We start from the raw sequence: 109,618 nt of genomic DNA, 5'->3' as shown, positions 1-109,618 counted from the left end.
GCGAGGACGAGCGGGCACGGTGCATTGGCTTTGGAAAGGTTGCCAGGGGACCTGCAGAGCCCTGGGATGAAGGGAGGGCAGCGTGAGGTGCCCCGCGCCTGCAAGGAGTGGAGGGGCCCCAGCAAGGCGATCCTGGTCAACTTGGTAGAACTTTATCTTTCACAGAGACCCCCACCCATACCCTGGACCTTGTGTGGTGCCCAAGCCTTGCTGCTCATGGGTCTCCAATTCCACTCCACCATCATAAAAGCCCAAGGGGCAACCCAGGAAACCTGGCTTCTCTCTGCCTCGTCCAGGTCTTGAGGGTATTAACAGTCTCCGTTCTCAAATAATGGGGATTGTCTTTCTTTTTAAATTATTATTAGTGTGTGTGTGTGATATGCGTATGAATGCATGCATGAATCAAAATTCAGGTCGCCAATCTTAGTGGACAGGCTCCTCTATTTACTCCCTGAACCATGTAACCAGCCCTCAAAGGGGATTTTCAGTGGGGTTACACTGCAATATAAGGAAGTTTCCGGTTGTTCATGTCTAACAGCCACCTGTTAGGTACAAACACTCTCAGTTTTTAAAGATCTGAAGGTGGCCCCAGCATCTGCCTGCTATGTCGACACAAAGTATCCTCTGCATTTCAGAATGCAACTTTGTCAAAACAGAGGGCTGGGTATACTTTTTGTCCGGGAACTTGGTCCACAATTTCCCAGCATTAAGACAGGTTTTGAATGGCAACACCCAGCAGGGTTCGCCTCAGTTTGGAGCTACTCTTTGGCTGATAGATGCCCACAAGTGTTCCAGAATTCCAAGTTCTGTGTGTGTGTGTATGTACATGTGTGTCAGTGTGTGTATGTGTGTGTGCACATGTATATGTGTATGTGGATGGATGTGTGCTGTGTATATATATGAGTGTATGTGTGCATGTATGTGTGTGCATGTATTTGTGCATGTATTTGTGTATGTGTGTGTACATGTGTGCATGTATGTTTATATATGTGCATGTGTGTATGTGTATATGTGTGTACATGTGCATGCATGTGTGTATGTGTATATGTGTGTGCATGTATGTGTACATGTAAGTGTGTGTGCATGTGTGTTTGTACATGTATGTGTGTCTATGTGTATGCATGTGTGTGTGTGATATTCATGTGAACACATGCATGCTATAGCTTGCTGCAGATGTCAGGACAGCTCTGGGGAGTCAGTTCTAAAGTTGTAAAGTTGTAGCTGTGATCCCCCAGAGCAGAGAGGACCTTTCAGCCCTCCATTAGCATCAGGCTCAGGATTCTGAGACTTCCTGGTGTCCAAGCCTGTGTGCCTGCTGTGCGTATGGCCTTCTTATGACTCACATGTGCATGTTTGGGGATCCCCAGAGAAGGAAGGCCCTAGGCTTGCTTAGAGGTCATGTGCTGGCTGGTTTTATATCAACTTGGCACAAGCCAAAGTCAGTGGAGAGGAGGGGACTTCAGCTGAGAAAATGCCTCCATAAAACCTAGGCTATTAGCAAGCCTGTGGGGCATTTTCTTATTTAGTATTTGATGGGGGAAGGTCCAGCTCATTGTGGTTGAGGTTACCCCTGGGCTGGAGGTCCTGGATTCTATCAGAAAGCAGGGTAAGCAAGTCATGAGGAACAAGCCAGAAAGCAGCGCCCATCCATGGCCTCCGCATCAGCTCCTGCCTCCGGTTCCAGCCCTGCTTGAGTTCCTGTCCTGACTTCCCTCAGTGATGGGCTATGATGTGGAAGTGTAAGCCAGATTAACCCTTTCCTCTCCAAGTTGCTTATGGTCCTGGTGTTTCATCCCGCCAATAGTGACCCTCTCAAAGATCTGGGATTGTCTCATATCTCCCCAATCCATGGCAAGGGCCAGTCCTAATGCTCTTGGTTTCACCTCTGCCTGCACACACACACACACACACACACACACACACACACACACCACTGTGCCCTGCACAGCATGCTGTCTATGAGGCTAAAATCCTGTCCTCTGCTCTGGTCTTCTTACCTCCTCCTACCACAGAACCCCTTCCCTAACCAGCCCCACTCCTTCTCGCTTCTTCCTTCAGCTGAAAGATTCCTGTACTAGTTAGACATTACCTCCCAGAGCCTTCCCAGAGCCCTGCCCCTTCTACACACACACACACACACAGTGGTGTCAGGCTGAACACCATGCCATCACCTCTGTATTAATCGCCCAGTACCACCTCAGGCATTCAGCCAGGAAGATCCCTGAGATGGGGCTCCAGGAGCAGGCTGGGATTGGGCTGAGGCGGGGGTGGGAGGGGGGAGTGAGGGGGGATGAGGTGGGGGGGAGTACCAACTATTTAAAGACATATTCTCACAAATTAGTGACAAATCCTATTATGATTTGTTACCATTTTCATGTGTGTGTGTGTGTCTGTGTGTTAAGGTGTGCATGTGTAGATGACGATGGAGACCAGGAGAGGGCGACATACCAACAGGCACTTGCCAGCTGCCATGCTCTGCTCCAGAGCAGGCTAGCACTTTTAATGGCTGATCCTCCTCTCTAGCCCTGAGATGGTATTTTAGGAAAGCAACGCTAGTATGTAAATCTGCATGGACCCAAACATCAAAACTTAAACAAAAAGATAGGATCAAAACCAAGTTTGTGATTTCTTGGCTGGACAGTGGTGGCCTGGCACTTGGGAGACAGAGGCAGGCAGATTTCTGAGTTCGAGGCAAACCTGGTATACAGAGTGAGTTCCAAGACAGCCAGGGCTACACAGAGAAACCCTGTCTCAAAAAAACCAAATCCGCCGGGCGGTGGTGGCGCACGCCTGTAATCCCAGCACTTGGGAGGCAGAGACAGGTGGATTTCTGAGTTCGAGGCCAGCCTGGTCTACAGAGTGAGTTCCAGGACAGCCAGAACTACACAGAGAAACCCTGTCTCGAAAAAAACAAAAAAAAAACAAAAAAACCAAATCCAAGAAACAAAAAACAAACAAACAAACAAACAAAACAAAACAAAAAAAAAACAACAAAAAAAGAAAAATCAAGAAAAACAAACAAACAAAAAAGTTTATATTTTTTTTCTCTCTCTCACCCCAGGATCAGCAAGGTGTGTTATTGATTTGATTCTGTTTTGATTTGAAAGTTTGGATCTTGAGCCTGGATCAAGAAGGCTCAGTGGTTAAGAGCGCTGGCTGCTCTTCTAGAGTTCAGTTTCCAGCACCCCATGACAGCTCACAGCCATCTGTAACTCTAGTTCTGGGGAATCTCATGCCTTCCTCCTGGACTCCTCATTCGTGTGAACAAAGCTTCTATACATGCAAAATGAGATGAAAAAAAATTTTTTTAAAAGATTAAATCTTTTGTTTCATTTTGTTTTGTTTTTCTTAAAGAAGGAATATGGGGGCTAGAGAGACGGCTCAGAGGTTAGGAGCACTGACTGCTCTTCCAGAGGTCCTGAGTTCAATTCCCAGCAACCACATGGTGGCTCACCATCTGTAACAGATTCTGGTGTGTCTGATGACAGCTACAGTATACTCATATATACATTAAATTAAATCTTATAAAAAGAAAAAGAAAAAAGATCTGGGCAATGGTGTTGCATGCCTTTAATGCCAGCACTTGGGAGGTAGAGGTAAGTGGTTTTCTGAGTTCGAGGCCAGCCTGGTTTACAGAGTGAGTTCCAAGATAGCCAGGGCTACACAGAGAAACCGTGTCTCAAACCCTCCCCCATAAAAAAGAAGGAACATAGATTTATTAAAGAAAACGAGACCTTCCAGGAGTGGGAGCAGCTGCAGGGAGGAATTCTCTAAAAGCTTTCTCCTAAACCTTTCACTGGGCACAGCATGTGGCTTTCCTCTGAAGACCTGCAGAACTCTACCCCAGTGCTCGGATCTACTACCCTGCCAGTGCAACTTTCAAGGCCCAGAGGAAACTCTGGAGGCTCCATGTCATAGATTTTACACACACACACACACACACACACACACGATATGTGTGTATTTGTTTAATCATGTTTGACCTGATCAAAATTTAAAAAGCAAAATTGTTTTCCAGTCACTAAGTGACCTAGTCTAGCCTCAAATTCGCAATCTTCCTGCCTCTTCTGCCAAAGTGCTGTGAATACAGGCAGGTGCCACCACACCCAGCAAGCTTCAGAACTACTAAAAGCAGTGTTGGAGTTTGAGAGATGGCTCAATCTGTTAGGTGCCTGACATGCAAACACGAGGACCTGGGCACAGATCCTTAACACCTACTCAGAAACAGGGTAGAGGAACGTGTGTCTGCAAACCCAGACTCAGGCTTGGGGGAGCAGACAAGAGAATCCTTGGAGTTCACTGGCTGGCCATCAACTGGGCAGAGTTCAGTGAGGAGTCCTGTCTCATAAAGCAAGGGGACACGTGGTTGAGGAGACTTTACGACTTCTGGTGTTCACATACATGTAAACATACGTACACACATGCAAACATACCTGTGCACACATGCAAACATGACTGGGTCTGGTGGCAATAATGTATGAGCCTGTTTTATGTATTCTCTGGCTCCTTGGGGGTATTTTTGCTTTTTGTGGGTTTTGGTTTGGTTTGGTTTGGTTTTTGTTTTGAGACTGGGTCTCACTTTGTAGCCCTGCCTGTGCTGGAACTCACTATGTAGACCAGGCTAGCCTTAGACTCACAGAGATCTGCTGCCTCTGCCTCAGGGTTAGGATTGGGACTGAAGGCCTGCACCATCAGTCAGTTCTGGTGGGGCTATTGGTTCTTGTCACACCCGAGTGACTCTCATGAATGAGGAAGTAGCTACACAGCATGGCTAAGCTACTCACCAAAGGTCACAGTACCAGGAACGAAGCCCCGCGGCTCTGCTTCAGAATTCCAGCAGCGACTGAGCATTCGGGACAGCTTAGGAAGGGGAAGGTTTGACAACTCTGATGGCTTTTCATTTTAGGAGCAAAGGGCTTGTGACTTCTCCTTTAACTGCTAGTTCAGAAATCAAATTCCTAGTTCCTAGAGCCTGGGAAGGCTGAATCACGGCCCATAAAAATGTGTTCATCCCAGTGGCCAGAGCATGTCACCCTGTGGAGACCACACGAGGTGTGTTCAGTGTTGAATGAGTGCAGGCACGTCCCCTCACAGAGGAGCAAGGGTGTGGGCCTGTTCCAAACAGCGGGTGTAGACTGAAGGAGGCAGCCCATGGCTTTACAGCTTTACTGTAGAAAGATGGGGGAAAGAGAGGAGATCGGGAAGTAGAAGCCGGCCATGCCGTGTGGAGAGAAGGGGAAAGGGAATGGGGAGAGAAGGCCCGAGAGAGAGAGAGAGAGAGAGAGAGAGAGAGAGAGAGAGAGAGAGAGAGAGAGAAGAGGAGAAGGAGAGGGGAGGGGAGAGGGGAGAGGGGAGGGGAGAGGGGAGGAGAGGGGAGGAGAGGGGAGGGAAGAGGGGAGAGGGGAGGGGAGAGAACAACAGAGGGAGGAGGGGCCAAGCATCTCTTTTTATAGTGGGCCAGGCTACCTGGCTATTGCCAGGTAACTGTGTGGATGGAGTCCAGCCAGAACACCAGGGGCTTGAGCCATTGTCCTCCGTGACTGATTGTCACAGGGTTATGGAGTTGAAGGCCTCATGGCTTGTTAGGAGCCTAGTGTCTGGGAACATGGGCAAATGGCCTTCTGTCCCTTGTAGATTAAATCCACTGGGTCGCCAGGGTTTAAACCTAGCTCAACCAAGACACAGACTGCCTTCCACGGTCACAGACTGCCCTCCACGGTCACAGACTGCCCTCCACGGTCACAGACTGCCCTCCACGGTCACAGACTGCCCTCCACGGTCACAGACTGCCTTCCACGGTCACAGACTGCCCTCCACGGTCACAGACTGCCCTCCACGGTCACAGACTGCCCTCCACGGTCAGACTCAGGTGCTGACTTTACAGATGCTTGGTTAGGGGTCCAGTAGGGCGGCCAACAGTTCCTGCTGGATGGAGGCTCCCGCAGCCTGTTGGGTGGGGTGGGGTGGGGTGAGAGTGGGGGATGGGATAAGAGTAGGGTGGGTGGGCGTATGGTAGGGTGGGAGTTGGGGTTGGGGTGGAGGATGGGCGTGGGGTGAGATGGGAGTGGGGGGATGGGACTGGGTGGGATAAGTTAGAGGTGGGGAGGGAAGTTTGTATAGAAGTCCTCTTTAGGGATGACCACTCAGCTGTCTCAGCTCTTTGACCAGTTAGTCATCCCTGCAATTAAATTTTGGCCTGGCCGGGTGGTGGTGGCGCACGCCTGCAATCCCAGCACTCTGGGAGGCAGAGGCAGGCAGATTTCTGAGTTCGAGGCTAGCCTGGTCTACAGAGTGAGTTCCAGGACAGCCAGGGCTACACAGAGAAACCCTGTCTTCAAAAAACCAAATCCAAAAAACCAAACAAAAAATTTTTTTTTGGCCTGAATCACATGAAGAAGATTCTTGGGCTGGAGAGATGGCTCAGCGGTTAAGAGCACTGACTGCTCTTCCAGAGGTCCTGAGTTCAAATCCCAGCAACCACATGGTGGCTCACAACCATCTTCATGGGATCTGATGCCCTCTTCTGGTGTGTCTGAAGACAGCTAGAATATACTCACATATATAAAATAAATAAAATTTTATAATATGGCATGTAGAAGGACATTGCAGATAGGTTTTTTTATATATTCAATTAATAGTAGAAACTATAGCCGGGCAGTGGTGGTGCATGCCTGTAATCCTAGCACTCTGGGAGGCAGAGGCAGGCGGATTTCTGAGTTCGAGGCCAGCCTGGTCTACAGAGTGAGTTCCAGGACAGCCAGGGCTACACAGAGAAACCCTGTCTCGAATAAACCAAATCCAAAAAAAAAAAAAAGAAAGAAAGAAAGAAAGAAAGAAAAAGAAAAAAAGAAAAAAAGAAACTATAAAGAAAAAAAAGCAGATTAAAAATAATTTTTGCCCAGCCAGCAGTACCGCACACCTTTGATCCCAGCACCTGGGAGGCAGAGGCAGGTAGATTTTTGAGTTTGAGGCCAGCCTGGCCTACAGAGTTAGTTCTAGGACAGCCAGGGCTACACAGAGAAGCCCTGTCTCGAAAATACCAAAGAAAAATATAATAATAATAATTAACAATAATAATAATTTTGGAGAGTGGATTTAGCTGTGCAGACCAGAATCGCCTCAAATGCACATGATCTTTCTGCCTTAGCTTTTCAAATGCTTTATTATAGGTCTAAGCCGCCATGCCAAGTAAAAGTATATTTAAATAAAAATATATAGATAGAGCTGTTGGGGGTGGCATATACCTAACACTTCAAATAAGAGATAGGAAGACCAGGAGTTCAAGGCTAGCCTCAGCTACATAGTGAGTTCAAGACCAGCCTAGACTACATGATGATACTTTGTCTCAAAACTAAAGCAAACAGAATTTAAAATGTTGGTTGCTAATTAACAACAGAGGGGTAATGTCTGCACGTTTAGAAAGAATGCTCTCAAGTCAGCAAGAGAAATAATCAGCCTGCCTCGGTGGAGCAAAGAGGGGCAAAGTGGAGACAGGCTGTGAGAAAGCAAACACAAGGCCCACAGCTTGTGAAGATACTAGCAAGTCTGGGACAAGGGCGGGGCCGGTGAGGGCAGGGCCAGTGAGTGCGGGGTAAAATCTTATAGTCAGGGTGGGTCCAGTACAGGTGAATTCTGAGGTGAATGCCCTTGAAATTTGTAAATGGCCAGAGCTTTCCCGGAGGGCAGAGTGGTCTTAGTTTACATATACAAAGTCTTTCACACAGTGGTTGCTTTTTTGTTTTGTTTTGTTTTGTTTTGTTTTGTTGAGACAGGGTTTCTCTGTGTAGACCTGGCTGTCCTGGAACTCACGCCTGCCTCTGCCTCCCAAGTGCTGGGATCAAAGGTGTGCACCACCACAGCCCGGCAGATGGTTGCATTTCTAAAACCTTTATTGTTTTATTTTTTTAATGACTTCTTTGGTCTTATTTTACACGCATTGGTGTTCTGACTACATGTGTGTCTGTGCAAGGGCATCAGATCCCCTGGAATTGGCATTACAGATGGTTGTGAGCTGCCGTGTAAGAGGGTGCTGGGACTTGAACCCTGGTTCTCTGGAAGAACAGTCACTACTCTTACCCTTACTTTCTCCAGCCGCAGTGGTTGCATTTTCAGAAGCTGATCCTGGAATAGCAGTTAAATGAGGGCCTAGTAAGACGTCCAGGACAGCTGCTTGAAGGATCAGAAAATAAGAAAAGAAGCCAGACGGGATGGTTGGCTCTTGCAGCTCCAGCGCTTGGGAGCCGAGGCAGGAGGATGGATGTCTATAGTCCAGGTCTGTCCAGGTCTGTCTGGACTAATTAGTGAGACTATGTCTCAAAACAAAACAAACAAATAAAGGGGGGCGTGGAGAGAGATGGACAGAGAGACAGAGGCAGACAGACAGGAGGCAGACTGCTTGCCCAGCATGCAGAGCCGGGATGCCATCCCCAGCTCTCAGCAGGTAGCATGGCCCAGACGCCTGTAACCCTGGCACTTAGGAGGCGGAGGCAGCAGGAGCAGACCGTGAGGGCCATCCTCATCTGGGCAGCAAGTCGGAGACCAGTCTGGCCGCCGTGAGACTCTGACTGGACTCTAGGCAGAGAGAGGGCTTGTTTGCTGGCCACACCGCCTTCCTCCCCTGGCTTCTGACTTGAGAATTCTCTCTGGTTCTGCCCTGGCCTGAGTGTGTGTCATTCATCAACCAGGCAGCAGATGGAAGAACTCTGGCTTCCACAGCTCCGGGGCCTCTGACTTCAAGGATTCTCACTTTGAGCCTCCTCTGAGTGACCTGGGGAGATAATTTCTCACTGAAAGAGTGGAGGGAGAGGAAGAGACATTGAGACAGAGATCCAGGGAGATAGAGACAGAGAGAGACACCAAGAGACAGAAACAGAGAGATAGAGAAATATATAGAGAGACATTGAGACAGAGAGAGACAGAGACAAAGAGACAGAGACAGAGAGACAGACAGACAGAGACAGAGAGGGAGATGGAGCAGTATTTTGTCTAGTTTGGGACTAAGGACACTCATTCAAACTTTCTGACTGGACGTGTCATCATTTCCAGTGGGCATATGTAGTAGAGTTGAGCCAGCACTGGGCCTTCGGCAGACACACACCTGGCGCTCGGGGCACTGGATCCCAGCTCTGATGTGACTGACGGTCGTGAAGAACAGCACCTACCTTAACGGGCTGCTTCCGCTGAAGTGCTCAGAACTGTTTCTTCCGATCGCCCAGACACAGAGCTCTGTAGGATGGGACTAAGAACGGACACAGGGGGCTGGAAAGACAGCTCAGCAGTTAAAAGCACTGATTACTCTTCCAGAGGTCCTGAGTTCAAATCCCAGCAACCACATGGTAGCTCACAACCATGTGTAATGAGATTGGATGCCCCCTTCTGGTGTGTCTGAAAGCAGCTACAATGGACTTACATATAATAAATAAATAAATCTAAAAAATAAAGCAAAAGAAACGGACACAACACAGCTCACTCTTGTGAACCTCCAAGTGCATCAGAGTCACAAGGAACTTGGCTAGGGTTGCGAGGTCTGAGAGATGTGAAGTGAGAAGTGGAGAGTGGTCTGTGCCCTGGGCGCTTGCTCTTGCTGTGTAATAACAGGCTAAGGCTACACCTCAGACACGTGCCTGCCTAGGTGCCTGTGGGCTCGCGCGCGCTCCCCACTGTTACCCATGCTTCCTTCACCAGCTTCCTCTGCGGTGGATGTTGCTGAAATAGAAGACTGGACCATCACAGCTTCCCTCCCCTCCCCTCCCCTCCCTGGGCCTCAGCATCCTTATCTGTTCCGCCAGATGTGTTTTGGTCTCACTGCTAGATGTGTTTTGGTCTCACCATCTCCAGGTCGGAGGTCTAGCCTTGGCAGAAGAAGGACCTGGGATCCTGCTGCTTTCGTCTCTGGGATACTGAAGCAGAGAGCCACACATCCGCACAGCCCAGGGAGGCGTCCATCCCTTCCCAGCCCCGTCTGTCCAGCATCCCAGAACAGCAGTGAGCTAGCTGGCTGGCTGGGAAGGCCCTGTCCGGTGCCTTTGGCCCACGGTGGCCCAGGGAACGGCCCTCCCTCTGCTGGGGTGCAGCAAGCAGCGGGGGTGGGGTGGGGAGGCTCATCTCCAGCTGGCTTGTGTCTGTGAACCCCTCCCTCCCCCCAGGCCTGTCCACAGGGCCTTGGGACCAGCCAGAGAAGTCAGGCTCACTAGAGCGAGGAGACATGAGGTTACTTGGCCGGACTGAGTCCTGCTCCCGGGGAAGCACAATGCCCAGCCCACCCCGTGCTCGGTGCCCCCTCCACTGCCGAAGACTTTGACCTTGTGTTCCAGGGCTAGCTGGTGGGCAGAGGGCTGAAGTCAACACAGCCCAGAAAGTCGGGAGCGTTCCTGCAGGGCAAACAGGAACCTGCACCCCAGGCTGTTTTTCTCCGGATACCTGGATACCTGGCGCCAGTGGTAAGTGAAGATATATGCTTGAGCGGAGATGAGCAGAGACCGGGGACAGAAACAACACGGGTGTCTTCCCCAGAGTCCTCTCCATGTCAACAGTCCGGGCTCAATATTAGCGCCTGAGATTGGTGACCCATAAAAGGAGAGACTTGGGAAAACGTCCCCCTGAGAGATGGCACTGTACCGCCCTGGCGTACTCGTCAGAAAGGAACAGCAGGTTCAGAACTCCACCTCTCCAAGTCTCAGTTTCCCCCATCTGGAACACGGAATCTTTGAACAAAGTTTTTTTTGTTTTGTTCTTGTTTTGTTTTAATTATTATGCTTGCTTGCTTGCTTGATTGATTTGGTATGGGGGGGGGGGGCGGGAAGGCATACATGCCACGCTCTGCAGTTGGAGGTCAAAGGGCAGATTTTGGGACTGAGCTCTCTCCTTCCACCATGGGGATCTCAGGAGCAGAACTCAGCCTGTCAGGCTTGGGGGCAGGCACCTTTACAGCTGAGACATCTTGATGTCTCTGGATGTGGGACCTTGACTCGTCACACAGGCTGAATTTGAGGATTAAAAGACAGATGGATAGGCCAGGCGGTGGTGGTGCACGCCTTTGATCCCAGCTGCACCTGATAAACACCCCCTAAACCATCTTTATCATTACTCTGGAGAGGGGGCTTAATTATCAATGTCTCATAACTGCTGTCCCAATTTAAAGATAAACTGGGACTATTAAGTGCACAAGGTACAGCCCCACGGCGTGTGGAGCCCGGCAGAACTGCCTTGTGTTCAACTCCGTTCCTCTTCATCACAGCCCTTTGGTCTCACTGGTCCTTCGTGTTCTCCATTAAGCGCACGTGACAGTCAGAGGCACAAGTTGCCTCCTCTGATTGCTTTCTAGGGGACAAAGGTCATAAGCAGAGAGACACAGAGAGAAGTCAGTGCCGGCTGACTGCTGTTGGGAGGTACGTTCGGGCCGCATTGGGTGAGATCTGGATTCCCACACCGCTGGCTGTGTGGCCTCGGCTTCAACCTCTGCCCCGGCTTAGGCTGATGGGGAAGGCCGTCTCTGTTAGAGGCACAAAGCTGTGAGGGGGAGGGGCTGCGTTGTCTCCTTCGTGTTTTGTGTCTTAGTGATGGTAGGGTCTCAATAGGCTCTCCTGTCTCGTGCTTATATTGACTTTATAATCTCTCTCTCTGTGTGTGTGTGTGTGTGTGTGTGTGTTTGTGTGTGTGTGTGTGTCTGTGCCTCTGACTCTGTCTCTGACTCTCTGTCTCTGTCTCTATCTCTGTCTGTCTCTGTCTCTCTCATTCTCTCTCTCCTGTCTGTCTGTCTGTCCATCTGTCTCCCTCTCTGATGAATGCAGTAACTTCTCTGGTTCATCTTCCAGGATACACACTCCAAGCATGCTTGATTAGAATAACTGGCCATAAAGCAGAATTGCACCACTAACATCAAAACGTCAGCAACCACAGGAAATGGTTGACTTAATAACAGAGCAATGTACTCACAGGCCCAGGAGTTCATTAGTGCATGCGTGAATGATCTTACCCAAGGCTAGACCACAGCTTCTGTAGTCTGGCTCATGCTCCTAATGCCTTTGTACCACATGCCTTTGTACCTTACTTTAACAACAGCTACTCTAGTCAGTGTCTACTGTAGGGCTCAGCATCTTTCCTCTCCAATCCTGTCCCTGACGGTCCCACATGGGGCGCTTCAGCTTCGAAACAGCAGGACTCTCAAGCACAGGCTATCGGTCTTCCCCCGCCTCAGCCTCGGGTCTTTCTTTCTTTCTTTCTTTCTTTCTTTCTTTCTTTCTTTCTTTCTTTCTTTCTTTCTTTCTAAGATTTATTTATATAATGTATGTGAGTACACTATAGCTGCCTTCAGACACACCAGAAGAGGGTATCAGGTCTCATTACAGATGGTTGTGAGCCACCATGTGGTTGCTGGGATTTGAACTCAGGACTTCTGGAAGAGCAGTCAGTACTCCTAACCGCTGAGCCATCTTTCCAGCCCCATCCTTGGGTTTTTCAAATCATGTGACTAATGTGAACACAGAGCACCACAGTTGGGCTAGCCTGGGCTCTGCTTTTCTTGAAGTTTGTCTTGGGTAACAACCTCAGTTGCCTCCACTAAAAATGGGTACGTCTCTTCTAGGGTTGTTATGAAGATCTCAATAGGTTGGGTGTTGATCTCTTCTAGGGTAGGAAGATCTCAATATTTTGGGTGTTAATAGTTCACACACACACACACAAGCACATGCACAGATATACAGAGGGACACACAAGCACACATACAGATAGATATACACACAGGCACGCACACAGAGACAGACACATACACACACACATGCACACATGTACAGACACACACACAGAGGGACACAAAAGCACACATATAGATACACAGACACACACACATACACAGATGTACAAGCACTGAGGGACACACAGAGAAGGACACACACAAGCATATATACAGATATATAAACATACATATACACACACAGAGACACACACATGCACAGACACACACAGAGGGACACATAAGCACACATACTGATTCATAGATACACATACAGGCACAAACACAGAGACATATACACATAGAGACACACCGAGGGACACACATAAATACACATACAGATACATAGATACACACACACACATGCACACGCACGCACACACACACACACACATACACACACACAGCTGGAAACCATGCAGCTGCAGCCTCCCCTCACAGACTATTCTTTCCCACCACCCCCGGGGAAATGACCCTTTCCTCACAGTGGTGGTTCAGGTTTGGTCGCCTTTCCTTGGTGTCCTGTCTGCACAGGGATGTTTAGTTCCTCCTTGAAGTTCGGCACCGTGGGGAAAGCTGGGACCCGCCTGGTGCTCGCCGGCCTCTCTCGGCCCCTTCCTGGTGGTTCCGAAGCCATCAGCTCTGGGTTTGTTCTCCCATGGCCAAGCTTTGATCCAAAGTTTCTTCTTTGTCTTTCTTTCCCCCTTTCACTTTTGAGGCAGGAAGTTACTATGTAACCTCTGGCCTTGAACGAGCAATCCTCCTGTCTCAGCTTTTTTTTTTTTTTTCGAGACAGGGTTTCTCTGTGTAACCCTGGCTGTCCTGGATCCCACTCTGTAGACCAGGCTGGCCTCGAACTCAGAAATCCGCGTGCCTCTGCCTCCCAAGTGCTGGGATTAAAGGTGTGAGCCACCACTGCCTGGCTTCCCCTTATCTTTTTGAGACATGGAATTGCTATGAAGCCCAGACTGACCTGGAACTAGTAGCATCTTCCTGCCTCAGCGTCCTGAGTTCTCAGATTACACATGTCTTTCCCTATCTACACTCCCCTCAAGCCCCATCTCTCCCCCACCCCACCCTCGTCCTGTCCGGGGTCCCTCGGTGCTGTGGGTGTGGGAACAGAGCACCAGTGAGAGCAGACATAGGTTCTCTCGCCAGCTGCTGCTGTGACCTCGAGCTGGTGCATCTCTCTGGTCGCCTCTGCGTCTGCTCTGTAAACTGCTGTTCTGTATGAGCTCCCAAGCACCCGAGCGGCTCCTTCTGGGTGTGATCATCCACTGTCCATCCCAGGCTGGGTGAGGGGGCAGTGGGCAAGAGCCGTCCTCCCACGGAGTGTGTGTGTGGAGAGACAATGAGCTGTCGTGCAGATGGCAGACGACAGGCAAGGCTCACACGGAGCCTCTCCTCAGACAGGCAAGGCTCACACAGAGCCTCCCCTCTGGCTTCCTCCTCCCTGGGCTCAAACACTGAAAATGAGCATCCCGGGAGGGAGCACCCTAGCCCTGGGCAGGCTGGGAGCTGCTCTCTCTTATCCAGATGAGTCCAATACTCGGCCAGGCTCACACAGTGTGTCAGAGATAGGCTAAGCTGAGCGTGTCTGACCTGCTAATCCAACACACTACAAGCTTCTAATATTGTGTTCTATGAACTGTGTATTATGTACTGAGTACCAAGTACTTGTACCGGGTACTGTGTGCTGTGTACTGAGTACTTGTACTATTATATACTGCGTACTTATATGCTGAGTACTTATACTGGGTACTATGTTCTGTGTACAGAGCATGTATACTATATACTGTGTACTGTGTATTTGTATACTTGGTACTTGTACTGAATACTGTGTACTGTGTACTTGTATACTTAGTACTTGTATTGGGTACTGTGTGCTGTGTACTGAGCACTTGTACTGGGTACTGTGTGCTGTGTACTGAGCACTTGTACTGTATAAACTGTGTGCTGGGTACTGAGCACTTGTACTGTGTACTGTGTACTGTGTACTGAGCACTTGTACTGGGTACTGTGTGCTGCGTACTGAGCACTTGTACTGTATAAACTGTGTGCTGGGTACTGAGCACTGGGTACTTGTACTGGGCACTGGTTACCGTGTACTGAAGGTCTCCCGGGCGCCATCACAGGAACCACCTGCAGAGCTTGGCAGTGAATCCTTAAGACAGCTGATGAGACTGGTGTTGCTCCTGGTTTACTAATGAAGTGGTCTCGGGGGTGGGGAGGTGGGGGGATGAAGGAGGAGAAGAGGGATGGGGGGGGCTGTTCCCTAACCCCCCAGCACCCACGCACAGGCTTCAAGCTGCCACCATCTGTTTATAGACTCGGTACCAATTTGGCGTCTGAAACCCCAGTAGAGTCCAGCTCTCGTGGCCCGCCGCCACTCCCCCTCCTACCGCTTTGCAAAACTAGGCCGTATAGAGAATGACCCGCTGTTCAGGGCCCCAGGCCCATGTTGCCAGGAGCTGGGGTCTGAGGAAGGCCAGCCGAGTGTAGAGGGGGCAAGAGTTTGGGCCTTCCAGACACACACAGTCCCCTTGTTCTGCCTCTGGGGAGCTTTCTGAATAGAGCAAGGTCAAAAGCGGGTAGGCCTAAACATCTGAAGGTGTGGCCAGCTCTGCAATCCAAGGCAGGCCTATTCTTCTGCCTGAAGAGCAAGTTCTGAGGGCAAACCCTGCATCAGACATGCTTGAAGCCGCATTGGCTAGCTGGCCGCACGGCGCATAGTAGGGGTGCTGTAAATGTGTGCAGAATTCACATGAATTGGAGTTAAATTTCAACACCAACACCTACTGGAGATGTGCGTGAGGCACTTTTCCTTTCTGAGCCTCAGTTTCCTTGTCTGTAAAATGGGACTAAAAACAGCAGTCCTGACCTCAGAAGGACACTGGAGGCTTAGGTGTAAGGATATGCGATGCTGTAGTTCTGGCACAAGAGCACAGTAGGTCGGCTCTCTGTAGAACTGGTGCTGTTTGGCCACTGATGTCACATCTGGGCACCCCTGAGGTATGTCTAAACTGCAGTTCAGGGAGCATGGTACCCAGGGCTGGCAGGTTAAGCTCTGCTATTTGAGACCAGTACTTCCTGACCACCAGACTACCCTGAATACCTGTGACTGGGCCTGACCACCATGGTGGGGCACCCAGGAGCTGCCACGATTATCAACGGAGTGACCTTAGACACGTGATTCGCCTCTGCACACCTCCATGCTGCTCCTGGTGAGCCGGGAGCACTGAGGACGGAAAGATGGCTCAGCAGTTAAGAGCATGGTCTGCTCTTCCAGATGACCCAGGTTCAGGTCAGGACTCCTCGCCATCTGCAACCCCAGCTCTGGGAGTTACAGGCGTCCTCTTCTTGCCTCTGCCTGCACCCTGCACTGAGGTGCACACACACACACACACACACACACACACACACACACACATGCACACACACACACACTGACACACACACATGTTGACATACACACACGCTGACACACACATACACACACACACTGACACACACATACACACACACACACACACACGCTGACACACACACATACACATACACTGACACACACACATACACACATGCTGACACACATACTGACACACACACTGACACACACACATGCTGACACACACACATGCTGACACACACACACTGACACACACACATGCTGACATACACACACGCTGACACACACATACACACACACACTGACACACACACACACTGACACACACACACACACGCTGACACACACACACATGCTGACATACACACATGTTCACACACACACATGCACTGACACAAACACACATGCTGACACACACACAGACACACACACACTGACACACACACACATGCTGACACACACACGCTGACACACACATACACACATGCTGACATACACACATGCTCACACACACACACACATGCACTGACACACACACACATGCACTGACACAAACACACATGCTGACACACACACACACTGACACACACATACACACACATGCTGACACACACACTCACACACACACACACACACACACATACACGTAGACATATAAAAAATGAAATAGGCCTTGAAAGAGAATCAGATGACTACCTCTTACATTCTAGAGTCTTGGGCTCTTGATCATCACCGATGGAAGGGACTCGGCAGTGTTGGTGCCTCCTAAGCCTCCAGGAGCCCACGGTGATGGTGGTGATGACCAGGACCCCCCATTTTCTCTCTTGCAGGCTGGCGTGATGCGCGTGGCCGTGATCGGAGCGGGAGTCATCGGGCTGTCCACGGCCCTCTGCATCCACGAGCGTTACCACCCGACGCAGCCGCTGCACATGAAGATCTATGCGGATCGCTTCACACCGCTCACCACGAGCGATGTGGCTGCGGGCTTCTGGCAGCCTTATCTCTCCGACCCCATCAACCCGCAGGAGGTGTGAGTGGGGGTTCCGTGAGGCAGTCTGGGGGCCCACGGAGATGTGACACAGTCTTCACCACCAAGGACGAGGCCCTAGTGGAAGCCTTGACCTGGTGCGGGCATGCTGTGCTCTAGAGCTTTCGGGTAGAGGGGGTGGGTTAGGAGCCTGGGGTCATCTAGGGCTACCTAACAAGACTGAGATTAAAAAATAACCAGTCAGGAGAGTCCCCCTGCCTGTAATCCCACCACTCAGGAAGCAGAGGCATGGAGAGTCACTGCATGTTGGAGACTAACCTGGTCTACATGGCAAGTTTTGGGCTAGCCAAGACTACAAAGAGAGACTGTATTTTTTAAAAAAATATCTATTTATTTATTTTATGTATATGCGTACCTTATTTGTATGTATGCTTACATGCTAGAAGAAAGAATCAGATCCCGTTACAGATGCTTGTGAGCTATCATGTGGATGCTGGGAATTGAACTCAGGACCTCTGGAAGAGCAGATAGTGCTCTTAACCACTGAGCCATCTCTGCAGCCCCCTGTATTTTTTTTAAGTAAACATATAAGGAAAAGATGAAGAAACTAACAAACTGGGTGCCAGACCCAACCGTAGTCCCAGATTCCACAGAAGCCACCCCGGGTTTCTTGACCCCATTACCGCAACTGTTGAGCCAAATCTGAAACAAGCTTTGTTATTTTTGTTGTTGTTTTGCTTTTTGAGACAGGCTTTCTCTGTGTAGCCCTGGCTATCCTGGAACTTACTCTGTAGACCAGGCTGGCCTCGAACTTAGAAATCTGCCTGCCTCTGCCTCCCAAGTGCTGGGATTACAGGCGTGCGCCACCACTGCCCGGCTTGCTTTGTTAAATACTGGCCAGGGTGATGGACAACAGCCAGGTCTATACCTGGGACACCCAGGGAACGGCCATACACCTCCTGACATACTTCCTGCCCACATACCTCAGCGATGTGTGACGAAGCCTCTCCCGTGCAGTTGGCGCAGCCGATCTTGCTGACAGACGTGAACATGCTTGGCTCATTATCTCACATGAACACAGCATTCCAGGAAGTCCTCTAACTCGGGATAAGTGGCGCTCACAGGTTAGGGGCATTTTTGAGTTAGAGATCTCGTGAACACAGGTGACACAGAACCTTAGCTCTCCCGGGCGTCACTGAAAGCTCATCTCTGACATCAGAGCAAGCAGAGGCTGCGGAAATAACTCGGAAGGTAGAAGACAAGCCCTGCCGCTCACGTCCGACCACCCGAGTTCGGATCCCCAGGACCCACGTAAACGCCAGATGCAGTGACTCACACCAGTATGCCACCCCAGGCTGGCCTTGTTGGGGGATGTTGAGAAATGCCCAAAGCTCACAGCGCTCACACAGCAGCAATAGCAAGAAAGGTAGAGAGGGGAGAGCCAGCGCCCAAGGCTGACCTTCCCGCGAGGGCCACAGTCGGTGCGCATGTGTGAGCATCGGCACATGGGAGATGAGTAAACACTGCTGAGGACCATGGATGGCCCGTTCTGTGACGAATCCCAAGCATCGGGGCCTGTGCTTCGTGGTTCTTCCGTAAGGTGGGGTGGCTCTTAATCCCCCAGCACCGGTGAATCCAGAGAGGCTCAGAGCCAGGGGATTGATGAGGCTGACTGACAAAGACACAGAAGGTCACAATGTGTGTTTGATGACATCGTGAAATCGAGCATATTCTGTCAACACCAGCCACGACAGTGATGTGCTTGCGTCCAAGATTCCTATTTATTTTATTTTTTGAGATGCAGCCTCACCATGCAGCCCTGGATCCTGCTGTGTGGATTGTTAGGCTGGCAAACTCACAAAGATCCGTCTGCCTCCACCTCCTAGTATTTTAATGGTGTCTCCCTCTATGCATGGCCTTGATGTTAGCTTCTTGAGGACCAGAGGCTTCAGACAGCGCATCTGGATAGCTCTGCCTGGCTAGAGGGAAGCCTGTGAGCTGGGCTCCTCAGGACATGCTCAGTTCTGGGCTTGGCCAGCTCAAAGCCAGGTCAAGGCTTTGCAGTGTGAGCCCAGACCCCAGGCCCCGGCCTCAAGGGTGCACAATGGGGGTGCTTTCCCTCCTGGTTTTCCATCTGGGAAGCCAGGTGTGGAGAGCTGTTTGGAGCACTGTAGGAGTGAACACGGTAGATGACACTGTCCCTGTCAGTGTCACCACAGTGCTACACAAACTGGCATTCCAAGCAATTTTACCCAGGGTGTTTTAGTGACCAAGACTCTGGTGCCATTTTGGTTTAAAATAAGTTTGGAGTCATAAAGAAAGAGACCAATGCTCCAAGTAAAGTATCTGGACAAAGCTAACTTTATCTTGATTGAAAAGTTGTACCCAAGGGCTGGAGAGATGGCTCAGTGGTTAAGAGCACTGGCTGCCCTTCCAGATGGTCCTGAGTTCAATTCCCAGCTACCACATGCTGGCTCACAACCATCTGTGATAGGATCTGATGCCCACTTCTGGTGTATATGAAGACTGCAACAGTGTACTCACACTTATAAAATAGATAAATATTTTTTAAAAATATTATCAAATACTCTATTTTTTTTTTAAAAAAAAAAGTTGTACTCTGAATAGCAAACACACGGAGACAGGAAATGCATTCTGTTTTTGTCCTAACTCAGATAGTGACTGTGTCTTTCCCTACTGACTGGGGTCTGACTCCTTACTCTTTTTTTATTTTCTCAAGACAGGGTTTCTCTGAGTAGTCTTAGCTGTCCTGGAATCCACTCTATATCCCAGGCTGGTCTCGAACTCATAGAGCTCTGCCTGCCTCTGCAGAGTGGTAGGATTTGATTGGGTAGTCTGAAACAGAACCAGTGCACAGGCAGTGAAGGAAGATGAGGGGTCTCAGCTCAAGATCATCAACGTCTTAGAAATAGCAGAGTCTTTGTGTAACAGAGATTTCACTGGGTGTGGTTTGTGTGTGTGTGTGTTTGTGTCTCTGTGTGTGTGTGTGTGTGTGTGTGTGTGTGCACACGTGCATGTGCACGGGTTTTATAGTAATTGGTAGAAGAGAGTCGAGTGTGCTGTCTCTTACACTTCCAGGGAGTGGAACCAGCAAACTTTCGACTACCTGCTGAGCTGCCTCCATTCTCCACACGCAGAGAAAATGGGCCTGGCCCTCATCTCAGGCTACAACCTCTTCCGAGATGAAGTTCCGGTGAGCCAAGAGCCCTTGACCATGAGGAGTATAAGCCACAGTGCAGAGGAACCACAGAACTAGACCATTCTGTGGGTAGAAAGAGAGGCTTGTCGGGGACCAAGTTACCAAGGCTACTATGCAGGGGGTGGGAGGGGTAATGGGAGACAGAGATGGGCGAGAGATTGTCTGGACTGACAGGAACTAGGTGTCCTTGCCCAAGGTAGTTGATCCACAAAGGAAGGTTAAGAAATGCTCTTGGAGACTGTCTCAGTCAGGGTTCTATTTCTGCACAAACATCAGGACCAAGAAGCAAGTTGGGGAGGAAAGGGTTTATTGAGCTTACACTTCCACATTGCAGTTCATCACTAAAGGAAGTCAGGACTGGAACTCAAGCAGGTCAGGAAGCAGGAGCTTATGCAGAGGCCATGGAGGGATCTTTCTTACTGGCTTGCTTCCCCTGGCTTACTCAGCCTGCTTTCTTATAGAACCCAAGACTTCCAGCCCAGGGCTGGCACTACCCGCAAGGGGCCCTCCCCACTTGATCACTAATTGAGAAAATGCCCCACAGCTGGATCTCACGGAGGTGTTCCGCAATGGAAGCTCCTTTCTCTGTGATAGCTCCAGCTTGTGTCAAATCGACACACAGAACTAGCCAGTACAAGGACGAAGGGTGGTTCCTGTTCTGATGCACAGAAGGCCACCTTTAGGCTTGTATACCCAATAGCAATCCTTCTGTTTACCCTGCCTCAATCCTTCTGTTTAGGATGTTATTGACAATGCCATTTGGATATGGGGCATAGATAGAGCTGGTGCCCAGAGCTGGAGGAGTGCTCAGAGGTCACAGACTATGGTTTCAGATTAGTCTGTCTGTCTGTCTGTCCATCTGTCTGTCTGTCTACCCATCCATCCATCTATCTATCCATCTACCTATTATATCTATCATCTATCTATGTATCTATCTATGTACCTATGTATTTATCTATCATCTATCAATCATATAAATCTATCATCTATATATATCATCTATCATTTATCAATCATATACATATCTATCATCTATCTATCACTTATCATCTGTCTACCAACTATCTATCTACCCACCCATCCATCCATGTATCCATCCATCCATTCATCTACCTATTGTATCTATCATCTATATATGTATCTATCTATCATCTATCAATCATATACATATCTATCATCTATCTATCTCTCTGTCTGTCTGTCTGTCTGTCTGTCTATCTATCTATCTATTTTGGTGGAGTTGAGGGTCAGGCTTTGTGTGTCCTAAGCATGTGTCTTGCCACGGAGCTATGCCCCAGCCTCAGGTCCACTGAGAGCGCTGTCTCTACCCTGCTTCTGGTCCTACTCTTAGGATAAGTGAAGAGAATAGACCTGACCCTGACCGTGTGAGTTCAGATCTCAGCTCTCCCTCCTAGCCGTGAGATTCAGGCAAATTTCTTGACCTCTCTCGGGTCATTTGGCCTGTCTGTAAGGACGCACACAGCAGCCACCCCAGTGGCTGGTTGGGAAGGAGAAGCAACAGAGCCAGAGCAGCAAAGGCCGCAGGCAGTGTCTGCCGCAGCCAGCATCCTCTGAGTCTCCATTCTTCTGATGATCGGGGCCACCCGGCCGTGTGAGCCGACTCTGCTTCCTCCTCAGGACCCTTTCTGGAGAAACACAGTTCTTGGATTCCGGAAGCTGACCCCCAGAGAGATGGACATGTTCCCTGATTATGGGTAAGATTCCTGTCAAGGGAACGAAAGAAAGGAAGGAAGGAAGGAAGGAAGGGGAAAGGACGTGACAGCTCCTAGGTGTGACGGAGTGCTCAGAGGTCACAGAGTTATGGGTCCAAATTATCTATCTATCATCTATCTATCTATCTATCTATCTATCTACTATCTGTCATCTATCGTCTATCTGTCTGTCTATGTATCTATCAATCATTTATTTATCATCTATGATAGATATCTTTGTTTACTGGTGAGACAAAGGAGAGACTAGCACAGACAGAGACATCCGGGAGACAGAGACATCCGGGAGAGCCCAGAGCGGATGTGGCCAGAATGAGCTGGGTCCTGTGAGGAGAGGGGGGAGGGGAACTGAAAACAGAGAGAGGGGACCAGGTGCAGCAGCCAGGAGACCAAAGGTATAGAAGGGGCAAGTAACCGGAATGGTTGGATTACACAGGAAAGGGCAGGTCAGACCTCTGGGCTGAGAGTTCAGGGTAAGGGGCAGGGTATGCCAGCCACACCCTTTAACAGGTGGGGACTGAGGGATGCTGGGAGAACCTGGATGCTAGGTCTGCATTGCTACGACCTGGTCTCTGCCGTTCACATCAGGGTCTGAGACTTGACACCTGTCATGTGCAAAGACACTGGGGCATGACAATTCAGATAGAACCGTGTAAAAGGCAGCTAGGATGGGAACTCCAATCTCTCATCCTGTCTCTGTCCTGGAGCCCGTGGTACCCTGTCCTTCTGATGGTTCCTGGGGTTCCAGGTACCCTGGGCTTTGGGAAGAAAGACCAAACAGCTTTGCACACTATAGACACTGCTACCTATGAAGAAGGGCTTGTGTTAGCTGGTGAGGTGTTTGCCACGGCAGCTCATATCACAATCCAGCAATGAGAAGGGGCAACTGGGTCCCACCGTGGCCTCTGAAGGAAGCACCTGTTGGTTTAAGGATCCTTCCCTAGGACTCCCCTTCGAATCCCATCAGCTCTCCTCACTGCCACCTCAGAATCCGAGCCTGTGCCTATGGCCCCTGAGGGACATTCAACATTTAAACCGTAGCCCTCCGTGTTGCTAAACCACTCTCTCAGATGAGGAAATGGAACTCCAGAGAGGCTGAGTGACTTCCCAGGGCCACATAGCCATGTGACTAAGCTCAATCCATGCGTTCCTCTCCTGACCCCATGCCCTAAATTACACACCTAGCTTCTATTTGCGTATCCCAGGATGCGTGCTTTGAGAGAAAATTTCGCCTTTCATTGAGCAATGTGGGATAACCCTCACTGCTACCCCACAAATGCCACCTAGAGACTCAGCTCTGTCCATTTTGGGAACTCGGAGTAACACCAAGGCAATCTTCAAATGGCAGATTCTGACCGTGTTTGTTTGTTTGTTTGGCGTGCTCTGACTCTAGCTATGGCTGGTTCAACACAAGCCTCCTTCTTGAGGGGAAGAGCTACCTCCCATGGCTGACTGAGAGGTAAGACCTTAACCTTCCTTTGAGAAGGAAACGTCCTGGGGACCAAGCTCTGAAAGAGTAGTAGACAAACACCAAAGAGAAGATCTTAGGGTGCTGTGGGGAAGCTGTCCCGGGTCCTGATCACCTCTGTGTGCAGAAGCCCTGGTTCTGCATTCTGCAGAGGGTCAACCCACCTTGCAGATCTCGGTTGCTATAGTTCTCAGCAACTTCCTCAGGGCTCGTACAATAGTTTAAATTGGATTGAGATGATCTTCTAGATCTATTTACATAGTTTGCATAAATTATCTTTAAGATGTTTCTCTTCCTTTCCTTTTTCTTGTCTAACTGCTCTTGTCAGCCTCCCTAGAACAATGTTAAGTGATACAGGCAAGAATGGATGCCCCGTCTTACCACTGGCGTTTTAATATAGTTCTTGTAGAGTTCCACATTAGTGAAAATAGTTTGGGGATCCCATGCATTTATATTAAAGGAGACTTTATATGTTCCCTATATTTTATAAAGATTTTTAAAAACTGAAATGAATGGAGATTTTGTGGTCTGGAAAGATTTTCTCAAATATGGCCTTCAGGATCCTATTCTGCATTTACTGACTCAGAACACCCAGGGCAGAGGTCCAGATTTTTTGTCTTTGTCTTGTCTTTGTCTTTTTGAGACTACATAACGCTGGGTGGCCTGGAACTCAAGAGAGCCACTATCCCTGCTTCCCAGGTGCTGGGATTAATAGAGTCTCGTGTCTAGTAGGTCCAGAATCTTATATGTCTATACATTCTCTGGGTGAGTGTAGTTATCAGCCGAACTCAGGAACCGTGTGGTGTGAGACCTCTCCTGGGGGGACACATGCATGATTACTCAACCCACATGGGGAACCCACAACAGATAAAAAGTGATTATCACATCCAAGCCCAACTTGGTGAGCCAATGAATTTACTGAGTTAGTAACAGGCGTATGGGTGAGGAATCAGTTACAGGATGTCCCGATGACTCAATGGTTATTACATCAGAAAACCCAACTCAGAGCAGGTGTGAGCTGCAATCCGGGAGCTCCCTGCTCATCTCTACACAGCTGTCTAACTCGGAGAATCTCCCCTGGGCTGTTTGGCTGCCCCCCCACCCCTCAGCCAGCCATTGCTTACATAATCTTGGGGAGGAGCGTCATGAATCTTGTGTGTTCCCAGTCTTGTGACGTTTGTTACTCTGTGTGTCTCAGGAGAGTCCCTGCTCCTTCCTGGAGAGAATGTTACCAACTCGAGGAAGTTGTAACACAACAAACTATTGCTTGATGTTTACTACTCTTATCCTTGGGACATTGTGACCCCTGACCAGCCACCTTCCAGGTGTCCTATCATGACGAAATTACATAGTTCCCCTTCCGATTGTTACCCTTTCTAGTTCCTTTGATGGGTTTTCAGGTGCAGGATCAAACCCAGGGCCTCATACCCCCGGGAAGACGTGCCACCACTGAACCACATCTACAGAGCCCTTCTCTGGGACAATGAAAGACAGGGGTGGGTGTCCCTGGGCCCCTGTGGCTCAGCTCTGCCCCCTGCCCCAACTCCCCTAAAGTTTGTTCCTTTTGATACAAACCAACATGGTGACAACAGACTGTAATGAGAAGCAGAGTCTGGTCTTGTGTCCCAAACTCTCAGTGGACAGCTCACTCTATGACCTTCTCCATCGGCTCAGTGATAGGCTGGACCCACCAGAGAAGACCTTGCTTTCAAAGAGGTAGTTTTCAAAGCTGTGGCCCAGCGGTGCTCATGAACTGAAAGACTGCACGGGGGCCTTGAGTGGAGCTAATGTCCACGGAATGTCCCCTGTGCTGCTCTCTAGGAGGGATGTGGCAGAGAAGTGAATCTGGGGAGGTTTTGATGTGTCTCCTCATCCCAGGTTAACGGAGAGAGGTGTGAGGCTCATCCATCGGAAGGTGGAGTCTCTCGAGGAGGTGAGTAGCAGGGATATGAGGGAATGGAGGCGGGGAGATGCTCCCTGCTGTGGGCGGGAGAGCCCTCCTTAGACTCTCAGGGCCCCCGTAGGCCTGTCCCACCCCAGGAGGACCTGGGCATTCTGAGGGAGGTATCTGCCTTGATATTGGTGGTAGAAGGGGACAAGGGAACCGCAGTGGCCAGAGGACTGGTTATATCGGCCTTACATGTTTCAGAGTCGGGGACACATTATTCTCCAGTCAGCTCGACTCCACTCCCCAGTCCAGACCCTTCCATGCTTCCTGTGACATCTGGGCTAATATTTCTGTAACATCCAGGCACTCAGCTCAGACCACAGGCACACCGGCAGCACACGGTGACGAGCTCAGGGCCACTATAGCCTGACAGTTGAGCTCTGTGGTTTCACTTAGTCCCAGCATGCAGAACAATGGTGGGCACAGGGAAAGTGCAGCGTGTCCAGCTGCTGGTACTGAGCTCTGTGGGGTCAGTCTGGCCCCAAAGGACACCTGGGGTCCTGGGGTCTGTGGTTGATTCTGAGACAGTTCTCCTCTGTAGCTCTAAGGCAGCATGCACTTAGCAATGTGTGTGTCCATGAAGGCTTGGGGAAGTCGCCAGGGCTGGGCTGCTGCATGGGGTGCTTTCTGTGTCTGACATGACAAGTACTCTGGCCGCAGGCAGAGTTGAAGCAAGTATCCTGGCAGGGAGAAGGCAAGAGGAGAGGCTAAAAGGGGTCTTGTGGAGGGTTGTACCATCTTGGCTTGACGTGAACTTTCCTTTAAGTTTTCAGGAAAGTTCACATCCATGGTACTTTCTATCCAGCAACCTCTCCTCGAGGTCACACAGCATCCTACAGTAGCCCGGGAACATTATTGGCTTTGCTAGAAAACCATTGTCAGCAAGGTAGCAGTGGAACACGCCTTTAATCCCAGCACTTGGGAGTCAGAGGCAAATGGATCTCTGAGTTTGAGGCCAGCCTGGTCTACAGAGTGAGTTCCAGGACAGACAAGGCTACACAGAGAAACCCTGTCTCAAAAAACCAAAATAGAATAAGAGGAGGGAGAGGAGAGGAAGAGGAGGAGGGAGGGGAGGAGGAAGGAGGAAGAAGATGAGGAAGGGGAGGAGGGGAGGAGGAAGGAGGAGGAGAAAGAGGAGGAGGAGAGAAGGAGGAGGGGGAGGAGAAGGTAGAGGAAGAAAGGAGGGAGGGAGGGAGGGAGGGGAGGAGAAAGGAGGAGAAAGGAGGAGAAAGAAGTTGTGAGGAGGAGGAAGGGGAGGAGGGGAGGAGGAAGGAGGGGGAAGAAGAAAGGAAGAGGAGGAGGAAGGAGAGGGAGGAGGAAGAGAACAAGAAAGAGGAGGGGGGAGGAGGGGAGGAGAATTATTGTCCAATGAGAGCAGCTGAGCGTCAGGAGCTAAAAGGATATTTCTGTGATCAGAAACCAAGTGGAAGTCAGTGAGGAGACTTGGAGCCAGGGCCACTGGACCCACACCGGCATACCTCACCCCAGGTCCCCAGGGAGCAGACAGCTGTGATGTAAGAGGCTGGAGGACGGAGCAGAGAAGGCACAGCACAGTCCTCACCCTTCCTGTCCCTGACTTGTTCTTGCTGCCAGGTGGCAAGAGGAGGCGAGGATGTGATCATCAACTGCACTGGGGTGTGGGCCGGGGCTCTGCAAGCGGACGCCTCCCTGCAGCCAGGCCGGGGCCAGATCATCCAGGTGAGGAGATGCTGCGGTCTGGGGAGAGCTGCCCTGTCTGCTCCTGTCTGTTCCTGTCTGCTCCTGTCTGTTCCTGTCTGCTCCTGTCTGCTCCTGTCTGCCCTGTCTGCTCCTGTCTGCTCCTGCCGCTCCAAAGCGCAGGGTCCACGTTGACTGCAGACTTCGAGGCAGTGACCAGCCGACTCCCTGCCCTGCTGTTTTGGAATTTAGTGCAAAGTGTGGGGACCTTTTCCCCATGTGGGATCCACAGCACAGCCTGAGTTACAAAAAAAACAAACAAGCCTTTATGGGGTGCTTTTCAAGGGCCAGGCGAGCGCCTAAGCACCTTTTTGAGTTGATTAGTCTGTAGTACAGCCCTTTGAGATGGTCCTATCATATCACACTGCCATCATCACTGAGGCACAGAGGTGTCACATAACACATGGAAGGGTGCACAGCAGCAAACACTGAGCTGGGGTTAGAACCCAGGTGAGCCAGCCTGTGGGGTCACCGTTGTCCCATACCTCTCAGGCTGTGTGAAGATGTACGCTTGCCATTTGCGGGCACACGGATAGGTGTGGCCATGGGCACACAGGGATGTGCATGTGTGTGTTTGTATGTATGTGGTGTGTGTGCTCCTTGGGTGTCTGTTTGCTCTTTGAGCTCGGATGTTCTTGTGGACATGTGGCGAGGGCGTGCGTGGGATACTCCAGGGAGCACGGGGAGCTGTCAGGTGACCCCCCTGCAGTCCTGGGTCACAGGGGTCCCGAGAGGGCTGAGCACTGAGGGAGCACGCTGCAGGGTGAACCGCTGGCCTTGACCTCACTCCCTGACCAGATGCATCTGCCTTGACTAACAGGTGGAGGCCCCGTGGATTAAACACTTCATCCTCACCCACGACCCCAGCCTCGGCATCTACAACAGCCCATACATCATCCCAGGGTAAAGCTCTGGCCGCTCTAAGGTCACAGAAGGGGCGACATCATGGCATCGGGACATCCCCATCCACCTGGCCGCTGTCTTTCTTCCAGGGTTTTGTAAATAAGCTTAGGCGATGAAATCCCTGGGCTGGCGGGATTCGGTCCTGATTAGACTTTAGCTGGAACGTTCCTTCTGGTAGCAGAGGTGGTAAGGGCAGGACAAAGGTCCTGGATACGAGCCAATGACATCGGAAGCGGTTGGAATGTCGGCAGGGGGTGGGAGAGCATTTGGGTTTAAGTCGTTCATGATGGTGGTGGTGGAGGCTGTGTTAGGGGATGGAGGGCTACTGGTGCCACATGACGTCACCATGACCACGTGGCAAAGATATCGGTGGAGAAGGAGAGTGCAGGAGGGGCTGTTGGCAGGCACGGGGTGTGCAGAGTCAGGGAGATCAGCATCGTCGATGGTGGTGGAGTGGGAGCAGTAGCCGATGCTGATGAAGACCGACCATGGTTCTAGTGTGGTGGAGATGATGGTTTCAGAGCCGGTGACAGGTGGTGTGGCGGTGTGCCTTGGTGGTGATTGTATTGGCATGGTAGAGGTGACAATGGCATGGTGATGCTGCTTTGGTGGTGGTGATGACGGGGTTGGTGTCAATGACATTGCTGGTGGTAGCAAGGTGTTGACAGAGATGGTGGGGATGGAGATGGTGGGGATGGAGATGGTGGGGATGGAGATGCTGGGGATGGAGATGCTGGGGATAGAGATGCTGGGGATGAAGGGGCTGGGGATGGTGGCACAGGGAGTTCATGGAGACCACATTGGCGATGGGGCGTGTTTAGCAGGAATGGCAATGCCAACAGGAGCGGGTGACTCAGAGGATGCAATAGTGGTGGAAAAGGAGAGGGGGAGACTCCTCTGCCTGCTGGAGTTTATTTTCCTTAGCCCTCTTTATTTTTTATTTATTTATTTATTGGATTTGGTTTTTTCGAGACAGGGTTTCTCTGTGTAGCCCTGGCTGTCCTGGAACTCACTCTGTAGACCAGGCTGGCCTTGAACTCAGAAATCCGCCTGCCTCTGCCTCCCAAGTGCTGGGATTACAGGCGTGCGCCACCTCCGCCCGGCTAGCCCTCTTTATTTTTATACAGTTCTAAGACAGTTACGCTCGGAGGCGTATTCCAGCTGGGAAATTGGAGTGAGCTAAATAGCGTCCGGGACCACAATGCCATCTGGAAGAGCTGCTGCCAACTGGAGCCCACCCTGAAGGTGAGGGGGTGCCCTCAGCCAGGCAGCTTGGCCCTGACGGGAAGGCACCTCCATGGGGGTGAGTGGGTCAGTTAAGCCCAGAGAGAGACTGGGGTGTGCGGTACACAGAGTGATGTATATGGTATACAGACTAGAGTACACAGTATACACTGTGGGCTATAGACTACACAGTACACAGCTGGGGTCCACAGTATACAGTCTGCAGTATAGACTATACAGTGCACAGACTGGGTATCTTAGGATTTCACTGCTGTGAACAGACACCATGGCCAAGGCAAGGCAAATCTTTTTTTTTGTTTGTTTGTTTGTTTGTTTTTTCTTCGAGACAGGGTTTCTCTGTGTAGCCCTGGCTGTCCTGGAACTCACTCTGTAGACCAGGCTGGCCTCGAACTCAGATATCTGCCTGCCTCTGCCTCCCAAGTGCTGGGATTAAAGGCGTGTGCCACTACTGCCTGGCGACCAAGGCAAGTTTTATAAAGGACAACATATATTTGGGGCTGGCTTACAGGGTCAGAGGTTCAGTCCGTTATCATCAAGGTGGGAGCAGGGCAGAATCCAGGCAGGCATGGTGCAGGAGGAGCTGAGAGTTCTATGTCTTCACCTGAAAGATTCTAGTGAAAGACTGACTTCCAGACAGCTAGGATGAGGGTCTTAAACCCCACACCCACAGTGACACACCTACTCCTACAAGGCCACACCCACTCCAACAGGACCACACCTCCTAATAGTGCTCCTCCCTGGGCTGAGCATGTACAAACCATCACACTGGGTTATGCAGTACACAATATACAGACTGGGATATAGAATACACAGTACTGCGGCCTGTGACAGTGCTTGGGAAGTCCTTGCTGTGCATTGACCCCAAACTGGCCCTTCTGAGAGTGTCCCTCACAGGGTGGCCTCTCTGCAGGTCCTCACAGACAGCCGCTGTACTTGCTTGTGTCCATTTTCACATCTGCCTGGTCGTGGTCGTGGTGACCAGAGAGGTGGGAAACTGTGTTGCGCTTGGTGGTGACAGACGGCAGGGCGGGTGACGGTGGCACGGTGGTAACACCAGGACGGTGGCTGGAGGCGGCGGCCGTCATTGCTAGAGATGAACTAGCAGGTGGTGGCAGAGGGTAAAGGACAATCCCAGGGAGTTAAGATGCTTTGCAGCAGTTAGGACCTGGGTTCGGATCCAGAGCTCATGAAAAGACAGATACGGCAACCCACGTCTGTAAACCCCGCGCACCCATGGTGCCGTGGAAGGGGGAGACAAGGACTCCCGGGGCTTGCATGCCAGCCCGCCCTGCACACACAGTAGTGAACAGAGCTTGTTTCTAAGGAGGCGGAAGGTGAGAACTGATACCTAAGTTTGTCCTCTGATCTCCATATGCACCTGCACTACACATGCCCACTCATGTGCATACACACTCACACACACACACTCACACAAACCCACACATAAACACACACTAACACATAATACACATACATATACACTTATACTCTTACAAACTCACACATACACACTCACAAAATACACATACATATACACTTGTATACACAAACACACACTAACACACTCACACACACATGTATATACATACTCACATGAACTCACACACACACACACCAACACACACTCACATAAAAACACATACATATACACTTATACTAATACACACATATTTTACATACACATTCACAATACACATACATAATACACTTATACAGACATTCATACAAACCCATACATACACACACTTATACTTACATACACATTCACACGTATACACATTTACATTCACACATACACTCAACTCACACACACATACACACACACACACTTGCACGTACTTACACACTCACACTGTGGGATGTGTGTGACTGCTAACTTGTGATTGAATACCATGAAGCTAACTCACAGCTGCCCGGAATGTCAGCTGGGACACAGTCTAGATAAAGTCAACAGCACTTTTTTTTTTTTGTCCAGAATGCAAGAATTGTGGGTGAACTCACTGGCTTCCGGCCAGTCCGGCCTCAGGTCCGGCTAGAAAGAGAACACCTTCGTTTTGGATCTTCAAGTGCAGAGGTGTGTTGTGTCAAGGGCAGAGGTGTCCACCCCAGCTCCTGCAACAACCCGGCCATTCCCCGGGAAAAGTCACACGGGCTGAGATCAAGTCTTCCAGTGTAAACCAGCTTTCCTGACCCCTCTCCCTTCTCCCAGGTCATCCACAACTACGGTCATGGAGGTTACGGACTCACAATCCACTGGGGTTGCGCGATGGAGGCGGCCAACCTCTTTGGGAAAATTCTAGAAGAAAAGAAGTTGTCCAGGGTGCCTCCATCTCTCCTCTGAGTACTCTAGCGACTGCCACCTGCCCAAGACGACACCTCCAGCCCTTTTGCAGAGGGATTCCCTCTCCCCACGCCCTCCCCAGCCCCACCCCCAGTTCTGCCCCAGCCCCACCCCTGGCTTCCTCTGGCAAAGGCACAAAGGGAGGACTCATCCAGAGCAGTCCTAACCAGCCAGCTGGGTGAGACAGGCAAGATCTACTGCTGTGGTGCAGTTCTTCTCACGCGGGAAGGACTGTGCTAAGGCTGGTTGCACTGGGTGGCAGGGTGTGTTCAGTCCTATAAAGAGTGGTCTGGAATCTTTTGCTTAGAACTCTGATGAATGGTTCACAACACACTCCCTGTGTATCTATAGTGGTGGGAGGAGGGGGCAAGGGGGGAGGGGGGGGAGGAGGACTACTCCCTCCTCAGCACTCTGCTGGTCAACATTATTAAAACACTGGATATCCGAACTCTCTTCAGGATTGATTCTAAGACAAGCCTTCCCCTCATTCTCACCACCTCAAGACTACTGTGGTCTTGAGGAGACTTGGTTTAGCTTGTATGTGTGTGTGTGTGTGTGTGTGTGGTGGGGGGAAGGGGGAAGGGCACAGCTCAGGTCCTGGAGCAGACTAGGTAAGTGCTCTACCGCTGAGCGGAACCCTGTCCTCTCGGGGCCTGGAGTCAGAGAAGCGGATCACCTCGGGCACAGTGAATATCTTTTTAGCCTGTTAATATATGTGTCTGTGCATGTGAGTGTCAGCGCCCACGATAATGTGTTGAGGTCAGAGGACAACCCATCCAAGTCAGCTTTCTCCTCCCACCGTGTGGGGTCCGGGGCTTTAACCCAGGTCAACAGGCTTGGCAGCAAGCGCCTTACCTACAGTCATTGCCTGAAATCCTTTCTCGTGAGGAGAGAACCAGGCGGCATCTCACCAGTAAACAGAAGGTTCTGGGACTGTGATGAGGCTGCTTAGGTCCCGGCCCCATCGCTGGGTTGCTGCGGAGAGGAGCTTCGTGGTAGTCCTCGCGCCACTTGAGAATACTGATTAAAACATCTCTTTAGTCTATTGATTTTAACGTGTGTGTTGGGGGCGAATCTTGGGTCAGGGTTTCTATGTAGCCAAGGTTGGCCTTGAATTCATGAACTTCCTGCCTTTGCTTCTGCTTCTCAGGAATTAGTGTGCCTAAATCTCTCTCCCTCTCTCTCTGTGTGTGTGTGTGTGTGTGTGTGTCTGTCTGCCTCCGTCTTTTGCTCCCTGTCTCTCTGTACACATACAAGTGTGTGTGTGTGTGTGTTTGAGGGTGTCTCATGAGACTGGCCTCAAACTCACTACGTTTCTGAGGATAACCCTGAACTTCAGACCCTCTTATATCCGACTCCCAAGTATTAGGATTACAGGTGTGTACTTAACTTCGAACTTAAAAATGCTTCAAGAGTTCATTTTTTTCTCTTGGGTAGAAATTACACCCCTCTTCACGTAGCCCCTGGAGGACACGCCCACCACCACACCCCTCAGCGCTTTCCTACTGGAGCTGGGTTGTTTGAGGAGGAAGTGAAAAGGACTGGCTGGGTGGGGAGGGAGAGGAGGAGGAGGGGGGGGAAGACTTTTCGAGGAGAGCTGAGCTGCCCCAGGAATAACTTGAGACTCAAGAAATTGTGGCTGGGTGTGGTGGTACCCAGGGGAGGAAGATCAAGAGAATGGGGCTAGCCTGGGCTATACTGTGAAAATCTGTCTCAAATAATAATAATAATAATAATAATAATTATAATAAAACTATGTGACAGTCAGAACAGGGTAGGGGGTGGAGACCACACTGTCCTCATGATGAAGAGGCCACTGTATCTTCATTCCATTAACAGAATTGTTTCCACTGAACTGAAGGTGCTGCCCGCCGGCTGGGCCACTGCACCTCACAGAGAGAACATTGTGTCAGGGTACTTCCTTGGATGGAACAAGTTAGTCGACTTTCAAGTGAACAAGTGTCCCTAGTACACTGTGACCACTGACCAGATCTAAACCCTGTAATGTCCGTCACCAACGCTTTAATAAGAGATGAACTCACAATGCACATCTGGCTTCCTCGCAATGTGTCCGTTGAGTGGTGGCCAGTTTCCTCTGGCCTTTAGTGCGGCCTGGTGGTCTCCTTCCTCCCTCCCCCCGCGAGTCTCCTTCCTGAATCTCAGAAGGCAGCTCGTGTGTTCCGGAGTCGGGGAGTACACGTGGACTGCCTCCAGACCTGCCTGCCTCCCGTCCTTCTTCCCAAGGCCATGACAATGGCCTCCTCTCTCCCTCTGACATGGGCTTTCCTGATCCTTGTGTCAGGACACCCTCCTAGGACCTGCCTCTGTAGGGCTAGCACTGCCCTTGACGGGGGAGCATGAGAGAGAGCAGAGGCAGACCCGGAAAGGACAACAGGTTCCTGGTCCCAGGACTTAGAGGGCCTGCACTTAGTGTTTTGCCCTGGAGATGTCTCCTCGGCTCATGCCGCCACCTACACACAGCAAGGTCTGGAAGCCTGAGTAAACAGGGACTCACCGTCTAGGGCTGAGTGGGGAGCCGAGAGAGAGCCCAGAAAGGCCTTAACTGCTTCAGGAGTGACTCTGGCATTGCTTTGGGGCGTAAGTCTCCCCTCTGCCAGCTCTCAGTCTCCAGTTTCCAAGTCAGGGAATGGGTTAACAACTTTCTGAGTCTGCCACCTGGTGGGTACCTAGCTCTCCCCAGAAATATAACAGGACCCCGTGCAGCGAGAGACAGAGACTCCAGACGGGACCAGTGGGAGCTACTTGGCTCAAATTCAAAAGCATATTCATCAGGCGGTTTCTTCCCGGCAGGCCCTGGAGAGGCGTCTAGAGGGGCCTAGCAGCGTGGCTCTCAGGCTCCAGACGAGCTGCTTCAGCCAGACACTGGCTCGCCTTAATTCCAACGAATTCCTGAGCCCAGGGTACAGGAGAAACATACTGGCCAAAATGGCAGGTGTCACGGAGATCTGGGCTGAGACTCTATCTATGGAGATCTTTGCACAGTGGCTCTCCAAGGGTATGACTGGGTAGCGATGTGACCTCTGCTCAGCTGGCCCTGAGCGCCCTGGGACCCTCCCACACCAGCAGCGTCCCCATGCAGATCCATGGTGATGGACAAACCTTCCCCCACCACAGAGAACCCCCTGGAGTGAATGCCGCCCCATCTTCCTGGGGCGGGTGACCCTCGATGATGAACATGGCCAGACACAGCGAAGACACAAAACCCTGTCGGTCCACATCGCCCTCTCGGGAAAGTTCTTGATGTCGGCAGTGACCGTAGGGTAAGTGGGCTCCAAGCCTCAAGGACCAGCTCAACTCCCGGGAGTCACTACTCCTGAGAGCCCGAGTTCGACCTGGGAACACCTGTGCTGTTGGTCCCTCGGCCAACCATCTCCTGGCCCCACTCGCGGTGGCTGGACTCCTGCAGCGCTCGGCCTTTGGTCTCGATGGGCAGGAAGCAGGAGGCCACAGCAGCCAGGAGGCAGCAGCCACTGTAGACGGCCAGGGTCAGATACACGGAAGATTCCAGCATCACCTGAGGAGGAGATGCAGGGATGTGAGAATGGCTTCTTGAGGGGTTTGCAACCTCATAGGAAGAACGATATCAACCAACCAGACCCCCAGAGCTCCCAGGGACTAAGCCACCAACCAAGGGGTACACACGGCTCTGGCTGCATATGTAGCAGAGGATTGCCTTGTCAGGTATCAACAGGAGGAGAGGTCCTTGGTCCTATGAAGGTTCAATAGATACCCCAGTGTAGGGGAATCGAGGGCAGGGAGGTGGGAGTGGGGTGGGTGGAGGAACACCCTCATAGAAGCAGAGGGAGAGAGGATGGAATAGGGGTTTCTGGGAGAGGGGGGTGGGGGGAGAACTGGGTAAGGGATAGCACTTGAAATGTAAATAAATTAAAAAAAAAAACAACTCTCATCCTAGCTGTCTGGAAGTTAGTCTCCTCTTAGCAGCCTCCAGATGGATATGAAGAACTCTCAGCTACTCTTGCACCAGGCCTGCCTGGATGCTGCTGTGCTCCTGCCTTGATGATAATGGACTGAACCTCTGAACCTGTAAGCCAGCCCCAATTAAATGTTGCTTTTTATAGGAAAAAAAAATAAGAACGGCTCCTCAGAGCTGTGGGCTGACGAAAGCAGAACACTTCACCCCTGCAGGCATCCTTCCATAATCTTTGCTCGAAGAGGTGGAAGCAGGAGGGATTCTTGAGTTCAAGGCCAGCCTGAGCTACAGAGTAAGGCCCATCAGACTTAAGGTTCTGAACAGCACCAGGCACAGTGGGTGCCCGAATCCAAGTTCTCGCTAAACATAGAGAAAGAGCCTGTGCCAAAAAACCCAAACTGTACAAGCAAGAATCCAGAGTCACTGCTGTGGTCTAGCCTGTGCCAAATTCCCTGTCTGATGACAAATGCCAGACCTCAGACAGCTCAGTGCCCTGTTCCCGAGGAACCGGCACAGAGTGAAGACGCTCCAAAGAGCACAAGCTGCCTTCACTTTGGCTATCAGACTGTTTTGAGGCAACGGTCCCCCAGAACTTGGAAGTGCGATTGTTCCAGGGGTCTTGTCCCAGAAGTAGGAGGAGGGGAGAGGAGAGCCTGGTGCGGATCAGGAGGAGCCTGTGTTCTGGGAAGGGATGCCACCAAGTTCTGAGGACCTACAGACCGCCTCTCAGCTGACACTGATGGGGAGGAGGAACAGTGTGACCAGGACTGCTGAGCCGTGTGAGCCTCTCACTTAACCCTCAGCCTCACATCAGGACCCCGATGACAGACTTGGGGGGCACTGGACCCTGTATTGGTTGCTCTCCCCAGCATGGCCGTGGTCAATGAATCTCTGCTTTTCTCCTCCCTCCATTTTTTTAGTTGGCACACTGAGGACAGCGCGTTCAGATCTGCAGGATCCAGGCTTTGGTCCTGATACCTCTGGGGACATTAGAGATGGCGTAGAAGGGACGACAACACAGAGATGGATGTCAGCACCCTAATTTGCTGAACCCCTTCCCCAGAACAGGTAAATCTGCGCAGACAGGGAGCAGATGGTGTTTGCTAGGGGTAGAGGCAACCCCTAATGGAAAGATGGGCTTGGGGTGTGGTAGTGAGAACGCTTTGGAAGTAGACACAGTGGGTGCACAGCATTGTGAGTGTGTGAATCTGACCAGATGGTTTGTTAGGACACAGCCCCTTCAGGTGCTGCCATTGGGAAGACCCTCGGAGATGCAGCTCCACACCCCTGCAGACTTTCCCCCATCCCATCCCCATGGGTGCAAAGAGCTGACAGACACTTTCTGCTGCAGCAAGAGTTCCTTAGCTCCTGAAGCCTTCTCCCTCCCCAGCTCTCAGAGTCCAACCCGCACCTCCACCTAGGAGTCTGGGCAACCCAACTGCAGACACACAGAGCTCGTATTAACTAAGCCTACTGCCTTGCAGACCGTGAAGGCTGGAAACCCAGTTTTATCTGGCAGGACTGAAGCCTCTTGCTGCAGACCCTCTCTGTGCTGTGTAGCCTGTCTGTCTGTAGAATTTTTTTAAAAGATTTATTTATTTATTATTATATGTGAGTACACTGTAGCTGTCTTCAGATGCACCAGAAGAGGGTGTCCGATCTCTTTATGGATGGTTGTGAGCCACCATGTGGTTGCTGGGATTTGAACTCAGGACCTTTGGAAGAATAATCGGTTCTCTAACCTGCTGAGCCAGCCCCTGTCTGCAGAATTAATGAGGCCTGAAGGACACGGGACACTGGGCCTTTCTTTTGAGTCTATGAGCTTCTCTCTTCTTCCCCCACAGAAACCTAACATTGTTGTCCTAATCTTTCTCTCTCTCTCTCTCTCTTTCTCTCTCAATGTGTGTCTCTCTCTCCCTCCCCTCCCCCTCTTTCTCTCTAGCACTCCCCCTTCTTTGTGTATATGTCTCTCTGTGTGTATATACACGTCTATATGTTTTTCCATCCCTCTCCTCTCTCCCTTCCTCTCTCCCCTCCCCTCTCTTCTCTGTATGTATATGTCTCTGTATGTGTATATATGTCTCTATATATGTCTGTGTGTGTGCACATGTGCATGTGAGTGTGTAGCATACGTGTGGAAACAAGAGGACAATTTACAGGAGTTTGTTCCCTCCTTCTGTCTTGTGGGTTCCCAGGTATCAAACAGAAGTTATCAGACCTGGCGGTAAGTGTGTCCCCCTGCCGAGCCATCTTGCCGGCCCAAATCTTTAAGCCAATTAAGTTTAATAACTCAACCTACTACTAAAAGCGATGAAGGCAAAAAAGTTGGATATTGAGACCCTACACAGGAACGGGAATGTTTTGAGCCCACAGAGTTCTAAACTGAACTCACCCAGAACAGCCGGTTTAGAACTGGAGACAGACACTTGTTCTGCTGCAAGCCGGTGTGCGTTGTTTTTAGGGTCGCTATCTCACAGTTATCTTAGCCCCAAACTCTGCTCTCAAGCCTACGTCTCACTTATGCCTCCCCACACTAGCTGGGACCGCCTGCCTGTGCAATGGCACCCAGTGGATGCAAATTACTCTGGGTCGAATCTTCTGGTCCGTTAAGGGCTTTCTGGGAGGGGGAGACCTGAATTTTATTCCAGGCTTGTCTGAGTCCCTGCCTGTGACCTTGGGCCTTTTATCCTTCTGAGACACTGTTCCCTGCTGGAGTCGGTTGCTGGGAAATGCTGTCCGGTCGGCCCAGCCGGCTGCTACCAGGATCTGTATCTGGGGCAACACTTGCCTGAGCTATGAACGGAGTAATGAGCGCGCCCACTCTCGCCATGCCGCTGCAGGTGCCCAGGCCCAGCGCCCTCGTCGCCGTGGGATACACCTGGAACGTCAGGGTGTTAGCCATGTGTCACGGGAAACGCAGGAACGCCTCACCCCTTCCCACCCAGTACTGATGGGGTAATGCCCGTGGGCAGGATGGGAGACGAAGGAGCTGAGAGGTTCCTCCAAAGCAGAGAGCGCGAGGTCAGCTGCGGGCCGGAGCCCGGTTACCTCATCAGTGTTTGCCGCTGGGGGGTATCCACAATTGGATTTTCTGGTTAACAATGATGGGGGAGAGGTGTGTACGGAGGGCTTGTCTGTCATGGTCCGACCCCAGTATAACAGAGAAAACTGTGCAAACAGTTCAATGGGGATGGATGGATACCATGCATTGATACATAACACACGCTTGGTTACCGATGTATGTGTAATTGCGTAAGCACATGATTGGTACTCAATACAAAATGAATAAAGGGATTAGTACTACAATTCTGGTGGGTTTTGTTGTTGTTTGTTTTGTTTGTTTTTCTGCTGGAGAACGTAAGGCTCTCCAAGATGAACTTGGCAATGACCTCTCCCTAACATTCCACTCCTCCCAGCTAACGAACAGGGCACAGAGGGGTGCACTGCACTTCTGTGTGTTGCTTGGAGCAACTCTGTATGCCGTGTGCGTGCGTGCGTGCGTGCGTGCGTGCGTGCGTGCGTGCGTGCCCTTAGTGGCCAGAAGAGGGCGTCAGAGCCTCGGGAGCTGGAGTTATAGGCAATTGTGAGCCGCCCAAAGTGGGTGCTGGGAACCAATCAGTTCTGTGTGCGCTCGTAACCACTGAGCCACCTCTTTAGCTCCTAGTCTGGGTTCTCAAAGACTACAGAAGCGTTCATCATGGTCACCGATAGCCTCCTGCTGAGGTTTAGCCAAGGTCAGAAAAAAAATTTTTTTTCAGTACGGGGATGGGGGGGTGGGGGTGGGGTGGGGTCACACCCAGGACATTGAGAGAGAAAGGCAAACACTTCGGCGCTGAGCCACGCTGAGCCGCCCGCTCAGCTCTCCCCCAAACACCGCGGAGACTGTCTCCAGGAAGGTGAGATGTGAGCTGCCCCCGAACGCACTGCTTTAGCTCCCAACTCTTAGGCAACTCTGGAATTCTTACTCTGAGCCTAAAGCTTATATGAGGAGGGAAAAAAATGGGGGGGGGGGACACAGGTATCTGGATCCAAGAACCATTGAAATTCTGGGTAGACAGCATCCTCACCCCCACGCCCCACCCCTCACCCCATTCCATGCCCTGTGCCCCACCCCCACCTCCCATGCACCACCTCCCACTCCTCACCCTCTACTCTCCATGCCCCACCCCCACATCCCACCCCTCACCCCATTCCATGCTCTACACCCCACCTCCCATGCGCCACCTCCCACTCCTCACCCTCCACTCCCCACGCCCCACCCCCATCCCCACTCTCAGGCACCTCTCCTACCTCAGGTGTGTAAACATAGGCTGCTTGGAAGCCTCCAGAAATAAACGCTCTTGCGATGAATAGTAAGAGGGTTAGCACATTTCTGGGGAGGAGAAAACAGCAGGAGAGGGTGGGGTTTTGCTTTGTGTCTGATTCTCTCTGATTCCCACCTTCCCTGGAAGAACTGATATCTGAGTCTGCAGAGCCCCCACCCTTCCACCCCCCACCCCTGCCACCAAGCACCCAGCACACCTGCACAGCCGCACCCCCAAGTGCTGCCAGTAAAGATTGACTGACTCTTACAGAACACCCGCTGACAGCCGGGAATGCCTGTGGTCCACAGCTGGCCTGAGAGTGGGGGATCCCCGTCTGAATGACTGAAGTCCCCGGCTGAGCCTCAGCCAGAGAGCACGTGCTTAATGTGAGTGAGGCTGTGGGTTCTAGTAGGACCTTATTTGGCATTTTTTCGCCACTCTAGATCCCCAGCCCTTGGCTCTACTGCTCCTCTTGATAACCCAGAACACCAACCTTTCATATCTAAGTTTCATCTCTCACCCCCAACCCATGGCCCAGAGTCCCAGTCGGGATGCGTCCGGGGCCCCTCAGGGGTCAGGTGTATATTCAGAGGCTCTTAGGAGTTGGAAAAGTCGAGAAATGAGTCTGCAGTATAGGGTCTGTTTGAAACAAGTTATCTTTCCATCAAACAAATCCTTTAACGCAACTTTGTAGCCACATTGTACTCTGGAATTCTACTGAGCGTCAAGCTCGTGTGAACAGTCTTGTGTGTAGTCACCCCGTGGTGGCTGAGTAAGAATGCCCCCCCACCAGGCTCATATATTCAAATGTTTAATCTGTAGGGAGGGGCACTGCTTGAGAAGGACCAGGAGGTGGGGCCTTGATTTCAAAAGTGCAAGCAAAGGCCAGTCTTGCTTTCTCTTCCTGTTGACAGCAGACAGGATGCAGAACTCCCAGCTCCTTCTCCACCACCCTGTCCCCTTGCCTGCCTGCCTGCCTGGCGCTATGATGATAACGGACTTAACCTCTGAAACCGTAAGCCAGCCCCAATTAAACGTTAACTCTAAAGCTGAGGTTCTTAGAGATAACAAAGCCGCAGCCCTTGCTGTCCTGGCGGAGGCTTTTGCCTTGAGCCTGACCGTCTGTCCCATCACGAGGTGCCAGGAGCCTAATCTAGTCCTGGTGAGGGTCTGGGGGTCCTCCTCCAGACACCCACCTTCCAATGCAGATGAACAGCAGGAGGCTGCAGAGCGAGAAGATGGCGAAGCACAGAGCCATGGTCTTCTTGCGGCCCAGTCGGTCGATGACCCACAGAGTCACAAGGACGCCTGCCAGGAGAGCGGGACAAGGTAGGTGGCGGCTTCTCAGCCGGGCCCCAGTGGCCTAACCCACGCCATCCTCTGCCCCTGAGAGTGGACCAGCCCAGCGAATCCATGCACTCCAGAATCTGGCTCAGCTCAGCTTTCAGACACTGTGGCAGAGCAACGCCTGCTGCCTCTGTGTGGGACACAGTGCCACAGGGACCTGGGAAGAAGTTAACCCTGGGTCTCCCATCCCTGAAGGATGGCATCTGGTGCAACCAGGCAGCAGAGGGCCCTGCCTGGGACTCACACCTAGTTGGATCTAAGTCCTCCTGTTAATACTGAGTTGCCTTGTAACCTGGAGCTGGTCTTCTCTGAGCCTCAGTTTCTTTATCTATGTGTGGGACTAGTAAAATGATGCACCCTGGGCTGGAGAGACGGCTCAGCGGTTAAGAGCACTGACTGTTCTTCTAGAGGTCCTGAGTTCAATTCCCAGCAACCACATGGTGGCTCACAACCATCTGTAATGAGATCTGACTCCCTTTTCAGGTGTCTGAAGACAGCTACAGTGTACTTACATATAATAAATAAATAATTTTTTAAAAAAGTGATGTACCCTATTTCCTTAGAGGTAGATAGTGCTTTTAATTAGTATATTATATAGTATATTATTACTATATAACCATAATTATGTTTTGAGAATATACTTACATATCTTTTATTCATCAAAGGGTCTTCTAATTAAATACCCTTTACTCCAGCACTCAGGATGTAGGGCAGGAAGACCTCTGTGACTTTGAGGCTAGCCTTCTACATAGTGAGTTTCAGGGTAGCCAAGACTACACAGTGAGATCTGGTCCCAAAAAAGTAAAAGAAGCCAGGCAGTGGTGGTACATGCCTTTAATCCCGGCACTCGGGAGGCAGAGTTCTGGTGGATCTATGTGAGTTTGAGACCAGCCTGCTCTACAGGAGTGAGTTCCAGGATAGCCAAGGTTACACAGAGAAACCCTGTCTCGAAAAGTCAACTAATTGAATGCTATCAGAGCCCCATGTCCCACACTTATTTAATTATTGCTTATTGGGTGTCAGGATCTGGTCAAGGAGGGTGATGTGTGTTCTGAACAAAACTGAACAAAAGCACACATAACAAGAAACAAAGAGAGTCTACATTTCAGAGCACTCACGTCATGGGAAGCTAAACCCCCCATGCCGGTGCTCTCCCTTCCGGCTGTTATTGAGGGAGACATTTTAGAACGGCTGTCGGTATGGGGCACAGTTCTGAGTTCTGCCAGCAATTGGAACATTCAGTGTCTTAGGCAAACTCTTGTATGGCTCTGGGACAAGGGTGTAAGATCAAGGTGTGGTCTGTGGAGGTGACCCAGGCAAGATGGTGTCTTGAGGACTCTGCAGACTGCTTGGCTTTGGCTGAGCGGAGTGTAGTGACTGTGGGAAGACGGGAAGTGGGAGGAGTCTAAGTGATGTCAGGCTACCTGTAGCTCCTTTAGTAGCACTGATTCAGCATGGGATCTGAAACTGTCCTTGTTGTATGGGAAGGGAGAGAGGAGGGAGGAAGAAAAGGAGGGAGGAGGGAGGGAGGGAGGTGTTTAAGTTTTGAAGTTCGATGCCCCTCTCCTCACATACTTGTTGCTTTGGGGGGAGGGTCCTCCGTGGCTCCATCTCTGTACAACACCTCAGCTGCTCTTTTGTTCTAGGCTATCCCTTCAGGACTGTTTATACAACAGTTTTCGAGAGCAAGGACCTTGTCCCCTCTGGAGCAATGACAGGACCTGGCAGGCAGTTATAAAGTCCTGTGCTGCTTTAGCCTGCGGTCCCTCGGTACCATGGTTTGGACATGGTTTGAGGGCGTGCCCCTAGGAATCACGTGCTGCGAGCTCGGCCCTCAGTGTAGAGATGTCGAGCGGGACGATGGCCATGGCTCCTGTCACTCTGGCTTCTCGTCTGTCCTTCCATGGGCCTCTCTGCCGTGTTTCCTTCCATGAGGGCTTCAGAACTGTGCACCGAATCCACTTCTTTATAGATTACCTAACCTCAGGCACTTCGTTACAGTAACCGGGACGAGTCATCCCCACCACCCCCAACCCCCACACACCTTCCAGCTGGGTCTTCCTTACCAAGGATGCAAACCAGGGCTGTGGGACCTACAGTGTTGAGCTGCAGTAAGGTTCTGTGCACTGCATTCATCTTGCAGCTGTGTGGCTGCTTCCTGCTACGGCCCAGGACTCTTGCTCTTTTAACAGAATGCCAGCCTTACTGGTTTGTCTGTGTCCTGAGTCCTAACCTCAGGCCTCCGCTGTTTTTTGCAGTGTGTAGCAAAGGGACATATTTATTCTGAATCCTAAGCAGATGACCAGCCTTACCTGGGAACTCAGACAGGGTGGTCCACAGCAGGTCCATGTAATCCTCTTGGCTCAGGTACTCACAAGCTAAGCTGCATTTGGCTTCCACCGCCTTCTTCCGGCTGGAGACTAGGGTGGGGAGAGAGGGGCAGGGATGTTCGGTCGGTCACACCGCTCGGCACTGCAGTTTCCTGTATCCTATCCCTTCTTGCCTGTGAACAGTGGGCTGGGAAACCAACCGTGAAAGATTCCAGTCTCCAGGGCTTGAGGGTTGCGGTGCTGTGGTTTGGCACTGAGACACCACAGAAAGAGCTGGGGAAAACAGACGGGCTCAGGGATGAGCCCCAAGCAGGAGACAGATCACTAGCTAGACCTCTCTGAACCCTGGCTTCTGCCCACTAGTGAATTTTCTTCTATTTTGAGGTAGGCTGTGTGTACTGGCTGGTTTTGTGTGTCAACTTGATACAGGCTGGAATTATCACAGAGGAAGGAGCTTCAGTTGGGGAAGTGCCTCCATGAGATCCAGCTGTGGGACATTTTCTCAATTAGTGATCAAGTGGGGAGGGGCCCATTGTAGGTGGAGCCATCCCTGGGCTGGTGGTCCTGGGTTCTATAAGAGAGCAGGCTGAGCAAGCCAGGGGAAGCAAGCCAGTAAGAAACATCCCTCCATGTCCTCTGCATCAGCTCCTGCTTCCTGACCTGCTTGAGTTCCAGTCCTGACTTCCTTTGGTGATAAACAGCAATGTGGAAAGTGTAGGCTGAATAAACCCTTTCCTCCCCAACTTGCTTCTTGGTCATGATGTTTGTGCAGGGATAGAAACCCATAGTGACTAAGACACTGTGTCAGCACAGAGAGCAGAGAGGCAGACTATCTAGTGGCTAAAGCAATCCCAGGGCTGCGTTACATCACACACACACACACACACACACGCCCCGCTAACACAGACAGGATGCACTAAGGTGACTGCTGATTTCTGCCACGTGATAATGAGCAGTCTGTGTAATTAGCATCCCCAAATAGCTTGGTCCCACCACACCATGGAGTGCCCAGGGAAACCCCACAGAAAGACAGTGACGTTTCTTCCAGGGAGAGTCTTGACTGGGTCCTGGGATTCTTATCCTTCCCCTCACCCCCCTACCCCCACCCCCAAACCCCAAATAATCCTCCCTGCTGAAGTTCACCCCTAAAACGAGAGTCCAGAAGTCCACCTGTGTGGCTGTGACACTCTGTCTCTTGAGTGCCCACACCCACCCTGGGGATGTGCCTGTGTCCCCAGTGTATTTCAACTCCCGAGTCCAACGGAATCACCCTGAAATACCACACTGTGCTAACAAGATCCAGGTGTCACCAGGCCTTTGAAAAAGGCTCCTAGGCTGCTGCAGCCCAAGAGCACCCAGTCACTGGACCCCCACTGTTTACCCCAGGCAATCTCTAGCTGATGAAGGGGACATTTCCCTACAACTGTACTTACATGCATGCACACATATGTACACCACACACACACACACACACACCCGGCATCTCTTGTACAGGGTTGCTTTCCTGCTAGGCTACACTGGAACAGGTAAGTAACCTTCAAAGCCCCTTCGGAGCTGGAAACAGTTACTGTGTGACAGAAAAAGCAAGCCAGCCTCTGCCTTCTGGCAGCGCAGTGGGTCCTCTGATTGGCTCAAATGTCCACCCCCTGAGGGCTGTCCCCTCTGCTCAGTCAGTTACCCCACCCTCACCCAGATCTGCACGGGGTGCTTCTGCAGGGCTTAGCCACTTAGTAACGTTCCCCAGTTAGCACTGACAGTACCATCGCTTCCAATTCTTAGACCAGTAAGACCTTTCATGAGTAGTGATTGAATGAATTGTGCGAGATTTTGAACCCAGGGCCTCATGTCTGCTAAGTGCATGCTCTACCCTTGGGGTCCCTTCCTGTCACACAGTGTATGAAACTACCGTCCACAAACCCTTAGGCTTTACATGCGAGGGCGAGTGGGCAAACCCTGGAGAAACCTGCTTCCTTTATTTCCTGCCTCGACTTCAGTAACAGAATTCCAGTGTTGCCTTCAGAACAGGACCAACCTGAAGGCTGAACAAGGGCTGCACATCTTTTTGTTTCTTCGATTTGTCCGGTGATTCCTGCTTCATACTGCAGCCCTCTGGGGAGCTTTTAAACCTGACTACCCTGTGGGCTTCATCCATGCTGATTAAATTGGTCTGGAGAAGGTTTAAATGGTGCCAGCGCTCTGTCAAAGTTCCCGGGTTGGGGGTTTGACGGGTGGTAAAGCGCTTTTCTAGTATGGGGGGGGCTCTGCTTGTCTAGTATGGGGGGGCTCTGGGTTCCCCCCGGGTGGGAGTCTCCTGTGGGTGGGGGTGGGGCTCCGCTCCAGCTGCCTCGTTCCTACAGGCACTGCCCAGGATCACATGCAGTAACTTGCAGGGGATCGGGTGCGACTGCTGACAGGGTTGGGGGTGGGGTGAGGTGAGGGTGGAGGGAAGCAGTACTTACTGCTGCAGACATCTCCCGCTTGGAAGAGTTCTGTGGTGAGCAGAACCAAGCCATAATAAGAGAAGGCATTGGAGAACCTGCAGAGGGTGTGTAAGCAGAGATGTCAGAGAAGCCAGGTTCCTCCTGCCCCACCCTGACCACCCTCCCCCCCCCAGGGTCTACTCCTTCCCCGGTCTGGACTCTGCTGGATCTTGGAGCCTCACCAGGAAGGTGGCTATGAAGCATCCCGATGGGATGATCCTGCGTCTTGGAAGGACCAAGACAGACAGGGTGACATTCCCAGTGGCACACACAGGGCTGGCATGGGGAACCGAACATGATTTTTTTGGATTTCAGAGTGTAGTGCTACATCACATCTTCCTTCCTGCATGGAATCTGAATGCAGCGTATACTGTTCCATAAGACAGCCACACAGGGACTCGGACATGACCGCAGGCTGCAGGCGAGCCTTGTCCGCGGTTACAGTGATGGCGGTGAGCAGCACCTTCTCCGGTTCAGTCAGCCTGACTAAAGCAGAGCTGTTTTGATTGGCTAAAAAAACTTCCTTTATCTTCTATATCTATTTCCTTTAGACCCAGCCCGCGTTCTTGGCCACTGTAACTTCAAGCACAACGTGATATGTTACGTGGAAATGTCAGACACAGATGGTGGGAGAAACCATCGCTTGGCTCATGGCGGTGATGCGTATGTTTTTCCACCGTGGCTTTTCTAACTGGGACACGGCGTGGTCACCTGACAGTTGCCCTCTTGCCTGCGCCAGCTCATTTGGTCCGATGTGAGGAATGAGTCCCCTAGTGCCGTGGCATGTAAACCAACACTCAGCGCTGGCTCAACAAGGGGAAATATAAACGAGATTTGCCAGGAGCACACAACCAAACTTCTATGCTGACAATCTACAAGTCTGACAGGCTGATATGGAAAGCCCAAAATTATCCTGGGCTATCTGAATAGCCACATGTTGGCCTACCATCTGTGTCTGACCCAACATCCTCTCAACTATCAAGGAAAACCTCTGCCATGTATTAACTTAGCAAACCACTTGCTTCTACCAGTAAGTAGATTGATAGGAAGATAGATATAGATAGATGATATATAGAGATAGATGATAGATAAATAGATGATAGATGATATATAGATGATAGATGATATATAGATAAATGATAGATATAGATGATAGATACATAGATGTTTGATAGATAGATGGATAGTGAATAGATAGAAAGATGATAGACAATAGATGATAGATACATAGATATATAGAGATAGATAGACATAGATAGATAGATAGAGACGATAGATGATAGATACAGAGATATATAAACAGAGATAGACAGATAGACAGATAGATAGACAAATAGTCAGACAGATAGTCAGACAGATAGATAGACAGATAGAAGGGGGAAAAAGCTAAGAATGCCATCAGTTGCAGTAAGTGATACTAAGGAATGGAGACTTGGCAAATACCCTGATTTACAGCTTTCCTTTTTTATTTTGTTTTTGTTTGTTTGTTTGTTTTTCCCCCGAGACAGGGTTTAGCTGTGGCTGTTCTGGAACTCACTCTGTAGACCAGGCTGGCCTTAAACTCAGAAATCCCCCTGCCTCTGCCTCCCAAGAGCTGGGATTAAAGGCATGTGCCACCACTGCCCGGCTGGCTTTTTTTGTGACTGTATTTCTTTATTTAACCACTTCCACCTGGGAACACATTATATTGGCTTCTGAATAAACTGTATTCTCTTGGAGTTAAGAACTGGGTTTGACACAGACAGGATTGAAATTAGCTTCTTACAAATGGTTTTTGGGATTCAAAATCAGTCCAAGTGAATTACAGATTCTTTAAAAATTACTTAGTTTCTTTTGAAGTATAGATTCTTAAAGGCGGGGTATTTTAGTTCTGTTCAATGCCCCCTTTCTAAAATCCATACAGATGCCGCTTTGTGCTGGGCACACAGCAGGTGTTTAATAAGTGCTTGGTGAATGGCTTCAGCTCTTAGGAACGCGGAGGCGGAACTCAAGCCGGCCTCTGTGCTATCAGAGGCTTTCGGCCCTCTTTTCTGTAATTGACCACGCTGGGAACACCTCTCCTCTAATCAATGCCTCTGTTCAAAGGTGAAAGGAAAGCTTGAAAGCAGGCTAAAAATAGAACACCAATCCTCCAGCCACCCAGCACAATGCTGCACGCTAGATCTGGTGGGGGAGAGGGGGAGGGAGAGAGGGACGAGGCGGGGGAGGGGAGGGATGGCTGAAATTGGACTTTGGACTTGCTGCAAAGAGAAAAACAATCACTCGTTGCGTCTGCCTCCCTTCCAGGCTCCTCCCATGGCTGTCACTTAAGAAAAATGAGACAGCGTGGCAACGGTGGATCCCAAGAATGGCTGTGTTGGCCACATCTTGGTTTTCAAGGATGGGCTGTACACCACCAGTGGTAGTCAAGGCAACAGGTACAGCGAGGAAGGCCCTGGCTCTAGTAAACAGTGACCTCCTGTAAAAGGTCCCTTGGAAGTTTTCTTCTGGTTCCTTTGGTTCTGTCAACCCCATCATGTGGTCCTGTCTCCAGGGCCCTCACCACAGCTGGCAGGCCCACTGCCTTGGCACCCCAGCTGCCCCATCTCTCTGGTACGAAGGTTTCGTGTATCTTTACTGTATCTACCTTAGAGAGCATCATTGGGGATGGCTGGCAATGCGAGTGTTTTCTTGAAAGTCAGAGATAAAAATGTTTCCTTTAAAAGCTACTTAACTGAGTGGCTGCAGGGCAAGTTCCAAACGTGAGGATGTGAACGGATCAAGTGGTACCCGGATGCACATGGGTCAGTTGTGTGGTACTGACAGCGCACATGGCGGACAGCCTAATCCCAACATTCCAGAGGCAGAGGCCAGCTCTCTATAGCAAGCTGGCTAGCTTCAAGTGAGAGCCCCTGCCTTGATTTGTAAGGTTGGGAGAGATGCAATGTCATCTTTGGCCCGCCCATCTACACATATGCATATACACACGTGCAAACATTCATGTGTGTGTACGTGCGTGAGCACACACACACTCACACTCACACACACACACACACACAAGATAAGTAAATCTCAATTCCTGACCATGTGCAGTGGGAAAGGCTCACAGCCAGCAGCCCTAGCAGTGAGCAGTGAGCAGTGGGAGGGGCTCTCGGTGGGAGGGGCTCTCAGTGGGAGGGGCTCACAGTGGGAGGGGCTCACAGTGGGCAGCCAGCAGATCTCACCATATAAACCACAGCAGCAGAGTCGTCCAACGAAAGTGGGGTGTGAAAAGGTCCCTCATTTTGCCTCGGTCTTCCTGTTTCAAGACAAGGATATACGAGTTATTGGCTAGCCTCCAGTGCACAGGAACCGCCGCAGGAGCCTGGTATACATACACATACACACACACACACACACACACACACACACGCACTCACACACTTACAGAGATACACATACACAGAGATATACAGATACAGACACACACCAACACAGACATAGACACACAGATACACATACAGACATATAGGTACACATACATACTCACCCACCCACTCACAGATTCACACACACATATATGCACATACACATATACACACACACTCACACACAAAGACACAGAAAGACACATACACAGAGACATACAGATACACAGAAACATACACACACATACTCTCACCCACACACACATGCGCATACACACAGGCACGTGCACAAACACACTCAGACACACACAGAGACATACAGATACAGAAACTGACATACACACACATTCAGACACACACACACATGCACACACACACACAGACACATACACAAACATACAGATACACAGACACAGAGACATAAAAATACGGACACTGACATACACAGACAGACATACAGACAGGCACACCCACACTCACCCACACACACATACTTACATACTCACCCACACACACATCACCCACATACACATGCACTCACACACACACACACACACACACATACAGACACATGCGCACATACACACACTCACACATATACTCTCACACACACACACACACACACACACACACCTGTCTACAGACCTGTCTAGAGATGATGAGCTTTCCCAGTGGCATGGGGGCTCCATTTTCCGTCGCGATCCGCTTTAAAGTAGCAATTGCCTTTTCCTGGTTCCCCGACAGCACGTCGTACCTGGCGCTCTCTGGCAGCCACTGGGGTGGGGGACAGGAGACCCAGGCATGGCTGGTTAGTATGGACAGAGCACCCCTCCCAGCCACTGTCTCTCATCTGTGTGGGTGTCTTTGCGAGGTGATTCTCTGGAGTCAGAGACCGGGCTTCAAATGCGGGTCCTCTGTAGGTTACCCGGCTACAGGACACAGTGCAATGACATCACGTCCCTGTGCCTCTGAGTCCTCGTTCAGGTGTTTACAGGGTTACACGGGGTAAGATAAGCACATGGTGGTGTCACCACCACCACGGTTGCTTAGAGTTCTGGGGTCAGGTGGAGGAAATGAAGACCAACATTAAAAATAATCTCCCCCTCAAGCCAAGGGGTGGTGGCGCATGCCTTTAGCCCCAGCACTTGGGAGGCAGAGATGGGTAGATCTCTATGAGTTTGAGTCTAGCCTGGTCTACAGAGTGAGTTTCAGGACAGCCAGGGCTACACAGAAAGACCTTGTCTCAAAAAAAGAAAAAAAAAAAAGTCAAGAGGGGTTGGGGAGATGGCTCAGCGGTTAGAGCACTGACTGCTCTTCCAGAGGTCCTGAGTTCAATTCCCAGCAACCACATGGTGGCTCACAACCATCCGTAATGGGACCCAATGCCCTCTTCTGGGGTGTCTGAGGATAGTGATAGTGTACTCATATTAAACAAACAAACAAGCAAACAAACAAATAAATCTTTTTAAAAGACTGAAACCAAACCAAAAGCAAGATAGCTTTAAACCTAAGTATGAGCCGGGCGGTGGTGGCGCATGCCTGTAATCCCAGCACTTGGGAGGCAGAGGCAGGCGGATTTCTGAGTTCGAGGCCAGCCTGGTCTACAGAGTGAGTTCCAGGACAGCCAGAGCTACACAGAGAAACCCTGTCTCGAAAAACCAAAAACCAAAGCAACCAACCAACTAACCAAAAACCATACGTACGAAACACAGAACGGCAAAGAGGAGCAGCGGGGCGGCCGAGAGCAGGAGCAGCCAGCGCCAGCCCAGGCTGGGCATCACGAACACCGCCAGAAGCACCTCGAACACGGTTCCGATGGCCCAGAAGACCTGGCAGGAGAGGGAGAGTCAGTGGGGCAGGGCTGGTGTACTGTGGACGGAGTGAAAGTCAGGTCGATCTGCGCATGCTGCCGCGGCCCCTCCCACGCTGCGTGAGGATCACGCAACGCTGGGCTGCGGGCCGCACCGCACCGCAGGAGCGACGATCTGTAGTCTGTGGCACAGGCATGGCCGGGGGCATTCAAGGGACTTTGAATTATTTCCAATTTTTTCCTAACCGTTCAAAGTATGTACCGGTGTCGAGCACGACCCGCCTGTCCTGCGCAGTCATCGCCGTGGACCTCCAGAGGTCGTTCTGGGAAACTGTGAGACTGTGTCCACGACAGTCAGCCCCCACTCTGCCCAGCCCCTACTCTCTGGAAATCTCTGTTTTCCTCGTCCTTTTTTTTTTTAAAAAAAGCTTTTGAGTTTTGGCTATGCAGCCTCAAACTGGCTCTGTAGCCCCGCCTAGATTTAAACTTGAGATCGTCTTGCCTCAGCCTCCCAAGTGTTGGGACGATAGGCATGTCCCAAGATGCCTGTCCAGTCCTTTGGATCTTGCTTTATTTCGACCACCTGCGTAGCAGAATCCCATGGCACTCCACACATCTGTGGTGTCTGGATTGCTTCACCAAGCATAACGTCCTGTGTCTCCTGCCTTTTGAAGGCTTGATGGTATTCTATATAGTTTTATCACATCTTCCATACGCATGTACGAACTGACGGACGCTTGAGGGCTTCCACACAGAGGGACTCTTGCGTGTGATGTATGGTTTGTGAAGTTTCACCTGTCAGTAAAAACCCCATGGCCAATGAGCTGAGGCTGGATTGAAAGGTGGGATATCTGGCAGAGAGAGAGAGAGAGAGAGAGAGAGAGAGAGAGAGAGAGCATTCTGGGAAGTAGGCACAGATAATTTGCCCCGAGGGACTGAGGAAGATGTGTGGATGAAACCGGGCACCAGGTAACCGGCCACGTGGCAGAACTCAGAAGAGCGTGATGATTCAGTTATGAGCCAGTCAGGGAACCATCCAAGGCTTTTGGACAAGGCACTCATTCATGTGTAAGAAATCTCAGAGTCATTATTTCTGGGAACTTGGGCGTGGGCAGGGAGCCCGTGGCTACACTTCCGTTGTCTCTGCACATGACTATAATATTGTCTACTTTTAGCTTTTGTCTGCTGTCAACGGCTTTCCTCCTCACACAGGCTCAGTATCCGTCCTTGGGGACATCTCCTCCTCACACAGGCTCAGTATCCATCCTTGGGGACATGTCCTCCTCACACAGGCTCAGTATCCGTCCTTGGGGACATCTCCTCCTCACACAGGCTCAGTATCCGTCCTCGGGGACATCTCCTCCTCACACAGGCTCAGTATCCGTCCTCAGGGACCTCTCCTCCTCACACAGGCTCAGTATCCATCCTTGCGGACCTCTCCTCCTCACACAGGCTCAGTATCCATCCTCAGGGACCTCTCCTCCTCACACAGGCTTAGTATCCGTCCTCAGGGACCTCTCCTCCTCACACAGGCTCAGTATCCATCCTCAGGAACCTCTCCTCCTCACACAGGCTCAGTATCCATCCTCGGGGACATCTCCTCCTCACACAGGCTCAGTATCCATCCTTGGGGACATCTCCTCCTCACACAGGCTCAGTATCCGTCCTCGGGGACATCTCCTCCTCACACAGGCTCAGTATCCATCCTCAGGGACCTCTCCTCCTCACACAGGCTCAGTATCCGTCCTCAGGGACCTCTCCTCCTCACACAGGCTCAGTATCCGTCCTCGGGGACCTCTCCTCCTCACACAGGCTCAGTATCCATCCTTGGGGACCTCTCCTCCTCACACAGGCTCAGTATCCGCCCTTGGGGACCTCTCCTCCTCACACAGGCTCAGTATCCGCCCTTGGGGACCTCTCCTCCTCACACAGGCTCAGTATCCGTCCTCAGGGACCTCTCCTCCTCACACAGGCTCAGTATCCATCCTTGGGGACCTCTCCTCCTCACACAGGCTCAGTATCCGTCCTCAGGGACCTCTCCTCCTCACACAGGCTCAGTATCCGTCCTCGGGGACCTCTCCTCCTCACACAGGCTCAGTATCCGTCCTCGGGGACCTCTCCTCCTCACACAGGCTCAGTATCCGTCCTCAGGGACCTCTCCTCCTCACACAGGCTCAGTATCCATCCTTGGGGACCTCTCCTCCTCACACAGGCTCAGTATCCGTCCTTGGGGACCTCTCCTCCTCACACAGGCTCAGTATCCATCCTTGGGGACCTCTCCTCCTCACACAGGCTCAGTATCCGCCCTTGGGGACCTCTCCTCCTCACACAGGCTCAGTATCCGTCCTCAGGGACCTCTCCTCCTCACACAGGCTCAGTATCCGTCCTTGGGGTCCTCTCCTCCTCACACAGGCTCAGTATCCGTCCTTGGGGTCACCTCTTCCTCACACAGGCTCAGTATCTGTCCTTGGTGTCACCTCTTCCTCACACAGGCTCAGTATCCATCCTTGGGCACCTCTCCTCCTCACACAGGCTCAGTATTCATCCTTGCGGACTTCTCTTCCTCACACAGGCTCAGTATCCATCCTTGCAAACATCTCCTCCTCACACAGGCTCAGTATCCATCCTTGCGGACCTCTCCTCCTCACACAGGCTCAGTATCCATCCTTGCGGACCTCTCCTCCTCACACAGGCTCAGTATCCGTCCTTGGGGACATCTCCTCCTCACACAGGCTCAGTATCCGTCCTTGGGGACCTCTCCTCCTCACACAGGCTCAGTATCCGTCCTCGAGGACCTCTCCTCCTCACACAGGCTCAGTATCTGTCCTTGCGGACCTCTCCTCCTCACACAGGCTCAGTATCCGTCCTTGGGGACATCTCCTCCTCACACAGGCTCAGTATCCGTCCTTGGGGACATCTCCTCCTCACACAGGCTCAGTATCCGTCCTTGGGGACCTCTCCTCCTCACACAGGCTCAGTATCCGTCCTTGGGGACCTCTCCTCCTCACACAGGCTCAGTATCCGTCCTTGGGGACATCTCCTCCTCACACAGGCTCAGTATCCGTCCTTGGGGACATCTCCTCCTCACACAGGCTCAGTATTCGTCCTTGGGGACATCTCCTCCTCACACAGGCTCAGTATCTGTACTTGGGGACCTCTCCTCCTCACACAGGCTCAGTATCCGTCCTCGGGGACCTCTCCTCCTCACACAGGCTCAGTATCCGTCCTCGGGGACCTCTCCTCCTCACACAGGCTCAGTATCCGTCCTCGGGGACCTCTCCTCCTCACACAGGCTCAGTATCCATCCTCGGGGACCTCTCCTCCTCACACAGGCTCAGTATCCGTCCTCGGGGACCTCTCCTCCTCACACAGGCTCAGTATCCATCCTTGGGGTCACCTCTTCCTCACACAGGCTCAGTATCCATCCTCAGGGACCTCTCCTCCTCACACGGGCTCAGTATCCATCCTTGGGGACCTCTCCTCCTCACACAGGCTCAATATCCGTCCTCGGGGACCTCTCCTCCTCACACAGGCTCGGAATTCGTCTTTGGGGTCACCTCTTCCTCACACAGGCTCGGTATCCTCCTTGGGGTCACCTCTTCCTTATGTCCCAAGTCATCCTCCTTTTCCCACTTTTGAAAGCCCTCCCCCCCTACACACCAGGCTCCCTGCCTATGGCTTCCCGCTGTGCACTGCTGAGAGAGTGCAGGGGATGAGAAGGAAGCCAGGGTGGAGGAGACACCAGGACTGACTTCCTGCCCCAGTCCCCTCCCCTGCAGGCTGGTCACAGGCTGGCCCAGCTGATGGTGTCTGCAGAGGGTCCAGCATCCAACTGTCTGGGCTGCTCTTGGCCCTCCCTGGTCCTTCAGGACTGGATTTGGTAACATATTCATGGAGAGACTTTATTGCTGATGTTGTTTTGAAAATCACAGTTGTTTCTTTGTTTGCTGAGGGGGTGGTGGGAGTCACAATTAGAGGATTTTACGGGGGGGGGGGGGAGGGAGTCAGTTCTCTTCTTATGTAACATGGGTCCTGGGTTTTGAACTCAGATCATCAGGCTTGGTGCCAAGTGTTGATATTAAGATCTCCGAAACCTGTGGCATCACCTAGGTGATAGAGAGACCTACATACCTGTTGCCAAGGCAACAGCCACCATATTCCTAGAATCCATTTGGCTTACCTCCCACCTTTACCTGTGACCACATCACCATCCATATAGAAGAGGAACCCCCCTCTCTCTCTCTCTCTGTCTCTGTCTCTCTCTCTCTCTCCCCCTTCTCTTTCCACTGCCACGTTGCCCTTTCCTCTCTCAATAAGCCCCACGTGGAACTGTTTGGCCTGGTGTGGTCTTTCTGAAGCTCCCGACGGTCCTAACACCAAGCACTTTCCCGAACCCTCTCGCTGGCCTTGTTATTAAGGCTAGCATCTTAAGTTGCTGGAAATTGAAGCCAGGGCCTTGTGCACTGCAGGCAAGCACTCTTATCACCTGAGCTGAGGCCCCCACCCCCACCCCTCTTCTCGCTGTTATTCTGAGGCAAGTCTCACAGAATTGCTGTGGTGTTTTGAATAGGTTTGGCCTCCATAGACACACATCTTTGAATGCTTGGCCCATAGAGACTGGCACGATTAGGAGGTTTGGCCTTGCTGGAGTGGGTGTGGTCTTGTTGGAGTGGGCGTGGCCTTGTTGGAGGAAGTGTGTTGCTGTAGGGGCGGGCTTTGAGTTCTCCCCAGCGTTGGGACAGTCCTCTTCAACTGCCTACAGTTCAAGCCGTAGAGCTCTCAGCTCCTTCTCTAGCACTGTGCCTGCCTGGATGCTGCCATGCTTCCTGCCATGATGATAATGGACCTCTGACCGTGTAAGCCAGCCCTGGTTCAATGGTGCCTTGGTCATGGCGTCTGTGCACAGCAATGCAAACCCTCACAGAGACAGTTGACTAGGCAGGCCTGGAAGTTATGACCACTCTCCTCAGCCTCCTCAGAAACGGGGATGCCGTGCTTGGTTTACCAGGCTCAGCAGGGACTGTATAGTAGTGACTTTGCTAAGTCCTCCTCACACTGAATCGTCTTTCCTGGCCGGGCTCGATCTGCAAGCACTGCCTATGCTAAGGCTGCAGTGGGCAGCACGCTGAGGTCAGTCCCCAGAGCCTCCCTAAACCAACCCTCCCACCCATTACTTAAAGGAGCCCCAGTCTATTTCTGTAGCTGACCGTCCTGGGTGACCGCTAAAATGCTAGCGACAGGTATGTTAAGGTAATAGTAGAATGAGCATTAGTCACACAACTCAACCAGGAATGAACTTAAAAATTTTCATTTTGAAGCCAGGCAGTAGTGGCTTATGCCTTTAATCCTAGCACTTGGGAGGCAGAGGCAGGCAGATTTCTGAGTTTGAGGCCAGCCTGGTCTACAGAGTGAGTTCCAGGATAGCCAGGGCTACACAGAGAGACCCTGTCTCGGGGAAAAAAAATTCATTTTGAGACAGAGTTTTACTCTGTGGTCTTGACCAGCCTGGAACTTGCCACGTAGATTAGGCTGGCAGGGATCCTCCTGCCTCTGCCTCCAGAGTTCGGAGAGAACAGGTGAGAACCACCTCTTTTGGTTGCTGGGTCTTGGGCAGCTTAAGGGTCCTAAGAGAGAACTGAGTGTGACCAGGGCTAGCCAGACTTCAAGATCAGCTGTCCTGGGCACGTTATGTTATCAAAACAATGGCTGAGATGGTGGTGAATGTCTGTGATCTGGATATTAGGGAGGCAGAGGAAGGAGGATTGCCAAAGTCTAGGGCTAGCCTGAGTCACTTGGTGGGTTCCAGGCCACCCAGGGCTACGTAGTTAAAGCTTATCTCAAAACAAACCAACACGCTGATTCAGGTGGATAATCATTCATTCCCCATGCCTGGGTCAGGCAGCTGCTGTCGTTAGACTGTGTAAGTCAGGGTCAGAGTGGGCACTGGTGTGCAGCCGAATCCTGTGTGACTCTGTATGGCTGGGCCTGATGGCTACAGAGTGAGTTCAAGGCCAGCCTGGGCAATTTAGCAAGACTCTGTCTCAAAATAAAAAGGACAAAGAAGGCCAGGGATATAGCTCAGTAGAGGAGCACTCACCCGGTGTGTGTGTGTGTGTGTGTGTGTGAGTGTGTCCTAGATCAGTGGTTTTCAACCTTTGGGTTATGACCCCTCTTGTGGAGGGTCAAAAGACCCTTTATCGGGGGTCTCCTAGCAGATATCCTGTGTATCAGATATTTACATTCCTAACCATAGCAGTAGCAAAATTACAGTTATGAAGTAGCAATGAAATGATTTTATGGTTGGTGGTCACCACGGCACGAGGAACTGTATTAAAGGGTTGCAGCATTAGGAAGGTCGAGACCCACTGTCCTACATCAACCTCCAATTAAAAAAAGACAGGGAAAGGGCTGGAGAGATGGCTGGAACAATGGCTCAGTGGTTAAGAGCACTGACTGCTGGGCTAGGTGTGGTGGTGCACACCTGTAATCCTAGCACTTGGGAGGCACAGGCAGGCAGATTTCTGAGTTTGAGGCCAGCCTGGTCTACAGAGTGAGTTCCAAGACAGCCAGGGATATACAGAGAAACCCTGTCTTGAAAAAAACAAATCCAAAAAAAAAAAAAAAAAAAAAAAAGCACTGACTGCTCTTCCAGAGGTCCTGAGTTCAATTCCCAGCAACCACATGGTGGCTCACAACCGTCTGTAATGGATCTGATGCCCTCTTCTGGGGTGTCTGAAGATAGCAACAGTGTACTCATATACATTAAATTAATTAAAAAAAAGAAAAGAAAACTAAAGGGAGGGAGAAGGAAAGGAGGAGGAAAAGTGTTTATACTGTGTATCCATGTGTGTATTGTCAGTTGACTCTGTTCTGTCTGCAACTCCCCTTTGCTGCCCTGTGGCTGCATACATCTGAGAACCGCTTGCCAGTCTGTAAGCACTGCCCGAGACGCGTCAGCCCCTCCTTACCTCAATCAGCAAAATACACTTGGCTCTGGATTTCATGGGAAGGAACTCTGCGTACAGCGTCACCCTGGGTGAGGGAGGAGACGGGGGTTAAGAGAGTGGAAGATGGCAGATTCTGAGTTCCCTCCCTCCAATAAAGACCCATGGATCCCTAAGTTGGAATTTCCTGTTTCATGGCTAAAGTCAGAAATCCAATAAACAGGTTCTTACTGAGACTCATGGCTGACTTCAAACTCAGGATCTTCCTGCCTCTGCCTTCCAGGAGCTGGGTTGACAGCATGCACTATCTTGCTCTGCCAGTGCGTGACTCCCTTGTCCCTGGGAAGCAGATTTTCACAGATAGCTCCTGCGTTTTTAACCAACTCTCCAAATGACCCTCAGGTTCTGGCATGCTTCCATCGAGGTCGGCTGTAATCACGGAGTCTGGAGAAAGTCTTTATGGGCAGTTGTGTTAGTGAATTGATATGGCTGTGTTGATAGCCTTTTGTCCCGGGGGACACATTCATCCTTGGTTCCCGCCATCTGTCTGTGCATCCCTGTAGACATAATCAACGGGGATTATGTCGAGTTGCTTCTATCCGGGGTGTGCAAAGGCAGCCTGCTCCCTTGCTGGTGTTTTCTTATTCATTGAAGGATGGAGTTGATGTCTGGTACTTTGCCAGGACATAATTCAGATTTGACAATATCTTGTTCTCCACAGAACCTCTACCTGCCAGCTGTAGCCTCTGGCTATTTCTACCTGAACGGACCACCGCTGCACTGATGACAAATGGCACTTTTAACTTGTCTGTTTGCATTTAGTAATCACATCCTAATTATAAGAAAGCTCTTCTGGGGCTGGCGAGATGGCACGGCAGATAAAGGTCCCTGCTGACAAGCCCAGAGACCTGAGTTTGGTCCCTGTTGGTCCCTGTGATTCCACAGGGCAGAAGGAGAGAACTGACTCTTCTGACTCCGTAAGCACAGATGTGTAGGAAGTCACGTGGAAGGTGCCCTGAACCTGTGTGGTTTTCTCCAGCGGTCTCCTCACCTGAATCGTGCTCTGTGGAGCTCACAGCGCCCCCTACTGCACACAAAAAGCTATCGACCTTCACTGTCTCCTGTAAACTGCTTAGTCTCATGAAGATACTTGGAGCTTTAGAGAGAGTTTTTTTTTTTTTTTTCATTTTATAACCAAAATGTCACTTGTAATGATAGTTAGGACATTGTTTAACCCCCTTTTACAAATTAGAATCCAGATTTGGGGGCTGGAGATCCCTCAGTGGTTAAGACCTCGGATGATAGGAGTTACATTCATAGTACCCACGTGAAGGCTCAAAACGACCACCTGCAACTCCGGTTCTAGGGGATTGGACGCCCCCTTCTGACCTCCACAAGAACTGCATGCACGCGGTACGTGTGTGTGTGTGTGTGTGTGTGTGTGTGTGTGTGTGTGTGTGTGTACACATATGCGCGTGCGTAAGGGAGCCACGGCAGATGCATCCGCGAGCCTTGAGCCTGGACCGTGAGCTGGTAAACCTCCTTTCTTTATAACCTGCCCAGCCTGTGGCATTGTGTTCTCCATACAGCTGTTACCGTTACATTCTGGCTGTTGACTTATTTTAAAATAACACCCCGAGATGCCATTGTTCTGATTTTCTGAGGAACTCTGGCTGGGTAAAGTTACTCTAAGTGAATGGAAGCTCTTAATATTTCCTAACTACCTAGAAATATTGTCACCTAAATGTGGCTCAGTAAAGCACTTAGGAGAGCCATCTTTCTAACGAGATAAGAGTGCCGTCTAATTGTGACATAATTAGGTTTATGTAAATGGCTACAGCAGACGCACCAAGGAGCCGGAGCCCTCTTGGGGCTTCATGTTTTTCCTGTAATTCCCCTGTGGGTTTTTTTCCCCTCCTCACAGATAAACCAGCTATGTAGTTACATACGTGAGAAAGCAAGTGTGGAGGGGGGTGGGTGATGTTTTAAATCTCACGGCAGCCATTAGCTGGCTGAGGGATGGGGGAGGGGCCCTGTTTATTGTTTATTAAGACACACGTGTACGGTCAGCCACCTCAGCATGGGTGGCTTTGCTGAGCCCTACCGTGGGGCGAGAGCTCCCTGAAGTATGGAGGGCTTTGGCTGATCTCAGTGACTTAGAACCAGCACGTAAAGACTGTCCATAAGGCGAGAGAACGACCTAACAGAGATGTCTGAATGATAAAACAGAGAAAGAAGTCTGTCTGGGTTGCTCAAATTCAGATGTGATGAGATTTGTGTTGAGTTGGAGTTCCTAAAGAGAGAACTGATAGAAGTTCAACCGTGTCCTAAGGCTTCTAGAAGACTCTGGAAGACTTTGCAGCCTGCGGAGCGGTCCTCAGAAAATGTCTGTGATTGAGCAATACAGGTGAAGGTGATCAAGCTGACCGGTCCCGGGGTGGGTGATTGTCTCCCTGGACTAAGGAGGATACATTTACCTCCCTCAGAAAAGGTTATGCTAGCCAGGCCGTGGTGGCACACGCCTTTAATCCCAGTGCTCGGGAGGCAGAGGCAGATGGATTTCTTTGTTCGAGGCCAGCCTGGTCTACAGAGTGAGTTCCAGGATAGCCAGGGCTACACAGAGAAACCCTGTCTTGAAAAACAAAACCAAAAAAAGGTTATGCTAGCGGTAGAGATGGGTTGCCCAGCCAAGAACTCCCCAACAACTGGGTATGGTGGATGGAGACTCAACAGCTACAGCCACACCCATGGTGCCAACCCAGGGCCTCCCTGACCCAGTGAGCCAGCAGGTGCAGCTGCGGGAGAGCAGAGCCTTGTGCCCCTAGATCCTGAGTAGGTCTGAGCAAATTGAGTCAGGCTCACTGGATAGGTCAGGCATAGAGAAGAAAAGGGAGGCTTTGTGGAAGAGCTCCGGGATATGGAAACATAATATCTCAGAGAGAAAGACCAAGGGTTACTGTGAACTAATTCATTAGCACCTCTGTGAACTCAACCTCCGCCTCTGGAGGAAGCAATTGATACAAATGGATACAAACGGATGGAGCATGCGCACTGAATTAAACCTCACTTATGTTTGACTTTAGTACTGTCTTAGTTGTGAGCTTCTGGGATCTCCTGACATCTGCTGAGAACAGATGACAACAGACATTCAGGTTATCTTTGTTATGGGATGTTGCCTTGTCCTGCCTAAACTGGCAAAGGTTCAGTCACGTAGATGACGTAATGCTAACCTCTGAGTGTTCTGGGGATTTGGAAAGCTGAAGGGGAGACAAGCAGGTCCAGTGGTGCTTCCGTTTACCTTGCAATCCTACTGCAGCTTGGTTAATTGGAAGAAGAAAAGGAGGTTGTTATAACAATAACTATGAAGTTTGAGTCCAAAAGGTGCCCTACACGGGTGGAAAAGGACATAAGCCTTTCTGAAGCCACAAGATTACTGAATGGCAGCCTCAATGACTGGGCGGGCTACCACCCTGTGCGCTGAGGACCAGAGAAGCCCCTAAGGGCCCTTGAACCATAGAGGCTACTGCTATAGCTGTTGGCTCTGTGCAAGAACTAGCTAGTAAGACCCCATTGTTGAAGATACTGAATGCTCATGCTTTGAGTATAGGGCATGGAGAAACTGGCCCGGGAGTGAGCTGGAAACGTCCATTCGGCTGGCTGCCTTTCATGGTGCCAGAAGGGACTGGGTAGGCTGCTGGTGGGGAACTGTTACCAACATTCCTGCTTGCTTAGGGACCTTGGGTGCTGAAATACAAACATGCCAGGCAAGATGTGCTACTTGCGCAATAGTGGTTCTGCTGTTATGGGTGAGACAAACCACCTTCCAATTGGATTTAAGGCCCTCTCCAGAAGAGGGAATTCTCATCTGGTACTGTAATCCAGGATAAAAGCCCATGGCTGGGAAGGTCATAGGACCCAATGGGAAAGCAACTTCTATGGTTTTTCTAGATGAACGTGATGTACCCGTCAATCTGCCTTCTAGATGTAACTTACGCCCAACGATCATTATTGTTATCTGCCTTAACTCAACTGCAGATGAAGCTCCCAAGATCAAGTGACTGTTACTATGGTATGCTAGCCTGTTTATAAGCTATCAGTGAACATCTATAGCCACTCCTTTCCAAGAATCATTGGAGAAGATGAGGCAGAAAGAATTTAAGAGATGGAGGAACGGGTGGTTTTGTGTAGCAGATTCCTCAGAGATTGAAACTTTCCACTCTGCAGGGAAGCTGCTTAAGCAGGAAGAAAAACAACTCAGGGTAGCTTCAGGAAGTTCCCGAAACTTACAAGACTCACTACACTGCCCCCACCCCCTTGCTGGAGTAAATGGAAAAATCTGGGAGTTACTCTGAGGAGCAAATCCAGGCTGAACTGTGAAGAAGACTTTTGAGATCAGCTGCCTGGAGGAAACAGAGACCTACTGAGGTGCTGGGAAGAGGTTTAAACCAAATGGAGCACCTGGAAAGGACACTTTCCAGCCTGTTGAGCTGCCTGCAGGCAGTGCAGTATGCTCCAGGTCCCCAGCTTTGTGAGTTGTCACTCTACCTGGGATAGACTTAGTGATGCAGCCATCTCTGAGTCGTTTCTGCACCCATGATAACCCCTCACCCCTATTCTTATAACTAACCCCAATAAAACCAACATAGACTCAGGTGGAGTGAACGTGGTGAGCATGGCTCTGTCAGGCATTGCCCTTCTCCTCCCCCATTCCCTCTGCCTTGCTCAAAGCCCTTAGCTTTTTCCTAAACTAGCCCCGATGGTCTGTCCCCTTATTTGGCCACTTCCTCCTCTGGAGGCTGACTGCCAAGGTGCAGCTATCAGAATATTGAAGTCCAGCAATCAAAAGCCCCCTTTGCTTCACCTAATTAACATGCCCAATCAAAACACCACACTGCACCCTAGCCCATTCTAACAGAGCCTACCTTTTTCTCTTAAAAATCATTTGCTGTCGTTTTTCTCCAGAAAGCAGCCACTTTAACTTTTCTTATGAAAACAGGTTTTCCAGTGTGGTTTGTGCCTAATTAGGGGTCCCAAAAAGGGATCCCAGCTGTACAGAAGTCTCCTTCAGGGGGTGGCTGTACTTTAGTCTGTAGTGGGAACCCAATCTGGGGTGTGTAGACAGGTGTGCTGGGTCTGCAGGACACGTTCTGTCACACAACACCAGGTGTGTTCCCCTCCCTCCCTGTACTGGGGACTCTGGGAATAATGCGTCTCTCAGGCTCTGGGAAAGAACCCTTTTTTCATGAGGTGCCCTGCCGTTGGTTTGGGGTGTAATCTTCCTTTGATCTGGTTACTTATAAGTCCTCATTTACTCTAAGCTTCCAGATGTTTCTCAAAATTTCTGCTTGTTTGACAGTATCCTTTCTTTGCGTATGAGCTCTGTTAAAGATTCCTGTCACCTCTGTGTCATTTCCAGGAGATTTGTGAGCAGTGGTTTAGGGTGCGATATATCTCTTCTGCTGTAGCATTCCTGAAGGAGGAATCTGACCTGAGCCGCTATGGTTCCTCCAGCCACCAGGGGGCGCTGCACTATGGCTAATGGCTCCAGCCACCAGGGGGCGCTGCTCTGTGGCTAATGGTTCGTACGCTGGAATCCTGGGAGCTGGGCTACAGCTGTGCCACAGGTCGCCAGCTGCTGCCAGCCCAGATTTATGGCTGTGTCTTTGTTAATGGCCTCTGCTTAGAGCTCCAGTGGTTTGTAATTCCTGGATACTGTGGAAGCATGCTTTTCCACTCCAAGAAAGTGCGTTGGGTACCAGTTCTACAGAGCTCTGGATAGGAAGACCAGGGAAAGGAGTAGAACAGATCCGATGAACTTCCAAAGGCAGGAAGCCATGCCTGGGTGTTAGATCCAGCAGTCTCCCCCCACCCCACCCCACCCCCACACACTACACTCTTGTCTATTGCCCACCCCCACCCCCTCCTGCACAATTTGACTTCATCAGTGCTTTGGGGAATTGGACTTGTGCTAAGCTCTGACTTCATAGGAAAATGTTCGTTGGTTTGTTTGGAAGCATTGGACTGTAACTTAGCTAAGGACGACTTTGAGCTTGCGATCCTCCTGCCTCCAGCTCCTCAGTGCTGGGGTCATGGGTATGAGGGACCACACTCGATTTATGGTGCTGGGGATCGAACTGAGGGCCTGCTGGGCTGACCTGAAGATGACCAGGTGTCCCGTCTGAGGCGATGCAGCGATTGACAGAGCATGTGTAATGGCCCGGGAGGATGTTTGGTAGGAAGGGAGTGTTCCCCCAGGCGATGTCCTCATACGTGGGACCGTAATGCTCTGAGGGACCTGTGAGGTGTGGACACCAGCAAAACTGATGCAGAGAAAGGATCAGGGTCTTGTCTGAGATCACAGCACCGAATCGGGATTCAATGCCACCACACGGACTCAGGGCAAACCTGACCTTCTTAGATTGTCTCTCCAGACTGTCCCGAAGGAGCCCCAGCAGGGGATTTTGATTATAGAGTTCACAGTCTCTATATATCTCACACGTCGTGTCGTCGTGCCACCCCTGGCCCCGGTAGTGGAGCAGTAGATGGGCTCCACCCTGCAGGCGGTGCGCTGTAGGAATGGGCGTGCAGATCATGCTTTTAGAGCCAGCATTCCCATTACAAAGGACGGATGGTTCCAGAAGTCAAGAAGGTGTTAAAGCTGGAGGGGTCTCTGTTGGCCATCATCATGGGTGGATTTGTGTGGACCTGATGTTAGCATCTTCCAGAGGTCTTGGCTCCCAGAGCGAAAGCTACACACCGGGACCGTTCAAGAATGCTGTAAGATGTTTTTTGTTGTTTTTGTTATCGAGACAGGATCTCCTTCTGTGGCTCTGGCTGGCCTAGAACTTACTACGTCGACCAGGCCATCCTCAGACTATTAGAGCTCTGTCTGCCTCTACCTCCCAAGTGTTGGCATGAAAGACGTGTGCCACCACATCTGGCCAAAAAGTCCCCTGAGCAAGCACTCCCACTTAGTAACTGCTGGTGGCCGTGACGTATGGATGTTAAATGCGCCATCAAAGTTGGGTCTGGGTTGTTATGACTTCTCCTTTAGCGCCTTTGGACACTGCAGGTACTGTTGTCATTCTGGTGGCATTCTGTCCAACGTAGCTTCTGGTTCTAGAAACCCTGCACAGCCATCCCCATATTCCAAGGCGGTGAAGACACAGCCATTCCCCCCCCCCCCCATCTCCAGGGCGTAGGTACCTGAACCTGAGGTTGTTTAGCTCGCTGCTCCTACGGAATGATGTCGTATTTGACAGAGACAGACGTGCTCACGCCTCCATGTGCTGTACACTGCCTCTGGATGGCTGGTAGCACAGAGCACGGTACAGATGCTACCCCGTTGTCTGCTGTTCCATATGCTTCTGTGACTAGTGACCGGGAGGGGGCTCTACATGGTCACTTCTGCCCTGAGTATTTCTAAATCCAGTGTTGCTGAACCTGTGCATGCAGAAGGTGGCTAAGCCCGCGCTAGGTATTTACTTACGACTGGGGCACCCCTCCGATCCCAAAGCCCACCAGGCCTCGGAGCACCAGGATCCAGCTATACACAGGCGCGAAGGCGCTGAGGATGCCGTAGTACAGGGTCCAGAGCACGCTGATCTTCAGCCCCTGTGGAGAAGGAGACACGATCACGAGAGCCCTGAGCAGTTCCAGGCGGCGAGAGCTACCGATGGCCGGTGGCGAAGCCCAGGCTGGGCACCTGCCTGGGGTTCTAGTCCAGCTGTCATGTACATTTGTTTGTTTGTTTGGAGATAGGGTTTGTGTAGCCCTGGCTGTTCCAGAACTCATTCTGTAGACCAGGCTGGCCTCTGCTTCCAGAGTGCTGGGATCACTGCCTGGAGCCATTTTTTAAAAAAGATTTATTTATTTCATGTATGTGAGTACACTGTTGCTCTCTTCAGACACACCAGAAGAGGGCATCGGATCCCATTACAGAAGGTTGTGAGCCACCATGTGGGTGCTGGGAATTGAACTCAGGACCTCTGGAAGAACAGTCAGTGCTCGTAAATGCTGGACTATCTCTGTATCCCCCCCCCCCACTTTAATTAAAAGGTTACTAGTGGGGCTGGAGAGATAGCTCTACAGTTAAGAGTGCTGGTTGCTCGTCTAAGTGGATCTGGGTTCGATTCTCAGCACCCAAACAGCAGCTCCATCATCTGTAATGACAGTCCCAGGAGATCCGATACCTCCCTCTGGCCTCCACGGGCATTTAGACCAAAGCTAATCATGGACCCACCATGGGCTGAAGATGCCCAACTGGGAGTCAAAACAAACCTTTAATTTTTATAAGCTGAGTTGTGTTAGGTATTTGTTACAGCAAAGGGCTGTGAGTTGTTACACTGCCAGAGCTCAACTCATAGCTTCCAACACCGAGACCTGGGCTTCAAATGATCCAGGGCCTTCAGTAGCTCCCCATTATCTCCAACAGACTGTGACCTCCTCAGGCAGGTATAATACAGGGCAAGTGAACTTGTCTGGCCAAAAGTTACTGTGACAGATCGTAGGTCCCAGTTACCAGCTAACCCAAGTTCCAAGGGAAGCCACAAACCACGGGATGTTTCTTTTTATGCAAAATATGTCAAAAATGGAGGCAACAGAATGGATGCCCCATAAAACCGTGCGAGGGGTAAATAAAACCCCGGGGCTACGGTGTAGCTGCTTCAGTGCATGTTTAGCATGCTGCTAGGGTGTCGCAGGGGCAGGACACACAATTAGCACGCTGCAGGCCCTGGCATCGACCCCAGCACTGAGATCTGGAACATGCCACCCATGCCCAGTTTAATCCAGTGCTGACTCAGAAGCCGGCCTGCTGTGTGCTAGACATGGGTCTGTGTCTGTCTCTGTGTCACCAGTTTGCAAACCAGACCCCAGAAAGCCTGGGACACCCATTCTTGGGTTGCTGTCTGCTATGAGGACAATGTTCACAGGTCACTGAGACTGAAAGGTTCCTCACAGGCAGAGTCCTGGTGTGTGCCTGGAACCTCCTCTTCCTCCTGAAAGACACCACTGTGCTAGGTGCAGTGATGTGTGCACACTCGGGAGACGGGAGGATGAGGCTCAGGAGCTAGAGGCCGTCTGGGATACACACTGAGTCCCTAGCTAAAAAATAAAAAGTAACAGTGCGGTGGTTGAGTGGCCCAGTCACACTACCCACACTCTGAACCGTAGTAACCGACTAGAATGTTCTATCACGAATCGGCAAACACCTGTGCATATTACACTTCGTTTTGCTTTTTGAGACACCCTCGGGTAGCCCAGGCTAGCCTTGGACTCACTGTGTGACCCTGTACTGCTGAATCTCCAGTTCCTTCCTGCTCCCTCCTAATGCTGGGGTCACAGCACATGCCACCCACGCCCAGTTTAATCCAGTGCTGACTCAGAAGCCGGCCTGCTGTGTGCTGGACCATTGCCCTGCCCACTGAGCTGTATGGCAGCTCTCAGTACCCCAGCCCCACCCCAAGTCCTTCTCTGTCCGTCCTTTGCCGCCTTTCTTTTGCATGCAGGGAAACAGGCTCAGAGAGGTAAACCAACTTCCTGGAGGCTGCCTTGCTCCGCAGGGGTGGGAGGGTGGAGTAAGGAGAGGGACGGATACACACACACACAGACACACACAGACACACACAGACACACACACACACACACACACACACACACACACATGGGCATGGAAACCCGCCGCCTGGACCAGACAGTTTGCTGCTGCTCTGTGTTTGATCCTGGTGCTCGGCTGCCTGGTGTGCCCAGGGGCGGGAAGGATTGGGGGATGTGGGGTGGGGGCTTCCTAATCACAGCCTGCTCCTTGCTTCCTGAGATCAGTTAGAAATTCCATCATAGCCGGGCGGTGGTGGAGCACACCTTTAATCCCAGCACTTGGGAGGCAGAGGCAGGCAGATTTCTGAGTTCGAGGCCAGCCTGGTCTACAGCGTGAGTTCCAGGAGAGCCAGGGCTACACAGAGAAAACCTGTCTCAAAAACCCCAAAACCAAATCAAAACAACAACAACAAAACCAAACAAACAAAAAACTCCATCGTGGAAGCAGAAGGCCCGCCACTGGGGAGACCCCCTCCAGACTTTCCGGCTGGTCATCCCAGCTGCCTGTTGTTGGTGTGAAGGAAGCTTAACTCGCCTGAGCAGGGCCAGCAGAACACATCTAAGGGCAGCCCCTCTACACAGCCTCGTTCACGCGGCACTGATCTGCTGGCTTCTTTGGGGAGAACTCAGTCCGCCTGCCAGCAGCCAAGGTCAGGGTGAAGGGCGTGGCCTCCGCAGGGAGGCAGGCGCCCGGGTGAGTGCTGGCCGCTGTGAATGGGCATGGGCTTGGCAAGCCCCAAGGACAGTAACGGACATTTGTGAAATGATTTGTCTGTGCCAAGACCCTGTGAGCGAGCCCCTTCTCTCTTGGAAATCGCTCCGTGGAGCCTGAGCGTCTCGCGGATGCATATGAGGACCCAGAGTCGAGGAGTCTTTGGCTGGACCTGACCCCAGGCAGCCTGGCTCCCGCCCACGCTTTCCACAGAGATGCTTCCTCCTTGTTTGTCAACGTGAACCAAGCGCGTGGGAACTGGATGGGGCAGAGCCTTAGTGGTCTCGGGTGGTGGAGAAAGGGGGCTTGGAATTAGCTGCAAGTGACGGCAGTGTCGGGAGGCCGCCATCTTGTGTCCACGGCAGGACCCTCAGAGCCACTTATGTATTAGACAGAAATGTCTCCCCTGTACTGAGAAGCAGTCTTCTAGGAGGTGCAGAAGCGGGTTTATAAGTCACAGATTTAGTAAACGGCACTATTGAAAATCTATGAATTTTTAAAATCCAAACTCGAGTCTGTGAGATGGCTCAACGGGTACAAGTTCCTGCCAGCACGGATTGCCAAGATGTTATCTTCTGACCTCTATGCATGTGCTATGGCACAGGAACATGTACACACACACACACACACACACATACACTAAATGTAAAATAATTAAAATTGAGACCAAAACTCATAGCCTTTGTGATGCTTTGTACATGCTTGGCCCCAGAGAGTGAGTGGCTCTATTAGGAGGTGTGTCCTTGTCGGAATAGGTGTGGCCTTGTTGGAGTGGGTGTGGCCTTGTTGGAGTGGGTGTGGCCTTGTTGGAGGAGGTGTGTCACTGTGGGCATGGGCTTAAGACCCTCCTCACCCTAGCTGCCTGGAAGTGAGTATTCTACTAGCAGCCTTCAGATGAAGATGCAGAACTCTCAGCTCCTCCTGCACCATGCCTGACTGGATGCTGCTGTGCTCCCGCCTTGATGATAATGAACTGAACCTCTGAACCTGTAAGCCAGCCCCAATTAAATGTTGTCCTTATAAGAGTTGCCTTGGTCTTGGTGTCTGCTCACAGCAGTGAATCCTAGCTAAGGTAGCCTTCTCTCTCTCCTACAGGACCACATATATACAGGATTCACAGATAGATCTGAATCCTGGGTCTCAGTGGCACGAGATGCACACTCTTCTGAGAGAACCACAACTGAAGATGGCCATGAACTTTTAGGTCCATAAAACACTTCCCTGGGCCGTCAGGGGTCAAGTGCTTGCCTTGCGTGGTGGTCTGAGTGAGAACAGCTCCCAAAGGCTCATGTATTTGAAGGCTTGGATCCCAGTTGGTGGGACTTTTGGGAAGGATTAAGAGGCGTGGCCTTGTTGGAGGAGGGGGGTCACTGGGTGTGGACTTTGAGATTTCAAAAGCCCCTGCCATTCCCAGTTAGACCGCTCCGCCGCCTTGTGCTTGTGTGTTGCACGTTTTCAGTTACTGCTCCAGCACGGTGCCAGCCTGTCTGCTGACGTGGCTGATGCGAGGTCCAAGAAGGAATGAAGATGCAGAGAGTGAATGGGGGAGCGACACACACCCTGCCAACTGTGTGGAGCTCTCCCGGCCCAAGGCTACAGACGGGAGGAGACTGTCTCCACAGAGAGACCATCGGAGACCCCAGTGAGGTCTCATAAAGTAATATCAACTAAAAGGGGAGCCCTCATCCAAAGCCTTGGAGGTACCAAGCGAGGACTGTTGCAGGAGACCAGTGACATTGCAGAGGCCCCTCCCCTCCCCCACCTCATCTCCTAGCCCCTCCCCACAGCACCTCCCTCCTTTTGTAAGCCTTTTCCCCCTCCCCCTCCCCTACCTCTCCTCCATCCTTTCCTCCACCCTTCCCATCTCCTCCCCATCCCTCCCGCTATCCCCTCCCCTATCCTCATCTCCTCCCAAGCCCCACCCCTCTCCCCTCCCCTCCCCCACCAGCACTGAGAGTGTTTTGTTTCCCGTGAGGCAGGATCTCTCTGTGTAGCCCAGATGGAGCTCACACTTACTGCAATCCTCCTGCCTGCATCTTCTGCATGCTAGGGCTACTCATCCCACCCACCATGCCAATCACAGTTAAACCCGGCAGTGATCCCAGCAGAGCAGTGGATATGGAAGGCAGGCTGGGGAAGACTCCTGCCCGGCAGATAGAGACAGGGCCAGTTCCTCTAGAACAGCTGCTCTCCACCTGTGGGTTGGAACTTTTTTTTGTTTTGTTTTGTTTTGTTTTGTTTTGGTTTTCTGAGACAGGGTTTCCCTGTGTAGCCCTGGCTGTCCTGGAACTCACTCTGTACACCAGGCTGGCCTCGAACTCAGAAATCCACCTGCCTCTGCCTCCCGAGTGCTGGGATTACAGGCGTGCGCCACCACTGCCTGGCTGGGTCGCAACCTTTTAGGCAAACCTCTGTCTCCAAAAAATATTTATGTTATGATTGATAACAGTAACAAAATTACAGCTATGGAGTAGCCATGGAAATGATTTTATGGTTGGGGGTCACCACAACACGAGGAATGGTGTGAGAAGGTTGCAGCTTTAGGTGGTCAAGAACCCCTGCCCTAGGACACTAAACCTGATGTCACCTGCCATCCTTTGGCTGCTCTGGCCTCATGTAAGGGACACAAATTGGCTTCGAGGGCATCCCCCACCCCTCATGCACCTTCTTTAGCCCTTTCTCTGGACTGCACAGCCACGTCCCTCCCCTGCTAATGCCTCTGAGACCGCAGACCGCAACCCACCCATGCTGGGCCGCCCTATGGGGACTGCACCTCAGCGCCTCAGTGACAAGAGGAACCTTACTGTTTTCCTGCCGTACTGATCCGAGATGTTTCCCCAGAGTGTGGAACTGGACATCATGCCGATGAAGACCACCTGTGGGCAGACACACGGTTTCTGTGAGCAGCTCGGACAGAAGGGACCATCTCTGATGTCACACCCCAGAGTGCCCTGAGCAGATAACCTGCCACTGAGTGACATCCCTTTCTTTTTGGGACAGTGCCTGTTTGTGTTGTCTGAGCTGGCTTCAAACTCTCGATCCCCCTGCCTCAGCCTCCCGGAGCTAGGATTACAGGTGGGTACCATGACAGTCTGCTATAGACGGGTTCCCAACAATTGCACGGGGGAGGGGTGTGCCGTTCTTGTGCCCCATATCTCAGCTAAGGATGCTGAGGCTCAGTAAGGAAAGTCATGTGACCGGGCTCCTGCTGCTGTCGGTGTCTGGATTATGATGGACACGATGGCTCAGGACCTGGGGTTCTACAGCTTTCTTACAGCAGATAACAGGAATGGTAGTTACAGCACCCACGAGTTTTTTGTTTGTTTGTTTGTTTGTTTGTTTATTAAACAGGGCTTCTCTTTATAGCTCTGGCTGTCTTGGAACTCACCAGGCTGGTCTGAAAATCACAGAGACCCCCCTGCCTCTGCCCCTTGAGTGCTGGGGAGTAAAGGTGAGTTTGTGCTTTTGTTTTTGTTAGGGGAGGGCTTAGACTGTATAGCCCCAGTCAGCTGGTCTTTTTTATTTTTTCAAGACAGGGTTTCTCTGTGTAGCCCTGGCTGTCCTGGAACTCACTCTGTAGACCAGGCTGGACTCAAACTCAGAAATCTGCCTGCCTCTGCTTCCCAAGTGCTGGGATTAAAGGCGTGAGCCACCACCGCCCAGCTCAGCCAGCTGGTCTTGAACTTGAAATTCACTGGTCAGTTTTTGAGTGTGCAGAGCTGTGCATAGCTTCTCTGTCATAATCCTCCCCTTCCCCTTCCTCCTCCCACCTTCTCCCTCCTCCTCCCCTTCCCCTCCCCCTTCCTCCTCTTCCTCCTCCTCTTCCTCCTGCCCCTTACCCCCTTCCTCCCCTTCCTCTTTCTGCCTCTCTTCTCCTAGCCCTCCTCTTCTCCTACCACACTTTCTCTTCCTCCTCCTTTGTGTGTGAGACTTCTTCCTGATCTCTCTTATCCCGGCAATGAGAGGAATTCACAGAGCAGCAGAACTGCCCCCACAGGACAGAGAGGGTGTCTGCCCTGGCCCTGGCCCTTCAAGGGTCTCTAAGTCTTGGCTATGAGCAGAGACTGAGACCAGCAGGAAAAGGCAGCAGTGTGCTGCTCCCCGGGGAGGGCGGCGGGGGTGGGGTGGGGTGGGGCATGGGGTGTGGGGGGAGGGTGGGGGGTGGGAAGGTCTCTCATTTCCTAACACCGTCCCCGCCCCCCCCCCCCCCCATTTTTCACTCAGGCTGCTGGGCCTGACTCCCTCCTGCTAAGCTGTGACCTCACATCAACCGTGCTCTGCCGTCAATGGTGCTTCCCGAACAGTCAGCTGAAACTGCATAATGATTGCACTCATGGTGCTCTGGGAGCCATCACCTTAATAGCAGCTGGTCTTGGCCCCAGCTGGGCTGTGTGGCCTGGAGCAAGCAGCTCAACCTCTCTGTGCTTCCTTTCCTGCCCTGAGTAGCCGTTCCAGCACAGTTCCGAGGACTAAAGGGCCCAGTCGTACAAAGCCGTGCCGTGGTGGTTGGCGTCGATTGCAAACTTGACAGGTCTAGAATCCCCGCGGAGACTAGTCTGTGGGCACTACTGTGAAGGGTATGCACACCAGGCTGATGGATGTGGGAGGACGCATCCTGACACAGGTGGCACTGGATAAAGAGAGAGATCAGGGTACCCGAAATCATCTCTCTCTACTTCCTGCGGGAATGCCATGTGACCAGCTGCCTGGCACTCCTCGGTTGGGCCTTGTTCACTGAGAATGGTCAGATTGCATCTCTCCAGACCATCAGCCACATCAACATTGTCTCCCTTAAGTGGCTTCTTGTCAGGGTTACAGACAAGTAGCTAAGATGTGTGTGCACTGTATCCAACATGTATCCAGCCACATCCACCCTTGGCACATTAAGCTCTCGGGGAGTGTTAGCTACCGTGATCATGGCCCCCTTCCGTCCTCTCTGAATTCTCAGGGCCCAAAATGGAGGGTTCTGCCTCACTCTCCTTCAGAGCCTCGATCCTGAGAGCACGGAATCCCCCGTTTACTGAAAATCTTCTCCCCGCTAGGGGCCACATCTCCAGCCCTCACACCAGCTCACTGGGAGGAGGGCGGTGTCTCCCGCCCGCCCACAGCTGGGGAAGGTGAGGTTTGTACGGTGTGGGTGACATGGGCTGGTGCGTTCCAGACTTTCGGAAGTTGCCAAGGAGCTAAAGCACTGGATGGGTAGAGCTGGCTGCCAACCTGCTGGGTACATCACAGAGGAAGAGGGCCATGGGAAGCCGGCATCAGCGTTTCTGTCTGGGGTGACTGTGCCGGCAGGGCTTATGTCAGCTTGGCACAGCTACAGTCATGTTAGGAGAGGGAACCTCGGGTGAGAAAATGCCCCTACCATACTTACTGAGGGTAGGCAAGCCTGTGGTCTGTTTGTCCTTCCTTCCTCCCTCCCTCCCTCCCTCCCTCCCTCCCTCCTTCCCTCCCTCCTTCCCTCCCTCCCTTCCTTCCTTCCTTCCCTCCCTCCCTTCCTCCCTACTTCCTTCCTTCCTTCCTTCCTTCCTTCCTTCCTTCCTGTTATTTATTTTGGTGTTTCAAGATAAGGTTTCTTCAAGACAGGGTCTCCTTTTCTCTGTGTAGCCCTGACTGTCCTGGAACTCACTCTGTAGACCAGCTGACCTCGAACTCAGAAATCCACCTGCCTCTGCCTCCCGAGTGCTGTGGTACATTTTCTTGACTGGTGATTAATGTGGGAGGTGCTGGCTTGCCAGCTGTGGGTGACCACTGCCCGGTGACCTCGGTGCTATAGGAGAGGCAAACTAAGCAAACCTTGAGGAACACAAGAAGCCACACCCCTCCATGGCGTCTGCTCCTGCTCCTGCCTCCAGGTTCCCGCTTGGAGTTCCCGCCCCGACTTCCATCCCTGACCGTAAGCTGAAGTAAGGGTTGCTTTAGGTCCCGGTGGTCAGTAGAAAGCCAACAGGGACAGCTTGCTTGGTTTTTTTCTCTGCTGAGCCCGGGTGGGAGGCGACCATTCCACAGGACATGGGGGTGGGGATCTGTGAGCTGCGGGCCACCTACCGATGTCAGCAGTGCCACCTGCCAGCTGGGCAGTCGCCACTCGCAGTGCAGCTGGGGCGCCAGGATGCTGAGGATCATCATCTCCATGGCGTCCGCCATCTGCCGAGGAAGGACACCACACCGTGAGGGAGGCCACTGCGCACCCGCCTGACCAGGCACCCGCGTGGGAAAGCCCCTGGGACTGAACCAGCGACCCACGGGACAGCTATGTGCCGGGTATGTTTCCTGCCTTGTGTGTATGCTCACTTTCAAACTTCATTTTTAAATTTCACATTTATTTCTCTTACTGGGTGTTTTGCCTGCATGTGTGTCTGTAGAGCACGGGCTTGCAGTGCCGGCGAGGGCCAGAGCGTGTGGGATCCCCCTGGTATCAGAGTCATAGGCAGTCGTGCAGCACACATGGGTGCTGGGAATTGTGAGATTTGAACCTGGATCTTCTGGGTGAACAACCAGAACTCTTAAAAACTGGGCCATTTCTTCATTCTTTTTTTTTTTTAAAGATTATTTGTTTATTTATTTGTGTGTGTGTGTGTATATGCACACGCACACACATGTACACCCTCTCATTGGCCCCTTATGTGTTGGTTGGTTTGTTTCTTTCTTTCTTTTGTGAGACAGGTCTCATACTGTACCCCAGGCTGGCCTGAACTGTAATCTTGTTCCCACGTCCTGGACACGGGGATTACAGACATGTACCACGCTGGCCTGAACTGTAATCGTGTTCTCATGTCCTGGACACGGGGATTACAGACATGTACCACGCTGGCCTGAACTGTAATCTTGTTCCCATCTCCTGGACACGGGGATTACAGACATGTACCATGCTGGCCTGAACTGTAATCTTGTTCCCATCTCCTGGACACGGGGATTACAGACATGTACCACCAGGTACAGCTTTATTTGCTCATGTTTTTAAAAATCCAGGTCCTTGGGACAGTGAGATAGCTCAGAGATAGCCATGAATTTGACCCTTGGGATCCACATTTTAGAAGAAACAAACCATCTCCTGTCCCTGAAGTAGTCTTCTGACCATCACATATATGTTCACCAGGGTGAACACACACACACACACAAACACACATGCATACTCATATATACATATATACACAAGTACACACATATACACTTCTACACACACATATATACACACACAAACATACATACTCATATACACACATATATACATGTACACAGTTACACATTTATACATGCATATACACACATGCATACACAGACATACACAGATACAAATACACGCACACACAACATATACACATACATGTACACATTCACACAACACACACATACACATGCACATACAACATACATACTCACACACATACATGTTCACACTTATATACACATACACATTCCTATGCACATACACACACTCACATACATGCATACACATTCACACACAGTACACACATACATATACACACCTTTATATACACATACACACTTGTACACACATACACATACATGCACACATACACACAACATACATACACTCGTACATGCATACATACACACATGTGCACACACATGCACATACTCACACATGACATGTTCACACATACACTCACACACATACTCACACATGACATGTTCACACATACTCTCACACACATACATGCAAACACATTCACACACACACATACACACACACATACATGCACACACATTCACACACAGGTAGGTGTGCTCCCCCAGATGAACTGAGATAGTACCACGTGTCTCATAGCTGAGCACACATTTTCCCGGAGACAGACAGAATGGTCCTTTGTCTTTGGATGCCTGGTCATGTGTTCGTGGAGAATTGTCTGCATATTTAATGATACGAACACAATGTTTGAATATACCAGCACATATTACGGAGCCTCCTGTTACTAAGTGCCTTGATGCTACTGTATAACTAGACAGAGGACTGGGAAGTTAAAAACAGCCCCCACACAGGCCATGGGGCGTGTGGCCCGGTACAGGTCTGCTTCTACTTAGAGAAATCACTGTGAATCCATTCAGAAAACCATGTGCTTAGGACACGCCTCGCATCCCGCTCAGAGATGCAGCTGCATCTGGGTTAAAGGTCCGTGTAACCCCATGGCTAAGGAGTGTGAAGACCTTGAATCAGGACGCATTCCTTATTTCATTTTACTTTTTTCAATACTGGGGGTGGAGCCCCCAGTGTGTGCCTTGCTCACAGCTTGACAAACATGCCGAGTTGTACGCTGCTGAGCCCAGACGGGAGATGTTTTCTGTGTCTGTTTCCCTGGGCAGGGATATGCACCTGAAGCCCTCACCTGACAGGAGCCATGAGTCCCCAATCCGCTTCTCTAACGGGATGCCAACCATGTCCTCCTTCCTCCCAGCATGCACCTGGGCCATCACCCCACATTGGCTTTGCTGACTGGCGTTCAGGCAGAAGTTATATGTGGAGGGATAACTGTTACGCGTGTGGCCGTGGGCCCCATCTTAGCAGCAGGGGTCCTTGGGGTACACAAGGCGCTGTGCCCAGATACTTATTTACCCAAGCCAAGCCGGTGAGAACGGACAGCTTCCACTGAAATCTTCCAAACCCAATGGCTTCCACCGCATCTTCCACCATAAAAGTGTCTGGGAAGGAAAAGGTAGAGGAGAGGAGAGATTAATAACACATCTTGTACTTGTCATAGCGTCGCATCTGGGGTGGTCCCCAGACAGGCTAGTCAACCACAGGATGAGCATCATAACCATGACATCATCATCCTCACCATCACCATAATCACCATCATCTGCATCACCAACATCAGCACTGCTGTAACCCTTCTCAGTCAAGTGTTCACTGATGCAACTGTCACTTATTGTGATGTCACCAGACCTCCTGAAGTTCCAGCCTCTACTTCCGTGTCACCCTCCGGTACTCTGAGCCTCCCCAACTGCCCCTTCTCAAGAACTTTCTACGGCCAGCACGGAGGCCGGCAACCTGGGTGCCGGGCCGATGCCCGAGCCACCGGGCTTTCTCACCATCAGTGGGATTGGCAAACTCCTTGGGGACAGCCGCTCCATCGTCCAGCTCCACGGCTTCTAGGCCCACTCGGACCCCCTCGATCTGGACGTCATGCTCCCCGGAAGCTGCATCGTCCTCTGACCGAGCGCTCTCCCCCGTGCGGCGGAATTTCACCACCCTGGAGACGGAAGCAGGTGTGACCGGGATGGCCGGGGCACCCACCCGATGGCCTTGCTACAGGGCTTTCCCACCCGAGGCAGGTAATGGGCTCTCCTCACCGTCCGGAGCTCTGGGCTTTCGGACCTGGCATTTACGTCGAGTTTGGTGGGTGGGGGTGGGGCCCTGGAGTTCTGATCAGTTGACAGTTGGACAGTTGGGCTCTGCACAGAACCTGCAGCCGGTATTCTCACAGGCACGCCTGTGCCTTTGTTCTAGGCCTGGGTTCTGTTGTGACACAGGGTCACGCATTGCCTTACGGTTCCCAGAATCCATCGGCTGGCCGTTTCCTAGCGGTGGGGACAGTCGAGTCTTTATACAGACCGTGACACACCAGTCACCTAGCCTCGCAGGTCAACTGCCCTGCCTGTCTCAGAGCGTTGCCTCGGGGTGTGTCTTGGCACAGTGTGGGGCCACTTATTTGAGTCTCTGCCTCTGTCTGTGACACGGGCGAGGACTGGGTCATACTCGGGGCATCTGCAGGGAAGGCTCTGCGTTGATCTTTAGGGACCTGAAACTTTAAATTGGGAGCACTCACATGAAAATCCATATCTCTGGGTCTCTTGACTGAGGAGGGGACATCACTACATCCTGACCTTACCTTCCTTTTCTCTAAAATGGTCTCGAGCCCCAGAGAGCCCTCCTCTCTGTGCTCCTGGGGTCTTCTCCCCACTCCCCACTTTGCCCATTCGTCTGGCCACGAGGGCATTTAAGGGACTCCACAGGCCTCTGAGTTATGTCTCTCCTCAAACTTTGTATCCTCCCTTCCTCCCTCCCTCTGTTTTTATATTTTATAAAGACGGGGGTGGGGTCTCACTACGTAGCCCCAGGCTAGACTAGAACTTCAGAGCCCACCCCCAACTCAGCCTCCACAGGAGTAACAGCTGGGCCTCATCACCCCTGGTCCAGCCTGGGCTCTCTCTTGTCTCTGGGGGGGCGTGGCTTCTCTGAGAAGCTGTCTCTTCACCTGAAGCTCAGAGCAGAGCGAGCCGGCTCCTTACAGCCTCCTCCCACTCAGACCCTCGAGGCCCCTGCCCTCAGTCAGCCCAGGTCGGAGGTCATAGCACCTCAGTCGGGTGAGCTCTGCCTCCCAGCCCCCGGGTAGAGAGCTGAGCAGTGTGAGACTCTGTGTGGAGGCTCCTCCTGCCTGCGACTGAAAGATCGCAAACAACAGAGCAGCCAAGCAAGCACTAGAGAGCAAATGGACCCGCTGTTTAAAGAGGCAGAGGAGTGGGCAAGCCTAGTACAAACTTGAGGATGAAGCCTCAGAACCTGCAGCCTTAGTAGTGAGCTTGGAAGGGGGTGATGATGGTGGTGGTGGTGATGATGATGTTGATACAGTCTCATGTAGCCCAGGCTGGCCCCGGCGTCATCACACAGCTGAGGATAACTCTGAACTTCAGATTTCCCAGCCTCTCCCTCCAAGTTCTGGGATGCTCAGTATGTGACACTGTGCTCTGTCTATGCTGGGACTCAAAGCCAGGGCTGTCACATTCCGGGCGAGTGCGCCCCTGACTGACCATCTTGTGGTGTTCAAGTCTTGAACGCTCAACTATGGAGCCGCACCGTGTTCAGGCATGGAATGTGTTTTCTTTTAGAAGCGGAGGGAGGCTGCCCCACTTGGGAAGCTTCTAGAACACACACACATGCCGGATTACAGAGGACAGCCAGAACCTGCAGCCTTAGTAGTGAGCTTGGAAGGGGGGGCCGAAGGCAGGGCTGGGTGGCTCAGGTGGAAGCCTGCGGCTGACGGTTCTGTCTCCAGCATTCCGTGGGAGCAGTGGGACCAGTGTGCTCTGTGCAGCCTGGCCGGCATTGTCTGCCTGCTCAGTTTGTGTGGTGGCTGATTTGTGACGTTGCCGTTATCACCGCTTTACAGATGGGAACAGTGAGGCCCTGAAGTCATGTGACATGCCCATGGACACACAACTGCAGAGGCATGGAACCAGAGTTCCGTCCCCAATGTGTCTGGCTCAACGTCTCCTGTTGTAGGCACACTGGAAGCCTGGCTCTCCGCACGTCCGTCCCCCCAATTACCTCCATGGACTCCAAACCTTTGTCAAAAATTCTTTGGGCAGAACTATTTGAGCATATAAAACATACAAAAATCCCCTTTCTCCTTTCCACTCAACCGATCCGAAGGCCGAACCAAGAGTTACCAACAGCTCTGAGGTCATACGTGCCTCGGTATTCAAGTTAACCCCTGAAACACCCTAAAAAGGGGCCTGTCATTGCCCCCACCCCCGAGGCTGTTTACATCATGACATGTGTGCTGTGGTGACAGTGTCGAGTTTTCCAGAACAATCAGAGCTCCATTTATTTATTTTTTTTAAAGATTTATTTATTTTTATATGTGAGTACACTGTAGCTGTCTTAGACACATCAGAAGAAGGCATCAGGTCTCATTACAGATGGTTGCGAGCCACCATGTGGTTGCTGGGGATTGAACTCGGGACCCCTGGAAGAGCAGTCAGTGCTCCTAACTGCTGCACCATCTCTCCAGCCCCAGAGCTTCATTTTTTTTTCCTCCCTCCTGCTCTGTTTTGATGATATAAGATGTCCATAGCATGGCCCTGGCCACCCCAACCGATTTAAGGGTCCCGCTCTGCAGCCGGCGCCCCCATCTCTGGACCCGGTTCATCTTTACACCTGTCCCCTTGAGCCCCGGCTCCCCATGGCTCGCGCACCCAGCACCATTCTCCTTGTCTGCAAATCTGAGGGCCCCAGCGAGGAAGTGAACCAGTAAGCCGTTAGTGCTGCTCTTTTTCAGTCCTTGGAATCGAATCTAGGGCCTTGTGCACCTAAGAGGCAAACACCAAATCGCTGAGATACGCCTGTTGCTTTTTTTACTTTTGAATTGGTCAGTTTCACTAAGATACCCAGGCTAGCCCTAAACTCACTCGATAGCCAAGGCTAGCCTTGAGTGGATGATCCTCCTGCCTCAGCTTCCTGAATGGCTGAGGTTACTGCCTGAACCCTCCCAAGTCCAGCTCCCCACTGAAGGCTGAGTGATGATCCATCAGATGGACATACGGCAGTTTGTCTGTTCGCCGGCTGACAGAGCCTTGGCTGCTCCCGTCTGTTGTTCCTTGTGAAGAAAGCTGCGACAAACACGGCTTTATAGGTTTCTGAGTCCATGATTTTACCTCTTTGGGGCTAAAAACTGATAAATGTTTAAAATTTTGAGTTATCTCCAGAGCGACTCAGAACTCCCACGGGTTCCTGTTTATGCCGGCGTTTGCCTGTCCTCGCCCGTTCCTGTTTATGCGGACAGCGGACCGGAGCGCTGTAGCAGCCCCACTGGGGCTTTCGGTTGCTTATTTATTTATTTATTTATTTATTTATTTATTTATTTATTTATTTATTTATTTATTTATTTGAGACAGGGTTTCTCTGTGTAGCCCTGGCTGTCCTGGACTCACTCTGTAGCCCAGGCTGGCCTCGAACTCAGAAATCTGCCTGCCTCTGCCTCCCAAGTGCTGGTTCGGTTGCTTTTTTAAGTAGAGATTTAAAATTTTAAATCACATCTGTGTGAGCACTCACACCTGGAGATCGGAGGATGAATTCCAGGAGTCCTACCTCTCTCCTTCCACCACATAGAAGGACCGGGCATCAAACTCAGGCTGTCAGGAGCGTGGCAGGAGCCCTTTCCTCTGAGCCACCTCGCTGGCCTTCGCGGGCATTGAGTGAGCTTTCCAGGGCTCCCCGGATGCCAGCTTAGGAGCGATGTGTATTCTCACTGTGTGTCCTTCAGTCTCTCCCAAGTCGCCCGTTCTGGCCTCAAACTCACCATCCTCCTGCCTCAGCTCCTGGTATGCCAGGGATATGAGTCTCGTGTCAGCTTCCTGATGTTCTAACTTGTTCTGGGCAGCAGACTCCTTTTTTTTTTTTTTTGTAAAGATTTATTTATTTATTATTATATGTCTTCAGATACACCAGAAGAGGGCATCAGATCCCATTACAGATGGTTGTAAGCCACCATGTGGTCGCTGGGATTTGAACTTTGGTCCTTCTGAAGAGCAGTCAGTGCTCTTAACCTCTGAGCCCTCTCTCCAGCCCACAAACATTTTCTTGAGTCCACCACAAGCTTTTCCACTGGAATGTGTGATCATTAGATGCAGGAAGGTTTGGGTTTTTTGTTTGTTTGTTTCTTTGTTTTGGTGATGTGGCTAACGTCTGGCTTTGTTTTTTATTGCTTGTGTCTTTGTCAAGTCCAGAACAGTCACCACTGGACCCTGGACCCAAGGTCATGAAGTAATCTCCTGTTTTCTTCTAACTGTTCATGTGCACATGCATGTGTGTGTGCACACGTGTCCAAGCTCATGTGCATGCATGTTCATATATGCATATCACGACATACTCATGGAGGTCAGAAGACAACTTGCAGGAGTCACTTCTGTCTGTCCCCCGTGTGAGTCCCTGAGACTGAACTCAGGTCACCAGGCTTAGCAGCAAGCACCTTTTCCCACTGAGCCACATTGCCAGCCCCTCTACTAAAGGCTTATGGGTTTTGTCTTTGAGGAGCTTGGAGTTGATTTTTGCAGATGGCGTAAGTCCCTTCTCTGTTAGGCGGTTATGCGGCCTTGTGGACAGCCAGGCTTCCCAGGGCTTCTGCTGGCTGTGCACTTCTCTGAACTGTGCGTCGAGGTGAGTGTCATACAGGTCTGACCCGCAGAGCTTTGTAGCAAGTACTTTTTAAAATTATTTTTGCAAACTAATTTTGATAATCAGGGCCCTTACGGCATCTGTGGGGTTTTGTGTCCTGGTGTCCTCCGAGTCTCTGTGTGAATTCTAAGATGGATTTTCTCATTTCTGGAAAGGAGGCAAAGTGGATTTCTGGGGCCAGTGATTTACTGAGAAAGTGTCCTTCAGAGAGCACCTGGACTGGGGGACGGCGAGGGAAGTGGCAGAAGACTCCACCCGGTCCCTAGGGAAGCTGTAGCATGGACAGACCCCACCCAGAGGCATGGGGACCCACGCACGGGCCAGTCTTTGGCTATAGCACCTCTGGTTCAAAAGCTGTGGCTTCCAGGCTGGATGGAGGCCTTTGGACATGCGTGGTCCTTCACGGGAGGGACCCTCTAAGCAGCCAGCACTGGTAACAGCTTGGCAGAAGCTAGCCCAGGAGGGGACCTGCGTCCCTTATAAATAAGGTGATTCTGAGGCGCTGCGCAAAAGTGAAGTTGTCAGTAGCACCCAAGTCAGTGCCAAGCCGCACAGCTAGTGAGAAGTAGAAGCTTGCTGGAAGTCAGTAGCTGCGTGAGGTCCTGCTGGTGTGCATGTGCTAGTGCGCTGTGTGTGTGCACATGTAGATGTGTGTGTATGTGTGTATGTATGTGTATGAGTGTGTGTGTATGAGTGTGCAAATGAGTGTATGTGCATATGTGTGCACGCATGGGTTTGTTTTCATGTGTGTGCACATGTGTGCATGAGTGTGTAAATGTGCATGTGTGTACATGTGTGTGTATGTGTGCACATGTGTGTCCATGTGGCAGGTGTGTATATTGCATGCATAAATGTGTGTATGTGAATGAGCATGTGTGCATATGTATATGTATGCACGGGTATGTGTTCATGTGTGTGCGCATGTGTGCATGTGTGTTCATGCATGCTTGTGCTTGCATATAGAAACAAGAGGTCCATATCATATGTCTTTCTGTATTGTTCTCCACATTGCTTTTAATGCCTTTTTGAGATCTTATTTTTACTCTATATATGTTGGTATTTTCCCTGCATTTATGTCACATGCATGCAGTACCGGTGGAGGCCAGAAGAGGGCACCAGAGCCCTGGGACTGGAGTTAAAGATGGTTGTGAGCCTCCCTGTGGGTGCTTGGAACTGAACCTGGGTACTCTAGAAGAGCAGCCAGTGGCTCTAACCACTGAGACACCTCCCCTACCCTTGCACCTTCTTTTCTGGTGATGATCCCTCAGTGAATCTGGAGTTCACGGCTGATCAATGCCCCAGGCATTTATCTGCCTGACTCTGCTTCCTGGCACTAGGATTATAAGTGCACAGTTTATAGGATATGGGGGCTGGGGCTCACACTCAGGTCTACAGCTTGCATGGCAAGCACTTTACAGCTACAGCCATTCCCCTTCACCCCCAACCTCTGATAACCCTAATTTTTAGAAAAGTCAACTTCTGTTACCTTGACAAGCAACCTGTGAGTTAGATTCCAGTTCAGCCATTTGTTCACAGTGTCCTGAGGGACAAGGGACTTGCCCTGGACCACGCGGGCTAAGGGAGCTGAGCTTCTGGCCTGGCTTTCTGTGCCATCACAGCCCTTGGTTGGAGTCACTTGGCCCCCAGTTAGTGTCACCCTGAGCATGTACACGTGGCGAGGCCTGAGCTGGGTGGGTCTGAGTGGGCAGGCTACTGGCCATGCTCACACAGTGCCGTGCACTCTAGAGCCAGAATCCAAGCACACAGCTCAGTTCCGTGTGACCTCCCCAGCCTGTCACCATGGCCCAGGGGTCGCCAGAACCCTCAAGCTGTTTACAGTATAAATGCCGGTTCATGGGGACTGAAAATTTTCATTTTAAAATACTTGGGAGATTCTTGGAATCAGACAAATATTTGTTCTTTCTGGGACCCTTTACCGTGAAGCAGGGCTTCCAGGGACACAGCCAAAGAACCTCCAGGTGCCCTGTGGCTGAGCAGGTTGTCCCCGGCTTACCCTCTGCCCAGGAGGCCAAGGACACAGGCCTCTGGCCAGTGTCCCACCAGTCTGGAACTGAAGTGTCCTGTGCAACTAGACAGCCGGTGTCCATTATCAGCAAAGGAAGGAGAGGAGATAAACTGCCTTCGACGGGGACACAGCAGAGAGTGTGTTTGTGGGAGAACTTGGGGACGGGCGCTGACGTAGACCACAGAGGTCTTTGGAACGAGGACCACGCCGAAAACTGGCTTTTATGCGTCCCGTCTCGATTGAAGCCACTCGATTGGTCACGAGTGGACTAAGGATGCTGGTGATGGATTGGGTAAACAGGCTCTACAAAGGCCTGAGTGTTTAGGAGCCAGTGTGTCCCTGGACAGCTGGCCTGAGCCGGCTGCAGCCTGCCATGACTGAACTATGAAGCCCCCCCCCCCCAGCTACTAACACAGGCTACAGGGCACACAGAATCTCCCCACCCGGATGAAGGAGCCAATCGAAGAGCACTCGAGAATCTGGCACGTGTTTGCCATGCCCAGAGCCCGGGCAATCCGGAGAGACCGAGGGCATGTTGGCGGTTGCTAGGAGCCAGGCCATTGCTAGGCAACAGGGAGGGACTTCTAAGTGGGGACCAGGCTCCCATTTGGGGTGAGAGGGACAGAGCTTTGGGATACCTAGAATGTCACTGAGTTTTACACTTGAAAATAGTTTTAAAAAACAAATTTTGCATTATATTTATTCTCCTGAAATGAGCACAGCCTACCTGAGCTCTTAACTCAGGCTGGAGAAACGTCTGTTCATTTATCTGACAAATATTTATGGACTGCACGGGCCCAAAGGACACTTCTGGCTTTATAAAAGGCGAAGGAGAAACGGGTGATCTAACCAATCATAGTCACCCTACCTCAGGAGGGGCTCACAGCACAAAGCCAGATAGCTGGCCCTGTGTGAGAGTGCACCTGAAGTCCCAGCCATTAGGAGAAACAGGGCAACCCGGACAGAGCAGTGAGACCCCATCTCAAAAACCCAAACCCATTCACCCCCCACCATGTGTCCATTTGCTTATGTGTGCATGTATGTGTACATGTATGTGAATGTGTGTGTGTGCATGCGTGTATATGTGTGTTTATTATAGTAGCCACAGAAAATGAAAATGTAATTTGTTGGGCTGGAGAGATGGCTCAGTGGTTAAGAGCACTGACTGCTCTTCTAGAGGTCCTGAGTTCAATTCCCAGTAACCACATGGTGGCTCACAACCACCTGTAATGGGGTCCGATGCCCTCTTCTGGTGCGTCTGAGAAGAGTGACCATGTACGCACATACATGAAATAAATAAACACATCTTTAAAAAGAAAGAAAGAAATGTAATTTGTTGGAGACGGGTCCAGTTTAATTTCTTTTGCTGTGATAAAAAATCCCTGAGGAAAAGCAACTCTGGAAGACGGGGTTCGTTTTAGCTCATAGTCTCAGGCCGTGGTCCAGGATTTGGGGGAATCCGGCAGGAACTCCAGACAGCTAGTGCACACGGTACCCACAGTCGGGAGCAGACAGAGATGAACACACACGTGCTCCCTTGCTCCTCCCCTACACAGCTCAGGTCCCCCTGACTAAGGAAGGAGTGGTGCTGCCAACAGTGGGCAGGGTCTTTGCACACTAATATGACAGCCACCACAACCGTGCCAATCCAGTGTAGACAACGCACCATTGAGAGACTCTTCCCTAGCGACTCTACGTTGTGTCAAGTTTACAATTACAGTTGACCACTGCAGGGAGGAAAAGGAGTATATGTAAATGTAAATATGAATGTAAATATATTTACATATGTATTTATTAATCAGTTTGGAGATAAGGGGACTATCAGCAGACCACCCCTGAATCTGTAGTCTGGGGCCTCCTAACTCCCTGCACATCCTCTCCGTAAGGACTCCTTACCTCTGGGACTAACAACATTGACAAGTAAAACCTTTGGGGACTGTAGCCACGTGGAGTCATTCTGCTGACAGTTCATCCTTAGGATCCAAACGTGCAAACAATGCTTGCTGTGATGACCATGTGGCTGACAAAGCTCGTCCCGTGTCTGTGAGGTACTTAACCTTTTTCTTTTCTTTTCTTTTCTTTTCTTTTCTTTTCTTTTCTTTTCTTTTTTCTTTTTTTTCCGTTTTTTCAAGACAGGGTTTCTCTGTGTAACCCTGGCTGTCCTGGAACTCACTCTATAGACCAGGCTGGCCTCGAATTCAGAAATCCACCTGCCTCTGCCTCCCAGAGTGCTGGGATCACAGGCGTGCGCCACCACCGCCTGGCTTCTCGTTTTTTTTTTTTGTTTTTTTTTTTTGTTGTTGTTGTTGTTGTTGTTTTTAAGATTTATTTATTTCATGTATGTGAGTACACTGTAGCTGTCTTCAGACAGACCAGAAGAGGGCGTCAGATCTCATTACGGATGGTCGTGAGTCACCATGTGGTTGTTGGGACTTGAACTCAGGACCTCTGGAAAAGCAGTCAGTGACCTTAACTACTGAGCCATCTCTCCAGCTCTTGACCTTCTTTTTCACAAAGGGAGCTACCCTCAGAGCTGGCAGTTCACCCCGTGTCACACAGCAAGTGGCGTACCTAGGTCTTATTTGCCATCTCCCGAGTTTCCATTCTCAGACTTGTCTCTTCCAGGCTCACCTGCCTCTGCCTCCCAAGTGCTGGGATTAAAGGCGTGCGCCACCACAGCCCGGCCCATACAACAATCTTAAAAGCATCACACTAGGAGAACAAGCCAGACATAGGACAAGCACTTCCTGATTCTGTTTTTATGAGGGGACCAGGAAAGGTGACTTCAGAGGTAAAACATCAGTCGAGCAATGGATAGCAGGTACTGGAAGGAGGAGGATGGTTTTGTCTTTTGGTTCATGTGCGTGTCACTTGTAGCTCAAGGACCAGTGTTTAAAGAGTAAGGAGTATCAGAAGAGGAAGGACACTAAACTTTGGGGAGGGCTGAGGAGGTGGCGCACGCCTGTAATCCCAGCACTCGGGAGGCAGAGGCAGTCGGATTTCCGAGTTCGAGGCCAGCCTGGTCTACAGAGTGAGTTCCAGGACAGGCAGGGCTACACAGAGAAACCCTGTCTCGAAAAACAAAAACAAAAAAAACAAAAAAAACAAACAAAAAAAAAAAAAGATGTCCTGCCGGGCAGTTGATCAGAGCTGTGCAAAGGTGTGAGATGCAGGTGATGGGCTCTCAGATTTCAAAGATGCTGGGATCCAGGAATCCAGCGTGGTTCATACTGGAAGATAGTGAGAGACGAAGAGTGACCAGAGGGGGGGCTGTGTAGGTGCCAGGGGACTGTGGTCAGACGGGGCTCTGGGGTAGAAGGTGGGCGCTTTCCTTCAGACTGACGTGTCTACCTCTGCATTCTTCTGGTCTCCTGAGGAGACACCTGTTAGTCAGGAGACTCGGATCCCAGTCACACACAAACAGCACCTTAACCTTGTCCCGGGTGCCCGTGTTGTTTGGCACTGGGGTCCCTGGAATCTGAGTAGAGCAAGACACTGCAATTCAAGCAACAGAAACTGCCAGGGTCACTGACAAACGGCCTGGCCTGGTCTCCTTCAGAGCCAGCCTGAGATCCTCTTTATTTTTATGATTTATTTTTATTTTATGTGCATTAGTGTTTTGCTGTCATGTATGTCTGTGTGAGGGTGTCCGGTCCCCTGGAACTGGAATTACAGACAATTGTGAGCTCCCATGTGGGTGGTGGGAATTGAACCCCAGTCCTCTGGAAGAGCAGCCAGTGTTCTTAACTGTAGAGCCAACTGTCCAGACCCCTGGAGGAGCCTCTCAGATTGCTGTGGTTGGGCAGGGACCTCTCTGATCAGTAGCTGAGGTTCTAATGTGAAAGAGGAAACCCTTGGTTGGTCTGGACCCAGAGAACAGAGGACAAACGGGGTGTATAAGGATGGAGACAGGCTGCAAGCCCATGTGAGGAGGTTCCTTAGCCGCCAGAAACGAGGGGGTGGCAGATTCAGCAGAAGCCGTCTAGATAGGCTGGGGCCCACGTGACCGGATCAAGGGCCTACTTAGATATTCATGCTTTGCCACAGTGGGCCAGAGAAGCCTGAGGAGTGTAGCCTCATTCATAAGAGGTTCCAGTTGATTGACAGGTGAAGGGAGGTTTAGAGGGGCAACGGTGACTGCTCCAGGACCTCACACACTGTGTGCACCAGGACATTACACACTGTCTGCACCAGGACATTACACACTGTGTGCACCGGGACCTCATACACTGTATGCACCAGGACATTACACACTGTGTACACCAGGACATTACACACTGTGTGCACCAGGACCTCACACACTGTGTGCACCAGGACCTCACACACTGTGTGCACCAGGACCTCACACACTGTGTGCACCAGGACCTCACCACACACTGTATGCACCAGGACCTCACCACACACAGTGTGCACCAGGACCTCACACACTGTGTGCACCAGGACATTACACACTTGTCCGCACCAGGACCTCACACACTGTCTGCACTAGGACCTCACACCTGTCTGCACCAGAACCTTAGGCAGTTTTCAACACACAAGACCAGCTTGGCTTATAGAGTGAGCTATGGGACAGCTAGGGCTACACAGAGACACCCTGACTCCAAGAACCAAAAAATATTTATTTTACTTTTATTTGTGTGTGTGTGTGTGTGTGTGAGAGAGAGAGAGAGAGAGAGAGAGAGAGAGAGAGAACGAGAGAGAGAGAGAGAGAGAGAACGAGAGAGAGAGAGAGAGAGAGAGAGAGAGAAGAGGCCTTAAGAGAATGTTGGCTATCCTAGAGCTCCAGTTACAGCCTCCCAGCCTGGGCACTGGGAATTGCGCTTGCCCTCCATGAGGCAGCAGGTACTCCTAGCTCCTGAGTTAAGCCCCTTAACCCCTCCAGCCCTATGACTTTCCTAAAAGACAAGCTGGCCTCAAACTCGTGATCCTTCTGCCTTGGCTTCCCAAATGCTGGGCTTACAGGTATGCACCACCGTGCTAGACTCCAGCGTGCCTGTGCTTAGCCCATAGTTCCCCTTCAGAGGCCAAGAGCCCTGGGGGAGTCACTTAATCACTGGCTCTGCCTCTTGCCCCAGCCAGATGCTCAGCTCCTCAGGAGGGCGGCTCCAAGTTAAGAAAGATCCTGAGAATGTCCGCAGAAGACAGAAACTCACTGTCGATGTTGGATGCGATTCCCTCGCAGGTCCCTGCCCTGGACTGGGCAGAGTAGGAAACAGGACAGAAGCAGGGGTCAAGCTCTGACCTCAAGGCCCACCCCAGGTGACTCAGTTCCTCCAGCCAGGCCTCACCCTCTAAAAGATCCGCAGACCCTGAAAGCACCCCAGGACTTGGAGACCAGAGGCTTCAGCAGGAGCCTGGCCCTGCGGCGTGCACTCCCCTTGCCGGTATGGTCTCCCAAGGTTCCGGGGAGAATCTGCGCCAATTTCTGCTTGTGTATTCCAAGGCTTGCCTAGCCCAGAACTCGAAAGTCTCCCACATTCCTAAGCAAACCAGCCTGGGGACCCTCCCTTCAGGCCGAGCACAGCCTCCGGAGTCACTTCTGGGAGCTGGTTTTCTGTGTCAGCGACATTTCTCACAGCTGTGGTGAAACACGCAGAGGAAGCCACTTAAGGGAGAAAGGATTTATTTAACTCATGGTCTGAGAACACACTGCCTGTCGCTGGGCCGGGGAGAGCTCACTCACATCTGGAGGGATCAGGAAGGACAGAGACCGGAAGCAGGGCCAGGCTATAAAGGTCAAGGCCAGCTCCACAGTGACCCTCATCCTCCATCTAAGCCCCGCATCCAGAAGGTGCCACAGATTCCTAAGCCATCACCTGGGGACCCAGTGTTCAAACGCATGAGCCGGTTTGAACACATTTCACATCCAAACCAAATGATCACAGACAGCTGGCATCCATGAGGCCCTGAAGCTGGGCCTCCTTCCCGTCCCTACCTCACAGATGCTAAAACCGAGGCCTGCCCAGCTGACCTACAAAGCCAGCAGGAAAGCTAGGTTTGAACCCAGAGCTGCTTGGACATGATGCCCAGCAACGGCCCCCAGCTGGGTCATCAGCGCCGCAGCGAGGGGGAGGCTGGTCAGGATGGACAGCCCAAGGGTTCTACAGCTTCCAAGGAGGTTTGCTGCGGCGAGGTTTTGTTTATTTACTTGACACAAGCCCACACTTGTGCAGCCCTGGAACTCGAAGAATCCTCCTGCCTCTGCCTCCCAACTCCTAGGATTAAAGGCGTGTGCCACCATACCTGGCTGGAAGGTTTTCTTGTGTCTACACAGTGATCCTGAAACAAGGACTTTCTCATTCTAAGACTGAGTTCTTGCCCTGTTGACTCTAAGAATCTCTTGCTAAAGGCACACTGCAGGGTGAGGGGCGACGCTGGCGCTGCTGAGGAAGCGGGTGTGGTGGGATGGAAGTCAGGAGTGGGTTTCCAGGCAAGCTCTGAAGGTGTTCCGGAGGCCCTGACTAGGTAACTTGTTGTCTAAGGGGTGCCCTCCTGGGGACACGGACAACGCTGGGAGACAGTGACTAGAATCGCGATTGAAGCTGGTGTGACGTAGGTTGTGACATGTAGCAGGTGGAGACAGGGCTAAATACCTAACTGTGACAACAGGGCTAAAATGCCAGTCACATCAAGAACTGCTCCTGTTACAGCTCAGGGGGTGTCACTGACTCGCTGGTCTCTGAGAGCTGGTGCGCGTGGGAGGAAGCTGGGTCATTCACTGGAGGTAGAGCCTTTGAGGGTTCCAGTCTTTTCTCTCTGCTTCCTTCATCCACTGAGGTGAGAGGCCCTCTCTCCCACACAGCCCTGCTGCAAGGATGCGTTTGTCACTCACTGTACGACACTCCCAAGACCATGGAGACAACCAGAAATGGGCTACCCCAAGGCAATGGGACCAGTTGGCCATGGGCCACCTCAAGGCAATGGAGCCAACTTGCTATGGGCTATCCCAAGGCAATGAAGCTAATTGGCCATGGGCCATCTCAAGGCAATAGAACCAACTAGCTACTGGCTATTCCAAAACAGTGAAGCTAATTGGCCATAAGCTATCCCAATGCAATGGAACCATGGGTTAAAACCTCTGCAACCATAACCCAGCCATCTCTCCTACCTTTGAGTTGTTTTCTTAGGTAATTTTGTTAGTAATTAGGTAATTATGGAAATCTTTCTAACCTGTCTGCATTAAGAAGTGAAAGAGAGCCTAGCGGTGGCGCACGCCTTTAGTCCCAGCACTGGGGAAGCAGAGTCAGGCAGATCTCTGTGAGTTCAAAGCCAGCCTGGTCTACAAAGCAAGTTGTAGAGCAGCCAGGGCTACACAGAGAAACCCTGTCTTGAGAAACCAAAAACCAGCCAACCAACTAAACAACAAATACAAGCAAAAGAGAAACAGCCAACAGTAACACAAGACCACATACAGAATGCAGAATGCCCCAGGTCCACCCAGTTTGAGAGGTTACACCAAGGGCATGCTGGGTAGAGGGCCTTGCCAAGCTTGCTGATGGAACCACCCGGCACTGTTCTAAGTGAAATAAGTCAGGCACAAAAGGCCAAGAGACGCAGGTCTCAGCAGCATGTTGGATCTGAAGGCGAACTCGGGGATAAGAATGCACCACTGGGACCCAGGGCCAGGAGAAGGGAAGGGGGAGGGGTGTCTCAGACAGGGGAATAAATTCAAGGGAGCTTGAAGATGATTAGAAATAGATTTTGAGGGGCTGGAGAGATGACTCAGTGGGTAAGAGCACTGACTGCTCTTCCAGAGGTCATGAGTTCAAATCTCAACACCTACATGGTGGCTCACAACCATCCATAAAGATATCTGATGTCGAGCCGGGCAGTGGTGGCACACACCTGTAATCCCAGCACTCTGGAAGGCAGAGGCAGAGGCAGGTAGATTTCTGAGTTCGAGGCCAACCTGGTCTACAGAGTGAGTTCCAGGACAGCCAGGGGCTACACAGAGAAACCCTGTCTTGAAAAAAAGCAAAAAAAAAAAAAAAAAAAAAAAAAAAAAAAACCAAAACCCCCCAAAAAACAAAACAAAATAAAAGATATCTGACGTCTAAAGACAGCTATGGTGTACTTGCATATAATAAATAAATAGATCTTTAAAAAAATAGATTTTGAGTGTTACCACCACAAGAACATAGGAGAAAAAAAGAAATGAAGTAAGGTGAACAGATCCAACTCCATCTGTGTGTGACAATGTATCTGTTTAGAGACAGTGCATCTACATGCGGTAAATGCCTACAGATGTCAACATCTTTAAAGACAGTTATTCTGTCAGTAAGTAAATTTCCTCGACTTAGTCAAAGGAGATGGGGCAAACAGAAGAGCCAGGGCGAGGAAAGGGATCCGGGCCAGTGGCATGGCTCACTGGGTAAAAGGAGATTGCGGCCAAACCTGGTGACCTGTCCCCTCGGCCCCACAGAGTGGAAGGAGAGAACTAACTGTCAAAAGTAGTTCTTTGGTTCCCACATGCATGGGGACACACGTGTGTGTGCATGTATGCCACATATAAAGTAAATAATAGTTTTTAATACATTTTAAATAAATTATTCATTAAATAATTAAATTATTTATTAAGCAATTAAACTATTAAATAATGAAAGCATTTAATAATCAAACTATTAAGCAATTAAATTATTTATTAAATAATTAAATAATTATTTTCATAAAATAAATAATTTAAAAAAGTAATACGTGAGAGAAATAAATAAATAAGGAATCTGTGTCTGGCTTCCCTCCCAGGTGGCTGGAGTCCCGGCAGTTCTGTGTAACTGTTACACAGCTCTGCCCTCCACACTTAGAAAGCTTGTGGGTTCCGCTCCCTGTGAACCTTTGACTGGAAAGGCACTGGCCCAGGAGCGAGGGTTGGGTGTGGCTCAGGACGCAGCACAGGCCTAGTAAGGTCAAGCCCCTGGGTTCAATTCCAGCAGCAAAATAAATGAAGGTATATTGGAAGGTAAGGGCCGGCAAGATGGCTCAGTGGGTAAGGGGGCTTGTGGAACAAGCCTGCAGATGCAGATTCAATCTCTAGAGCCAGTATGAAGGTGGAAGGAGAGAGCTGATTCCACACAGTTGTCCCCTGGTCTCCACATGTGTACTGTGGTGTGCATACCTAACATGTTCTATCCAGATGATAATAACGTTTTAAGTGATAATGACTACAAAACGTGAAAGGTTAATTTGACGTTATCCTTGGAGGATGAATGGAAACTGCTTATTTTCTTCATTTATGGTAAAATATATGTAATAAATTTTTTCCTCTTGCTACTTGTGATAGCACACACCTGTAATCCCTGAACCCATGATATAGGAGTGGGGGGGATTAGGAGCCAGGCCAGCCTTGGCTGTACAGTGAGAGTTCAAGGCCAGCTTGCACTGTAGGAGACTTTGCATGCAAAACTGCAAAGCAAACAATTCCTATTTTAGCCATTTCCAGTGCAGAGGGCTGCGGCGCAGTCATGTGACCGGCGCAGTCATGTGACTGACGCAGCTGCTCCCGGCACCCAGAGTTCTGCGGCATTGAGTACAGTCACATGATGCAGCACCCAGCTACACCAATCTTTCAAAATCCCCACGTCTGTGTCCATTAAGTACTGCTTCCTGTCCCCGTTTTCCACCTCCCTGGCAACCACCATTCTACTCTGTGTCTCCAAAAACTTGCCTACCCTGCGCTCGATAGCCAAGCAGCTTCTCAAAGCACTGTGACCCGTGAAACCTGGCCAGTTTCCCGCCTTCAGCTCATGCCGCAACCTGGCCCGGAATGCTTTGCCCTTTTGAAGGCTGAATAGTATTCCAGTTACACATACCACGCTCTCTCCATGTGTTGATGGATATGGGCTGTCTTTATGATTCGGCAACTGTGGATGACACCACGATGCACTTGCGTATGCAAACGCCTTCTCCATGTATCCGTCTCTTTGGGGTACACGGTCACCTCAGTAGCTACGGGAACTAGTTCCAGAAGCTTCCGTGGAAACCCTGGCCTGTGGCTACTCCATATGAAATGGTATGGGGTTTGCACACGGCCTCAGACATCCTCCTGTGTGCACTGGTGCATCTGTATATTACTCACAGCCCCTGCCCCTGGGTCAGCATCACAGACTGTGTTGCTGAGACAACAGAGCCAGCCTGTGGGTGCTGCCAGAGGAGATAATGCTCTTCGCTGTCCTGACGCCACAGTTAGTCGGCCCTGTGGATACAGGCTCCGGGCAGGTGGATCTGCTAGAGAGGGTAGGTCCTTATTCCTGAGATCTTGAGGCCCCACCGCTCTGTTTCACGGTAGCCCAGCCACTTCCGGTTCCAAGAGGCATGGGGCATAATTGTCACCTGTCCAGGGTCTCACTGCCTGCATCTTCTGGTTTGCGGTTGTCTTTTTAGGGCTTATGGTAGCCAGCTGGAGTACGCGAGGTGTTGTAGGGACTGCAGTTGTTGTAGGGAGCATGCACAGAAGCCACAGGAAGCTTTTGAGTAGTTGATAGCATGATCCGATATCTAACAAAGTCCCTCTGGGGATGGAGTGACGACGACGACGACGAAGCCATTCCCTGTGCCCTCATAGCCTCTGTGGGTCCCCACGCATGCGCACATACACATAGACCCTGCCCCACCTCTGTGGGTCCCCACATGCGCACATACACATAGACCCTGCCCCACCAACCCTGCGCGCAGGCATACACACACACACACACACACACACACTTTTTTAAAAAATTGAATCTAAAACCAAAGCCCTTCAGCCGCTGTGATGAGAACAGGCTGTCAGCGGCAGGGCAAGGGCATGAGCAAGAGACCAGCAAGGAGAGGAATCCTGCTGAGAACAGATGGGGTGCGCCTGTGGGATCTGGTGACTGTGGAGAGCCGTGGGCTGGAGCGGGGCTCACACTGAGGCCTGCAAGCAGCGAGATTTCCTGAAGATTAAAAGCGTGCGAGCGAGGAGAGTCGAAGCTGACCTCAACAGTTTGGCCCACGCGTGAGAGAGGTGTGGCCGTCATGGGAACCACTGAAAGAGGAGGGACCCCGATTTCAACTTCGCAGACTGGAGCAGGGCTTGCTGGCTAAGGTCACTCGCTGATGTTGGGTCCCTTCCCAACACTGTGTTGTCGAAAGGGTCACAACCTCTGGGACCTCCATTTCTCAGGGCTCCAAATCCCTTTTCTGACCTCTGCTCAACCCGCAGGGAACATGCAAAACTCATGCAGTCACACACACACACACACACACACACACACACATTTAAAATGTATATAAATATTTTTAAATAAAGAGTTAAAGTTTGGATGCACGCCATCCACACACTGCAGGCAGGCATTCGTGCAAAGGAGATGGTAGCTGCTGCTTCCTTATTTCCTGACCAGAATGAGATTCAGCAACCCAAACTGAATCAGAGGAGGACAAGAAAGGCCAGAAGCATCTGTCAGAGCCCTGCTGCCCAGTGTCTTTCCCTGCTCCTACAACAGGTCAGCCATGCAGGGACGAGCAAGCTCCCAGCTTCCCATCTAGCCTTGCGAAAATGAAGACAGAGGCCAAAAACCACCCGGATGGTAAGTGGTGGAGGCAGGATTTGAACCCAGCACTGCCCGAATCGGATTCTCCCTTTTTTTTTTTTTTTTTTGGTTTTTTGGATTTGTTTTTTTTTTTTTTTTTTTTTTTTTTTTTTTTTTTTTGAGACAGGATTTCTCTGTGTAGCCCTGGCTGTCCTGGAACTCACTCTGTAGACCAAGCTGGCCTCGAACTCAGAAATCCGCCTACCTCTGCCTCCCAGAGTGCTGGGATTACAGGCGTGCGCCAACACCGCCCGGCTGGATTCTCCCATTTTTATCTTGGCTAGTGATACCAGAAGGAGCGAGAGAAGGATGCAATGAGGTGTCAGACTCATGCTCTGTCATGAAGACAGGAAATGTAAAAGGAGATGGTTAGTGGAGACCTCACTTCACAGCATCCTTTAACGCCCGGAGTGCCCTGGCCCTGTGGTCTTTTGTGAAACACGTCATGCTTTTTCTCCCACTCAGGGCCTTTCTTCACAAAGTCTCTCTTTCTGGAACACTCCACACAGTTATTGTTTCTGAACGGTTCCTACCCGCACTGGACTCTCTTCTTGATCTCTTTGCTGTGGAGAATCAGGAACCCTGAACAGCCCTGGGCTCACGGGCATTTGAAACAGCTGTCACAGCTAGGAATGCGACATACGTGATGCCCAGCTCTTCTCCCAGACCAGCGCTGCACAGCAGAACCTGGCAGACCAGTGCAGTTACAGGAAGAGTCTCTACACCTTTGCCCCATGCAGAGGTCCCCTAGCTACAGATAGCTATTGAAATGTGCACATTTGAAAACAAAGGGGCTGATTTTGTATATTTACTTCCACTGTGTATTTGTCCCACCAAATATTATCTTATTAACTATCAGCTGGACACATCCTGAGAGGTTGAGAAGTCACCCAGATCAAGGTGGCCTGTGTGCCTTCCTGTGGGGGAACCATCTCGACTCTTAATTCATGTGGGAAGGTCCAGCCCACTGTGGGCGGTGACACTATTCCCTATGCAGGTGATTCCCAGCTGCATCAGAAGGCCAGCTGGGTACAGACTGGTCAGCAAGCCGGCAACAGCGACCTGCAAGCTTCCTTCTGTCCTTTGGTTGTGCAGTGATTTCCCAGAGTGGAAGGCGTTCTTCCTGGACAACATACGGGCTGCTTCAAGTTCCTGCCCTGGCTTCCTTTGGGGATGGACGACTATTCGGAGCTGAGTCCTGCAAACCCCTTTTCTCCTCTGAAATGCGGGGTGTCTTATTACAGCTGTACAGATGTAGGTAGAACAACATCATACCACGTAAAGTATTTCACATGTAAATTATGTAATTTATATTAAGCACATGTGACCAGAGGCTACCATACTGTGACTGTACAACTGCATCTTCTTCAAGGCATGGACCATTTTATCTTAACCATCCATCTGATCCTTTGTACCAAGGATAGTATCAAAGTTAAATTATTGAGTGCCCAGGCCTGGCAGCACGCATTTTTCATCCCAGCACTCTGGAGGCAGAGACAGGCAGATCTCTGTGACCTTTGGGACAACCTGGTTTACTTAGTGAGTTCCGGGACAAGACAGAGTCATCTGAGGGCTGGGCAGCAGTGGTAGAGCTCTTGCTTGGCATGCACGAGGCCCTGGGCTCCATCATCCCCGAAAAGAAAAATCACTAACCTGGAAAACAGACACCTCACAAGCCTGACCAGCACAATAAGGAAGAGGGACACACAAGTGTGTGCCACCCCCTGCCCCACGTGTGTGTCGCCTGCAGTCAGCAGGTGACCAACAACAGACACCCATGGTCTCACCTGGGCCGTCTCAGAGCTGTGCAGCAGGGCCTCCAGGGCCACCAGAGGATTGCGTTCTTAGCCACGCTCCCCCGCCCCCTCCCCAGCTCTGCAATCTGCTTACAGGCTTACGGTCTATTAGCATCCAACCTCCTGCAGGACCACGTCTGTTCCAGAGTCCACTCCTGCCAGCACTCTGGATATTTTTTTAAACCATACTGCTCTCCAGAAATCTGTTGCCTGCAATCTGCATATAATATATGCAGGGTATGGTCTGAGAAACATCTAAGTCGTGATGTGTAACCCACTCAAATCCACGCGGCTGTCTGTTTCCTTTTTGCTTCCTCGTTTTTTATAAACGGGAGGTCAGGGCAATTACAGGTTAATTCTGACTTCAGTCAAAGGTAGCTGGGGGCTTTTTGTTTGTTTGTTTTTGTTTTTTTGTTTCATTTATACATGTGTGTGCAGGTCCCCTCAGAGGACAGAAGGGGGTGTCAGATGTCCTGGAACTGGAGTTAATGGTGTCTGTGAGCTGCCCAACATGGGTGCTGGGAACCAAACTGGGTCCGCTGGAAGAGCATTCGGTGTTCCTGACATCGGAACTGTCTCTCCAGTCCCTGGGATTTTCAAGCATCAATTGCTGGGAGCTCAGCAACAATAATCTACATTGTTACCTTTTGTAAATGTCTCAGGTGTAATGACAATTGGAAATAGATACTGTCTATCACTTTACGTTGTCAAGCACTCAGAACACATCTCCTTCAGCCTCCATGATAAACATGAACCAAGTATAATGGCCGCCTTTTTCCGGGAATTGAGCCCTAGTACCCAAGTGTACTGACCACACACCAAGCTGCTGTCCTCCTGACCCCCTTTCCATATCTATTCATAGCTAGGAAAACTGAGTCTTAGGTTAGTTGACTTGAGGTCAAGATTTGAACCCAAGTCTGCCTGGCTCAGAGTCTGGATGCTCTGACAGTAAGCCACTTAACGTCGCCAATAGATAGAACACATTCTTCTATCTATAAAACACTGAGAGAATTGGGGGTGGGAACCCAGACAAGATATCTCTCTGTATACCCTCATGGCTATCCTGGAACATGCTCTACAGATCGGGCTCGGAACTCACAGAGATCTGCCTGCCTCTGCCTGTCGTGTGCTAGAACTAACAGTGTGCGCCACCCCCAGATGATGATGTTGATGGTGCTGAATGGTTTTGAGACAGCATGTGGCTCAGGCTGGCCTAGAAGCTGTACTTATCCAGACTCAGGCCCCCAAGTGCTGGCATTATGGGACAGACCTGCATCTCTAGACCTAGCTTCAGTTACATATGTGTTTCCCTAGTCTCACTATTTCTTTCTTAGTGCCAGGGACGGGACCCAAGGCCCTGTGCATGGCAGGCAAGTGATCATGCAGGGTGTGAATGGGCCATACCCACATTCACTGTTTTCAGTCTTTTTGTAGTTATGGAAAAAATTAGTATGTAATGTCATGCCTATATTCTAGAAAGCTAAAGGCACATATGTCTTTTGCCAAGTTCATATGGTCTGATGGTTCATTCCACTAAAAGCTGACATTCCAATACCTGTTCTTGTTGTGAGCATTTTATTCTGAGCAACATTGTTTCAGTTTGTGGGTTGCATTTGTATTCGGGGTAATCTGTTTGTGTCTGTGAACACAGTGTTTGAGCTCAGCTAGAGTGGCATGATTTCCTTGAGGAGGTCTCTGTTCTGACATTTGTATTTTTGCCTTGGGGTATTAGAAGCAGGTACCCTTTAGCATTGTGAACTAAAGCTATCATTAGTTAGGGGGGGGCATTTATGGATCTATTAACAAAAGCTTAAAAGTACAATTTTAATTACTGAAAACTGTGTAATGAAAAATAATTTAACCGAATTGAGAAGTAAATATGTCAACTCCCACAGACACTTAGAGCCTCAGAGAACCAGACCAGTCACACTAAAAGTCACTTGGGAGAATTCCTTGGTAGCCTTTAGTCAGGCATGCTAACAACACCCAGTCCTTCCCAACAGAACCAAGTTGAATTGACTTCCACCTGCCAGTTAAAAATTCAAACGAGAATCCTGGAAATATTCTTCACTCTGGCCCCATTCAGACTCTTGGAATTTGCCCCATTGCTGTGGCAGGAATATTATCTGTAAACCCCCCGAAGGCCTCTCTATCTTCTCCACTACCTCCCTGTGGTCCTCACAAGATTGTCAGAGTGAACTGGGTATCCCCGGAAAAATTCCCAGACCTCAAAGGAGTGCATTCCCAGTGTGTCCAAGCCAAAGCTTTCTCCAGCTAGCTCTCCCCCCAAGCCTTTCATTCAGAAGACAAGAGTCTCCGGCCAGGACTCACGGATTTCTCATTCACATGCTTCACAGATAGCCTCTCCTCTAGGTCAGATCTGTGCTGTATAGCAAGCACTTTGCAACCTCACAACGTTCCTTTCCGAAAGACCTTGTAGGGGGGAAAAATCAGGAATTGCACAGTATGGAGAGAGACTGGAAAGGGACAGATGTCAGCCCTTGTCAATTCAGCCCACATTGCCAAGCAGCATCCAACGCGCTCTCACAGCATAGACCTCAAACCCCCTTCGGGTTTAAGAGCGATTTCCAAGGGAAAATACAGAGACTAAGGATTCCCACAAGGTCCTGACAGATCTGGGGGGGGGGGGGGGGCCGAAATGAATCAGAAACAGAAGCTGGGTTGGGAAAATGGCTTGTCTCCTCCAGGCCCAATTCTTCCGTTTGTAACAGCATTTTCCAATTCAAGAGGCCGTGTGGGGATGCACCCCTGCAGGCTTTGCTCTTCTAAAGGGCGCCCTGCCGGCCTCCCTTCGCCCCCGCGGTACTCACGGCAACTGCCTGAGCTGGAACAGGTCCTCCTCCATGTCCGCGCTGCGCCAGGGCGAACCTGGGCATGACCCTTACATGGTGGAGCAGGGCCGGCGCTCCGGCTTTCAGCACCGGGATGCTGGACAGCTCCACCGCCTCCTCGCTGGGCAGCTACCGGAGGGAGGGAGCCCTGCCCGGGAGACAAAGCCAGCCGCTGCCGCCGGCAGACCGACGGGAGTGGGCGGAGGACGAGGGGAGGGCTGCGCGGGGAGGGGGCGGGGCGAGCCCTGCTGCTCCCAGGAGCCCACAGTCCTCCTATTGGGGTGTCTGCGGGACACCCCGACCTGCCAGAAGAGGCCTCCCTCGCTGAATATTTGTAGGAATTGATTAATATCGGTATGATGTTCCGGAAGCTTCAGCTCTAGAACGGAATATGGATTTTTGGAAATGTATACTGGGTGCCGGGCAGAGTAGCACGCTGATGGCAGAACAGTTTGAAAAGATTGTTATCCCAGAACTGAGGGCCGGGTGAAACGGACCTAGGAAAGGATCCTGTTGGGTACTGAAGGCCAGAAGGCAGAAGGGTAGCTCCGTTATCAGCCAGCATCTTAATCTTTGCAGCCTTACTGGAGATTCAGAGGTGAACAGCAAGGCCCCTGCCTTGAGGCCCTGCCCTTCGAATTCAGGCTCTCCACCCTCCCCGTGTCCACCGGCTTTAGAACTTGAGCTCCTTGAATTTTCTCGGAGGCATGCCAAGTGCCCCTGGCGTGTGCCTGGCACATAGAGCATGCTCAGTGAGCACCCATCATGGCCGGGTGTGGTGGCATAAGGAAGGGTGAAGCAGGAGGATCGCGAGTTCAAAGCTAGCCTGGGCTACCAGAAAGCTCAGAGACTGATGGGGTGCATATCAAACCATATCTCAAAAGTTAAACAAGCTGGGTAGGGTGGCGCACAACTAGTGTCCCAGCACTTGGAGGCAGAGGCAGGTGAATCTCAGTGGGTTCTAGGCCAGCTAGGGAGAGAGAGACAGAGACAGAGACATAGAGAGAGAGAGAGACAGAGAGACAGAGAGGAGAGATTGATTCTCAATTCAAGTTGCCCATACTCAGTTGACCACTTAAGACCATGGATCCTCCTGGTTGTGGGCCTGCTTTCTTGACCTTTAAATGGCTCCTCAGAAGCCTGGAGTGGAAACTCCTGGTTCTAGTGTGAATAAATGGAGAAAAGAGAAAAATATTCACCTGCCAAGATGGCGGCTCCCGAGCTTCCCATGTATACGAGCTATGACTGGATGGAAGATCACAGGGACAGAAGGAAGAGCAGAACGTTCTTTTCCAAATTTGTTTTTGTCATTTGTTTTTGTTTTTATTGCTTTTTGTTTTGTTTTTGAGACAGGGTTTCTCAGTGTCGCCCTGGTTGTCCTGGAACTCACTCTGTAGACCAGGCTGGCCTCAAACTCAGAAATCCACCTGCCTCTGCCTCCCACTGTTGGACAAAGATTTCTCATATATACAATATTCTGCCTGCATATATGCCTGTACACCAGAGGGGGGTGCCAGATCTCATTACAGAGGGCTGTGAGCCACCGTGTGGTTGGTGGGAACTGAACTCAAAACCTCTGGAAGAGCAGTCAATACTCTTAACCTCTGAGCCATTTCTCCAGCTTTTCAATTTTTATAACTTCTGTGTATGTGTGTGCACATGTGTTCATGTGTGTTGGGGAGGATACCTCTAGAAGCCAACAGAGGGCATTTGATTCCCTGGACCTCGGGTTTCAGGCCCCTGATGCAGGCTCTCTGGAAGAGCAGCAAGTACACTTAGTTGCTGAGCCATTTCTCCAGCCCACTAATATATATGCAATTATATATATTTGCAATTATAAATATATATTTATATATAATATAATAGTATTGCATTATATAATATCATGTAATATTATATATTATATGTATTATATAATATTATAATATAATATTATATAATAATCATATAACATTATAATATAATATTATATAATAATTCTATAATATTAATATAATAATATTGCATAATACTGCAAATAATATAATAATTTCATGGTAATATTTGCATATAATAATATGCAACAATAATAATTGCATATATATTTGCACCAAATGCTAGAAGAGGGCATTAGATTCCCCCGAAGCTGAAGATACGGGCAGTTATGAGCAACCATGTGGGTGCTGGGAACCAAATTCGGGTCATCTGGAAAAGCAGCCAGTGGTCTCAGTCATCTCTCCAGTCCTTTGTCTGAAATAACTGTCTCCGAGGCTTACTGTCTCCATCTGCTCGGCCTAGTGCTGGAAGCTTCTAGCCTCTGTACAATCTAATCTAGGCCTAGCAAGCTCTCAGCCTCTGAGACTTGCTGCTGAAGAGGCTCATCCTTTCTAGCTCTTTCTGAAGTCTGGCTGGGTGATGAGCTCAGCAGTTCTGGCTCAGACCCCTCTCCGAGCTGACTGAGTCCATCTGGTTTCTCCTGCAACCCTCAGCTGGGCTTCATGCTAACTTTGCACGAGTTTTTCTAATCTTCTGACTCCTCATTCTCTGGATAATCCTGTCTTCACCTGTGTCTAGCTTGTTCTCTCTCTGCAACCTGTCTCTGTGATGCTACCTCCTCTCCTTTTTCTCTGAGTTGCTCTCTCTCAAGTCACCTCTATTTCCACCTTTTCTCCTGAGAGTTGGGCAGATCCTGTTCTGTCAAATCTTTCTCTGACCCATCACTTTGTCTGCACTCAATTAGACATCACTTTTCAAGCATGTCTGCTTCCGTCTACAAACTAACTTTACCTTCATTGTTTGGGTATGTACCAAGAGTGCGTGTGCATTCCAGACAGAGGGAGTTAAGGTGTGTGCTAGGGCTGAGCCACACCACAAATTGCAGAAAGGTTTTGCCAGTAAACAATATAAGTTCAGGGTTCACAGTGTCATGAAATATCCTGCAACAGTCGCTCCCACCACAACCATTTTTTATTATTTTAGTATTAACAAAGTGGGAAAGGAGGTAGTATGTAGTACAAGGACACCAATCTGAGAGCTCCAGACAGTCAGACAGAGAGGCAGGCAGACAGACAGACAGACAGCACACACTCAAGAACCACAAGTCAGTTCTGTGGTCCTCACCCTTGATAGACTGAGGCAGGAGGTTAGCCATGAGTTTGAGGCTAGCTAGGTCTTCAGAGTAAGACCTCTGAGACATAAAAGCCAGGGAACTGGAGAGGAGGCGCCATGGTTAAGAGCACTTGCTGCTTTTCCAGAGGACCTGAGTTCAGTTCCCAGCACCCACTTGAGGTGCCTCACAGCTGCCTGTAACTTCAGTCCCAAGGGATCTGATGCTCCTCTCCAGGCATCTGCACACACATGCACAGACACACATAAAATGAAAAACTTAAAGATTAAGTGGAAACAACAAAAACTAAAAACAAACAGAAACCTTGACAGTCCAGAGCGGGTGCTCCCTGCCTCCCTTGTTCCCAAGGCGCTTCACAGACATTCCTGTGGGACAGGTCCTGCTTCGTCCTCATGTGTCAGATGAGGACACAGGTCTCAGAACAGTAACTCACTCACACCGAGACGCTTGGCCATGTAGGGGTGGATCTGAAGCTAAAGCTCTGTCTCTGGGGACTGCACCCTCAGGTTCCAGACTTTCTCTGAGAATCTCAAGCAAAATCATCCTTTGGGGGTTAATAGAAGACCTTGGATTACTGAAACACGGGACAACTAAAATAAGTTGAAGACAGAAAGTATAGTGTGGTAAAATAAGTATGGTCAGCTTGCATTGCTGTGACAAAGTGCCCAGATGAACACTTAAAAGGCAGAAAGGTGTGCTTGGCTTTTTCCCCCAAATGTTCAGAGACCTCAGTGCCCCCTCATCCTGTCTGGGAAGAGATGACAACATTGTTGCAGAAGCCAGTGACAAAGAAAAGCAGTTAGGTCTGAGACAGCCAAGAGACAGGGAGGTGCTGAAGTCCAATGAATCATCAAAAGCAAAATACCAGGCCTGGGAGATCAGGACCCCAGTTCAGTTCCCAGCACCCCCGTTAAGTGGCTCACAGCTACCTGTAATTAGAGCACCATGGGATCTGACAGCCTCTTCTGGCTTCATCAGACACCACTGTACAGACAGACACACACACACACACACACACACACACTCACTCACACACACTCTTGCACACACGCACACACACATACTCACACATACACATACACGTGCGCCTGTGCGTGCACGTGCACACACACATGCACACACACTCACACACACATACACTCACTCTCACACACACACTCACATACACGCACACACTTTCAAACAATGAGTATGAACATTTTCAAAACATACTCCCAGAAGCTAGTGTTTCCCACAAGGCCCCAGCTCCTAATATTAACCCCTGCCTTCCAAAGTCCGGAGCACCTGGGGCCCAAGCTTTGAGCACCCAGGTCTTCGGCGGACATCACACATCAGTTTGCACAGTGACTTGGAAACCTCCAAACTATCACTCATGTACTGAGAGGCAGCCATGCCTGACAGCCTGCAGCATTCTCTTAATTCACTCATAACTAGTTCTCTTTCCATGTGTGAATGTTATGGTGTGTGTGTGTGTGTGTGTGTGTACCATGTTCATATGTGTGGCGTTTCACATGTGCATGCAGGGGCATGCATTTGTGTGTGAGACACTCGTTGCCTTCTTTGATGGTTCCCTTTAAGGTAACTAACCCTTACCTGTCCCGTTTACTAATCCTTACCCTACCTGACCCATTGCCTCACACCTGTTCCACACTTTTACTTGAACCCAGAGCTAGCTGTCCCAGCCACTCTGTCTACTCACTTTGTTTGGGGATTCCTTGTTCTAGTGGTTTGTGTATGCTTGGCCCAGGGAGTGACACTATTGGGAAGAAGTCTGTCACTGTGGGGGTGGGCTTTGAGAGACCCTCATCCTAGCTGCCTGGAAGCCAGTCTTCTGCTTGCCTTCTGAACAAGATGTAGAACTCTCAGCTCCTCCTGCACCATGCCTGCCTGGATGCTGCCATGCTCCTGCCTTGATGATAATGGACTGAACTCTGACCCTGTGAGCCAGCCCCAATTAAATGTTGTCCTTAGAAGCGTTGCCTTGGTCATGGTGTCTGTTCACAGCAATAGAAACCTAACTCAAACACTTGAATCCACCTCCTGCACACCAGGACTTCAGGGAGGTCTCCACTCCCACCTGGTATTACACGTGGGTTCTGGGGATCAAACTGTGGCTTTAATGGTTGAAAGCCAGTGTTTTACCCACTGAGCCGTCTCCCTACCCTGTCATGGCTTCCCTTTACCTCAGGCTTGTTAGTCACAGCCTGACCCACCCATACGCAGGTCTATCTCACCTCTGCACTACACCGGATCCCCTCACCGCTACACGAGCATCACCTCACACCTGTTCTGCACTCTGTTTGGCAGCGTGACTCCTAGCCACCGCTGAGTGGTTTAGGAGGTACACTCTGTCCTCAAGGCATCCAGTGCTGGGCTGGGGCTGAGGCTCTGCCAGCAGAGGTTTGCCTGGCGTGCATGAAGTTCTGGATTCCATCCCCAGCACTGGATAAGACTGGTGCGTGTCTGTAATCCCAGCAGTCAGGAAGACCAGGAATCTAAGTCGTCCTTGAGTTTAAGGCCCTGTCTCAGAAAATCATATATACGAAGATATACACATATATGATATCATAGATATGACTCGAGATGCAAACACTTGTTAGTAGTATCTTCTCATGGATTCAAATGCTGTTGAGTTACTATGTAACCCTATGATAATTATCTTGGCCAACTGGAAACAACGTGGAAAAGTCTCAGTAGGAACTGTCTACATTAGCTGGCCCTGTGTACCTTTATTTATTTATTTTTTTGATTTTTTTTGTGTACCTTTATTTTTATTTTTTGGTTGTTTGAAACAGTATTTCTCTGAGTAGTCCTGGATCACCTGGGACTCCCTCTATAGACCAGGCTGGTTTCAACTCAGGGATCCACCTGCCGCTGCCTCCGAGATTAAAGGCATACACCACTACCCCTGTGTTTCTCAATTAACTTAGTTGATATGGGAGACCAAGTCCACTCTGGGTGTCCCCATTCTGTAGGCAGGGGGACCTGAACTGTGTAAGAGTAGAAAAAAAACAAGCTGAGCACCAAGCAAGCAGGGAAGCCTGCGTGTGCCCTGTTGTTATTGTTGTTATCATTGTTGTTATTATATATATTATTATAATTAATCTATCATCATCATCATCATCATCATCATCATCATCACTCTGATCTTGACTATTGATGTGGCATGACTCACTCCTTCAAGTTCCTGCCACTGTGGCTTCCCTACAGCAATAGACTATAACAAGGAATTGTGAGCTAAAGGAAACCCTTTGCTTCTTCAGTTAATCTGCCCAGATACTTCATCCCAGCAGCAGAACTGAAACCAGGACAGATTTCCCTTGTGTGCCCGTGTGTGTGTGTGTGTGTGTGTGTGTGTGTGTGTGTGTGTGTGTTCTCAATGTAACCCAAAGCAAGAACCTCAGCAGATACTTGTGCACCGATGCTTAAAAGCAACACTATTCACAGAAAACTGAGAGGTGGGATTTGAGTGGAGCTCAGCTGGGACAGTGCGCATCTAGCATGCGTGAAGTCCTGGGTTTGGTTCCGCATGAAAGTGGCCTTGGCGGTACACACTTGAAATCCCGGTATTCCCGAGGCAGAGGCGGGAGGATCAGAATATCAAGATCGACAAACTGTGGCCATCAACAAAGAAGGAATTCTGATAGGAACTACACTTCGGATCCACCCTGAAAACATGATGCTAAATGAGAAAAGCCAGGCCCAAGGGCCAGGTGCTAGTGAATTCACACAGCACAGAGGACGCCTCCGTAAGGATAGAAGATGGAGTAGACACCACGGAGAGAAAGAGATGGGAAATCCCTGTTTACTACCCGCAGCTCCTGGCTGGGGAATGTAAACGTTCTAGAGAGAACGGCAGTAGGTCGCTCCCACACAGAGCTTCACACTTATAAACTGGGCCAGCAAGAGGGTTCAGCAGGTAGTGACGCTGCTTGCTGCAAAACATGATAATCTGGGTTTGGACACATACAGGTGGGATGGGGGAGGAGGAGAGAACAGAATCCCTGAGGCTGACCTCTGACCTCCACGGGAAAGTCACGACACACACCTCCCCAATTAATAAATACAACAATTTTTTTTATTTTATTATTTTTTGTTGCTTTTTTTTTTTTTTGAGACAGGGTTTCTCTGTGTAGCCCTGGCTGTCCTGGAACTCATTCTGTAGACCATGCTGGCCTTGAACTCAGAAATCCACCTGCCTCTGCCTCCCAAGTGCTGGGATTAAAGGCATGTGCCACCACTGCCCGGCAATAATTTTTTTAATTAGCTAAAGATTGTAAGATGGTGCGGTTGCTTTGGAAAACAAGAGAGAAGTATCTAAAAAAATAAAAAGAATTAGTATATAAACTGATAATCTCATTACTTGATATATATATCTGGAAGGACTGAAAACAAGACTAGAAAGAGATGGGTTATGTGCCTGAGTTTATTGCCAAGAAGTGGGAGCAACCTGAGTGTCCAGAGGAGAGAAGCTAGGACTTAAATGGAATATTACTTTCCTATAAAAAAGACTTTACACCAAGTGAACGAAGCCAATCATCAAAGAACTCTGAGCGACTCCGGCTGTGAGAGTACTGCAGATGGCTAACCTCAACCACAGAGGATCGGAAATAGAACGGAAGCCACTAGAATGGAAGACAAGGGGAGTTACTCAACACACACAGTTCAGCTCTGAGAAGAGAAACAGTATAAAGATCTGTTGCACAGCAATGTGCCCACACAAGAGAGGAATCCAAAAATTCTAACACTTTTATTTATTATATGTATGACAGAGGGAGATTTGTAGCTGATAACTATCTAGTTTGTTTCCATGTTTTGCTGTTTTAAAGAGTGATTTCACCCGGGCAGTGGTCTCCCATGCCTTTAATCCCAGCACTTGGGAGGCAGAAGCAGGTAGATTTCTGAGTTCAAGGCCAGCCTAGTCTACAGAGTGAGTTCCAGGATGGCCAGGGCTACACAGAGAAATCCTGTCTTCTCCGGGGGAAAAAAAAAAAACTAAAAAGCAGAAAAAGTGATTTCACAAACATTTGTGTGGGACTGCGTAGGACTTCGTATAAACGTAATAGAGACAGACTTGTTCTTTTTTTAGGCAGGGGAGGGAGGTTTCGAGACAGGGTTTCTCTGTGTAGCCCTGGCTGTCCTGGAACTCACTCTATAGACCAGGCTGGCCTTGAACTCAGAAATCCACCTGCTTCTGCCTTTGCCTCCCAAGTGCTGGGATTAAAGGCATGCACCACCACTGCCGGCAGAAACAGACTTCTAAGACATTACATTTTAATTTATTGCATTTGTATATCCGTGCACTTTTGTGTGTGTGTGTATATGTGTGCATGCAAGTGTATGTGCATGTGTTTGTGCGTCTTTTTATATCTGTGTGTGTGTTTGTGTACGTGTGCTCATGTGTGCAGTGTGCATATGAATGCATGCATGTGTATACGTGTATGTATGTATATATTGTGCATGTGTGTGCATATGTGTAGTTTGCATATGTGTAGTTTGCATGTGTGTTTGTATATATGTGTGTGCGCCTGTGTGTGCACAGGTTTATGTGTGTGCATATACGTGTGCATGTGTGTTTGTGTGTGTGTGTATGTGTGTGTGTGTTTATGTTGCGCACCACAGCACACATAGGAAGGTCCTGATAACTTTGGTTCTCTTCTACTGTATGGTCCTCGGTACTGAACTCAGGGTGTGAGATTTGGGGGCAATTGTTTTTACCTACAGGACCATCTTGTTAGCCCCACATTCTAAAAATCAAAGACAGAACCATCTATTTTTAAAATTTTTCAGTTTAATAACGGCCTTTCCACACCAACACTT

The 109,618-nt window shown here is 50.6% G+C and overlaps 2 protein-coding genes across 3 annotated transcripts; one reads left to right on the top strand and one right to left on the bottom strand.

Annotated features, from left to right (window-relative positions):
• Positions 1–9,755: 9,755 nt before the first annotated feature.
• On the top strand, positions 9,756–32,146 carry Dao (D-amino acid oxidase). 2 transcript variants are annotated; one of them, XM_052169154.1, is made up of 12 exons: positions 9,756–10,439; positions 11,324–11,387; positions 16,970–17,169; positions 20,227–20,341; positions 21,986–22,062; positions 23,471–23,536; positions 25,424–25,478; positions 27,087–27,191; positions 28,030–28,112; positions 29,240–29,357; positions 31,333–31,431; positions 31,567–32,146. In XM_052169154.1, the coding sequence occupies exons 3-12, from the start codon at positions 16,979–16,981 to the stop codon at positions 31,696–31,698; spliced, it is 1,041 nt and encodes a 346-aa protein (XP_052025114.1). In that variant the 5' UTR covers positions 9,756–10,439; positions 11,324–11,387; positions 16,970–16,978; the 3' UTR covers positions 31,699–32,146. The 2 variants fall into 2 exon arrangements, with proteins under 2 accessions (XP_052025114.1, XP_052025113.1); XM_052169153.1 differs by lacking the exon at positions 11,324–11,387 and having other exon boundaries at positions 9,758–10,439.
• A 2,880-nt stretch (positions 32,147–35,026) lies between these two features.
• Svop (SV2 related protein) lies at positions 35,027–77,904 on the bottom strand. The gene is made up of 16 exons (XM_052169152.1): positions 77,873–77,904; positions 77,612–77,772; positions 77,136–77,221; positions 74,609–74,707; positions 71,365–71,436; positions 65,741–65,865; positions 58,276–58,339; positions 51,201–51,326; positions 50,143–50,271; positions 49,315–49,388; positions 46,091–46,167; positions 43,614–43,721; positions 41,151–41,262; positions 39,941–40,022; positions 38,439–38,528; positions 35,027–35,233 (listed from the first exon to the last, which is right to left on the bottom strand). The coding sequence occupies exons 1-16, from the start codon at positions 77,902–77,904 to the stop codon at positions 35,027–35,029; spliced, it is 1,644 nt and encodes a 547-aa protein (XP_052025112.1).
• Between the last annotated feature and the right edge of the window lie 31,714 nt (positions 77,905–109,618).

Source organism: Apodemus sylvaticus, chromosome 22 (assembly GCF_947179515.1).
Source record: "Apodemus sylvaticus chromosome 22, mApoSyl1.1, whole genome shotgun sequence".
Classification (NCBI taxonomy): Eukaryota; Metazoa; Chordata; class Mammalia; order Rodentia; family Muridae; genus Apodemus; species Apodemus sylvaticus.
This window is presented reverse-complemented; position numbering and strand designations above follow the sequence as displayed.

Coding starts and splice junctions, on each gene's coding strand:
- Dao (XM_052169154.1), top strand. CDS start 16,979: ATGCGCGTGGCCGTGATCGGAGCGGGAGTCATCGGGCTGTCCACGGCC. Junction 22,063..23,470: donor GACATGTTCCCTGATTATGG/GTAAGATTCCTG, acceptor CTCTGACTCTAG/CTATGGCTGGTTCAACACAA. Junction 23,537..25,423: donor CTCCCATGGCTGACTGAGAG/GTAAGACCTTAA, acceptor TCCTCATCCCAG/GTTAACGGAGAGAGGTGTGA.
- Svop (XM_052169152.1), bottom strand. CDS start 77,904: ATGCCAGGTCCGAAAGCCCAGAGCTCCGGACG. Junction 74,708..77,135: donor TTCTCACCGGCTTGGCTTGG/GTAAATAAGTAT, acceptor CTTCCTCGGCAG/ATGGCGGACGCCATGGAGAT. Junction 65,866..71,364: donor ATCAGTACGGCAGGAAAACA/GTAAGGTTCCTC, acceptor CCTTCTCCACAG/GGGCTGAAGATCAGCGTGCT.